At 39.6% G+C, this 144,179-nt stretch overlaps 3 protein-coding genes across 3 annotated transcripts; 1 reads left to right on the top strand and 2 right to left on the bottom strand.

Moving 5' to 3' along the window:
* Nucleotides 1-40,634: 40,634 nt before the first annotated feature.
* tacr3 (tachykinin receptor 3) lies at nucleotides 40,635-99,412 on the bottom strand. The gene is made up of 5 exons (XM_062982464.1): nucleotides 98,682-99,412; nucleotides 75,689-75,877; nucleotides 74,053-74,203; nucleotides 50,476-50,672; nucleotides 40,635-44,055 (listed from the first exon to the last, which is right to left on the bottom strand). Exons 1-5 carry the CDS (start codon nucleotides 99,095-99,097, stop codon nucleotides 43,740-43,742), a joined length of 1,269 nt encoding a protein of 422 aa, XP_062838534.1. The 5' UTR covers nucleotides 99,098-99,412; the 3' UTR covers nucleotides 40,635-43,739.
* Nucleotides 99,413-113,945: 14,533 nt separating this feature from the next.
* Nucleotides 113,946-116,260, bottom strand: LOC134299498 (uncharacterized). Its single transcript, XM_062982465.1, has one exon. The coding sequence runs from the start codon at nucleotides 116,237-116,239 to the stop codon at nucleotides 114,155-114,157; it is 2,085 nt and encodes a 694-aa protein (XP_062838535.1). The 5' UTR covers nucleotides 116,240-116,260; the 3' UTR covers nucleotides 113,946-114,154.
* Nucleotides 116,261-116,294: 34 nt separating this feature from the next.
* LOC134299499 (uncharacterized) lies at nucleotides 116,295-118,467 on the top strand. The gene has a single exon (XM_062982466.1). It carries the CDS (start codon nucleotides 116,406-116,408, stop codon nucleotides 118,224-118,226), a length of 1,821 nt encoding a protein of 606 aa, XP_062838536.1. The 5' UTR covers nucleotides 116,295-116,405; the 3' UTR covers nucleotides 118,227-118,467.
* Nucleotides 118,468-144,179: the final 25,712 nt, after the last annotated feature.

Genomic DNA, 144,179 nt, shown 5'->3' on the forward strand with positions numbered 1-144,179 from the left:
TAATTAAGTATGCTTAATTAATAACCTTTCCTGGCCTGCCATGCATTTGGAGCAGTTATCGATGTAACTATGGCACATTGTTTTGCACTATCCCATACCTAACCCTTTTACAGCCAAGTCATGCCCATTTTTGTAATTACTGTCATTGGTTTTAATGCTACTGTTTTTATTTTATGTTTAATTTTGTTTGTATGGATTAATCTATTTTATGATGTTCTTATTTTATTTTAGTTGTTGTTTTGTTTTAATGGATTGTTTGTTTTATGTCTGTTGGACTTTTGTCCCATGTGTAAGCGGCCCTTCGGGGAGTCCCTTCGGGGAGATGGTGTTGGGGTATGAAATGAAATTGTTGTTGTTGTTAGAAATAGCTTATGTAGAATGATGGCCTTGATTTTTAAAAGCTCATTAAAAACAAAAACAAAACACCAAGCATGTCCAAGAAAAGAGATTTCAGGAAAGATCAGCTAAGACATCTGAACAAAGAGAAAAAAAATGTTGTTGGTGACCCTATGAATAAGGGACCTCCAAGTCACCCTGTCAGGTCTTGTGGATTCAGAGCCACACAAGTCTATCCACCTGGAACGAGGTCTTCTTTTTTCCTACTGCTTTCCTCCTTAACAAACATTACAGTATTTTCAAAGGACTGATGTCATATCTTGTCATGATAAAATCAAAAAGAATACTTAAGCTCTGATCAGCATTGTAGTTGCTTGAAGTTTATCCATCCAGTTTAGTTGCTCAGAGAGACAAAATGAGAAATGTCTTTCATTTCAGACTTCAAGATGTGAAATTTTTTATTCTTTTCCTAGAAGGCTATCCTTTGGTGGCTTTTTGTTGGAATTCATTTTGGCTGACATGAAATAATGGCCTTTATGAGAAACTCTTTGATCCCCCACAACAAAACCCAATAAAAGTTATCATTGAAACTTGGTGAAGAAATACAGAGCGTAACATGTCTCAGTGTTAATACTTCATGACATTCAGTTGTCTTGTAATATTAATTAGCAAAACAGAGCTAGAGGACACCAAGGAATGTTTCTCTCTGTCAGAAAAAGACAGGAAGGGGAAGAGAAAGAAGGAGATATTGTGTATACTACTAAGTACATAATAAGAGCAAAAGTTTTAATGTAATTCTTAAAGATATGTATTTCACATTCAATGCAGGCATAGTTCTAAATAACAGCTTACAAACAAGTGTTGTGAACATTAGGGGAAACATTATAGGAAAGCCAGAGGCTGGAAATCCCAAATCTAATTTTCCACTATGAAGCCTTTTAGATTAGGTAAATGGTTAATACTATTCACAACCATAACGTAGATGCCTAGATAAAAATGGAATGTGAAAATGTAAATGTGCACTGGATAAGAGGCATATCATTCTAAAAATTAATTGTAGACGTTTAAATCTAATACAAAATATTTTTTCTAAATAACACTTTCAAGAGGAGGAATAAATAGGATTTTATTTATTAATCGTGTAAAAAGCAAATTGAGGATACAGTTATAATGTATTTAAAAACACAAAGTTAAAAACTTGACATTATACTATGTTTTATTTGACCAGAAGTTGGCCACTTGGAGTGCCTCTGGTGTCGCTGTGAGAAGATCCTCCATTGTGCATGTGGCAGGGCTCAGGCCGCACTGTAGTAAGTAGTCTGTGGTTTGCTCTTCTCCAAACTTGCATGTTGTGGACTCCACTTTGTAGTCCCATTTCTTAAGATTGGCTCTCCATCTTGTGGTGCCAGAGCACAGTATGTTCAGCGCCTTCTAAGTCGCCCAGTCTTCTGTGTGCCCAGGAGGGAGTTTCTCATCTGGTATCAGCCATAGATTGAGGTTCCAGATTTTAGCCTGCCACTTTTGGACTCTCGCTTGCTGGGGTGTTCCTTCAAGTATCTTTGTAGATTTTAGGAAACTATTTCTTCATTGAAAGCATGGACTTGCTGGCTGATATCCGAACAGAGGATGGGCCGGAGATGTCAATGCCTTGGTCCTTTTGTTGCAGGCTGCTACTTCCCGATGGATGTCAGATTGTCCAATACTGGCAAACAGTATAAATTCTCCAGTGGTATAGGGCGTAGACATCCTGTGATAATGTGGCATGTCTCATTAAGAGCCACATTGACTGTTTTAATGTGGTGAGATGTATTCCACACTGGGCATGCATAGTCAGCAGCAGAGTAGCAAAGAGCAAGGGGAGTTGTCTTCACTGTATCACACCAAAAGCGACACCAGGAGCAACTTGCAATAGGGAGATAAACTTACGTTGATAACATGCCCACGATCCTGATTGTATACCATCCCTTATTTTATCATCAAGATGCATTTAGCTTCTTTAAAGGCTAGGAAGAAAAAGAATGATAAAACTGCTAGATTTTTATACAGAAATTCCATGTAAGCCTGTCAAAGAAATCCAAGATCAAAGAGCTGCAATTAAACTGATGTGGATCCAAGTACATCAGGTGCTCTAATTTATCTAAAGAGCAGAAGTGAATATAGGCACAATGGTCTCCAAGCAAACGAAAAACTATTGACTGAATCATCATACCCAGATAATGAGAAAGTGCGGGATGCTGATCTACATATAAATGTGGCAAATGTAAGTTGGAAAATACTATGGAAAAGCCTTCCAATAAAATCTGTATCTTCCCATATGAGAGACCATCTAAAAAAATAATATATCATTAATATTTCACCCTAGTAAAAACAAAATATATATAGACTCCACTAACAAGTACTGGAGGAACTATGGTATACTGGTTGTATACTTCCACAAGTGGTGAGAATCTGTTAGTATTTCTGAATTTTGAGGCAAGTTACTTGTAATAATAAGTCAAATTGTAAACCAAGCAGTTCTGAGTAATTCCCAAACAGGATACCAACTGTGATGCATTAAATGAACGGATTATATTAATTTTTGGCACAAGATTGGTAGTAACTCAGAATGGAAAAATAAAGAGTACCTCTCCATTGAAGTCTGTTATAAAAATGGGAAACATTATTTATGGAAAAGCAGAAATCTAATGCACAAGATGACAGAAATGACTAGCTAGAGCTAAACTTCTTTTCAAAACAGTTTCCTTTTGTTAATTTCCTCAATGATAGTGGGGAGCTTACAACTCCTCCACAAGCACATCTCAATTCATGGAGAGATGCATTAGCTGAATGATAAATTCATTCTTGTTTTCTCATGCTGTGAACCTACAAACCAAAGATTTAATACAAAATTGAAAATCTTATGTCTGGTGAAATGATATGAAATGCATGGTGAGTTTTTGTTGTTAAAATCATTATATTACGTCAGCATGTCATATTGCTAATAACTAAAAACAACCTGTTTTTTAAAAAGAAAAAGAGTTCTAGCTGGTATCTGCTTACTGGAGGGACTCTATTTCATTTTCCACTGAGGCCTGAATCAACTCTTGGCGACTTTGCTAATTTGAGCTGTATAAATACATACTTTCCCCTTCTTCCATCTGCATTCATAGATAATTACAAAAACAAGCAGGACTGTCTATATGTCAAGGGACTGTAACCCAAAAAAGTACACCGAGTATCAACAGATGAAGAAAGAAATGGGATGGAGAAATGGGAGAAATTGATGTGATTGTAGGGAGATAATTCCATAGGAAAATACCAGGAGGCAGCTCTAGGTATGAGGATTAGTACAATTACAAAAGGATTTCATGGACCTCAATGGTTTTGGTACAATGCAACACAGTGAATTAAAGCCTTGTGACTTTAAGGTTGGGTTGCTGACCTGAAGGCTGCTAAGTTTGAATCCAACCTGGGGAGAGTGCGGATGAGCTCCCTCTATCAGCTCCAGCTCCATGCGGGGACATGAGGGAAGCCTCCAACAAGGATGGTAAAAACATCAAAACATCTGGGCGTCCCCTGGGCAATATCCTTGCAGACAGTCAATTCTCTCACACCAGAAGTAACTTGCTGAAAAACAAGGCTTATACTTGAGTATATACGATAATTTAGTAAAAGAGTCAATATAGAGAATTTAGGGTTAGTTTATTGGAATGCAAACTATCGTCCTTTTGAAACAGCCACACCTGACAAGTTCAACTAAACTAGCTTTAGAAGTGACTAAGCATTTTTTAAAAATCTTTAAGATCACTCTGACTTTTGAAGGTCCACGCTCAGCAGGGAGGACAAGGAAATCCATTGCCTTCTGACATTGTCTGATAGAAAATGCAAAAAGGAAGAAATTGCTTTTCTAACCCTTTGATTGCTTTTGGGGGGGAAATTCAGTGTAAAAGTATCATAAGCTCTTTTTCAGAAAAGGATACCCCAAAGCAATTAGCTTTCTCTGTAACATTCTCAAGGTTTTAGTATCAGGATTCTAACAGTTCTCATTTATGATAATGCACTATTGTCTCACACACAGCATCTCCATTGTCTGTCACCTCCCCATATGCGCAATGGAGGCTCGCTTTCATATAACTGTGGCCATTGATTTTATTCTTGATTTTATTCTAAACTTCAGAGTTAAAAGTGCTTATGGTTAATTCTAGCCACAAAATAGGTCCAGCTGCTTGGATATCTTCTTTAAGTTCAGACTAAAACCCAGAGCAGATTTCCTGCTGCAATACACCAGAGACACCTCTCATACTACACAAGAGCAACAACTGGTTAAAAACGTCTTCAGAAACATGGGTATTCTAAGGAAATAGACAATATATCCATGAACAAGTTTATGAAAATCCCAGACATAGTTTTGGGTATTGCTCCAGTGAACTTGAGAGTGCTTACTTTTGTAAAACACACCGAGATTTAGCAAAAGATCTTCAGTCAGCCAAGAGGCAACCTTTAGCATTTCATTGCAAATAATGTTGCAAACAATGGTAACTAATTAAACTGCTCTTGCAAAGTAGGACTGACTCAACATAATCCAAGATAAAGCAGGATTTTTCTTAGTACACCATATTGTCATCTCAGCTGAGTTTTGTGATTTGTGTACGTTTATTAACGGCTGCAGTGCTAACAATTGCCTGAAGCCAGCATATGGTAATGCTCCACCATTGAAAAATATGTGCATTATGAGAAGGTTTATTTAAATAAAGGCTGACATTTTGAAGTTTTCTCCTTTTGAAGCATCCACTTCAATATAGGAAGGATGTGAAGAATAGAATATGAGAAAGCACAACAAAAGCAGCAATGAAAATGTTGCATGTTCGACAGTCCTTTGTACGCTTTAGAAATCTGCACAAACATGATTCCAAATCACAAAGCCTGGAAAGGCTGGACTACAAATCCTAGAATCATTGAAGCAGTGACTGGAAAGGATTGCCGAAAGAAATAGCCTTTTAAACCTTGATATTGGGTCCAATATCTCCAAATATCCCCAATATGCCCCATACAGCTAATTCTGTTGGGCCAAGTTGGATTGTATACCATTACACTGATTTAGAAAGAATTGTCTACTTTAGATAAATATTAGTGATGTAATATTCTTTACACTTCCATATGTCATATGTTGTAGGTGTGTTCAATGGTTATCCCATTCTGGTTCCAGTTTTGTCCTGGAAAAGGCTTTGTAAACACATATGTTCTTATAAATTATATTCCTCAGACATGAAATTTAAATAATAATCAGCATGGTTGATTCTTATGATTGCCTAAAGACATGTACTCCAAGGCTAGAAAGATAATCATTCCTTGTTTATTCTGCAAAATGATGGTATTGATGCTGATTTCTCAATATAGCAGTAATAATTTTATGATCTTGCCTGCTTTCCAAGGAGCATGAAACAACTCTACTAGGGATTTCAGAGACTGTTCAGTGTGTTCATTTGTGTCTTGTTTGTGTAAATTACGCATTGCAGTTGTGCACCCTTCACTTTGCATTGTGATGATGCATTGTCATAGTGCATCCTGTGCTTTTCATATGATTGTGTATCATGTATTAGGCATTGTGTAATGCCTAATACAGTCATTGTAATGCATAATGTCGCTGTTCTGCATAGTTGTTGTGTAATACTGCTTTGGCCTATACACATGCATGAGTATTTACACTAAAGCAGTGGTTCCCAACCTTTGGGCCTTGAGGTGTTTTGGACTTCAACTCCCAGAAATACCAGCCACCTTACCAGCTGTTAGAAACTGTGGGAGCTGAAGTCCAAAACACCTCGAGGCCCAAAGGTTGGGAATCACTGTACTAAGGAGATGTTGAACTGAAGCCATGCCCAGTTTATATTAGTGCAAATACTTCGCTCACATTCACGTCTTAGGTCCTCCCTTCTTCCTATTTTCTTCCTGCTTTTTCCTTGTCTTTCCTCCCTTGGTAATCTTACTATTAAAAAACCCCAGTACCATTTAAAAAAAACAACAAAAAACCAAAGGCTGTGCAAAGTTGTTCAGGGAGCCTGCACACCTGGAGTTGGCTCCCCATCCTCAGTGCAAACCTTTGCAATACATGGAGGGTAGCATAACCAAGTAATGGGAAAATAATGATGGGCCAGAGCTAAAACTCTTTGATCTCCCACCAGTGAAATCACGAGGCAACACAAACAGTATGTGTTAATTTTGGGCAACTTTTATTATATGTTATCAATCAATCTCTGTGTGATCTGCCAACCAATTTAAGGGCATAAACCTGAACTTGAACATGAGCTTATGCTTGAATTTGATGTGTAATAAAACAAGACAATGGCCATCAGGGACTAACTCATCCTCAAACAATGGCAAGACACTACGGTCCCTGGATGCAACCCAAATGTTGTTCCCAAGGATATTCATCAAGTAAACAGTTGGAGAATTCAGCATCAATTTCCCCTCTCCTGTCATGCACACCAATATGTATCTATCCATATTTTTCTCATGTGAAGCCTATTTAGAACTCACTCATCCAATTTGCCATGGATTAAACAGTATAGGGTAGGCAAAAAAAAAAACCCTAGAAGGTAGAGAGGAAAAATTCCTACCTGGCCCCATTGGTGACCCTTGTAAAGTACAGTGTTAAAGAGATGGGTGGGTGGGTCAGCACCACTGAAGCAATGAAGAGTGGGAAGCGTGCTTTATTATCCCCACCCATAACAAGTCCCGGCCGTGACTATTTTTTTTCTCCTTTCATGGTAAGGGAACAAAGAGCTTCCCGCCCTTAACATGAGGGCGGGAAAGGAATTCTTGAGAAGTTCTCATGTTTTGGTAGTTTTAAGCAAAGGTGAGCAACCCATTCCCTTCTAGATGACTACAGCTCCCATGGGACCCAGCCATGCAGGAATTATGGTCCAAGATAGGGGAAATGTAGTCTACAAATATACTGGGCACCATATTTTGTCATCTACATTGGGGCTACAAAAACTTGTTGTTAAACCATATTTTCTAACTCTGTGTTTGGGATTACTATTTCCTTTTCTAAACCAGCAATCACCACCCCGTAACTCAATTTGGAACATAAATGGGGGAAGAGAGTTCATGTAACCATTTCTACCCATGCCTACATTTCACTTACTGAGAATTCACCCTCCAAGCCTATTTGAAATCAAATTTCCACTCAAGAGCTAGCTTCCAGAAGGTTGACAGGGTAGGAAAGAGTAACTTTCAAAGCCAAGATTCCAGTCCAAAATAATACCTCTTGGACATATTAAACATTAAAAGAAAAAGTGTTTTGATTCTCCTTGGACATTGTTCTGCTTCAGCTCTTTCATTTTGTCTCATTTCCCTCCACAAAACATACTGTTTTAATCTACTGAGGGTAAATGAAAAGATGTCAACTTAATTGATCCTGGAACCTATGTCTCCTGAGCCAACAATTAACCTCCTGAATTCCAGCCTACTGCATCCAGTTTCTTGCAGACATGGGTACAGAACCATACATGTATGAATTAATTTGATCTCCATGGCAGATGGAGATGGTTCCTGCTTGCAAAGAGTTTCATGGTGTTAGGTGTGAAGACCTTTTCCAACAGTGTAAATTTTTCAATGAAACGGTTTTTATAGATTCTATTGAGTTCACAGGAAGCTAAGCTACAAAATGTTGAAATTTATCCAGCAGGCTTGAAAGCTTTCAACAGCCCTGGAGTTATGTGGCTAACTGGTATTTCGAATATAGAGTAGCACAAGGTTCTCTTCACTGGGCAGCAACTAACTCCTATGATAAATAAAATATACAGGATGGTCATGCAACCATCCTACTGTAAACATGGCTACAGTCTTGCTCTTAGAGCCATGCCACTGAGTGCTTTACTATGCCCTGATGGAAATGAGTTTGGAGAATCAAGCTAACAAGTATCAAGAACAGGGAGCCATCCCATAGGTAGAAAATGTGTTGCATAGCTTTTCAAAATGCACTCTCCAAGTGTGTTGATCTATACATTGTATCACCCAGGGACAGCATGATGGAAATATTATATCAACACATCTCGAGAGCACCAGTTTGGTGAAAGGTCACTGTACCAATCTATCAGGACTTAAATACCCTAAAGGCACCAGATCCTAGTGTAATCTTGGAGGCTAAAGAGGTCTGGCTCTGGTCAATACTTGAATGGATGAATACCAGGTGCTATAGGCTATATTTCAGAGGAGGGAACTGGCAACCGATCTCTGAATATCCCTTATCTAAGAAGTTTCAGGATCAATTCAGCAACTTGTAGGCATACATATTCACTCCCATATATCAAGGTAGGCCGGGCTGTGGCGCAGGCTGGAAAGCAAGCCAGCTGCAACAAATCACTCTGACCAAGAGGTCATGAGTTCGAGGCCAGCCCGTGCCTGCGTCTTGTCTCTGTCTCTGTTATATGTTATGGCATTGAATGTTTGCCTTTATGTGTGCAATGTGATCCGCCCTGAGTCCCCTTCGGGGTGAGAAGGGCGGAATATAAATGCTGTAAATAAATAAATAAATAAATAAATAAATAAATAAATAAGAACCAGTCAGAGACATATTTTTCAGAACCCTGGACAAATCCCAGGAAACAGGCTTGAACTGACCAATCTTTTATATTCTTCTTAGCAACCTAAATAAATAAAGTTTTATTTATATCCCGCCCCCTCACCCCAAGGGGACTCGGGGCGGCTTACAATAAGAAGAAACAATATACATAATATCAGTCACACTTACAATACAAAAGAGGTTAAATAAAAAACAAACAAATAAAAAAGACAAATCATAATCCATAAAAGAAAAATAAATCCCAATGAACATATTAATTATAACTCATAAACATCACTCATATAAATATCAAATTTTATAACAATTAAGACATATAGTGCCACTAAAGACATGACAGAACCTGCTCTTATTGGTAAAAGCAATACAACTCAATTAAAATTATTCCCATTAAAAACCTCCATCTCTTTGTGTACAATTTGCCATTTTCATCCTCCCCTTTCCATCCTAACCTATCCTCACCTCATGCAAATACTGTGCCTGCATCTACTCCAGCCTCTGTGGGGTCAAAGAGAGGGTCTCTACAGAGATTCTGCTCTGTACATAGAGCATGTGTAGTCATAGCCTCTTGTAGCCTCTTGACATTTCACAGATCCTCAGTTTCTCTCTGATACAAATTTGAGCTCTTTGCTGTTTTATATGAGGTATGATGTTATAGGACACCACTGTATATAATAGGACAAGGATCATGGGGGTCCTGCAACCAACTCCTAGCGAATACCAAGCACCCATTGTTTATCCATATATTTTGTTTTAGTATTATTGTTTTGGTCGGTGGTTCAAATACGGGGAGTGGAACAAGCACCAGCTTCTGCAAACCTAGCAGTTCGAAAACATGCAAATGTGAGTAAATCAATAGGTACCACTCTGGCAGGAAGGTAACGGTGATTCATCAGTCATGCCGGCCACATGACCTTGGAGGTGTCTATGGACAATGCTGGCTCTTCGGCTTAGAAATGAGCGGCGCACCAGCCCCTAGAGTCGGACATGACTAGACTTAATGTCAGGGGAAAACATTTGCCTTTACCTTATTATTGTTTCAAATCTTACCTTTTCCCCATAAGTGGGACTCTATACAACTTTGAGGTTAACTTCTAATAGGTATTTTATCTTGGTGTATTTACTTTTTTACTCAGATTTTGTTCTTGATTATTGCAATTTTGTTGTTTTAATTTTTTCAGTGTTATTTTACTACTGTTTTAATCATTAGGTCAATCATTCTGAGCATTCTAGACCTGGGCAATTATGATATTGGAATCTGACCTTATTGGTAATCACAACAACTTTGTTACCTAAGGCGTTTGGAGTGGCATTCAACAACATATGAAAGCATATTAGCTGACATCCTTTTCCTTGGAAGTTTAAAGAGTGATACATAGATATAATTATGTAGAAATAAATAAAAAAATGCTTTGTTTGACATCATGGGTGAGTCATGAGGAGCAGATGCAAGTAAAAATTCCAAGTTGATAGTTCCCAATTTCTTTGTAAGACAAGGGGAAGCAAAAAGGGCCCTCTAGATGATTTGGACTACAGTCCCCAAAATCCATGTTACATCTCTTCAACCATTGCTGATTTGAGCTGATACGAGTTGAAAGCCAAAACCTCAGGGTTATTTACTCGTATTCTAGGGTTATATCTTCAACACAGAGGTTGGAACAGTTACTTTTTATTGCTTCATCTCTCAGAATTCCTCAGCAAGCATGGCTAGTGGCCACATACTGGCTGAAGAATTCTGTGAGCCGTGGTTTAGAAAAAGCTAGATTTCCAAGTTCTGGTTGAATATTGCAAGCCTGGAGTAAAAACAATGTAAGTTTTTCATGCAGGCACCAAGGAACTGATAAGAACCCCAGAAGCCAACAGGCAATAAGGAGCTCAGGAAGGTAAAAACACATAAAGAAAAGCCTGTGTTATTAATGTAGATCTGTATCAAACTCTAATCACACTCATAGCATTGCAGGCATTTTTGCTGTGCTCTGAAGGATATTGTCATTAAGTTGGCACCCAGAGACTGTGGATAGAGGAAAGCATGAGGAAAGAGAGAAATACATTGCAAAAAAGTAATTTCAGTTGCACTCAGAGATGAAGGCAGAAAACAATGCCAACCCTGTTAAACTGCTCCATGCAATTCATTTCCTCTGGGACACGGATAGAAAAATAACATACAGTTTGAGCAGTCAGTTCAGAACAAGGCTATAATTTCCCGTAGATGTACCTGAGTGTAGGTACTTTTATAATCATTTTTTGGATCGGGTCCAATTTCATTTCAGAAAAAGTGAAAGGGCAAGTTTAGTATACCTGTTTGTAATCCTGATGAGAATCCAGTCCAAAGTGAAATGAATGGTTGTTGTGTGTGTATGTGTAACTACAGAACAGAGCTTTCCAAAATATCTACTAGAAAATAGAAACAATGGAAGAATCTTTCACAGGATGTTGGGAAAGACATCTTGAAGAAAACTAGCAGTATAATCTTAACCTTTATGAACTGTCTTGGAGGTTAAGATTGTCTGGAGAGGCCCTGCTTTTTATCCCACCTCCTTTGCAGGTGCGACTGGTGGGGACAAGAGGCAGGGCCTGCTCAGTGGTGGCTCCTCAGCTAAGGAACTCCCTCCCCAGTGAAATTAGATCAGCTCCCTCCTTCCTGACCTTCAGGAAGAAAGTGAAGACATGGATGTGGGACAAAGCCTTTGAATAGTAACATTCAGTGCAATAAGTAATTATGGAATAGTGCAATTGACAACCAGAATGGCTCCTGCGATATGTCTTTGGATTGCGTGGTTTTAATTAACTTATTTTATGATTGATATGTTTAAATTATTTGGTTTTAATTTATATGGTTGGTTTTATTTCTTGCATGTATAGGTGGTATTGAATTGTGCCCTGAGTCCCCTTCGGGGTGAGAAGGGTGAGATATAAATGCAGTAAATAAATAAGTAATAAATAGTTCTTCTTGTTGTGCACCTTTAGATTGACATTGACATAAGATGATAGTGTTTTCTTCTAAAGATTTATTCAGAGGAAATATGCCACTGCCTTCTTATGTGGTGAAGTTAATGTGACTTTCCCAAGATCACCCATTAGATTTTAGAGATGTGTGTTTAAAAAATTCCTTCATTTCCTTCGTGTTATCGTTTCGTTTCAACCGTTCGTCTACACAAAATGAATGATGACATTTTCGTAGAAAATGAGAGGCGACACAAAAATGAAAGCCGCGCAGTCATCATGCTTTCTTTCTTTTTCCTTTCGTTTCAGCCCTGTAACAATAAGCAGGTACTGACAGAGGGCTGCTTTCCCATTACAGCTGATGTGTACCAATGGGTGTTAATAATAATATTAATATTAATAACAATAGTTATTCTGTGACCATAAGCTGAGTATGGAAGAGGAGTGCTTCCCCATTACATCTGATGTGGACTAATGGGTATTAATATTAATAACAATAGTTATTCTGGGACCCTAAGTTGAGTCTGGGAGAGGAGTGCTTCCCCATTACATCTGATGTGTACCAATGGGTGTTAATAATAATATTAATATTAATAACAATAGTTATTCTGTGACCATAAGCTGAGTATGGAAGAGGAGTGCTTCCCCATTACATCTGATGTGGACTAATGGGTATTAATATTAATAACAATAGTTATTCAGGGACCCTAAGTTGAGTCTGGGAGAGGAGTGCTTCCCCATTACATCTGATGTGGACTAATGGGTATTAATATTAATAACAATAGTTATTCTGGGACCCTAAGCTGAGTCTGGGAGAGGAGTGCTTCCCCATTACATCTGATGTGGACTAATGGGTGTTAATCTTAATCTTAATATTAATAACAATACTTCTCTGGGGAAGACCCAAACATTTTAAAGGTTGGTGGGCTAAAAGAGGTCGAAATGCCCCCCACGTGTGGTGATTTTCACCCCTCTAGCCCAAAAACTGAGCGGGGGGGGGGGGGGGGAGTGAGCCTTGGAAGCTCTCCCATTGCAGCCAATAGCCTGAAAATTTTCATTTTTTCATAAGCCAAATGAAAATTCTGTTTGTATAGGTGCTCCATTTTCATTAGCGGGAACAAATATGGAAATGAGACGAAACAAATGAAACTACACAAAACAAACATTGATTCCATACAAAAGCACAACACTATTGGATTTCTATGGCTGACCAAGCATTTGACTTTTAGTCTCTTACAGTTCTTCTCCAGCATTCAAATCATACTGGCTCATAGAGGTAAGACTTATTATTTCCAGTAACCTGCTGATAAAAATACAAATAACATCTATAGAGATTTTCCTTTTGTCTTGATCTAGTCTGGTCTGGTCTGTATGAAGCTGGAGGAGGGGACTGGATAAAGTTGGAGGAATTGATGTACTGTATCTTGCTGCATTTGTAAAGTAGCTATAGTACTTTTTTATGATAGTACAGTAAATTTTGGTGCAACTTTCAAGTGTTTTAACTCAAACTCGCAGGAACACCTCAGCAAGCAAGAGTCCAAAAGTGGCAGGCTAAAGCTGGGAACCTCAATCAGTGGTTGACGTAGGATGAGAAGCTCCCTCCTGGGCACACAGAAGACTGGGCGACTTGGAAGGTACTGAACAGACTGCGATCTAGCACCACGAGATGCAGAGCCAACCTTAAGAAATTGGGCTGCAAAGTAGAGTCCATGACATGCGAGTGTGGAGAAGAGCAAACCACATACTATCTATTACAATGCAGCCTAAGCCCTGCCACTTGCACAATGGACCTTCTTACAGAAACACCAGAGGTACTCCAAGTGGCCAGCTTCTGGTCAAAGAAAGCCTAGTATAATTCCAAGTAGTAGTAGTAGCAGTAGTAGTTGCTGCTGCTGCTGCTGCTGCTTTTAAACTTTGTTTGCTTCTGACATGATAAGTAAAATAAATAAAATAACTCAATCAGCTGAGACTGATCAAATTTTTGTGTGAACTGGATGGATCATTTTTCTGGACTTTTGCTTTTTTTCTAAATCAATTGCATGATGGCAACAGTAGAAAGTACGGCAGGTCCAGTAAGTTAACCTGAGCTTATTTTGTAAACATAGGCTTGTGTGTGCTCCACGGGTTACTGGATATAACTTGGATTTTTGAAATTAAGGTCAGCTGGAGTCTTACCCCCTGTTAGAAAACTTCTGGCCTTATTAGCTGGCTTGCAGTTCTACATTTCCTTTTTCCTTGTCTAGCTTACCAACTGTAACTGCTTGCTGTCTGATGTAACCTCTGGGATCTTGACTTGCTGGCAGAGTGCCGTAGCTCAGTGGGTAGAGCTGGGAGATTTGGAAAAGCAATTTGCATTGAGTGAATTTTACAATGGCTTTATCCAGTGTGTGGTCTGAAGAACCATTAGCTGAAACATCTGCATATGTTTTTGCTTCTTATATTTCAGATGAAACCACACATGGGAGATAGTTTATTTTTCCTTTTTAAATTATATAACAAGACATGTATAATTTAAAGTGTATGTCTTTGAAAAATGTGTACCAACACACAATAGGAAACTGCATAAAAATGACTACATTAAGAAAGCATATTTGAAAAGAATGGCTGGCATCAAGCACTGTAGTTATAGATTCTTAACGTAGAATTATGTATCCATAACTGCTCTGTATTCAGTTATGCTCTGTGTTCCTGTTCATGGAAAGATGATGCAGGTACAATTTAGGAAACTGCAGTGAATTAGAGACTGTGAAATGTCCCCTTCCCCAATAGACCATGTAGAGTGAGGACTGTGTTCAGCCTCAGGCATTTCTAGGCAAAGCTGGGAACAACCTCTTCCTCAAATCCTAGAGAGACTTTGTTAATTAGCAAAGGGACTGCAGAGCTAAATGAGCCACTGCTTTGATCCCAGACAAGGCAGCTCCCTGTGTTCTCTTGGGAGGCATCATGTAACATGGGAAATGGGTTAGGACCATTCTGGAAGACCATACTTCTCTGTATGAGCCTATCTGAGCATGAAGTCCTGTGGAAGAAAAAAAAAGGATGTATGTGGTATGACTACTCTTTTCAGTGGGAGAAGTATCCATGGTTTGATTTATCCATGTTCAACAAAATAACAAACTGGGATTGCAAACAACAACAGCAACAACATTTGCAGAAACAAAGGGGAAATATCCAAAAGTGAAATTTGTATGCAATTGAAGGTCTCATCTCAGAAGGCAAGATTCCCAAAGAACCCCTGATAAAGTTTCAGTCTCCTTCAGCTTATGTCCTTCAGATGGCTCTGTCCAATGGTCTCCATAGCTGGGGATAGTAGGAGTAGGCACATAATAATTCTTTTAAAAGATAATGAATATAATGCTACATTAAAGCCATGTCATGACTGAGCACCATAAGATAATTCTCCGGGATCCAAGGTACTAGCTGTGACATCTAATACTAGTTAAGGATGATTTCACCATGGCATTATAGCCATTCATTTTTAAAACAAGATTGGAATGCTAGATGGCAGGTAGTCTTTTTTTGTGTTCTCAACCCCTTTGGGGTTGAGAAGGGTGGGGTATAAGTATGGTAAATAAATTAATAATAAATTCATTATTTTCTCCAGTTGCTTGAGAGTTCTGGTTGCTTCAATTCCCTTTAATGGAGAGTCTACTGTACACAATGTATGAAGCAATGGGAATGGCTCTTACATAGGTTTAAGGGTCATTGCATTAGGATCTGCATGGGTGAGCTGCCTGGTCTGTGAATGAACTCAGGCAGATTCATAAATGAATGGTTGCTGTAAAGTGGATAAGAGCTAGTGAACCCTGTGGGAAAACAGTCACTTACGGCATGTTTACACTGTAGAATTAAAACAATTTGACATCACTTTAACTGCCATGGCTGAATTATATGGGATACTGAGATTTGTAGTATGGGAGGAACCAGCTCTCTTTGTCTAAAGACCTTGTAAAACTACACTTCCCAGGATTCCATACATTTAGCTATGGCAGTTAAAATGATGCCAAAATTGTTTTGTTTATACAGCATGGATACATCCTTATACAGGGTATGAATATTTTTTTTGTGTGTTTTTTTTTGGGTGAGCATGAATGTGAGTACATGACATGTTGGAGAATTTGTGTAGTTGAAACACTTGCTTTAAAAAAACTGGTTGGGGAAATTGTTTAGAATTTTTTTTTATTTGAAGAGCTTAATTAGCTGAGTCAAAGGACAGAAGTATAATGAAATGTCAAATTGTGGCTATAACTTTACTTCACTGCTGTTGTGTAGCCTGAACATCATCGTAATGTCTGATCTGAGAAGGATGCCATTAGGCTGCAACTTTGCTTGTCCTTATCATTCCACTCCCATTTCCTCTCTTTCATGCTCATGAAAAACAAGGTAAGATACAATTTTAAAAAGAGCTTGTTCAGTATATATGGATTGGTTTTAAGAGGCCTGTTGAAATTGATGGAACAGGCCTAAAGAGCTGAGGATCACATTGGTCACGATAATAATTAATATAGATTCATCCATTTGCTTCTATAATTAATGAAAGGTCTCTTCGCAACCTCATTTCCTACTCCAAATCATTCACTGCATAGACCTCATCAGCCCTTTAAGCTCGCTGCGTCAAAGCCAACAATTAAGATAATAAAATCAAAGAAAGACAAACAAGATTGCCTTAAAAGTAGACATTAATTCTGATGAGGAAAAAAAGGGAGAGAGAATGATTTGCATTTAATAACAGAGAAGGGACATTCCATCTCATGCCTTGAGGTGAAATGGCAGTAGTTCATTTGTAATTCAGCAGGAAGAGCATCCATATTGCTAAAACCATCAGATAGATGTTGCTGAAGCTGACTTCAGGAAAACCTTCAGATTTAATTCAGGCCTTGCAATAGAACTGCTTTGATTTGAACAACGTCACCGGAGAAGGATATCAATATTTCATGCTCTGTTCAAAGGGGAAACCTTGTTCAGTTGAATTTTTCCATTGTCATGAAAACATCAAAGTCAGGGAAACCTTTCCTAGTAGAAAGGAAAGATGCCCAAAGTAATATTTTTTGAGGACAAGATCACCTAAGATTGTGAAGATCTCAGAAGAAAGAGAAGGGTATGAGAATGCAGTTGGTATTGCTGGTAAGGGAATGGCAAATCCATGAGCTTCGTTTTCAGCAAATTCATTTCACTGAATGAAGGTTTATTATGTCCTCAGAATGCATGAGTTCACAAATGGGATATACTCTGATATTCATATCAATTTCCCCGTAATGTACACATTTTTGTATGAATTCTGTCTAGTTTGGACCTTTTTTGCAAGCTTTTCTCAGTGAATTCTGATTTAGTGTGCACTTCTCCCTAACAAACTCATTTTCCTGTGCATTATTCCTTAACATATATCTCTTTTGTGCCTGTCTGAGCAGCAAACCAGATTGCAAAACTGGAATTCTGAAAAATGCAAATTGCAGCCTGCACATTTGCTTATAAATTTGACAAATCTGAATTTGGTAAGATTATACAAAAGTTCAATTTAATTTATTTTTCCTTCATCCCAACTGGTGGTCCTTATTTCCTTGCATTCAAAATTGTTTCCTGGGGTTAATTTCGTACAATTGTATTATCCAGCCTCTAGATATTCAGTTGAATGAGTTGCTGTTTGTTCTTTTCAGATGTGCAAATTTGTTTGTTTTCAAATGCCAAAAGAGATGCCAAATCACAAATAATATCAGATCAGCTCCTGCAACCTGATCCAAAATCATAAATTCCTAAAATTCAAATGCTGACAAAGACTAACACTTGAAAAGCTTCATTCATTGACTTTTAGCGCTTATTCCCATTAGCATCAGATGAGAGTGGAACTAATTCCAATTGATCTAAAACTATGCATTGCAAACTTTGTCCCATGGCTCTTAAGTGGTATCAAACTAATAATTCTACAGTGTAGGTGCATCTTTGGCACTATATATATATGAACTCATTCATTCGATAAAAGAAACTGATCAAAATACAGGCACATTGTAAATCTTGTTTAGTACTTGCAGATGTTTCACTCCAAAAGTTTAAACCATTCAGCAGTTGTTACTCTCCAGGCAATCCAAACAAGTTCCATTCAATTTAGCACTACATTTTGTTACAGCCAATTTTTTTTTAAACCCCCCCCCCCCCCCACTGAAACTTGTTCTAAGTGCAAGTTTTTCCTCAGGCTGCTGCTACCCTTTCAGCTACCACAGGGTCAAAACATAAAAACAATCTCTTCCTCTCTCTCTCTCTTTTTTTTTACAAGCCTGCCACTCACAAAGGCATTTTTAAATTGGCATTTCCCCTGTTTTACTTCTCTAAGTTTCTATTTCCACAAATTAGCTAGGTCCCAATAGCAGAATAAGAACAAAGCAGGTAATGATGCCTATTATGCTTTTAAAAAAGTTCTTGAAGCTATAGGTTGAACATTAGACACGCACCAGATCTCTGGATTGCAACCTAGAAAATTTAAATGACTTTTTTTTAAAAAATGAAGGGGACATGTTTGGATATATACATACATATCGTAGATGTTTGTACTCACACATTGTGCACAGATGTTCATGCACATTGCAGGTATACATGCATTGTGATGCAGACACACATGCACATTGGATTGCACATTTGTTTGTGTAACATCACCATTCATGAACAAGACCGTGTAGCTCAACTGCTGTATAACTCTTACGTTATGTAATCAAATATATACAGTTGTTGCCTTACTTCAGTGTTTCCCAAACTCAAGTCTTCCAAGTGTTTTGGACCTCAGTTCCCAGAATTCCTGCTCATTGGCCAAAGTAGCAGTTGAAGTTTTAAACACCTGGAAGACTGGAGTTTGGGAATCACTGCCTTATTTACAATGTCCATTCTTTTTATTTCTTTTGTGTTAAGGAGTGACTACTATTCCCATATTTTAAAAAACCCTATACAACCATCCCTCCACATTTGAGTTTTTGACATTTGTAGATTTTATTATTCATGGATTTGATGAAAATGTTCTCTTTAGGATTTTCTAGTTTCTCCAGTAAGATTCTGTGGTCAACTTTCTTTGGTCAAGCTGAAGGACCAAGGTATTACTAGAGAGAGCATCTCTCAAGGAATCTCTAGGTTCTCCAATGCAATTCCATGTTCAGTTTCCAATGGAGGTCAAGCTGGAAGACTTAGAAATTCCTAGAGAAGTGTTTCCTCGGATAAAAAATAACAATTTCTTTCTTTGTGGTTTTTCACTTTCATGGGGCCCTGTGTTCCATCCCATTGAATGAAGAGAGCTGGCAGGCTGATCTTGTCCTCATGCCTTCAACACAGACACAAGCAACTTGTAGCCTTCCAGATGTTTGTGGGCTTCAACCTTAACATCCCTCATTCTGGACCCTATTGGCAAAGACTGCTGGAGCTGCCTGACGGCTACAATTTATCTCTTCCATCTTTGAAAGTGATGCAACCTGGAATCTATACAAGTCTGAAGATTTTGCTTGCTTTGACAATTTCTTCAAGGTTGAACCTCAAGCCAGAACAAATTCACCACCCTACTGCCATTGAACCCAGTATCCTGCACTCTGATTAATGGTAATTTTGAATATATTTCAGCTTGGTTGTTGTTAGATATTCTTTTTAACTGGGCATACTAGGACTGGAAGGAGCCCCCGGTAGTGCAATGAGTTAAACTGCTGAACTGCTGAACTTGCTGACCGAAAGGTTGGAAGTTTGAATCTGGGGAGCATGATGAGCTCCCACTGTTAGCCCCGGCTTCTGCCAACCTAGCAGTTTGGAAAAATGCAAATGTGAGTAGATCAATAGCTACCACTCTGGCAGGAAGGTAACGACAATCATGCCAGCCACGTGGCCTTGGAGGTGTCTACAAACAACGCTGGCTCTTCGGCTTAGAAATGGAGATGAGCACCAACCACTAGAGTCAGATATAACTAGACTTAATGTCAGGGGAAAACCTTTACCTTTGCTAGGATTAGACCTGGAATTAGACCAAACATGGTACCTCCTGATCCGGTCCCTGTTTCCTGAGGGTAGTCTGTCTTACTTCCTTGGGATGAATAAACAATTAAGGTATTAGAATGCAAATATCTGGTTGTGACTTGGATAAAAGAAACAGCAGAGAAAGATATTTCTCCTTTGACTCCTGTGGAGAGATAAAACTAAGCCCATTGTACCGAGCTGCACCAATCGTTTAATCTTGCTCAGTTTTTAAAGGAAGCAATTTCTTTCATTTCCCACGATTGTATTATAGCTAAATTATGCCAGCCTTTCATTCTTCCAATGATTGCAACCCTGTGACTGGTTTTTAACCCAAATTAATTCATGGGCAGATAAGTACTTCTATTTTGATGTTAATATGTAATGTGATAAAGATCCCAGCAAATCAAGGACTGGGTACAGGAGAAGTCTCCCTTATCCAAAATGCTTGGGACCAGAAGTATTCTATTTATTGGATTTTTTCAGATTTTTGAATATTTTCATATACACAATGAGATAATCTTGGAGATGGCACTCAATTCTAAACACAAAATTCATTTAAGTTGCATATGCTCCTTTTGCACATAGCCTGAAATAGCCTAAATAATGTTCTATAATATTTTTTGATGAAACAAAATTTGTATATACTGAACCATCAGAAAGCAAAGCTGTCACTTTCTCAGGCACCCAAGTGAACAATTCTGCAATAGTTTGAAGTCAGGATAAGGGATATTCAACCTACATTAATTTGTTCAGCTTTGCATGGCCTTCAGGACTGTCTCCTGTTTAATGAATTTGACTTGCTGTGCTCTAATGTGATCAGCAATGTCTGTGGGCTGGGATAAAAAAGATAGGAAATGAAATTTCTGAAAAATATATAGCTCCAGCTCTGAATATCTGAGGGAAGGAATAATCCATTCTCCCAGATGTGGATGTATTAAAAGCTTTATGTTTTTATTTAGGTTCAGATGGGGTGAGTCCTGTTTCAGAGTCTTCTGTGATTCACTCTACCTTACAAAGCAGTTCTATTTAGTATTAACCTTCCTATTAAAAATGAGGCAAAAGTAGAGTTTTTTCATCATAGTCTCTCTGTGGGAATCAACGCTTGTATAAAGTGATTAATGGGAACGAGGAATCTATATATGACCTGCTTTTTGTTTTAACCTCTATGTATCTTTTTTAGGCTATGCATTCAAGTCTTTTGCTTCCTTCATATTTGCAGACAACACTCTCCCCCTCTCCTAAGAAGCTAGTCTCTTTGTTTTCCTTTTATCTGGAATAAGCATCCATGAACCACAACAATGGATGCTACCATGACAGCCAGCTTTAGGACACAAGTCTATGCCAATTTAATTTTTCACTCTCCTTTACTATCCAAAAGTGGATTTCCTGAGATAATAAAATGTGTTTTCTGGAATACAACATTGAGAAACCCAGCCAACATGAACAGTTGTCATTCTGGTTGGAGGATTCTTGGATATAATTCTCTAGTCTCTAGCCACATGGAGGTGAATAATATTCAGATCTAGTTGAGTTAATTTGGCATTTGAGATAGAAATTCCCTACAAGTCTCTCACTGACAATCAGCTACCCATGAAAATCATCTCACTCTGCCTAATGTAATCCTTCTGTTGAAACCCAATATCTCAATTGGACTTGTTTGGGTCATCCTATCATATGTGTACTAAAACTCTCCTAATATTTATCTTTACAAATAATGTGTGTACATGGAGTTGTGGGCAGTGTCAAGAGCAGGTCCTTGAAAGGAAATGAATTTAGGAAACATCTGATAAAGCAGGGTGGAAACCATAGCGGAATTAAGAGCCGTACTTTAGCATAGCAGGTTAATCACCAAGCTGCAATAAATCTTGCCAACCAGAAGGCTGAGAGCTTGAGGCCCGGGTCAGGGTGAGCTCTTGACCTTTAGCCCACCTTCTGCCTACCTAGCTGTTGCACCCCAAAGGTACGAAAGCACTCTGAAAACCACATGTTCAAGCAAAGCAGTTTATTGAGGATTATATGCACAAGCAAACAGTGGAAAGAGTCAATACAGCAAGTAGTCCATAATATAATGTCTACAATAGTTTAAAAGATAGTTCTTCAAAGTCTTTCAAAGTTGTAATCTACAAATAGAACTCAAAGAGTCCCAGCAAAGAGTCCAAGTTAGTAAGCATCCAGGAACTGCAGGAAGGAGGGACAAGATACAGCAAAACGACAACTGTAATCCAGCTGGAGGGTATTCCTTGAAAAGCAGGGAAACAAGAGTAACAAGGCGAGGTATACTCAAGAGTCACAAGGTACGAACTCCAACAGGTATCCTGGAAACGGCACGGGAACAAGGCAAGGATCAAGAGACAGGAATGGAGATGCTTCTCCCAGGAATGACAATGTTGACACCGCAATGAAAACAAGGAGTGAGGTCCCTTTAAGGAAACCTCAAGGCTACCGCTCAATGAGATCCAGGACAATCACAGCTTCACATGGGAAAGTTTATTCATCACAGCGCTTGAGAGCCAAAGATTTACTTCTTCTCAGCACTTCTCTTTGACTCCTATCTTGTGAGAGATTGTCTCCGACACATCCTCCCCTACAACAACTCCATCTGGTGAATCCAGCCTTGAGTTAACATCGGAATGTTCCCCAATTAGCTGTTCTTCTGGAAGCACAACTTCAGGCACCTGCAAAGTCATTGGGCTCTGATCCAAACCCCGGAGAGGCTCAAAATCCAAATTAGTCTTTGGGTTCCACTCCATCTCCTGTGGAGGGCCAGATCCTGACGGCTGAGCTATAATACTAGCAGTTTGAAAACAAATGTGAGATAAATAAGTACCACACTAAAGTGGGAAGGTATTTAGGCTCAGTGTTTGATCAGAAAAAAGGAGGAAGTTTACCAACAAAGAAAGCTCTTTGTCAGGGAGATGGAGTGACAGCACCCTCCCCCCCCCTGGTGACTGGAACTGAGCACAACCTCCAAAGATGCTGAAAGATGGGAAAGCCTATATATACCTCTATCTGTTGTCTGTCTTGTCATTGTTATAATCGGCATTGAATGTTTGCTGTATATGTGTTCTGTGATCCGCCCTGAGTCCCCTTTAGGGTGAGAAGGGAGGAATATAAATACTGTAAATAAATAAATTATAATAAATAAATTATAGGGAAAACTTACTAACAAATGATACTGGGGTTGGTTGGTTGGGAAGAACACATAAACTTTAAAAAATGCCCCAAACCAAACCTAATCAAAACCAAAATAAAATGGTAAGAAGTTCACTTGTGATTTTGAAAATAATGAACATGGTCAAGGTGGCAAAAGTTATTTATGAGGCAGGCCACACAATGTCAGAGATGCTGAAACAATTTGCTTTTGCCTGAGCCTAATGGGAAAGGCAAGGCTGGCCACTTCGAATCTGCTTTGTGGAGAGAAAAAGTGGAGTATAAATAATAATAATGTTTCTCTTCCCTTTCTCCCCCTGTTGAGCTAATTGAATGCAGACTACTTTCCCACTTTGAACTCAATTTTCAGCAGAAAAGTGATTTGAGGACAAGGAAAGTGGGAGGAGGAAGAGAAAACAATGGGGACATTTTATAAGTAGAAGAAAAATCGGGTGGCAGAGGATTAACCAGGACTGTCCCTGCCAAATTGGGACAGTTGGAGGGTACATTCTTCTTTTGTTTTGACCAGAAAATGATGGTCTTGATGTGTGTGTGTCTGGAAGAACTGAGTCCCATAAAAACAGTTGTGAGGTCTGTGTGTGTGGCATTTTCCCCACATCCTACATATGCTTCTTATAGAAGCAATAAACTTTTAATAAGGTGGTTAATATTGAACAGGATTGCACTCCAGGATGGAGTGACACAGAAGACAGTTTGACATGGGATTTACTTCACAATGAACCTGAGGAGAAATGCCAAACTTTTAATCCACCCATATGTTGAAGATGGATTACCTCTTCCGTCAAATATTAAAAGAAATGGAAAATGTATAGCCTTGAAACATTTCATTTTCTGGTTTTTTATCCCAGCTTACAGCTACTACTATGTCTAAAAGTCCAAGGTAAGAATAGTTTTTCAATGGAAGAGATGAAGCGCTGATGACAAATCGGTAGCAGGCTTTGCTGGCAAAATTACATCAGCAGGGCGGTGCAAACAATACTGAGATGAGACCATTGTGTGGCCATTGTGTAGTTATTTCACATCCTGTACTCTTTGTTCAATAATGGAGCCTCAACAATGGAACAGTTTTACATTGGGTTGGTGCATTCTGAGGCTGGTTTGAGTCTTTTTCCTCCCACTGAAACTAGCAGGTGTTTTTCTTTTTTGTTGCTGCATATGCATAGGGCTGTTGATGGGTTGCCAATTTTTCTAAGGACCACAGTGGAGCAAAGGCTCAACTGCTTTCAGTCCTAAATGGACCCTTCTCCCACACACATAATCATAAAGGAAACACTTCCATCAGAAAAAAAAGAAAGAATAAAATAGACAGAATGTATCTTGAGACAATAGTTGGATTTGTTGGTACATTTTGTTCAGGATATCACAGCCTCCTCCTGCAACTAGGTGTCCAAGAAATACAGAGACGTTGATATTGTACAAAACTGGTGGTACAGTATATATATTTGTCTGTGTGTGAGATTTTGAAACAGAGAAACAGTATATAGGTCAAAGAAGGCCCAGGTGTCGATGGTGGTCAGGAGGGCCTTCGCACAATTAAAACTTATGCACCAGCTGTGCCCCTACCTTGAGATGCCGGACCTGGCCAAGGTGATCCACATCTTGGTTACATACCATTTAGACTACTCTAATGGGCTCTACATGGGGCTGCCCCTGAAGAGTGACTAGAAACTTCAATTAGTTCAAAGAACTGTGGACAGGTTATTTATAAATGCTGGACCCAGAGAATGGTCAACCCATCTACTACAGCACCTGCACAGGCTGCCAATTTGTTTCCGAGCCCAATTCAAGGTGCTGGTTTTGACCTTTAAAGTCCTAAACGGTTCAGGTCCAACTTACTTATCTGCCCACATCTCCTCATACCAACTGGCCTGCTCTCTAAGATCTTCCGGGGAGGCCTTACTCGCACTTCCACCATTGTCGCAAATGTGACTGACATCAACAAGGGAGAGGGCATTCTCGGCATTATTATTATTATTATTATTATTATTATTATTATTATTATTATTATTTTATTATGACACAGCAAACAAGATAGATATGCTGGATTTCGTATCACAAATCGAACACTTCCCAAGTGTCTAGGACTGTGTGATGTATTTTCGGATGATGAGTGCAGATCCCAGTAGGGTGGCCTTTTGCAGTTGGCAGATCGTAATTTTGTCAATGTCTATTGTTTCCAAATGCCAGCTGAGATCTTTTGGCACAGCACCCAGTGTGCCAATCACCACCGGGACCACCTGCACTGGTTTCTGCCAGAGTCTTTGAAGTTCAATCTTGAGGTCCTGATAGCGGCTGAGTTTTTCCTGTTGTTTTTGGTCAATGTGACTGTCACCTGGGATGGCAACATCAATGATCCAAACCTTTTTCCTTTCCATAACTGTGATGTCTGGTGTGTTGTGTTCCAGAACCACCCCCCCCCCTTGCAGGTGCCACTTTGACGTGGTGGGGGGGCTTAACTGCTCCAATGATGACTGAGGGCTGTGCTGGCGGTAGTGTAACTACCGGCAGGTCCAACCAAGCCAGAGAGGCCTCAGCTGAGGAGCGGAACTAAGAGCACCTAACCCATTAGCATTATGGAGAATCAAACCAAAACGAAGTCTATACTGGCTCCGTCGTCGCCCAGGATAAAAAGGACCGTGGTGGATGCTGCTGATTCTGGACATCCATTGACTAGTGGGCTACGGAATCAAAATACAAGTGAACAGTCACAGAAGCGGCAGAAATATACAATGCCAGAAAACCGCACAATTATTATTATTATTATTATTATTATTATTATTATTATTATTATTATTATTATGTTGCCCACAAATAGGACTGGAATTCACTTCATCAGAATTTTCTCAGGCCTCCCTAAAGAAGGCTTAAGAGTATTCATATGCTAAAATGCATTGAGTTCATAAGCAAATAAACCCCATCTTCCAGCATCTTGAGATGTTTCTATACTTTCTCTTGTGGATTTCACTGGATGGTTTCCAAAAGAATTACATACCCATTTGCATCTCATTTCTAATCTTTCATTCCCCAAACAGCATTTCCTTTTAAGTAGCAGACATCAGGGATGAAAACAAAATTCGTCTCTCTTTCTACCAGCCAAATGCAATAGTTGGTTTTATTAGCACATGGAGAACCTGCCTGTCAAAATCAATGTTGAATATTGAATATCTGAAAGAAATAGGTGAGAAACCCCGAACATATCACTCTCATGAATAAATATATTATATACAAAGGCATTTAAACTGAGATCTTTTAATGTTGATCACTGAACATCCTGGGCATGAATGGATGCATTTGGTTTTGATCCGTTCTATATTAATTTTCTCCCAACTCCCAAAATGCTAGTTCTTTCCATTCCCCAAAATGAGGATGATCCTGAATATTAGCAATCTCACAGAAAAGATAATATGTAATAATATCTAGAACTGTACTTAGTCCTTAGGATTATGATTGCTTGAAATGAGATTGAATCCATTTTTAATAAGGTTATGATTTTTAAAGACTTCCATTTAATGTCCCAATGACTTTGTGGCTCTGTGAGCTATCACTTATGTCAATACGTGGCTTAACTGAATATATCCAGCCACAACACTGAGACTTCCTTGTAGATGATTGCTTAGCATCCTGCCTGGGTGTTGTGCTTGTATAAACACATACCAGCTGCTTAACTCACCAGTTGAGCTTGAGTGGGACCTTTAATTTCAAGATATTGCTCTGAGCATCTTGTCTGGGCATCAGAAGAAGAACAAAGTCCGTTTCATTCTATGGTGCAATCTAACTTCTGAACAATTCTTGACTCAGTTTTTAAAAAGTGTATACGTAACAAGTGTGTGGGTAAATTGTAAAAACTACTTGAACATGGCTGGGTATAATGGTCTTAACTGGTTTCATCTAGCAAAACAGTAGGTATGAGAGTATAAGAGTGTCCATGTGTCTATCTTTGTTGTTTTACATTGATGTCTCTCTGGTATTGTTCTCTCTTCATGTGTCTGCATAAAATGGTATAGAGCTACAATCCCCAGGCTGTAGGTTTAAATGTTGTTTGGACTACAACTCCCGGTCTGCCTGTGTCTATGCTGGATAGAGGATTCTTGGTGTTGTACTTGCAGAAAATAACCTTTCTAAACTCTGTAGACATGCCTAACCAAACTTGGATGATATAACTTTACTTGACCAATAGGTACGTTACAGGATCTATTACTTGTGGATTGGGTGGTGGTGGTCTTGGAATATATATCCTGTAGATATGGGGTTATGATTCAAATGTTGGTCTTGAATGCCCTTGGCTGTAAGTTTCTCAACAATCTCCTTTCTAAATAATACACTATGGCACCTAGATGGTAACTTATATTCAGAGAACTTTTTTTTCATGTCAGGAGTGACTTGAAAAATTGCAAGTCATTTCTGGTGTAAGAGAATTGGCTGTCTGCAAGGACGTTATGCAGGGGACACCCAGATGTTTGATGTTTTACCATCCTGTGGGAGGCTTCTCTCATGTCCCTGCACAGGGAGCTGAAGCTGACAGATGGAGCTCATCTGTGCTCTTCCCAGATTCGAATTGGCAGCTTTCAGGTCAGTAACTAACCTTCAAGTCAACAGACCTGCTGGCACAGGGTTTAACCCATTGCGCCACTGGGGCCTCCACGTTCAGAGAACTAAAAGTGATATGTAAAAATACAAGTCAAGTAAGCTGTTAATTGGAATCAATAAGCAAATCTATCTGGCTATACTTAAAGAAGTGAGTGAAAATAAGTTATTTCATACCTTATCCTCCCCTTTTCCCTTTGTTGACAATGTTCAGTCCCATCAACAAACATTTCTCAAAAAGATACAGTACATAAACCATCAAGGACAACATTTTGTCATTTAATTTTGTTAAAAAACATTTTTGCTAAATGTTATTTTTCACATTACCAGTGTTAATTCTAGGGTTAGGTTTTCCTGTGAGTATTTCAGTGAACCATTTTCATGGGACAAGTGGGTGTCAGTACCTTCAAAACAGTGTGAAAAACCCCCAGAAAAATGTTTACACATTTCTTGCCGAATAACACCAGACATACATTTCTTTTGCATGATAGCACATTGGGAACATTAAGGAAACACATTAATGCCATAGGCCATAAAGGATTATTAAATGTACTGTAAAGGGCATTTAAAAACAGTTTTACTCTGTTTTGAAGGCCTAGATGGAGGTGGGGAATTTTTTCCCCTTGAGAGTATTGTAAAATATTCTTTGCTGATGAATGGAGCCATTTTAGACAGAAATGGAAATGCAATTAGAATGTGGCAGTAATTAGCCCCTGTTCTTATATGGAGTACTTGTTTTACACTTATAAGAACACAGGGTGGGATTTGCTACAGCAATTATGCTGTAGCAAATTCTGAGGTAGCAAAAAAACACAACAAGTTAAGTGGGGTGGGGTGGAGAGAGTATATGCCTCAGAGTAGTGTAGATGTGTATGAAGATTTTTACACCAATATTAGACCAAGGCTTTTGCCAGTATTGTACTCACACAGCTTTTTTATCAACAATAATATTTTAATTACAATACAAAATATAATAAATTAGGATTTGATGTTATACAATTCATAATATATTTTATATCATTGCCACTCAAAGTGGAGGTGCCTCAATCAATGCTGATCCAGGGAATCATCAGTTTCCGGTCCGGGAAGCATTTCCAGGAAAGAAACGAACAATTGAAATCAGTGGGCACAAAGACTTTAAAAATAAATTGCCATTACCACACATTGAAAGACATACTTCTATGATATCATATTTTCCTTTGGAAAATTTGCAACAGTGGTGCTCATTCAGCAAAGAACATTGATGTCTATGTGCCAGAGGGTCTCATCACATTGAGGTCCCTAACACAGGCAACAGTAGGGGAACTCATTGGGCAATGTGCAAATCCATGGGGCAGCAGGGGAAACTGTCATCCCATGCCCCATATCACCTGCATTGCTGCCTTCCTGATCAAACAGGGGAAAACATTGCCACCTGGCTCCACCCTGCATTGGCTCCACCCTGTGCAGGTCCCATTATTTATTTATTTATTTACAGTATTTATATTCCACCCTTCTCACCCCGAAGGGGACACAGGGCAGATCACATTACACATATAAGGCAAACATTCAATGCCTTAACATAGAACAAAGACAAAGACAAACGTAGGCTTCGAGCTGGCCTCGAACTCATGACCTCTTGGTCAGAATGATTTGTTGCAGCTGGCTGCAGCTGACTGCTTATCAGCCTGCGCCACAGCCTGGGCTATGGCGAACATGGGTAGCCATCTAGGATGCTTCCAAGATGGAACCCCACCAGAAGTAGCCCTGTGTCATGTGAAGGTTTCTGTCGGGATCTGTCCTGGCTCTGTTCTGAAAGTGTCATAGGATTGAGCCCAAGCCCTGTGTGATGAAGTGGTTAGTGACTGCGACTAGATTCATTCAAACCAATGGTGCACTATAGATGCGAAGTATGCTACAGTTGTGAGGGCTGATCCTCCTATGTGGAGTGAGGAAGTTTCAGCCTGACTGATGTAATGAATAGCAGCAGTAACACACTGTTGGTTTCTTGGAAGACCGACCACTATTTCATGCTACTTTTTCTGAAGGATTTAAGTAGCATTCTGTAAGTGGAATTGAAACCATGCTGTTCTTCACCTCTGTCAAATATTGTAGTGCAATAAAAATATTAAGAAATTAGAAAACTGTGCAAAATGAGTGTGTGTGGGGGATACAATATGCTGTCTAAAGAGCTAAAATCTGTGCCTTGTGACAAGCAGGCAGGAAACTGCCCTAGCCTTCTATAGAAATAACATCAGGTCTTCAGTCTTGTACTCAACCCATGTGGGCCAATAGTAGCTCAACACAAATTATTTCTGCACAGATATACAAAAGAATGACCTGTAAAGTTGCAATGTACAGTAGAGTCTCGCTTATCCAACGTAAACGGGCCGGCAGAATGTTGGATAAGCGAATATGTTGGATAATAAGGAGAGATTAAGGAAAAGCCTGTTAAACATTAAATTAGGTTATGATTTTACAAATTAAGCACCAAAACATCATGTTATACAACAAATTTGACAGAAAAAGTAGTTCAATACACAGTAATGCTATGTAGTAATTACTGTATTTACGAATTTAGCACCAAAATATCATGGTGTATTGAAAACATTGACTACAAAAATGTGTTGGATAATCCAGAACGTTGGATAAGCGAGTGTGGGATAAGTGAGACTCTACTGTAGTTGGAAATAAAATCTAATGATTTCAATAGGCTTTAGAGTGGTTTCCAACCTTTGGTCCTCCAGTTGTTTTGGACATTTGCTCCCACAATTCTTAATAGCTGGTAAGATGGCTGGGATATCTGGAATTGAAGTCCAAAACACCTGGAGGACCAAAGGTTGGGAACCACTGCTTTAGAGTAAAGTGGCTAAAGTTCCCTATTAAAAAGATTGTGATTATATCATTTCAAACTCATCCTCTTCCAGTTCCTATAGATTTTAGTGAAGCTATCAGTGAAATCCAGTTCTCTTGACAGGAAAAAAATGACTCTAGAATTTCCATTATTTTGTGTCCAAGGACAGTCATAACCAGAGTGCATGTCATGGATGGCATGGATAGAGAGGATAAGGAGATGCTGATTGAGGAGCCAGCATTGGAGATGGAGCCCAGTAGTGCCCAACAACTTCCTCTGCCATGCTTTGAAGTAGCACCCATGGAAGTAGCTAGCTACCCCTTCTCAGCCTGAAGAGCAAGTGCAGACAAGCTCTTTGAGCAGGCAGAGGATGGGCTAAGTGGACCAGCTTTTATGGTCCTGTGCAGAGAGAAGGCTCAGCTTTGCAGATCCTGGAGATACAGAGACATGAGTCAGCAATAGGGAACACCTGGGTACTTAGCATTTAAGGAGCTCAAATGTGGCATCGTGTTGCTGGTTGCAATGTCAGTACTTGGAGTATTGACATTGGCCTCTTGCTATCTTGTATTCCTGAACTCAACTTAACCTTGGATCTTTATAGATTCTGATTTAGCCTTGGACTTTGGACTCTCTTGCATTTGGCTTTCAATCCTGGAATGGGCAACTCTGTTGTGTTATCCTGCTGTTGTTTCATCTCATTTGGACTAATTGATTTGAACTCTCACGGTTGGTTAACTGCCTGCTAGTAATTGGAGTCAAGGCTTCTGACAGTGTCATTCAACCACTCAGTCCCCAAGTGAAAAGACAAGAGGTTGCTGCCACAATGCTTTCCATTTTCATTTTATATATTTCATTTTTATAAACCTAAAAATATTTCACAAATGAATATTTTCATATCTGAAAATCAAATTCTGTTTGTCCATTGATATAGTTGACTGGGCATTCTCTGAAAAGATTAACTGCTTGACCTACTGCAGCTGAGACCCTGAGAAGTTACATTAAGGAGAGCTTAGCATTCAGTCCACGTCAACTGCAGTCAGCCAGCTGACCATAGGCAATTGGAAACTGTGTCTTTCTTCCAGCAAAAAAACAGAATGACATTGATATCCCATCTTTCCTCCTCGACCCTCCCTTTTCTCCCATAAGCCCAAGGCAGAGTATATAGATCTTCATCCTCACAACAACCCTGTAAAGAAAGTCAGCTTTAAAGAAAGAGAGAAAATATGAATGGTTCAAGGATATATTTTGTGGCTCAATGGGGATTACAACTTGAATTTCAGGGGTTCAGCACTCTATACCTGCTATTAATTGATTCTGGTGAATATTAGCTATAGTTCTAGTTTATACTAGAAATATAGTTTATACTATATTTCTAGTATATTTATTTATGCTAGGCTTTGTAATTTGCCTTTGTAATGGATTTCCAATTCTAAAAATAATAAACTTGGACACATTTGATATTTTTTCCTTTAAAGCTATTCATGGTTGCAGTTTTGGATTTGCCATTTCTTGAATACTCTTCTGTCGAATTCACCCTCATTTATTCAAAGGCATAGTCTTCTTAGGTTAAAAGGTACTACAAGATCCCCCCCAATCTACTTAATCAGCCTGTCACACCTGTCATTATCTAGAAGAGGTGGATTAGACTCTAATTATTTCTGGTTGGGATAATGGAAACTGCCAACTGACACATCTGGAAGCATTAGGTTAGGAAAGGATGACCTTTCCTAAGGAAAGCAGTAGGAAATCAGTTACACCTTTGGGTGTGTTACAACAATGTACACAATATTATGAAGAAACATGTTATTTTGCAGAGCAAAAAGACAGGTCCCTGCACTGGGTTTTTTGAAATGAGCTTTGACAGGACACAACAATAGAGTCTGAAGGTACATCATGTGCAGTAGCCATTCTGCTGAACTTATGCAGGCATGGATGGAGTGGTAACTGGTGTCTCTCATGTCTGTTGGACTTGTATCTATTCTGATTTTTAGTCCAATTTTTAAATTATTCAAGATGCAGAACCCTATCTGCCCAAAGGATTCAACACCAAAGGATTTCTGAAGCGGGAAGTGAATGGACTTGCTTTTTCGAGCTTTTCACATTGACAGATAGCCGTGTACACTGAAGAGTATGGGAAAGCTACTTTTAAACTCCTGCTTCCAGAATTCCTCAACTAGCAAAACAATTTTTTCAAACTCTGGTAGGTGAAACTAGAAAGCACGTCTTCTCCCTCTGTAAGAACTATTTAACTCAATGTACCACAAGTGAGTCCAAGATGACACACACACTCTTCCCCACAACTTTTTTGTTAATACAGAAACTTATGGAATAAATCAGGTGAAGAGATCATGGCTAGCCTAAGGGTATACAGGAATTAGTATGTTACTGATATTGTAGAAACATCAAATGTGCTGTCATATAGATATCTGTGCTCCTAGAATATTGTGGCCTAAGGGTGGCCAACAGGTTTCATGGCTGAGTTGGTACTACATTAGTTCAAATGTTTGAATTTTAAAATTAGGATAACATCTAAAAACTAATGGGAAGAGAGAAGAAGGAAGACAGGGCCAGGAAAGATCTCACCTAGCATAGACAAGGAATGCAGCTGAAGATGAGAAAATTTAATGAGTTCTTTATTAATGGATGTTTCCTTCCTAGTTTAGTCTTTTTCTGGCTTTTAGACATCATTTTATTTTTAATGAGTTCACCTGCAAGAGGCTGATATATTTAAGTAAAGGTAAAAGTTTCCCCTGACGTTAAGTCCAGTCGTGACTGACTCCGGGGGTTGGTGCTCATCTCCATTTCTAAGCCGAAGAGCCGGCGTTGTCCATAGACATCTCCAGGTCATGTGGCCGGCATGACTGCCTGGAGCGCCGTTACCTTCCCACTGGAACAGTACCTATTGATCTACTCACATTTGCATGTTTTCGAACTGCTAGGTTGGCAGGAGCTGCGGCTAATAGCAGGCGCTCATTCCGCTCCTGGGATTTGAACCTGGTACCTTTTGGTCCGTAAATGTTACAATGGTTGTTACTGTTGTTATTAAACAATATTTTGCCTAATTAGAGCAAAGTTTTGCTTTGCAATTAGACCCATTCAGATGGGGAATGAAGATATCAATGAATCAAAAAGAAGAAGTAGCAAGGAACACAGTAATTTCCTTTTTGGGTATAAACAATTTCATGAAAGTTGTAGCCAGTAAGCAATGTATTTCATGATGATGACGATGATGATGTTGATGATGTTTATTTATACCCCACTTTTTCTCTCCACAAAAGGGGCCACGATGGCACAGTGGATTAAACCACTAAGCTGCAGAACTTGCTGATCAGAAGATTGGATCCGCTGAGCAGGGTGAGCTCCTGTAGTTAGCCCCAGCTTCTGCCAACCTAGCAGTTCGAAAACATGCAAATATGAGTAGATCAATTGGTACCACCTTGGTGGGAAGGTAATGGCACTCCATGCAGTCATGCCGGCCACATGACCTAGGAGGTATTGGACAATGCCTGCTTTTTGGCTTAGAAATGGAGATGTGCACCACCTCCCAGAGTTGGACTCAACTAGACTTAATTTCAAGGGGAAACCTTTACCTTTACCTTTTCTCTCCACAAGGAGACTTCAAACTCATAAGTGCAATATTTTAAACAGATAATCCTCTCTCTATATATTTTTAAATTGCTAATTAGCTGAGAATCAATATTATCATTGTGCCAATACACAAAGAGAATGACCAAGGATATTACAATCAGCCATCCTCCATGTTTAAAAATAGTATGTATGGATCGCATCCTTTGAAGCTCAAAGTGGAAGATGAGAAATAACAAAGCAATTTCTGTTGGGTAGAAAGAAAACCCACATGTATCTTCCTGCCTGAATATCTGTTATTTTATAAATTCACAGCATAGGGGAGATATAGTCATAACAGAATAAACATAAAGATGTCAGCGACATCTCTTGAACAGGGAATAGGATTTTTCTGTCTTGTCTTTAATGATCTAGTTGTTTCACATAGTACAGAAAGGCACCCAAGAATTTTATTGTTGGTAGCTGCCATCAAGGTGATTTTTGATATTTCTCAGTCTTATAAATGAAAGAATTCTGGGTGATCCTGCCATTAACCTCCCTGCTGACCTCTTGCAAATTCAAGGCTGTGCCTTCTTTGATATGAGTTAATATACAGTAGAGTCTCACTTATCCAAGCCTCGCTTATCCAAGCTTCTGGATAATCCAAGCCATTTTTGTAGTCAATGTTTTCAATATATCGTGATATTTTGGTTCTAAATTTGTAAATACAGTAATTACAACATAACATTACTGCGTATTGAACTACCTTTTCTGTCAAATTTGTTGTATAACATGATGTTTTGGTGCTTAATTTGTAAAATCATAACTTAATTTGATGTTTAATAGGCTTTTCCTTAATCCCTCCTTATTATCCAAGATATTCGCTTATCCAAGCTTCTGCTGGCCCATTTAGCTTGGATAAGTGAGACTCTACTGTACCAGTAACATGCTTGTCGTCTTTTCCCACTACCTTGCTTTTTAAATGAACAACGTTTTATTATGAAATGTCCAAAGTGTGACAGTCTCTGTTTAGTCACTTTGGCTTCTAGGAAGAGTTCAGGCTTGATTTTTTCTAGGAATCTTTTGGCAGTCCATGGTCTCAGCAGCACTCTTCTCCTGCATGACATTTCAGATGAGTTGACTCTCTGCCTATCAGCTGTTTTCATGACCAAGCTTTCATTACTATGCACAGAAATGTGAAAATTGCATGGACAATCCTGACTTTGATATTCAGTGATATATTTTGACACTTGAAGATCTTGTCTAGTTTTGTCATCATAGCTATCCTCCCGAGTCCTAGCCTTATTCGGATTTTGGACTGCCATCCTCATTTTGATTAATAACTGAGCCAAGGTATACAATATCTTTCACTATCTCAGTGTCTTTCCTATCAGATAAACACTAGAAAAATTGAAGTGAGCAGTCTTGAATAAAAATAAAATCTGGGAATTCAGCCAAGGGAAAACATTTTTTGTAACATTTACCTCTGTGAATTAGACCAGCCTAGTGTTAACACCTATCACAGTGGAACAAATGATAAGGTTCATGGATCTTGGGAGACCTGCTCAGCTTATGCCACTATTATTATGTAATGTTTAAAAAGATGCCATTTCATCCTAAGCCATTATAGGACTGTAATTATATTTTAACTGCCAAGGCAACAGTCTGTGAAATCTTGGGATTTGTAGTAGAGGGACATTAGCATTGCAAGGGCTTGTGGTGGTCCAAGTGATTATGACAGAGGTCAGAACCTTTTCAAATGTCCCTCACATAAAATATATTATAAAAGGTGTTTTATTTTTGGAGTTGGTGTGTGTGTGTGTGTGTGTATGTGTGTATGCGTGTATGCAACTTTTTGATCACCAGCTTGCATTATCTTTGCTTAGAATGAAAGAAATGATTTGTGTAGGACACTGAGACATGCATTTATAGCAGTTATGCACCATTTAATTTTATCATTTCTTTGTCATCTCTCCACTATTTTAGAATCACAGTATGATGTGATGTTTTGCCTTCAAACACCCCCCAAACATGTTTAAATTGCTAAAACATGGCTGAAAAGGCACCTGCGCAGAACATTAAGTGAAAAGTGGAATCAGCCTCTGGTTATGTTGGTTTTCATTTTCAGCCAACCTACATTTAGAAGGGCAACTCTCCATGACGGATGAAAAAAGCACTCACACTGGCTATGGTATTCTATGAGATGTCATCCAAGAAATTAACATTTTCGAGTTCTGGCATGAATTCCTGTTCTGGCTCACTGGTGACATAGGCTTGAATCCTTTTGCTTAGTCTCACTGTAGGCATGCTCACTGAATCAATTGCTAATTCGAGAGTCACTATATAGGTAAATACTATTGGGGGCATAAGGGGGGGGGGCATTACTCACCAAAATAAATTCTGCCCCTCTCCCCACATGAGATTTTCCTACAGTCCACACATTTATCATATTGTAATTTCTTAAAACTGAAGCTGAATATTTCAAAGTGCAGCTTAGGCATTCAATTTTTTAAAAAAAGATAGGTCAAGTTACTAAGGGAATAGGAACATAACAAAGTTAAGAGTTCTAATAATAGGATACAAGCCATAGTTTGGGGCATATTTTCTGCCAAATTCTAAATGGAAACATGTTTCTTTTGTTGTGCCGCAAACATCACTTTTTATTAAAAATCCTCCCTGAGGTAGTTTGACAGCCGCAAGGGACTTCATTTCCATGTGTGCAGCAGAACGATTTTATTATGTCATTTTATTCAGGCAGTGATTACAGAAATCACTAGTAATGAGTGCATGTACAGGCTGATAATTACTAAAGATAAGAGGGAGAATAACCTTCAAATCCTACTGTTGATTTGCTGAACAAAAACAACGGAGCATAACCTTTGAGGAAAAAGGCAGGACTGATTATGGTTTCCCTGATATCTGTTCCAGTCTCTATTAGGACTCAATTCATTATCCCATAGATTCTGCGGTCTTGGGATGTAATATTTGAGTGTCATGGGGGGTTGGGGCAGGAAGGTTGTATATAAATTTATGAAATGAATAAATAGTGGTAATTAGATAAACATTTAAAGCATTTTCTTGTGTAAGCTTTTCATTCCCAAAGTTGGGTGTATAGGAGGGGATGGGGGGAGGACATAAGCTTTAGCTGTAAAACATCCATGCTTAGCATGTGATATTTGTATGCTTCCCACTGTAAGCAAGGAAATAAAAGCTTAGAGACCTGCGTACAGATTTCAAATAACTAGTACAGCTCTCCCTTAGCAGTTCTCAGAAGGTGCTTTGTTAAAAAGCATTTAGCTTATTCAGTGTTGGAGCTCTGCAGCAAGATGCTGCCTGAAAGGATGAGTGGAATGATGGATTTTTCACTGAGTCTGTATGTAATTAGGCTGAAACTCAGTCAAAAATGCAGTCCGTAGATGAGGGAGCTGGGCCGACAGCTGCAGATGAGAGAGCAATGATAAGGGATGTATAGGATTCCAGTTATCTTCAGAATCTGCCTTCTTAGCCTTCAGAGGATGAGGAGTTTGCCCCCCCCCCATATGAGATTAGGTCTCCCCTCAGAGAGAGTGAAAGAAAGGTTAATTAGAAGGTCAGAAAGACTTCATGAGAAACTGTCCTTAAAACCCAGCTGCCGAAGGGGTGATCTCATGACTTCATGGTCAAGTTTGAGCTTAAATTGAGTGATAATTTCTTGGGCTCTTCACAGCAGGCAACGTAGCGAAATACCAAGTTCATATTTAGCTCGCAAATTTACCTTTGTTCCTGGAATCACTTTGCCTTGGATAAGTTCCTGTTTTAATGTTTATGGATGCATGCCTATGTTCTTGACTTCATACATCTCATGTACCTTGCTATACTGGACTATTGATTTTGTCATTTTGGACTATTTCTATTTTATAGCGCCTTTTCCACTGCTTTTTGGGAAGTGCCTATTTTTCTTTTTGTATATGCTTTTTGTAAATAAACTGCTGTAATTAGCTTATACTGGACTCTGTGTGGTGCTGGGTGAAAAGGTGTTCCTTCCTGGGCTAGAGTGAAACATTCAGTGATGTGGTTATGTAGGTTTTACTAGTGATCACGCAACTGCCATGGGATCACACCTTCATGTGATAAAGTCCTAATAAAACTGTACTGGCAACTCACTGATACAGAATACTGGACACAGACAGTTTCTTCTGGCTGAAATATTTTCACCAGTTACATGGCATAAAATCACACAAGAGTAGCTAATGATAGAATTAACAGATAACATCATAGCCTGATTGTGGGACAAATGGGAAGGTTAAAATCAACTATTGTTGCACTCCAGTTAATCCAACTCCTCACTGGCTGCTAAAGATTACAGTACAACCACTTGTACTATAGTTTATGTCAGTGTCACTGGGAATACACAGCTCTGAACAGGGTATCACTTTTTTGCAGCATCTGAGAAAATCTAACCACTTGTGTAATGGCATTAACACAATGTAACCCCGATGTACTGAATGTAATCCTTTTCATAACCTTTATAAAACTTTTCTAATTTGACCTTACAGCAGATCCTTAACAGTGTTCTTGTTTATCTATTTTTATCTATTTTCTTATCCTCAAGCTATTTCACATCCTCTTAGGCATAAAGAGTCTTCCTTTAGAAACCATCTGCCCACCTCCTGGTTCTATTTAAAGGCATGATTAATAATTTATCCTTTCTCTCTTGAATTTCTTTTTTTCATATTCTATTTCATATATGAGTGGACTTCAGCCTACCTTCTAGCTTTTCATTAGAATCCCAAGCTGTGTCCAAAGAGCAGGATAAAATAGTTATGTGTGTGTGGTGGAAGATATCAGAATTAAAAAAAAACAGAGTATACTTCAGCATCTGCTAAATCATGAAAATTGTTTTTAGCTGGAGATTAAGCTCATAGGCCTTTCACACAAAAGTAATTTCCCAATTCTCCCATATATTCTTGGTTCCAGCAACCTAATTCTTCTTTCAGCAGCTAGCATAGAGAATCCTCCCCATGTGAGCATTTTTGTTAGCTGGAATTCATTATTACATATTTTAGCCTAGAATTGTTGATCCATAACTACTCTGTGTTCAATAAGCCTCCAGTAGACTGCACAAATGATCACCTAGTCCAGTGGTTCTCAACCTTTGGCTCCCCAGATGTTTTGGCCTTCAACTCCCAGAAATCCTAACAGCTGGTAAACTGGCAAGGATTTCAGGAAGTTGTAGGCTGAAACACCTGGGGACCCACAGGCTGAGAACCACTGACCTAGTCCATCTTAACAGTCAGCAGCGGGATTAGGCAATGGATATGTGTTCATCTGATGACTTGAGAAGCTAGAATGAAGAAGTTTTCAATCCTCTTCCTTCAGTGAGTAGAGCTATGACTAGGACTTATGACAGGAGTCCTGCTTCTGATTGTTGCAGATTTACTTGATGGAGTTGAAAAAAGGGAATTTCAGAAAGTTTAACCACCCCATCCATATTCATTTATCAAATATTTTAGTACCTTTTGCACCTAAAATGTACATAGTACAACGGAGGACCACAATATACATGAGTGGACCATAAGCTGAAATTCCTGAAGGCAAAGGGATTATTGTAGTTCCCATTTTTATTATTGGCCTGATATTTTATTCAGTAATGTGTCATCTTGTTCCTGATTTTCTTTAAAAATGTGATTCCTTTGTTTAGTGCTAGTAGGATGCTGTATTATCAGAATGTTTAATAATGGATGTTGTGCCACAGGCACAAGTTACCTGAGTAACCTGAGTTACTCCCAGGTACATTTACAGTGTATGCAGACTGAGGGTGAAGGGAATTCTAGGGCTTCTTCACACTATACAACCATAGCACTATGAGTCCACTTTCACTGCTGCAGAATTCTGGAGTTTATTGTTTGAGGACGCACTAGAGCTCTCTGGGTTGAGAAGTCTAAGTAGACTTCCTTAAAGAGCAAACATCAGGATTTCACATGATGTTGCCACAACAGTTCAAGAGGAATTAAAGTATAGGCAGTCCTCAAGTTTCAAATAAGAGTTGAATTTGTTTGTAAGTTGGAACAGCTACATTTTTAACTGTAACTCTAGCTATATATCTATAATCTCTATCTCTGCATCTATCATCTATCTAAGGGTTAGCTAGCATAGGGAAGAGTTAACATCCTTGTGGTGGTTGTTTTGATGTCTGTGCTCCTGTTCAGAGGATTACACCTCACTTTCTGTCTCTTTGATAATTGGATTTTGAAAAAAATGTCTTATTGTGGAAACAAGGATTGGTGATAAAGCTTCAGTTGAGACACCTTTTTTCCTATAACTCTTTCAGGAGTGAATTTCTCTTCCGAGGGGTAGATTTCTCTTACTTCCTATTGTTTCACCTCCATTTATAATTATGAGTTGTTTGCAAGTTGGATGCTTCTAACTCGGGGATTGCTTGTACTACAATTTTGCAGTCTGAAAAGATCCTAAATCCAGTGTGACTGGAGAACACTAGGTTGGGTAAGTTTGCAGTACATTAACAGGGCAGCACATAACATATGTGCAATAAACGACCCTTGCAGTTACCATGACATCTAGGATTATGGGTCTGTCAGCCAAGGCAGCAATTCTGTACTATTAAATGTTAGAATATAGCATGTATAAAAGTGGATGATTTTCGCATATTTCAGTCGCAATAAAAAAGACTATAAGACACAGAATTTTATTTCTCATTCTTTTTACATGTTTCACATTTGAAAATACACATACTTTACAAAATATTGTAATATGAAACCTGTCTAAACAAAACTGTCTGAAATTCAGTGAAAAAATGCCCTTGCAATGTATACACATTCATGTTTATGACTTTACTTGTAAAACATGCTCTTCTGAATTCAGTGTCCTCTGGACTTTGAGGGCAGCTGGTGAGTTACATTTGATGGCTGGAACAAATTGCCTTAATATAGGGCCTTAAGTGCTGTTCTTTACAATAGTCTGTTACAAATTGAGCAATCTGAACCAATACGTTTGGCACAAATACTTGCAGGTTTGCTGATCTGCTTGAAAGCCACAGAAGATTGAAAACATCAAAAGCATTAGAAACACTCTTCACTGAAATAGATGCCTTGTTACTGATGTGGTAAGCCGTATGAATAATGTTGAATTACACCAATGGCGGGAGCCTGGCAGATGTAATCTCAGAAGCACTGGCAATAACCTTTGAGAATTCCTGTAGAATGGAGAAATCTCAGCGGACTGGAGAAGGGCAAACATTGTTCCCATCTTCAGAAAGAAGGGCAACCCAAACAATTACTGCCGAGTCAGTCTAACATCGTAGGAGCCCCCGTTGGCACAAGGGGTTAAAACCCTTGTGCCGGCAGGACTGCTAACCTGAAGGTTGGGTTGCTGACCTGAAGGTTGCTAGTTCGAATCCAGGGAGAGTGTGGATGAGCTCCCTCTTTCAGCTCCAGCTCCCCATGTGGGGACACGAGAGAAGCCTCCCACAAGCCTCCTGGGCGTCCCCTGGGCAACATCCTTGCAGACTGCCAATTCTCTCACACCAGAAGCGACCTGCAGTTTCTCAAGTCACTCCTGACATGAAAAAGAAGTCTAACATCAATGCTAGGAAGGATTCTAGAGGAGCTTTTAAAACATACAGTCTGTAAAGCACTTAAAGAATGCTGTAATCACCAAAAGTCAACAAGAGGTCCAAAGAGAAACAATTGGCTCCCATATCTATTATCCATGCCTGGATTACACCACAATAACCTAGACATCCCAGCAAATCAACCTAATCATCTCTCTTTGCTACCAGGGCAAGATAGGTGACAGTGTTTAACCCTGGCTAAACGTTGAACCAGTCACCTTGCAGAGGGCTGCCATCTGGATCTTGAACATCCACAGTCCAGAATCTATCCTCCCTTCCTGTCTCTCTGCCAACCAATGCAGCCATTTGAAAGTCAAATGCCTACAACCAATGCCACACTAATGTTAATCTACTAATGCTTTAAGACTTTTCTCCCCTCTCTTTCTCCTGCTACAAAGTTTAAGCCCACCTAGAAAATATCTTGTCAGGATATTTGCAGGGGGAGTGGGGTAATCCACAATTCAATTGAATCCTGGATACTGGCTGTTTTCCTCTAAAGGAGGAGATGGAAGACATGAAGCAGAATGAATATGGACTGTTTCTACATATTGCACCAGCTAATAGCATTCTATCTTGAGTTGAAAAATAAATCTTACTATCTAGAACTGAAGCTCCTGAAAAAGACATCAGCAGAACAAATGAGTTCATTATGCTAAAAATGATTTTCTTCTCTTAGTCTGCAAGGTGAATACATTCACCATCACTTTCCCCCACCTTTAATATATACATCTAATTATTTAGAAATTCACATCAGTACAAGCACATGCTGATACACATAGGAATATTTCAGACGTTCAGAATTTCTCCATACATTCACTGCTGCAGATGCAATGATGGAGGAGAAAAACAACAAGGAGTCTTATGGCATCTCAAAGACTATTAAATTATGGCACATTTGTATGTGGACCACAGCCCACCTTTTCAGTATTATCTGTCCAGGCACTGGTGCCTATTGATGATCTACCATGAGTATGATAGTCCATTTTCTTCTGACATATTTTGTGTGAATTGCTGTTATGGATTAACAACTACTTTTGTTTGTGGATGCAGCAAGACAAGTCCATTTGAAGAAATTCTAAATGTCTCAAGCAACCACTGCATGCTCTTTCTCTTAAGGCATTGTGCAGGCATCTGTGGCCATTACTCTGTGACTTCATCTTGCTAGAGACTCATACTGAAGGTATCACATGAGCATCATGGACTTCATCCCTCATAATCTGATGGCACATACATTTTTGTCTAAAGTATTGAATGCTGGAGACATAAAATTGATCTGCTTTTACTCAAAATACCGTTGGTGACCTTGGAATGGAGAATGAAATAAAGGAGGCATCGATGGGAGGAACCTTTATGGAAATGGTTGAATTCAATCACCTTAACATAGAGTGTATTCTGGTAACTGGAAGAAGCTATGCAGAAAAATAACAGCCATTATATTAGAAGATGTAGTTCTCCTTATATCCAATAGTGTGGAAGGGAAGTAACATTTTGCTAGTTATGATGATTTAAAAATGTTGTCACACATTAAATATTAAAAATAAACCTGATACTGGTAGAACTTTGATGCCATTCTAACACATACCATGTAAAACCAAGCAAGTGCAAGAGCTATTATTGGGCATCGTATCTCCAGATAAAATGTCCATCGTACATAATGTGATTTTATTGGCTTGCATCCAGATCAAATGAGCAATAAAGGTGACTATAAAATTAGTCAGAACCCACTTTATGAACAGATTTTGGAGAACTCTAAATTGTTCTGAATCCAACCCATTATGCACAATTTCACACAAGCATTCAAATTGACTACATGTCACTATGTAATTATATGGACATTAACAGGTCTCAGTCTTTGCCTTTCCTAAAGCATGAAGACAAATTAAACCACAGAAGACTTTGCATGATCAACTTGTGGTCCCACCCTCTGCTGATGTTGTTGGGTTGCAGTTTCCATTACCTTTAGCCAATGGTGAGGAATTGTGGGAGCTGCAGTCCAACAACATCGAAAGGGGGTTTCATTTCACATCCCTGATATAAATAGTTATATACACATGCAATCAGGACTCAACATCTGAAGATGTGGTTCACCTCCAGAAGTCTAAGGCAGAACAGCACTGTCTCATTTATTTGTCCTCTCACATCCATAACATGATTCTCTTAAAGTTTTAGGAATACTCGTCCACTGATGTATATGGAGAGTTGATGTAACTTGACACTGTTGAAGTGGCTTTGGAACTTCTGCGGGAATAGCCATTAAGATTAGCTTCCTGTGAAGGTACTCCCTTCTTGCGGTTGGATCTGGTGTTTTCTCCATCACTGTGGTCATACACTACAGACATGCTGGATTCCATTCTGGAAACGGTATATAAGCTACTCTGCCGGGTAGGATTGAACCTGGTTGTCTTTAACTCCAATTCATCATAACTAGATACTTCAATGAAAGGACACCATTTGAAAGCTCTCTTGAAACCAGCTCGGAACCTAAAACAAAGACATTTTAATAAAGATATATTATATGCTATGATACCTTAAAAAAATTAGGCAAAGTTCATCAAATAGTAATCACATAGAACACTGGTTCCCAACCTTTGGGATCCAGATGTTTTGGACTTCAGCTCCTACAGTTCCTAACAGCTGGTAAACTGGCTGAGATTTCTGGGAGTTGAAGTCCAATACACGGGGAAGTCCAAAGGTTGGGAACCACTGACACATAGTAAGATGTCCAGTTTGGGCACATTTTAAGAGGCACATATATGAACTGGAGTGATTCAAAACAGAGCAACAAGGATGGTGAAAGGTTTAGAAACCAAATCTTGCACAGAATGGTTGAACGGTCTGAATAATTTTATTCTGGAGAAGAGAAGATGAAGTCTGTTGTTCTAGAACATGGGTGGGTGATTGGCAAGGATATTGCTGATCAAAATATGTTTTGGTAACCTCAGCAGCTGTGTGGTAATTGGGGGCCACAACCTGTTGTGGTCACTAAAACAATATCTTTTCTGTCTGCAATATCCCCTCCAAAATGATGACAGGAAATGATTTTGCATCACTTTTAGTAACCATTTTGGCAAGGATATGACTAAAGGAGCTGTGTGTGTATGTGTGTAGACATTGGGAGGTGTTTACTGTATGTATACATTCTGCTACTGAGTCCTGCAATAGAAAATTAAGAGAAATATGGATTTAAGAGCATGTTTTCATGGCAATCGCAGGTTAAATGTTTATTTTCTGTCTAAGATAATTTGAAAGTGGCTATGTCAAAGTTTGATGAGAATAAAAAGGGAGATCAGAGGAATTAAAAGTGAACATTCTGAATAATGATGTTGCAAGATGTAGAAGGAGCAAGGGCAAATATCTTTTGTACACTGATCTCACAATGTATAACACTTTGCATTTGGGGTGTGCAGAAACCATGTTAATCTGTTACAGTAGTCAAAGGAGCACTGTGAAGACAAATAGATTATTGCGACACAAGCTTGCTCTATAATACATCTGTTTCAGGTGCAAGATAAATCAGTGATGAAGAAAGGCTCTGTCCAGAATTCAAAATAATTTTCCAATGGAGTCCCCAGTCTTTTGCTGAACATCTGCTAGCATGGCTGAAGAAAAAAAAGTGATCTCTGTGTCTTTAATAACTGCATTTAAACCTTAAGGAAGTAATATAGACCAGTGGTTCTCAACTTTTGTTCCTGTGTGTATTGTGGATGTTAGCTTCTAGAATTCCTAATAGTTGTCCAAACTGGCTGGGGGTTCAGTAGGATGAAAGTCTATTTTTTCAAGTATTTAGAGATGGCTTAGTTTTAAATGGACAGTGAATATCTATTAGCTTTACCAAAAACCTGCTCCTGGTAGAGCTGGAAGCTGTAAAACTTGTTTGTAACATGATCTGCAACAAATGGATTGTACTTGTGGATGCTCCTATGAGAAAATAATATTCAGGATTTCACAATTTACTCTTATGTTGCTGTTTTATAGGCAGGGTATAAATAAATGAAATACAGTCAGCCCACCATATTCCCTGGGTTTTGGGTTCAGAAAAAGAGAACATATCTCCACAGTCAGCTTCTGCTAGAAGTTGGCCGTAAGAGTTGCACTAGAGGATCTAGAAATTTATTGATATAATATTTTAATCAAATCCATGGATAATCAAATCTGTGTAGTGTCTCAGAGACCTCCGAGTCGTGACCCCGTCGCCATTATGGATCAGACCAAAGAAGAGATGGGGTTTGTGCCATTTCCGCACGATTCTGCTCCCTTCCAGATGTCCCCTGTTGACAGTTCTAGCCCACAGTTAATTAAAAAGGGCCTTGACTCACAGCCTGGTTCTCCAGAGAACGCCATGTTTGACCGCAAATTGTTTTGGGAAACATCTCGCACGGAGAAACAGAATTTACGGAGAAGCGCTAGATTAGCGGAGAGAGCAAGCATTAATTAAGCCGGTTCCCTTGAGAGTTTCCCGGGAGGTTTGCAGCTGGCAAGTTGTTGACTTAGTCCACTTTCCCTTGGGAAAGAGTGTTCAGACACCTGGCTGGAAAGGAGAGTGAAGTCCCATAAAAGTTCTGGGCGCCAACTGTCCCTTGTGGTGTTCAACGTGTCAGTTGAGGGATTCACATCAACTCTAGTTGTGCAGCACGCTACTCTCAAGTAGACCGGCATTGCATCTCGTCTCCCTGTCAAGCCTGGACAGCGATTCAGCTTTACCTCGATTAACTTTGCCTTGCCTTGCATCCTAGCCTCGGAATTGAAACCTGGAACTCTTTGACAGATCTTGCCTTAATCCCCACTCAAACAGCCTAAAGGTTTGAGTGTGTTTTGGTTATTGGATTTAAAACTTTGAACTCTAATACTGGACATCTACTTTCATATTACTGCACTATATTTGACCTTTCCTGAAAGATCTACTGCTGGACTATATACTCTGTTTATTTTTAGTTGACTCCTTTATTTCCTTAATAAAGATATTAGATTGTTTATTGGCCTTCGTGTCTAATTCCCAGTGCTCACGCTGCCCTGAGGTGTCACAATCTGCAAAAATTAAACCCACAAAGGTGAAGGGTCAATACTTTTCCTTGACATCACGTTTTCACCTCAGAGGATAATTTCTTTGCCAAAATACAGTGACTTGCGCTGTACTTTTTGATATATTTTGATATGATATATATAACAGTTGACAAATTTGTTGCTGGATTCCTAAATTCAAGCCTTTTATTTCAGTGACGAACAGTTGTGGCTGATGATAGTCAGTGCAATGAGGAATCTACTTTGCCCGAAGTTTCAAGCAGCTATTCATGGTGCTGAATGTATTGGGAAGTCAGGATGCCCCCTTTTAAAGTTCAGTCTAAAGCTGGTGTAGATTCATTGTAGCCGCAAGCTGCTACTGAGATAGTTTTAGTTACCGTACATACTCAAGTATAGGCCGGCCTGAATATAGGCCGAGGCACCTAATTTTACCACCAAACTGGGAAAACGTATTGACTCGAGTATAAGACGAAGGTGGGAAATGCAGCAGCTACTGATACATTTCAAAAATAAAAATAGATATCAATAAAATTACGTGAATTGAGGCATCAGTAGATTAAATGTTTTGTAATATTTACATAAAACTGTAAATTAAGATAACAATAAGACTTTGATAAGATAAGACTGTCCAACTCTGATTACCTATATACTTAAGTATAAGCTGACCCGAATTTAAGCTGGCCAGGACTCTCACTCGAATATAAACCGAGGGGGCTTTTTCAGAACTAAAAAGGGCTGAAAAACACGGTTTATATTAGATCATATACTGTATTTACAAATCAGGAAATCTCTCATCAAAGGCAGCTAATGTCCTACTCCTTAAACGCAGGGGGAAAAGAAGAAAGAAATGCACTGTGTTTCTGAATTTAGAGAAAATAAGTAGACCATGCCATATGGAAACTAGTGCCATTCACAGTTCATAAATCTTGTGAAGCTGATTAAAAAAAATCTTGTGCTCTAAATGAGATCCAAACTGAAACTAGAAAGTTGTTGGTCAAATATGCCAGAAAGATGTCTTCTCTGATTTTCCCATTGATGAGTCATTTTGAATGTATTTTATTATTGCTATAGTTAGTCTTATGTGTAGCAACCTGGTCATGTAGGAAAACCATTGTTAGTTTTGATGAACGTATAAGCTAGTTCTGCATAATTGATATAGCTAGGTAGTTTTAGATTCCTATTGAGGAAAGTCTTCTCTGTCCACTGCTTTAGTTATTGCAAAATAGAACAAGCCAGACTGGTGAACTTGAGGCCTTGTTCATTCCGCTAAATGATCCACTATGATAGCACCACTAGAAACACATGATAATTAATTTGGTCTATATTATAAGACATAATGACTAATCTACACTTTCTGATCTAATAAGTTGATCAAAGCACAGTGACAGATTGTGGATTGTGTACATCATCAAATGATGCAATGATTACAAAGTTCCCATTCTAGATTTTAGGAGTTATATGCTAAAATGCACATTGTAAGGTGAAATGCATAAAATGTGTGTATAAATACATACAAATAAATGTATGCATAAAATGTATGTAAAATAAGTATGAAAGACGTGCAAAAATATCAAAGGAAAATGCATATAATTTATACACTGTTAGTGTGTAGTTAGTGTGTCTGTGCATGTTTAAAATATTGCAGAAATAGGATGAAACAAGGCTACAGCACTGAAAATTGAAAAACAGAGATGCAAGTAAATAGATCTCTCCATTTCCATAACAGTCTGTAGAGTGTTACACTCAGTATTCAAATGTATTATTATGATACATTAAATGTGTGTAGCACTAAACAAGAACACTATGCTTAAAAAAATTGGTGGCTGAATTTCTTTGTGGTTGGAATTAATAAGAGAATAAATTCATCATGAATTTTTCATATACCAGTAAGTAGCAGAAATACTTAGGGATTTACTTTGTTTTGATTAGGAAACAGAAGGAGAAAGAGATTAGTGCTCCTATACCAGATGAAATCCTGATGGGAGTAGGTATATGTTAAATGAGACCTGCAGCAGACAGGTGTTTGATTAAGATGCAGAAAGATGGTGAAGTATTTGTTCATTAGACTCCTGCAATCATCTTAAACTATTTACATACATATTGTAGCAATTAGAACGTGCAATTTGGAACTCTTCCCAAAGAGATTTCAAAATAATATTCCGTAATAGCTGCTCAGTATTGAATTAGATGCTGATTTTGCTCATGAATTAATTCTTTTATCCTTATTAAAGAAAATAATTTTAGGTAGATTCCCTCAGAAATACATTCCATGGTGTTCAGTTCATGTTGGCTTGCATATAGGTTTAGGTTTAAATTTATTAATAATCCCAAGAAGTGCCATATAACATTCATGTTTGGAAAGACAGAAGCAATGTGATGGTGTAGGCATAATAATAGTATGGCATGAGCTTTGGTTTTGACATAATGATGCCCTGTTGTATTCTCTGTTGTAATTCCTTTGTAAACATTGGCTTGTTTACATTCAGTGCTTAATATAAGGGTGGGAACATGAGTGCGATCTGCAGATGTTGTTCGATTCCTACTCCCATCAGCCCTACCCAACATGGCCAATGCTCAGATTTAGAAGTCTATCAGTAACTGGCAGCATTGGCCATGTTGGGTAGTGCTGATGGGAATAGGAATCGAATAACATCTGCAGGTTCAAGGAGTCTTAATACCAGCTTTATACACTTGTAGCCTAGTCTGGTCATAATTATCTTAATGCAAGGCAGTTTTGATTCAGGGGAACATTCAAAAGAAGGGATCCTTAATCTGCAGTCTCATGTGATGTGACATACAGATAGACTGTGCCATGTAATCCTGTTGAACTGGTGAACCAATTCAAACGCTTTCTTCAGCCATCAGACAGTGCATATATTAATACCATTTGCATACATGAATGGAGGAGCTGAGATAACATTTTATTAAACTTACTCTGAAATCTTTCTTCTCCACTAATTGCACCTCCAGGAGACATACACAAAAGGGAATGTTTCAAAAAGGGGAAGTTCTGCTCAGATATCAAGCACAGGGTCCCTTGAGTGCTGTCCTATGCTTTTGGTGCATTTACTGTTATATCTGAAGCTTCTCAGTTTAATGTCAGAAAAGATCCTTGTGTGGTTTATTGAACTTGTGTAAGTGAGTGTGGGAAAATGACAAGGGAGAAGTAACTGCATGTTGTCGAAGGCATTCATGGCCGGGATCACAGGGTTGTTGTATGTTTTCCGGGCTGTATGGCCATGTTCCAGAAGTATTCTCTCCTCAACCAGGGGCAGCTAACAACTCTGAACAAAGGATGCTCCCAGGCAGGAAGAAGCCAGGAGATGAAGCTATTCAATGCTAATTAAGGTGATTAACTACAACATTCACACTGGCCTCCAACTGACAAGAGTTCTTCTCTCACCCTGGACTTTCCACAGATATATATAAACCTTCCATGCTTAGTTTCTCCATACCTCACAACCTCTGAGGATGCCTGCCATAGATGTGGGTGAAACGTCAGGAAAGAATACTTCTGGAACATGGTCATACAGCCCGGAAAACATACAACAACCCAGAGAAGTAACTGTTATGGTCTGGTGAATCTGTACAAGAAAGTTTCTGCAAACCTGGCATATGTTGCTTTTTATATTTGGGGATTTACTTGCTAGTTGATGGATGCTGGGGGTTACTTCCAAGCACAATGCAGAGTTAACCCTGAGTGGTTTGGATAACCAAGCTTTACAGAATGGAGGCTCTACTGTAGACACTTTTCCCTATCTTGATCTTCCTTCTCTTGATACGAACATGTGAAAAGAGTAAATGCCCAGAACACTTCTAATCTGATACTTATGTTTTGTGTTACAGCCATAAATACTTGATAGATCTATAAGACACCCTTACCTTTTATTGAGACAACAGTAGATGATGGGGTTGTACATGGTAGAACTCATGGCCAGCCAAAACGTGGCCAGGTAGATTTGCTGAATATACTTCCACCGGTTCAAATTCTCATAGATCCCAGTAACTATAAAGTAAATGTGATATGGCAACCAGCAGACTGCAAACGTCAGGACAACAACAATCATCATTTTCACCACCTAGGAAAAAGAGAGGTGCTATTTTTACAGCCATACAGATTTATTCTTTTAGCACTGAGATGTTGACATTGCCAGATTGTAGTTCCCGACATCCTATTAAAACATTCTGGACATATGGGTGATAATGCAAAGTTCTGAAACAGGGTTCCAAAAGGAGAGCTTGCAATGGTTTGTTTTGTTCTGCAGGCTATTTTCATATGGTACAGGGCCAAAAGATGTGCTACTTGCCATTTTGTAACATGGTGTTACCAAGAGGTTTCAAAGGGAATTAATTCTCTAGGCAGAGAAGAACAAAAATCATTGGAAACTGAATGCAAACGCTGAGCTTTTGTTAAAAAAAAAAAAGAACACCAGAAAGGATACAAAATGATACAAAAATAAGATGCTATGGGTTTACTGCAAGGGCAATTTAGACCTTGCAATGCCCAGAAGATATTTCTGGAAGTGGAATGGACATTCTGGAGAAGAGGTCAGCAGCATGAGATAGAGCTTGGAAAATACTTTAAAATTTTCAAAATCCTTCTGATAGTGTAGCCCGGACTCACATTCTTGTTAATGCTCATGTTCTCAGCTTTATGGATAGAATTCAGGTTTTCCCTCTAGCAATTTTTGATTGCATATTGTTCCCCATGTCTTACAGCTGTTCGCATTGTGTAGCATAATTGTGTATATCCTCAGGGAAAAGGTGAGATGTAAATAAATAAACAAACAATCAAGTTTTGGGGAAATGCCAGAAAACACAACAGCAGACATACTGGCACACAAGTCAAGCAGAATGATAGCTTGGCAGGAGCAACAGAGAGACGGCTGAAGAAGGAGGCCTTGAAGAGAAATATACAAGCAGCAATAAAGGCTGGTTTAGCAGTGTCTGATGACTGAATGGAGAGCCATGATGGGCTGGGACACTGGGAGATCAAGGACCACATCACATTGAGATTTTTCCCCATCGTAAAACACTTCATGTACAATTAAACGATGAAAGGTCACGGATCCCATCACATAATGTAAGCCCACTTTCATCCATCATCCGTGCCCCTCTGTTCTCAAAATGTACATGAAGTGTCCTGGAGGAGAGAGATCTGGACATGGGCAAGCAATCATGTTCAGAGCTCCTAGTGTTTGTCAGATCTGTAGTTCCAACTGGAAAACGTGTGGGATAGAAAGTGTCTAACTTGCCTGTCCTGTTTTGTCATCGTGTTTTGAAGGGCAGTGTGATGGGTGGTCTTTTTTGGGGGGAGGGAAGCCTTAAGAATGGGGCTTGGGAAGGAAAGCAGCCTATAGAAGGGTCTTAGGAATGGAGTTTGGGAAGGAAAGCAGCCCATAGAAGTTTTTTTTTCATGTCAGGAGTGCCTTGAGAAACTGCGTCACTTCTGGTGTGAGAGAATTGGCCATCTGCAAGGACATTGCTCAGGGGATGCCCGGATGTTTGATGTTTTACTGTCCTTGTGGGAGGCTTCTCTTATGTCCCCACATGGAGCTGGAGCTGACAGAGGGAGCTCATCCATGCTTTCCCTGGGTTGGGTTCAAACAGGCAACCTTCAGGTCAGCAACTCAACCTTTAAGTCATCAGTCCTGCCAGCACAAGGGGTTTAATCCATTGCGCCATGGGGGCTCCTAGCCCATAGGAGTGTCTTAAGAATTTGGCTTGGGAAAGAAAACAGTCAATAAAAGTGATGTCTTAAGAATGATACCTTGTGTCTCCTCTAAGTGGGTGGTTGAGCTAAAGGTGGGAGGAGGAGATACTCTGTGATGGGTGTATGTAAATTCTCTGTTTTCTTTAAAGAGAAGATTTTCCTCTTTTAAAAAGTAAGATAGAGAGGGCGGAGAAAAGGCTTCCCGTGTGATAATTTGAAACCCAGGCAACAATGGGATTAAAACTGAAGAGGCAAACGTGTGATAAGAAGACAGAACTTGAAACGGGACTATTGGCGATTGAAATATGGACCCGTATGCTTCTCAGTGCTCATGTGATGAGGTCCTAAGATTTAAATCCTGATTCAGCTATGGAAACCCACTGGGTGACGTTGGACAAGTCATACTCTCTCAGCCTCAGAGGATGGAAAAGACAAACCCTATTTGAACAAATCTTGTAATTGAAACAAAATGACCAAAATTATTAGTTGTTTCCTTTGACAATAAAATTAGTGAAAAATTACATATCTAATGTTTAGGGAATAACCTGAATAAGGGCATATACACATTATATAACTGTAGCTGTTTCATACCACTTTGACCTATATGACTGCATCCTCTCGGGGTGGTGAGATACATCTACTAGAGCTCTTTGGCACAGAATTATAGGCACTATTGCCCAAACTACAAATCCCAGGGTTCCCTAGGATGGAGCAATGGCAATTACATTTGTATTGAAGTGCTTTAATGCCTGCTCCCCCCTGTGGCCAGAATCGAACATCCCCTCAGGAGAAGGTTAAAATTGCCTTTGTGTCTGTCTGTTGTCTTTGTTTCGGTTCGATGTGTTTATGGGCATTGAATGTTTGCCCTATGTGTACATAATGTGATCCGCCCTGAGTCCCCTTCGGGGTGAGAAGGGCGGAATATAAATACTGTAAATAAATAAATAAATAAATGTATACTTCTCAGTGCATCAATTACTTTGTAGAATATTTTCATCTTCTTAATTTTCAGAAATGCTGATTTGTCTTTCTATAATGTGTCATTTTCACTGGGCTTAAGAGCCATTTCCAATACTACTGGAAAGTATGTTTTTGTCATAAATCATACAGTAATTTTCATGGCAAATCACATTTCTTCACTCCATTACCTCTTTTCCCACTAGGATGGATTGCTGCCAGACATAAAGCCTCATCAGTCAAAATGATCAAGCTTTTGACAATAAGTCAAATGTAGTCACTGCAGCTTCTGAATCCTTCTCCAGTTCTACTTCTTGTAACGAATGGGCAAATGACTTTTTGGATTAGACATCTGATATTGGTGACAAAAGCTCCTAAAGCCAGAAACCTGTTGTGTCACCCAAGGAAATGGCTATAAATTTCCTCTGATGCAGAATGTTGACATTTAGATCAAGATGTATAGGTGAAGTTAAACATGCAATGCTAGAGTACATAAATGGGCATTTGTGCATGGATGTGCAAAACTTTATGGTTTATTCAATTGTAAATTTTGTGTCTTGATGCAATTTCACAATACTGTCATTCATTACAAAGGCTGCATAGAACAATTAGTATGGCATTATGCATGCGTAGATTTACGTTATACAGCCTTGATGTGGCATTTCAGCCAGAATGTGCAAAACAGGACACTTTTGTGCCATTTTTCCTCATTCAAAATTGTTCCTATCCCTTTCTAGCATCTCTGAACTGCAAAAAGTGGTTAAACCAATTGGAAGAATCCAAATATAATTGGGGAAGAGATTAAAATAAATTAACCAGAGAAATCAAATACCTACTGAGCCACAAAACTCAGTGGGTAACTTTGAACGAGTCATTGTCCTGAACCTAACTAAGGATGCATCTGCACTGCAGAATTAATGCAGTTTGACACCACTTTAACTGCCATGGCTCAATGCTACGAAATCATGGGAGCTGTGAAATCTATGAAACTACAACTCCCATAATTGCATAGCCACATTTTCTACTTTAAAACAAGATGCACTGAGAAGTCGTATCTTGTTTTAAAGGGAACCCACACTCCTGGAAGACTTCAAGAAGCAGAATTCTCATTTAAAGTGATGTGCATACTTTTTGTGTGTCTTGTTTTGTAACTTGTTTAGGGCCAGGCTGTGGTGCAGCTGGTTAATAGCCAGCAGCAATAGATCACTGCTGACCAAAAGGCCATCAGTTCGAGGCCCGTGTTGGGTTGAACTCCCAATTGTTTAATAGCCTAGCTTACTGTCCACCTAAGCAGTTTGAAAACAGCTTCAGCTGTGAGTAGAGAATTTAGGGGCAGTTTAATGTGGGGATTTAATTTAATTTAATTTACGACACCATAAAACTGCTGGTGAGAGAAGAGCAAGGAGGAAGCATTATCATCAGAAGGACTCAGTGTCACAGTGGATGAAACGGCAGCTCCCCCTGTGGCCAGAATTGAGCATAACCCCATGAAGCTGGAAGTTGGAAAATATTAAATTACCTCTATTGTCTGTCTGTATGTGTTGTATGTCTAATAATGGCATTGAATGTTTGCCATGTATATGTGCATTGTGATCCGCCAAGAGTCCCCTTCGGGGCGAGAAGGGCGGAATATAAATACTATAAATAAATACATAAATAATGACAAGGGATTTCTGAAAGATGATCCATAAGGAATGTCAGAAAATATTAAAAGTGGAATAGAAATCTATTTATCAGGAATGTTTGAGACAGAAGCTTCTGTTGACCTCAATAAAGAAAAACTACTTATCTTTCTAACGACAGCAGCAAGAATGGTCTTTGCTAAGATGTGGAAGTTAGAAAAAATGCCAGACAAAGATCTCTGGTCAAATAAAGTGATGGAGATAAGGGATATGGACCGATTAACATATTTGTTAAAAAAGAACATAGGCAGAGGAGTAAAAAGACCGATTGGTCAATATTTGAGGATTATAATAAACAAAACTACCAACTATAAGAAGAAGAGAGAACATTTAAAGAAGTTGAACAAAAGGAAAAGAAAGTAATTCCAAAAGACTTAAGAGATATGAACAGAATGAAGAAGAAAAGAAGTCAATTTAATTATTTATTTTTTTAGCCTTTTTGTGTGATTTTTCTGCTATTCTCTCTATATTTTCTCTTTCTATATGAAACTTGTTCCCACACTTTCATTGTATACACTATGGAAAATTTTAATAAAAAGTATTTAAAAATAAATACATAAATAATAAACTGGCTTGTGCTATACAATTCAAAAGGAGGGGGCAATAAAGGCAGATCATTTTTTACCATGGCCACATACTTTCCATCCATGCCCTATTCTAAGCCTAAGAAAGCAACAGGGCAGATTTTTCTGTTGGAGGAGCGGAACAACTAGAAAAACTCTTTACTAACATCAGTCAAGTGACCCTTCATATTATCAGAGCATCCTTGTCTCAAGATCATCATAACAAAATAGCAAGGTTTTTGTTTTTTGAGAGCATTCCAGCAGTAAAGGCTATTTCATTGACCTTTGCAGTTGCTGTTGATTTTTTTATAGTCTCAATAAACTTACTGTAGAAATTAGGATTGATGGGACAAATAAAATACAGAATACTTGCAAAAGCTAAGAACTATGCATTATTTGATTTGAAAATTAGTTTCATACAGGAATGCTGGTGAATAGTCATCCACTGATAAGAGTGACATCTTGCCCACCATCAAATACTGAAATTAAATTACAAAAGCAAGAGAAAATACAAGTAGAAAAAACATGGTTACAATCAGGTGTGTAGCGATAAGGAAAAATGGTTCACCTTTTAACTCTGGCTGTTATTTGAAAGATGAGATTAGAATAGTGAATGAAAAGGTGTACAGAGTCCGGCTGGCAAAACTGGGTCAGAGATGCATACAAATATCTAAGAAAGAATCAGGGACAGATGTGAATGGAAAGGCTTTTCAGTGATACTTGGCAAGAAATTGTTTATCTTAATGGCAACATATCACTGAGGCATTTCCTTTCTCACTGCCAAGTTTTACTGAAGCCACCACACACAGGAACATGGCAATACCATTAAACAAGTTTCAATAGATGAACATCTATTATGGATGAAGTAAAATGAAGGAAAGAAAATCACTTCTCAACCAAATTCTTGGCAGAGTTTCACTAATGCTGGACTGGAAGCTTTAAAAACATTAGCTGGAATCCTGCCACCTAATATCAATTAGATTAGCTCCACTGAATCAATTAATAAATGGCAAGGCAACACACAGGTAAATCTGTTTCAGTGGTAATCCTCACAGTAGTATTTGGGTCAAGTGCTTTAAAGCTGACCAAGTTAGAGTTTGGAAATCTTAATCTTTAGGTCTACAACAGTGGTTCTCATCCTGTGGGTTCCCAGATGTTTTGGCTTACAACTTACAAAAATCCCAGTCAGTTTACCACCTGTTATGATTTCTGTGAGTTGAAGGCCAAAATATCTGGGGACCCACAGGTAGAGAACCACTGGTCTACAATGATGAATCAGGGATGCCGGAAGTAAAAAGGTAACATTTTTAAGTTCTGAAAAAATGGCTTATTCTTGAATTAAGTGTGGAAGAAAATTCTAAGTCAAATGCAAGACAGTGCCAGAAAAAGTCAAGATTTTGGGGAAACCTTGAAAGTCTCCTCTTCTCCCCTCCACTCTGATACAGGAGAGACCAAGACAAATGGTGGCTGTATTCCTTCTCTTCATTTTTCTTACTTGGAGAGGAATAATAAATAGATACTGAAAGCAAGATGAAGAAATAATAAAACTGGGATGCTTCTGATGCTGATTTTTATATGATATTCTCCCTGTTTTCCTGTTTGGAGAAGTAGATGGTATTTCTATTTTAGTGATGTCCAGATGTTCACCCTGGTTCACCCTAGTAGCTGGTGACTTGCATGTCAGCAGAACAGTGACTCTTCTGCTGAACAAACTTTGGATATAGGGATCAGCACTTTTAAAGAATGGGCTAAAACACAGAGTGGATTCACTACCTTGGTGACTGGATGACATTGTGTTAATCTATAAATTAATCAAATGTCAATTTTATGTAAACCTGTGCCTAGAAATGACTGCATGAGATATACCTGGTATATGAAGAATTTATCAGTTTTAATAAAAGGTACTGTTCTTTTCTAGTAGCAACATAGCATACCATTTAAAGGAACAAAATACCATAACAGTTTCAGTGAAAACACCCTTATAGATCAACACTGAAGAGTCTACTCATGTGACACAAGATCCTCATTTATTTTGAATATTGAATAAATATGGAGACAAGATCAGTCCAGGTTCTTCTGCTTTGTCTTCTATTATTTGGCAGATGTAATTTAGTTTGGATAAATCACTAGGAAATGTCAAAGTGCTGGAGCTTATCTGCACATCTATGCTTGAATCTATTCATTACCAAGTTCTACATCAGTGGCACTTTATGCACACAGATTAATAGATCATAAATCAAATGCATAAAATTTAATAAATTGAAATTTAGTTAGTCGTGTCAAATGGCACAGAACAAGGATGAGTCATTGTATTTGGTTGTGAGGCAAATGGTGTGCAATTGCTGAAATTCAGACATTAACTAATAGATATTGGAGGAAGAAATGATAATACAGATGAGATGGATGAATAATACTTTTTTATTTTTAAGGTGATTGAATTGTAAATTGTGGAGAGGGATTAATTACTAATCGATGTCCTCATCTAAATAGAAAGAGAAAAACCAGGTTCCAATTTTATGGATTTTGTTTATTGCTGGCAAAACAGACTTTGAGCAGGAGAAAAATAAAATAAAATCGTTATCATTTCCAGGGGTGTGTACATTCAGAAGTGTAGAAAACACTCTGGATTGTAGGATCAATGTTGTCAATACTGCTAAACGTACAATATGGGGCATGGAGCTGGACTACGTTGGAGGCTTTCTGCTCATCACTCTGTGTGAGTAGTCAGTCAGCGTTCTTAGAGCTAACAAGAGCCAACATTTGTTTGGAAATTTGGGAAGCAGGGATGAGAGGTGTCCAAGCGCAGCATCCCATAGGAAGAAACAACACATGTGCTGTCAGCATCCACTGGAGTTTGGTCACAGGACCTCCATGAATATCAAAATTTGTGGATGCTCAAGTCCTATTATATACAATAGCATAGTAAAAGAGTGACTCATATAGAATGGCTTTTTAACCCCCCCCCCCATGTTTTCAAGCTGTGGGTGATTGAATCCATAGATACAGAATTTGCGAAAACAAAGCACTGACTGGGCTGTTTTTGAAACCTCTCTAGTTATCATCAGTCTTACGGACAGGGACAGGATGGAGAATAAAGTTGAACTGTTGCTCTAAGTATGTCCTAGTCGTAGAGTACTTCATTATACTGATGGTCTGACTATATCGATAGCACACTACAGTCAGCTCTTACTAGAAGTAGTTCTACTGGAGTTTCAGGCTTTTCTTTTCCTATCTGGAGATTCCTGATATTCCCTCATCTAAGTATTTATTTATTATTTATTTACAGTATTTATATTCTGCCCTTCTCACCCCGAAGGGGACTCAGGGCGGATCACATTACACATATAAGGCAAACATTCAATGCCTTGACATAGAACAAAGACAAAGACAAACACAGGCTCCGAGCTGGCCTCGAACTCATGACCTCTTAGTCAGAGTGATTGGTCTCAGCTGGCTGCAGCTGGCTGCTCACCAGCTTGTGCCACAGCCCGGGCCTATACTCCATCCTAATTAAGTACTATACTCCATCCTAATTAAGTACTATACTCCATCCTAATTAGCTTCTGAAATCTGATGTGAACAGGTCTGTTCTCAGTAGAATGGTGGGTTCCTGTAGTTCAAAATTAGTCCAGGTTCTTGGTCTAAGGGAGATCCAAAAGCAGAAGAACTGCAGTATTTAAAGTCTTTTCCAACCCATTGGTACAATCCACTTGAGAGATGGTGATCCTATCTCTTCGAATATCATGCTAAAATGGAAGTCAGCCAGTCTTAAAGATCCTGCAACACCCTTCCTTTCCCATTTCCTTTTTATTTCTGCTTAGAACATCCAGTGAAAGAGCAAGTCACATCCATCACCCAAGCTGCTTCATTCCACTGCCAAACAGCTGTCACCATCTAGAAGTTTTAAGTAATGTTTAAACAGGCTTTCCTTTTTTTGTAATTTGGTTCAATTTACTATCTGGAACAGCAGAAAACAAGCTTGTTCCGTCTTCCATACTGAAGCCCCTAAGATATACAGCTGCCATATCACTTCTCAATCATCTCTTCTTCTGGCTATTCAAGTCCCTCAACAGCTCCCCTACAGGGCTGGCTTTCTAGATCTTTTATCATACTAATTACCCTAATTTGGATGTGAAGGAATTTGCTAATATCCTTCTTCTACTGTTGTGCCAATAACTGGATATAGAACTGGGAGAAGGTCTGATCAAATCAGAATAGAGTGGTACTATTGCCTTCCTTGATTTAGACTAGTGGTTCTCAACCTGCAGGTTCCCAGGTGTTTTGTCCTACAACTCCCAGAAATCCCAGCCAGTTTACCAGCTATTAGGATTTCTGGGAGTTGAAGGCCAAAACATCTGGGGACCCACAGGTTGAGATCCACAGTGGATGTAGCCTAGGTTTGCATTGGCAACAGATGCAACTTTCCCAAAGAATAGCTGTTGGCAACTTCAGACCCCAGATATTTTTAGACTGTGGCCCCTTCTACAAAGCTATATAAAATCCAGATTATCTGTTCTGAACAGGATTATATGGCAGTATATACTCAGATAATCCAGTTCAAAGTAGATAATGTGGATTATCTTCTTTGATAATCTGGATTATATGGCAGTGTAGAAGGAGCCTGTCTAGTCCAACACCATTGATTATTTTGGATAGAGGTTCTGGAACTTGTAGCACAGAAGTATTCTGAAATTGCCTGTCCCATCATAAACGATTTGGGAAGCATTTAAGGTTGACTTAGCAACCTCCTCTAAGATAAAATCTGTTTTTCTCTGCCTTCAGTAAACAAGCTGAAGGAAATCCTTACATAGACTCCAGGATTCTAGCTTTATAAACTGGAATGATTACTGCATCATTTTATAGGATGGGCAGATGTATTTTGATATAAAGTTGGATTTATCCTTGTTTTAAAAAAATTGTTTTGGACACGAAGAGAGATGTCGCTTTGAATGCCAGCTGATATTTGAGGAGGTCAGAACACAAGGCATTAGAATTCACAGGGTATTTTCAATGGAATGAGCATTTGTGACCTATGATCTCATTCCATCTGCACTATCCATAAACTGGAAAGTGTTGAGTAGTGCTGGAGTATTTTGCTCTTGTTTTTAAAACACTGATGTATTTCAGTTATTATGTACTTTCCTTGATGCATTATTCACTTGTTTAAAATATAGAACCGAGTGTCTCATGCTGGGTGGCTCTTTGCTCTCATAACTGTAAGGGAATGCCTAATTATGTCACATTAACTTGCTAATTTGTTAACATTATAAAACACAGTCAGATGGACAGCCCGTAAGGTGATGGTAGACTGTATTGTTTTCATTAAATGCAATCCAGGTTATGGGAACCGGTTACAACAATGGCAGCTATAGCCAATCACAGGCTTTGAATGGACCACAAGGGCTAACAACTCAAATCCCCTACTATTCTCCTCTCTTCACATTTGATCCAGAAAAATTTAAAAAAATCTCCTGCTGCTTCAGACCAAAGTTCTATGAGGTTTTCTATCCCATTTCTCATCATGGCCTGGTAAATTCATCAATATAATATTCCCCTGAAATCCTTAGCCAGTGAAGTAACTGAACTCTTGCACTTCGTTCAGTTCTCACTTGGCATTCTGTGTCTGATACTGGAAACTGTAATAAGGTCACATGGAGATATTTTGCTTATGGTAGCACATCCAGTTAGTTGTCTGCTAATGACCCAAAGATAACTTCTATTGACATCCCGGTACTTCTGTACATTAGGGATCCCATTGATTAACTGAGTTAATAGAGTAGCTACTGATAGCTCCACAAACCATGAACTTGCCTAAATTTCAACCAGTGTGGTCTAAGCTAGAAGCAATCAATGCATCCATAAACATAATTGCTAGTAATAACAAAACCATATGGATTATTGGTTAATTTCATTTTCTCCAAGCCTTCCATACACCAGAACTGAAGACATGCTTTTTTTGTCAAGCCTTTGACCATATTTATATTTATTTAATGAATATACATGAGGTCCTATAGATTTTCTATTAAGCACTTTAGAAGACTGAGATTGATTACTGTTGTTTTTACCAGCAGCTAGCACTGTATTTTACTGATTTTAACTAGGGGGCATTATGTATTTGTGATGTTTAAAGTTGGTTGTTTATTGTTTTATGTTATTGTTTTTACACTTTTGTATTTTCTGTGTTTGCATCTTTGAGTGCTTTGTGAACCGCCCTGAGTTCCTTTGGGAGATGGTGGCGGGGTATAAATAACGATGACGATGACAATGATGACGATAATAATGATGATGATGACGATGATTGTTTAGGATACCCAATCATATTGATTCCAATGGTTTAAGGCAGGGGTCCTCAAACTGTTTAAGTGGAGGGTCGGTTCACTGTCCCTCAGAAAGTTGGGAGGCCATACTATGATGAAATAGTCCAAAATTAGGATTGTTGTTGTTGGGTGCCTTCAAGTCATTTCAGACTTAGGTCAACCCTAAATCTAAAGTTTAGGACAGGGGCCAGGTAAATGACCTTGGAGGGCTGCATTCGGCCCACAGGCCTTAGTTTGGGGACCCCTGGTTTAAGGCATCCCATGGTGCTCTGAGACATCAAAGCCCTGTTGGAAGATGGATTCAACTAATCATCACTATCATCACAATCATTGCTGCCACCACCAACTGAGCTATTGCAACCAGAGCCGTCCTTAGGTATTTTAATGTAGGCCACGGCGGCATGGGCCAGGAGGCGTGGCCAGGCCATGCAGGAGGCGTGGCCAGGTCGTGCGGGCTGCATGGCGACAAGGCCCAGGCCGCGGCGGCAAGGCCCAGGCCATGGCGGGAAGGCCCGTCCTGAAGGTGAAGGAGGCGGGGGGTGGCACCACCCTCCCGGGGGCCTCGATGGCACCCTCGGGATGATGGCGCCACAAGCAAATGTCTAGATTGCCTGGCGGTTGGACCACCTCTGATTGCAACTACTCCTTGATGTTGTCTTGTGCCTTCAAGATATTCCCAACTTATGGCACCTATCACAGGGTGTGTATGTTTGGAAGATATATTCAGAGATGGTTTGCCTTCGTCTTCTTCTGAGGCTGACAGATTTAGATTTGCCTGATGTCATTCAGTGGGTTTCTATGACTGAATAAGGATTTGAACCCTGTTCTCCAGAGTCATGGTCCAGGCTTCAAATCGCTACACTAGTTTACTACTACTTTTACCTCTGCTATTAATGTTGACAAGTGACTAAAATGATGCTGTCTGTTACATTTACGTATTTCAAACCATGCCACAGTAATATTATTCCTACATTATTTAGAAAGCCAGACAAATCTTAATGGCAACAGGCAATGGTATAGGGCAGTGCTTCTCTAACTGTGTTCCTCTAGGTGTTTTGGACTTCAGCTCCCAGAAATCCCCCAGCTTATCAGCTGTTAGGAACTGTGGGAGCTGACATCCAAAACATCTGGAGGAACACAGTTTGAGAAACTCTGGTATAAGGAAGGTAACACAATCTGTGGAGACATGAGAACTGGATTTAAATGATACAAGTGAAGAAAACAGTTTTCCCTGAATTCTATAGAATCTCACTTGTGTTCCACCAAAAATAGCACTGGCAGAGAATAGAACCACATAGCAGCTCAAATATGACCGAATCTACATTCGGCAAAAAAAGTGTCACGCCTCTAAAAAGGTCTCACACAAAGTGATCATACAGGCTTCTAGTAATTAATAATGATTAACCATAGTTGCAGTTAATTTGCACCTTCAGGTTTTACCTGAGTACATGGTGTCTCACCTAGTGCCACAGTATATATTCCCTTTTGTACTCAAATGCAGAATCACATGCGCTTTCCACCCCCGTTGGTACAGATAATTACACATTAAATAGCAATCAAAACAACACTGTGGTTCACCTGATTAAAAGCTATTACTTATAATAGGAAGTAAAACAATAAACCGATCTACGTAACAAGTCATCAAAGTAATAAATCAAACGATAACTTCCTTTCCTGTGAAGTGCTATCCTAAGTGGCAAAGATGACTAAATGTCAGCAAAGCTCACATAATCTGTCTGAAGTTGTGCTAAATCCAAATCTAAATCATTCCTGCCTAGGAGTTCTGGAAATTACTTTTGGATGCCCTCACTTGAACCTACATACACCTGAGCTAGAGAGGGTTGGGATCTGGTGTAGAAACTCTTTTCTCAGTCTCTCCATATAGACGAGGAGACAGGTACAGGAGCTGAAGCCAGAGACCTTCAGAATTACTTTGGGTTTCAGACTACAACCCAGCTGTCATGCATTTACATAAGAGTAAGCTCCACTGGATCCGGTGGGACCCACTGAGTAGATATGGCTAGGCATATCCTTTTTTTAAAAAAGAAAGAAACTTGTTGTCAAAAGTGGGATTTTTTTGCCCTTGTTGAACAATACTGGCCCTAAGTTCTGTTGTCGACCTATTTCTCCTGCAGTCAATGCCTTTCTCAAAAGGAAAGATACAGTCATTGGACAGGCGTTTTATACATTTTTATCATTGTTTCATCTCTGATTATTACATCACCTCTTTCTGAAAAATAATGCAAACTGCCTGATATTCCTTGGATGTTCTCCTTCCCAATACCAACCAGGCCCCTTCCAAGATCAGATGACATCTGATGTTTTCTGAATATGCAAAGACTGGGCTATTGCTTCACATTTGTTCCTGGCAGTTTAAAAGATCAAATGTAACCTCACTAAAACTAGAGAAAGAAAGGAAGCTGTAAAAATGATGTGCTGCCATCATCCCATTTTGGACAGAAGACCTAATCTAATGTCTTACTATATAGTTTTGGAATATTTTTGAATGCTTGATATTTTCTGACTTAGCATGGTTTGAGTCACATTTTATAGATATTTAAAATATTGCTTTTGTGTCACAGACAACATATCGGAAGGGGTTTGGAACTTGATCCAAAATTCTACTTGATCCAGAGATCCAGAGTTAGAACTAGAGATGGGAAACTGAGTAGAAAAGCATTAAAAGATGAATTAATTGTTAGTGAGTTCAATCTCTGTCTCAGTCACATTTCACTAATAGGGAATGGTTAACCCATCTTTATTAGGTTTTCCATCTCTGGTTAGAACATTCTGAATGCCTAGTTTCTACACTAGAGTTAGTGACTACCAACCTTAAGGGTAACAGCAACAGTGGCTAGTGGATCCCATATCAGAGGGGCAGTGAATGTATTCTATTTTTTTAAGCAAAACTTTAAATGAGCTGCCCAAGTTACTGAATCTGTTTAGGAGCCAGGGTTCAACATTTTGGATAGCTACTTCCAAATTCAGTCTGAAACCTAAAATGAGTTCTACACATACAGACATGTGGGATAGTTGTTTAACAGCTCTGAAAATAAGTACAGACTGAGTATCTCTTTTCTGGAATTTCAAAATCTGAAGTACTTCAAAATTGTCTTCATTGGTGGCTGGGATAGTGATACTTTTGCTTTCTGATTCTGTGTACACAAATTGTGTTTCACGTACAAGATTATTACAAATATTATGTATTAAAGGCTATGTGTGTAAGGTGTCTACAAAACACACATGAATTTTGTGTTTCACTTAGGTCCCTTGTCAATAATATCTGATTATGTATGCGTAAATATACATAATTAAAAAAATCCAAATCCAAAACACCCTGATCCCAAGAATTTTGGGTAAAAGATACGCAAGCTATAATACAATCAAGATATCTGAAGATAAAATTAACAGGGAGACATGGGAACATGTCTTCCATTTCCTAAAAAACTTTACTCAACTATGTTAACAAAAATATATAAAGTTTCTTGAAGAGTTTTGCTATATAATATCTTCATTGCTTAATGTGGAGGAACATATTTTGTTTGCCTATTTATCTACTGCCCATGGCACCCATTTTTAATTTCATGGCTCTCAAGGCATTGTGGCATCGGTGAGCATACATTTCACTACCGATTTGGGTTATCCCCTTTTTCTTAATGTGAGAATAAGACTCTTCTTTGTTCCAAGATTTGCTTTGAAATACATTTTCGTCTACAGCTGGTTTCTGTCACAGTGAATGATTTCTTGCTTTATCATCATAATCAGACCTCTGGCAAATCCTTAGAAGCAGAGGGTCCTTTTCTAAAAGAAAAGGTGCTGGTGGCAATAGCCCAGATAAATGCCTTGTAAAGCATTTTCCTGTCTTTTGTTTCATTGTAGCATTTGTCTTCAAAGCTGAAGAGCGTAGGAAATATTTTAATGGCTGACATCGTACGCAATATTCCTATTGCCATTAGCTATTCATGCTAATGGCAAAACATGACACTCCTGAATGGTCGATTCAGCATATATTAAAACAATTTCGAGAGCTCATATTCTTCTTGTGATTACATATGAAGCATAGCAAGCAAATCTATTGAACAAAATGCCTGCTGGTCTGTTACCATTGCCTTCCCATTTTTGATGTAGGGGAAATTATTTCACCCATGCTAACTTACAAAACAGGTATTTCCTACTACAGTATATGTTGATATTCCAGTAGATTTTAAAGACATATTTTTTAATCTGAGCTTTTGAGGTCTGATTCTGGAGATAAATGCACAAATACACGCTCAAAAGATCTATCTCTATGGCTACACGAACTCCAGCAGGACCGAAGTCCCCTCTGCAAACTCTGTAGAAATATTCAAATATACCATATATACTTGAGTATAAGCTGGGGTTTTCAGCCCTTTTTTAAGGCTGAAAAAGCCCTCCTTGGCTTATACTCAAGTGAGGGTCCTGGCCGGTTTATATTCAGTCAGCTTATACTTGAGTTTAGGTAATCAGAGTTGGGACAGTCTTATGTTATTAAAGCCTTATTATTATCTTAAATTACAGTTTTATGTAAATATTCAAAAACATTTAATCTACTGATGCCTTAACCTCAATTAATATAATTTTATTGGTATCTATTTTTAGATTTATTTCTGAAATTTACCAGTAGCTGCTGCATTTCACACCCTTGTCTTATGCTTGAGTCAACAAGTTTTCTCAGTTTTTGTGGTAAAATTAGGTGCCTCAGCTTATATTCGGGGCAGCTTATACTCAAGTATATATGGTAGATTTGACTTGTAGTCTGCCTTGTGTTAGAAGCTCACAACTAGTCTTTCAATCAAAACAGCAAAAGAAAGAGACAGATGCGATGCATTAAAATTGCATCCATCTCAAATAAGTATACACTGTTCCCCAGACATCAGACATATGCAAACAGCACCAGGGAAATTGAATAGAAACTAGGAAATTCAGCAATTTATTTTTGCTCTTGGGTGTCTTCAAATTGATTCTTATTTACTCTTTCATGATCTTCACATGGATTCTTATTAACAACAACCCTCTCATAGGGGATTTTTTGGGCACAATTTATTCAGAGGAGGTTTTGCCATTGTCTTCTTCCGTTAAGGCTTGCCCAGGATTATCCAGTGGATTTTAATGTCTGAGCAGGGATTTGAATCTTGGTCTCATACATTTGCAGTGTCTCTAAATATTATAGCAAGTAGAAGAAGAGACAGCATAATAGCTTCTTTTCTCAGTAAAATTAAATTTTCAGCTCAGTTGGCCATGATTGAAGAATTAGAATGCTGGTTTGCAATTCTGGAGAGGCACTGGAAATGCATACTAAATGTATCCAGTTGTGTTGTATAAAACTGGCTGGAATTTTCTTGGTTTTTTTGGAACATCAGTGGCTTATTTTAAGGACATTTTACGAGGAGATATGCTCCTAGAGAGTATAGAGTTGTAGCTGCTCCTACCACTGACTAATGTCAGAAGCAGTTGTCAGAAAGGTGACATATTAAGCATATACACATATATGTACACATTTAAATTGATTGAACTTTGAAAGACGAAAATGCTGAATTACATGATAGCTAGATGTGATGACCCATGGGCCTTGTAGTCCTGCTCAGGACATTGTAATTCCTGATGAAGATGAAAACTTGGGTTTTTTACCTTCCCAGTCTGAACTGGATTCCTCTCAGCCAGATCTTTCCCAGGCAGATCTGGGAACCTTGCACCTGCAAGAAAGTTGTCTCCCAGAAGTATGTCAAACAAGCCCAGAGCCTACTTCTCCCGTGTTCTTGCGCCGGGAGTTTTGTAAACAACAGAGAAGTTTGGAATCAGCTTCGCGCAGGAGTGCGAGGATTGCAGCTAAGAATGTGGCCAATTAAGACTGCTTCTCGTGAGAATCTTTGGGGAGTCTCACATCTGGTCTCAGAGTTTAGCTTTCGGTTCTGATTCCCAGAGAACTGCTTCGGCGGGAAAGCTAGACTCTATTTAGGTGTTTTACCCGCGTAGTAACTTCGCGGAGTCAATTCGTCAGCCTACGGAGCGAGTTGTGTCTGGACAGCGCGCTCCGATTCAAGCCTCGCTCCTGCTCAAGCCTTGCCTTGCTATCCAGCCTTCGCCTTGCTTCCCAGCCTTTGTTTATCTACGGACTTTGCCTTGTTTCCCAGGATCAATCCTTGCCTTGTTCCACGGATTTTATCAAGTTATTCCACGGACCTTGTTCTTGTTCTTAGTTACCTTGTTCCACGTTCAAGCCTTGTTTCAAGTATCAAGTTATTTCCTAGCCTCGCTCAAGTTTCATGGACTAAAGGACCTTGTCATCTCCCCTCACTTTGCTTGGCAAAGTGAGTGTTTCGGTTATTGGATTACAACTTTGGACCTTAATATTTCTTATTGGACATTGCTTTTTTGGACTAATTCTGACCTTTCCTGAAAGGTCTAATTCTGGACTATTTTCTACACTTGTTTTTATTAACTTTATATATTCCTTCAATAAAGATATTAGATAGATTCTGGCCTCTGTGTATGGTTATTGGTGCTCTGCAGCCTGGGTCGTGACAGTTTGACTCCGCCACCCTAAGCACCAATTAACCTCGGCCAGAATGTCTACCGGAGTCGTACCTGGGCCGAGCGGCCAGCCGATTACCTACACCATCGACAAGGATGAGGTGGACCGAATCCGTGATAAGCTCAATGCACAGGATGGAGAAATAAGGGGTTTGAAGGAACGCGGAATTCGTCTTCCGGCCATGGCGTTGCCAACCAAGTTTACTGGAGAAGCTTCTAAGGTTCATGTCTTCCGTCGCCAATGTCAAGCTTATCTAGAGGCCCGTGCTGCCGAGTTTCCCCAAGAAGACATCAAAGTGGCATGGGTTTACAGTCTTCTAGATGGGCCAGCGGCCAGCTGGGCGACGGCACTGTACGACCAAGCCTCTCCACACCTAAGATCAGCGCAACACTTCTTGGACCACCTCAAGGAGACTTGGGGAATCGAGGACAATTTGGAGGCAGCCGGTCACAAACTCCGTCGCCTTTTCCAAGGAGACAGACCTATGTCTCAGTATATAGCCGAGTTCCGAGTACTGGCCCACAACACCGGCTGGAACGATGTAGCCCTCAGGGGACAATTCCGGGAGGGTCTCAACATTGAAATGCTGGAAGAAATCTCCAAGGTGGATCCTCCCCAGACCCTCGAGGCACTCATTGATCAATGTTTACGGGCTGAAGTCATGATTGCCAACAGGAAACAGTGGGTTCGAGGCCAGGGCAGTAGAGCCGGGGCAAAACCCCCCACTCCCGCCAGCGTTCAGCCACGTCCGGTGTGGAGACCCCCACCGCCAACCCCATACCCCAGAGGAGGCGAGGAGGTGCCGATGCAGTTGGGCAATGTGCGTCCCAGACTAGATGCCGCCGAGAAGGCCCGTCGTCAACGCTTAAACCTCTGCTGGTACTGCGGGAACGGGGGCCACTTCGCCAGAGAGTGTCCAGCCAAAGGGAAGCCTGCCGCCCGTCTTGCGGCGGCGTCCTCCACGGAGACGAAGGCGTCTGAGCCGACTGGCACACAGCCGGCGGGGGAAGCCAACGACCGGGTGTAGAGAGGCTCGCCAACCCGGTCAAAAAATCCATCCAAGAGCCGCCAACCGGGGTCCTGTTCCTTCTCGTGGTCACATTATGGTCAGCAAAAAGGGGACCCGTCATGATCCACGCCATGATAGACTCTGGAGCTACCAACAATTTCATCGATAGAGAGTATGCCGACTCTCTGGGATTACAATATCATGATTTCAAGAATGCCCGTGTGGTGCAAGCCATAGACGGCCGCCCCCTCAAGACGGGCCCCGTAAGTCAGTGGTCGGAACCCACCAGGATGTGGATAAGGGAACATATGGAAGAGATTTCCTTCTTTGTTACCGAGGTTCCCCATTTCCCCGTGATTTTGGGAATTCCATGGCTGACTCTCCACGACCCTAACATCTCCTGGTCCAACAGAGAACTGCAGTTTGCTTCACCGTACTGCCAAAACCATTGCCTCGTAGCCAAGGTATGCCATGCCACAGACACCGAGCCCATCATCACCTTGCCAAAGAAGTACTCCGAGTATTGGGATGTATTCAATGAGAAAGAAGCCGAAAAATTACCCCCACATAGACCTTATGACTGTGCCATTGACTTGGTGGAGGGGGCCCCGATCCCGCGAGGGCATCTCTACTCCCTGACTGAACCAGAGCAAGAAGCTCTCAGGGAATTCCTAGAGACAAACCTTCGCAAGGGATTCATCAGACCCTCTCAATCCCCAGCCGCCTCCCCAGTGATGTTTGTGAAGAAGAAGTCAGGGGAACTACGCTTGGTGGTGGACTACAGAGCATTGAACAATATCACCAAGCGGAACAGCTATCCCCTGCCCTTAATCTCGGATCTACTGGATCGGCTTCGAGGAGCCAAGGTTTACACCAAGCTGGATCTTCGGGGGGCTTACAACTTAGTTCGCATCAGGGAAGGGGACGAGTGGAAGACCGCCTTCCAGACCAAATTCGGATTATTTGAGTCCCGAGTTATGAATTTCGGTTTATGCGGAGCCCCCGCAACGTTCCAGCATTTTGTCAATGACATTTTTCAGGACTATCTAGACAGGTTCTTGATAATCTACCTGGACGATTTTTTGGTGTTTTCTAGATCACAATCAGAACATGAGAACCACGTCAAAATGGTGTTACAACGATTGCGGGATCATGGACTTTATGCCAAGCTGGAAAAATGCGCCTTTGATCTACAAGAGGTAGATTTCCTTGGTTACCGCATCTCGCCTCTAGGGCTTTCCATGGATCCAGCCAAGGTTTCAGCAGTATTGGAATGGCGGGCGCCAACTAACAAGAAAGAGGTGCAGCGTTTCTTGGGGTTCGCGAACTATTACCGCAAGTTCATTCCAGATTTTGCCCGCTGGTCCGACCCCATCACTAGCTGCATCCGTGGAAAGCAGCCTTTCCGCTGGACTGATCAAGCAGAGAAAGGGTTCCAGCAACTAAAGAAACTATTCACCTCCCAGCCAATTCTACAGCACCCAAATCCTGGAACCCCTTTTGTGGTGCAAGCGGACGCCTCTGATGTGGCAATTGGGGCTGTACTCTTACAACCGGTGGGAGATCACCTCCATCCCTGTGCCTTTTATTCTCGTCAACTAACCACACCAGAGAGGAATTACACCATTTGGGAAAAAGAACTACTGGCCATAAAGGCAGCCTTTGAAACTTGGAGACATTGGCTAGAAGGGGCCAAATTTCCCATTGAAGTCCACACTGATCATCGTAATCTAGAACATCTAAGAACTGCCCGCAAACTAAATCAGAGGCAGCAACGTTGGGCTTTATTCTTTGAACGTTTCAACTTCCAGATCCATTATGTGACCCCAGCCCAAACCAAGCAAGCAGACGCCCTGTCACGTAAACCGGAATACGCTGCAGGACGCAAGGAGACCTTTGAATCCCAACTGCTACAACCCGAGAACTTTGCCACGCTCACGGTGGGGAACACCAAATCCATTCCCATTGGTTCAACTTCCCCTACTCCAGGACCCATCTGTGCTCAAGAAATCAGGGCTAGTCAGCAAGCAGATGCCTGGGCGCAGGACCAACTTCGCCAAGGTCTGCATTTTCCCTTTTCGCTTAAAGATGGGCTGCTCTGCTATAGAAATCATGTTTATATCCCACCCGGACCGGGCAGGGAAAAAGCGCTTCGTCTGTGTCATGACTGCAAACCAGCAGGACACTTCGGACTATTTAAAACTATGCATTTGATCCTAAGGGATTTTTGGTGGCCCAAGATCCGCAAGGATGTGGAAAAATATGTCAACACCTGCCCAGTATGCCAGCGCTCCAAGATACGAAGGGAGAAGCCCTCAGGGCTTTTACACCCCCTTCCTACCCCATCTCGCCCATGGGAAATAATTTCCGCGGATTTCATCACTGACCTACCACCTTCCTGTGGATTCACCACGATCTTAGTGGTGGTGGACCTTTTCACCAAGTTAGCCCATTTCATTCCCTGCGAAGGCCTCCCCACGGCCAAAGAAACTGCGGATCTATTTCTTCAACATGTTTTCAGACTACATGGATTGCCCAAGAGTTTAGTCACAGACCGTGGATCTCAATTCACCTCTCGTTTTTGGAAGGCACTACAAAAACTATTGGGCATAGACTCTCGCTTATCTTCAGCTCATCATCCCCAAACAGATGGGCAAACGGAGCGCACCAATGCCACTTTGGAGCAGTATCTTCGCTGTTATGTAAACTACCAACAGGACAATTGGGCTTCTCTGTTACCACTGTCTGAGTTTGCCTACAACAATGGAGTTCAAGCTTCTACAAAAGAAACGCCGTTCTTTGCAAACTACGGCTTCCATCCACGTTTCTTCCCCCCTGTCATTGAAACTTCAGAAGTTCCCGCAGCAGAGGATTGGCTGCAGGAACTCACAGCGGTGCAACAACTTTTGCTTCAGCAACTGGACCAAGCCAAGGAGGACTATAAACGCCACGCTGACAAACATCGCCAGCCGGGCCTCGAAATCAAGGTAGGAGATCGGGTTTTCCTGTCCACTCGCTTTCTGCCCTCCCACCGCCCTTGCCGGAAGTTAGATGCCCGCTTCATTGGCCCCTATCCAGTGGTGGCGCAATTAAACCCCGTGACTTTCAAACTCCAACTTCCGCGTTCAATGCGCATTCACCCAGTGTTTCACCGTTCCCTGCTCCTTCCGGCGGATGGTGTGCGACCTGATACAGACCAACCGGCCCCCCCTCCTGTTTTGATGAATGGGGAGGAGGAGTTCGAGGTTGAGGACATTTTGGATTCTCGCTTTCACCGCCGCCGCCTACAATATCTCATTGACTGGGTGGGTTTTGGCCCTGAGGAACGCTCTTGGGAAGACGCCTCCACAGTCCATGCTCCTGATCTAACCCGTCGCTTTCATCAGACCTATCCCACCAAACCGCGACCTCGCGCCTCGGGGAGAGGGCCCCAGTTTGGGAGGGGCCTTGAGGAGGGGGATAGTGTGATGACCCATGGGCCTTGTAGTCCTGCTCAGGACATTGTAATTCCTGATGAAGATGAAAACTTGGGTTTTTTACCTTCCCAGTCTGAACTGGATTCCTCTCAGCCAGATCTTTCCCAGGCAGATCTGGGAACCTTGCACCTGCAAGAAAGTTGTCTCCCAGAAGTATGTCAAACAAGCCCAGAGCCTACTTCTCCCGTGTTCTTGCGCCGGGAGTTTTGTAAACAACAGAGAAGTTTGGAATCAGCTTCGCGCAGGAGTGCGAGGATTGCAGCTAAGAATGTGGCCAATTAAGACTGCTTCTCGTGAGAATCTTTGGGGAGTCTCACATCTGGTCTCAGAGTTTAGCTTTCGGTTCTGATTCCCAGAGAACTGCTTCGGCGGGAAAGCTAGACTCTATTTAGGTGTTTTACCCGCGTAGTAACTTCGCGGAGTCAATTCGTCAGCCTACGGAGCGAGTTGTGTCTGGACAGCGCGCTCCGATTCAAGCCTCGCTCCTGCTCAAGCCTTGCCTTGCTATCCAGCCTTCGCCTTGCTTCCCAGCCTTTGTTTATCTACGGACTTTGCCTTGTTTCCCAGGATCAATCCTTGCCTTGTTCCACGGATTTTATCAAGTTATTCCACGGACCTTGTTCTTGTTCTTAGTTACCTTGTTCCACGTTCAAGCCTTGTTTCAAGTATCAAGTTATTTCCTAGCCTCGCTCAAGTTTCATGGACTAAAGGACCTTGTCATCTCCCCTCACTTTGCTTGGCAAAGTGAGTGTTTCGGTTATTGGATTACAACTTTGGACCTTAATATTTCTTATTGGACATTGCTTTTTTGGACTAATTCTGACCTTTCCTGAAAGGTCTAATTCTGGACTATTTTCTACACTTGTTTTTATTAACTTTATATATTCCTTCAATAAAGATATTAGATAGATTCTGGCCTCTGTGTATGGTTATTGGTGCTCTGCAGCCTGGGTCGTGACACTAGAAAAGAAATGGGAAAGGAAACAAAACAAAAAGTAGTCCATGGAAATCAATTATTTTACTTAAATCGAGTTTTATCATCTGTCTTCATTTTTAAAAATGTATCAGGAATTATTTAGCTTTGTCTAAAATATCTCAATATTTTTAAAACCAATAATTGGCAATCATAACAAAAAAAGCTAGAGACTTTCAGCTGCTAATAACTAAACATGACATAAAGGTACAGCACCTTCCGTTTTGCTTTCAGCTGTTCATGATATTTGTCAGATGTGTCGCCTGGGATCTCTCCACCCCAAAGGGTTATTCCAACAATTGTATATGTGATGCCCATGACAAGCAGTGGGAAACAATAGACCAGTGCAATCACAATGACGTGGTACCTGTGAAATTCAAAGACATAGTCATGTTAGTCTGGATGAGTATGCAAAGGGATTCTGTAGTATCTTTGAGACAGAGAGAAATAACTTCAGCATAAACATTTGTAGAAACCCCCGATGGTGCAGTGGGTTAAACTGCTGAGCTGCTGAACTTGCTGACTGAATGTTAGGCAGTTTGAATCCAGGGAGCAGGGTGAACTCGCACTGTTAGCTCCAGCTTCTGCCAACCTAGCAGTTCAAAAACATATAAATGTGAGTAGATCAATAGGTACTGCTCCAGCGGGAAGGTAACGGCGCTCCAGGCAGTCATGCCGGCCACATGACCTTGGGGGCATCTACAGACAACGCTGGCTCTTCAGAAATGGAGATGAGCACCAATCCCCAGAGTCGGACACAGCTAGACCTAACGTCAGGGAAACCTTTGCCTTTACTTAAATGTTTGCAGATTTAAGTTTAGTTCATCAGATGCAGATACAAATGTTGTATCCCATGAAATAGACTTAAATTATGCTACAAACTAATGTTAATTCTAGTTGAATGCAATTAAACATGATATCCTATTAAAAATCATGCAAACTTGATTAATCATTAAATAATTTTTTCTTTTCCTCTTCACCTCATCCTTTACAAAATCCCCAGCACTTAGTTTTGTGGGAACAAGAAAAGATGAGCACTAAGATGAAGGAAACATCCATTTTTCTTTAATGGGCACATTTGTGGTGTGTAGTGTACACATACACACCTGGCAAACAGAAGGTATATTTTTGCCCTCAAATGATGCATACAATGATGGATATGTGTTGGTGGGCAAGACTGTTCCTCTTGCTCAGAAATAATGAATTACACGTTATCTGTAACAGATTTTGTGCAGGCAATAAGAGTGCAGTGAAAACGTATTTAAGAATTGACACATTGGCCAACATTCTGTTACTGACACAAGCAGGCCGCTCCGTCCCTTCAGGGAAAGGGAGTGGGATATAAATAAAGCATTATTATTATTATTATTATTATTATTATTATTATTATTATTATTATTATTATTATTAAAATTTATGATCATGTATATAATTTTTTATCATTGAGATTGGCATTACCTCCTTGCATCTGAACATCCAGAGCCTACCAACAGGATTTAATGTTTTTTCTGATAGCCCCAAACCAACAGCCATTCTATTGCTAATGGAGAGTGGAAAGAATCGGAGAAACATCTGGCTATGTTCTGTAGCTGACAGAGACTGAAGATATCATCTGTTGAGATCTCTGGAGGGCCTCAGGAGATACTAGCAGAAGATGTCCTGGCATATGGGTCTAGGACATCTTCTGCTAAGATCTGCTTGCCCCTCTTCTTCCCACTGCATACTATGTAATATGTTATTTCAAAACCAGAAGTAGCAGAAAATGGCCCCACAGACACTACGGTAGCCCAATTCTATTCTAAGGCAATGAAGGTTGGAGTAGTAGCTCATTCCCATTGAAGCTCTGACTTACAGAAAACGCTGTCGCATACCACCTGGCCAGAAAACGTAGCACAGAGTTCTTCCAGGCATCACTTTAGTCTTTGAAAAAAGACACTGAGGAAAAGCAAGTAGGAATGCCAGGATCCATATGCTTGCAATGACCACTTTGGTTGCAGTGGCAGAAAGTCTGGGCTTCAAAGGATCGATAATGGCCATGTATCTGTGAAAACGAAATGAAACAAACAAACAAAAAATATTATAGCAAATGTTATAAACTTAGAAAAGGTAGGAAAATTGCAATGAGGAGGCAACTGTTTTCTCTTTCAATATAATACAGGAAATGAAATTCACTATCGGGCATTGCTGTCAAACCTCATTTGGGGACAATCAATACTCAAGAAAATGGCTAGTGTGCCAGAGGACATAAATTAAATAATTGGAAACTCAGTCCAAAGTTATCACCCACAGAGCAATGGTTCACCAAGTTCACTGCATGATTTATTTCTCTTGCCTTTTATTTTTCTAAGCCATTCCCCTAGGGAAGTCATCATTTTGATGTGTCTCCATGATTCAGTGTGACTGGATTCCTTTTATACAGTGGAAGAGTGGCCATTGATGAGCCCATGGGGTACTGTATAAGACAGATACTATGCAGTTTGGAATGTGTGTGTCTACATCACACTCACAAATTTTACCATCCCCTCTCCCTAAAGGAAAAGGTACTCAAAAGAAATCTATGAAGGCCAGTTCTGCTTGATACAGTTTTCTAGGTATGTGTACAATGAATACACTTTCACTGCGTTTATGATAGTCCAATTCATTTCCTGCTGCCTTTCTTACTGTCTCATTGCACTGCTATTGCCTTTTTCATTTGTTTCATTCCAGGGTAGGTGACACACAGTTCTTAACTTCCATCAGCCTTCAACAGTGCCGATGCTATCTCAGGCTTATCATGAGCTTTGGCTGTTATGCTAGCTGCACCACTTCCTAGAATTGGAAGACCTAAAAATAGTAGTGCATGTGCTGGTAACCTCACTGTTAGACGTCTCCAACATTAGGCTATCTCTGTACAAGTTTTGAAACTCTAAGGTAAAGAGTTGGGTTGTTGTATGTCTTTCGGGCTGTGTGGCCATGTTCCAGAAGTATTCTCTCCTGATGTTTCGCCCACATCTATGGCAGGCATCCTCAGAGGTTGTGAGGTATGGATAAACTAAGTAAGGAAAGGAAAGAATATATATCTGTGTAGAGTCCAGGGTGTGGCAAGAGTCCTTTGTCACTGGGAAGCCAGCATTAATGTTTCAGTTAATCACCCTAATTAACTAAGGTAAAGAATTTCCACACATTCAGGTTTCTCCTGACATTAAATCTAGTCTTGTCTGGGGGTTGGTGCTCATCTCCATTCCTAAGCCGAAGAACCAGCGTTCTTCAAAGACACCTCCAAGGTCATGTGGCCAGCATGACTGCATGGAACACCGTTACATTTCCGCTGGAGCGGTACCTACTGATCTACTCACATTTGCTTGTTTTCAAACTGCTAGATTGGCAGAAGCTGGGCCTAACAGCGGGAGCTCACCCCACTCCCTGGATTCGAACTGCTAACCTTTCAGTCAGCAAGTTCAGCAGCTCAGTGGTTTAATCCGCTGCACCACCAGCGGCCTCTAATTAGATGGAAATTCTAATTAGTTCAAAATATCACAGCCAGATTGGTTCCTGGTACATCCAGAAGCTGCCAAATAGTTTCCGGATGCAGGTTATTACCTTTAAAGCCTTACATGGTTTGGGTCTAGGTTACCTGTAGGATAACCTTCTCCTGTGTAATCCACCCCATACACCTAGGTCTTCTAGGGGACATTTATTTCAACCAGCCAGAACATAACTGGCAGCTATCATCCAGACAACCTTTTTACCGGCTCCCCCTTAGACCAGTGGTTCTGAACCTGTGGGTCCCCAGATGTTTTGGCCATACACTTTGCTTATCCACTATTGCAACCTCATTGTTTTTAACCTGATGTTTTAATTCTGCGTTGTGTTTTTTAACTTATTGTGTATATTTTTTATTGGTTTTTGTTTTTGTCCTGATGTTTTATATTTTATCATTGTTTGTATTTTGATTTTGCTGTAAGCCGCCCCGAGTCCCCTTCGGGGGAGATGGAGGCGGGATACAAATAAACTTATTATTATTATTATTATTATTATTATTATTATTATTATTATTATCAATTCCCAGAAATCGTAACAGCTGTTAAACTGGCTGGGATTTCGGGGAGTTGTAGGCCAAAATACCTGGGGACCCACAGGTTCAGAACCACTGCCCTATGCTATGGAATGACCTGCTGGAAGAGATTTGACAGTGAAATGGGCTGGCAGAATTTTAAAAAGAAGTAGAGACCTATCGTATTTACTCAAATGTAGTGCATTATCAAATGTAGGGTGTGCATTACAAAGGAGAAATGTTTTGCCAGTGAATGTGATGCACAGCTGAAGGGGCCTTACCTTTCCTTGCTTGTTGGCCTGCCTGGCTGTTCCCAACAATTGGATCTTTATGTTGTGTTATAAATTGATTATGTTTTATCTATTGTGTTCTAATTATGTTGTAACTGCCCCAAACCTTGGGGAGAAGAAGTTAAAATAGTGTTGTTGTTGTTGTTAAAATCGCAATCCCACATGGCCACTCCTTCCTAAACTCAAGGTCAGTTTCAGCACTGATAACAGTTGCTATTGAGCTTCTGCTCCCATGAGTATAATTTTTAGGTTTCCATAAACATAGCTGGTATAATGAAAACCAGAAGAGGTTTGGTCAATTCGTGAGGAATGTGTACAATTGGTTTGAAGTATAAATTGGATAGATGCAGATCAGCTTCCTGTTTTAGACATACTATACTATTATTTGATAGCATCACAGAATTTTGGGATTTAAAAAATGCAGAAGTACTTCGAATTCTATGGTAGAGATCTTTAATACAATTCTCTGCATTGAGCAAAACTAGACTGCACTATAGCTTTCTAGCAAATAATTCTAGGTATTGTTTGAATCAAGGCTCTCTTGTTTCTGTAGGATGAAGCCATGTTATTTAATGTGTAAGAAGGACTGATCATGCTTAGCTTCAAGATGAGATCCTTTCTGACTTTTTCTTCAAAAAAGGGGTACATGACTGGGTTGTACCCCACTTTTGATGAAAAAAGATCTCCCCTCTGACATTGGATATATGACTAATAAATTTTATGTATACCTACCTACCTTTCTCATGAATTGCACCAAAACAGATAATGTGTGAATTAAATCAAAATACATTAATTTCAGTGTGTGCAGTCAGACCAAATCTCGAAACCTTTGAGTTTATACATGAAAAACAAAAGTCAGCTTTTAAAAGAGCTGAGAAAATTAATTAACCTTTCTAGTTAGTCTGCTAATTTGTTTTGATTTGAGGCTGTACCTCTTGGGACGGATGTGCCAGTTGAGTTGTTTGCCAATTGGAAATTTCATTGGTATCCAGAAGTAATTAAATGTTCCAATGTATTGATTCCTTGGGACATTGTTCAAATGAGTCAAATTAAATGGCTTACACCACTTGCTGAAATTTCTCTTGTTTTCAACAGGTGGGCATAACTGAAGTTAAGTATTTGGGATAAGATGAAATATTTGATTTATTTCATATCCTTCAGGTTTTAATTTAGAAAATCAATACTAAGGAAACTTATGTGGAGGCTGTTGATACCCCAATTTTCATTCAAAGGGATGGAACTGCTTAATTCCAAAAGCATATTTGAATCATAAAACATATTTCCTTATATTAAATCTTAGGCATATGTTAAAAGTAGTTCAACTCAATCAAACCAACATTCTTCTCAGCTCAGAGGAAGATATAATTATTCACTAAATTATTAATACTACTTCACTATAATGTCCATTGGGAAAACAGAAGGAGCTAATGTAGGAAACCAACTCCACTTGATGTTGTGGTATATTATGAACTTATGAAAATACACCCAAGAATGGTGAAGACCTTAGATAATGCCAAGAGACCAACAGATGCCACAGCCTCCCTATCATAATGTCATTTAGTGTGCACCTTTCCATCAGAATGATCATCATCTCTTCTTCATGCACCCCAATACTATATATTCCTAGTATTAGGGACACCTCTACCATTAAGTAGAATGAGGCAGCTGCCTCAGGGAGAAGGTGTTAGGTGCAGTGAAGAGAACTGTTCATTACACAGAAATGAACTGTGAATATTTAATAAGAGAAGATATTAGAAATTAGAAACTTCCACCAAGTATACTTGTATGCTGTGCCCATTCCCCACATGCCCAATCCGTTCACTGGCTGGATGTTCATCTGCTTCCACAGTGGCCAGAGCAAGATGCAGGAAAGTATCTTGCCAGAAACAAACTCAATGATGGAGTAGTAGCAGATGGAGTTGCTGTATTCCTCCATCTGTCATAACCCCAAAGTGACTGTGTATGTTACTAAACAGATGCCAGCCATATTCTTACTCTATTTTTAATTGCTGAAAAAGGTGTTTGTGAGATTTCTGCCTGAGGAAGGGGCAGCTGGTTGTTTCTGTGTCAGAGAAATAGCAGATCCAAACTATGTTCTCTTTCCAACCTTAAAGGAAATATCTGAAGTGTTGAAACTAGTTGGAGGATGGTATTTAGCACTTGGACAGCTCCTTAAAAGTACTGAAAAAAACCCCCAAAAGAGATTCAGTGTTTACACAATGTATGCTGTTTTTACTGTAATATATATAGTTTTACAGGTGGCTTTGAACTGCATTGTCTATAATTCCTCACCTTTGGTGTACGCTAGCTAGAGCTAGGGATTTAGGTTCAAAATACCTGACGGTTTCACATCTACAGTATAAGAAATGTATGTCTCTAGATGGGTGGTGAAGTAAAGCTAATATGAGACACATGGATACTGAACTAAGAACCATAATTTTCAAATGCATGAAAACTATATAATGATTTTTGCTTAAATCTCAGTCTGTTCAAATATTCTGTTTACAGCAGAATTTATTATTATGATCCAGATATGGCAAAGCTCAATCATTGATTCAGGCTTGTTGGAAATACTCACCAAGGAAATATTTCACCTATACTTATGAAATGTCAACTATGAGGCAGAAAAGATTATCCACACCAAAGAATTCAGTACTCAGGACAAGGATGACTATCATAAGGTGTGTGTAGATATTTATCTATATATTTTTGTGGGGAAACATTTACATATGAAGTTGGAGATGTTCTTATTACCTTGAGATATCTCAAAGTTGGTTCAAAAGGAACTGAACAAATTAAGAATTCAATATTTTGAATGTACCTGATATTGATTTTGGGGTTCTGTGATAAGATCTGTGGGGCAAGGAATGCCCCGTTCTACCTTCAGCATCCATTCCCGGCGGAACAACTCTACACACCTACATAGTTGCAATTAACATTCAAACTGAATGCTGAATTCTGTTGAAAAGAGTCCCTAAAAATGACAGAGCCATGGGTTCTATGGGAATCTTTGCCACAAGCCTCTGGTATTCTTGAAATCTCCAAAATGAAATCTTAAACTTTGCAAGCCATTCTTTCCTTGTAAGTAATTTGGACTGAAACAAGTGCAGGGGAATACTCAGGAGTGCAGACCAGCCACTGTCCATGTTGATGGAATATTCTGAGAATTATGGTCCAAAAAGGTAGGTTTCCCAAGTTCTAAGAAAAACCATATGCAGTCTGGTGAGACAGTTAATGGAGCCACCACAGTGTGTTCAGTACTTTTCTTACTACCCCAGAGCCTCCCAGGATTGGACATACTAAGAGGCACAATGAAGAAAAGAGACTGGATGATTGCTTCTCCATGGCAGATAAAGAAAGCAAATAGCAAGTAGAAACTGATGACGAGTTTTTCAGCAAGGGTTGGCAAATACTGGAGATGAGCAGGGCCAACTCAAACCCATTGGCAAGGGACTCACTCTCTCAGTGCCAATATAGTTTAAAAAACCATGGCGATAAATTTAAAGGAACAGGACTCCTTGTGTGGCACTGCTGTTGTGGCAAATTTAGCCGTGGCAGCAAGGGCGAATCAGTGCCTTAAAGGGATATGAATGTGTTTTTTAATTCAAGAAACATTTTCTAGCAGGTCCAGATGTGTCTGTTTTTCTCAGCTTTCGCAGATAGAATTCTGAAAGAGATAGGCTTGCTCAAAAGGACACAGTGTTCTTGGTGAAACCTGGGCAAACTTTTACTGAACAGAAATTCAAGTCATCCAATTGCTTCGGGTCAGTGAGATAATGACATCCTTACCCTTCTGGTGCTAAAATATCCCTTTGCGAGTCTCATCATGCAGCAAAGTTATAAAGTTGTTCCAAGAAACCTACACGGGAACTAAGTGTCCATGCACGGTGCAGTTTATCATCATTTGAAGGACAGAATTTGGAGCTCTAGCATGTTACAAACTGCAGGTTGTTCTTTGTACAACATTTTGTCAGTTACTGCTTTTTCAATACCTCTCCAAGTGCTGCATGCAAAAACTTACTAAAGGGATTATATTAAAATAAACAATAGCTCTTGCAAAAGCAAGAATTTGGGGGTTTGTTTCGATTTACCAAAATATGTCAAGTGTAGGTTTTGGGGGGAAGCAGTGATGTTAGGCCCTGAATAATGTTGTATTGGTTTAGGTTTAAAGCTACCACCCTCTCATTCTGCTTGCACCTGCAGATCCATTGAAATCAACAGAAAAAGCAATCTCGTATCATTTAGCTCTCTGAATTGCAAAAATCTGTCAATGTAACTTTGTCCCACATACACAAAAATGTTATACCTGTAATATAAAGAAAATTATGAATGCTGGTAGTCTTCTAAATGTCAGATATTAAAATGATCATCTTCACTGGCTTACCAAATATGTGTTATACAAACAGCCTGCCATGGAAAAATGGCAATCAGACTCAAACTTCAAGAGAGCTACCAGACTTGTGTGCCTCCATCTGAAGAAATGCTTTATGTAACAAAAACATCCCAGAATGGGAAAAAAAGCTTTGCAAAATGGCAAAACCTTTAATAATCTTACCCAGCAGGGGAGAAAACCTTGGAATAAATTATTTTAAAATGTGAGAATGAAATAAGACCATATTTAGGCCGAAGGTAATTCATATTAATCCCAGGAGATGACCATGCAAGTAGTTATACATCTGCAATGCAGCACATCCATACAATCCAAATAATATTTTAATATATGGACATGATAGTGTGTGAAGCAACTTTGTACTACTAACTGCACTGTAAGACTTAAGAAATAATAGCAACATTACGAAAAGAAATCTAATGATTCTACATAGTTTGTATTTGAGATAAATGGCTGAACAAGCATGCTCTTTGAATAGACTATAGACATTTGAGGCAAGTATTTTCACTGAAGAGGTTGGCATTCCAGTATTTTATTGCTGAAAGATTAAATAATTGGCTCTATATTCCTAAAAGAAACACATATAAAACCAAAAACAGGTTGCAGCCAGTGACCTAAAACAGAATACCCAAACTTTATTTCTGTTAGATAACAAAAAGCTATTCAGCCTCATTACTGTAAAAATCAAGAAATAAACAGTTTGCAATATACTATATATACACTGGAGACAAATAAAACTAATTGTCCATAAAATAGTTTCTTGCAAATAAAATTATTCTTTTTTTAAAAGAAGAAATATCTAAAGGAAACAGAATGTATTCTAACCCTCTCTGGAAATATCATTTTAAGACAACACAAGAAGAAAATGTAGAAACCCAGGCGAAATAAACAGTAGAGGTTTTCTGCAGTTTTAGTAAAATAAACATCAAAAATGCCTAATATAGGACACTGTTTCATACCCTCATGCATAAAACTATGTGTAACATTTGCATGATGAGAAGGAATGATGGGACTCATTTAAATTATGTTGCTATGAGAGAAATATTTAATATAACTTCATGATAAAAATAGAAAGAAATCTAAAAACACCCTGCAATATTTCGGTCCTGAATAGCAGGATTGTTTTTTTGATATGTGTCATACACTTATTGACTGACATCCAGTTATGTGCTAAGTACATGTAAGTTATGCATATGTTTATTTTTGGTTGCGACAAAATGGTATTCCCTTCCTGCCCCTGCAGGAACCAAAGCCCACCTGGCCAATTATAGAGCTGCTGGTGTATCTGTTCTTCCATGGTCATTCATGTCTGGAGAAGAACTGGGGATGGACTGCAGAAGCATCTGGCTATGGCCCTGTTGCCTGATGCAAAATTATTAACTCAGCTGCTGAGACCTCCAGAGGACCTTGGTAGACCTCAGTAGATGATGTAACTGCTTCATACCTGCATTAAGGGGCAGCTTCCCACATTCATAAAATGTGGATAGCATTAAGGAGGCTTTTTTTTCTTATTCTTCTCCAACAGCAAAAAGCATTTCGGCAAGATTGAAGTTGGGTGGACTGGCCATGAAGCATTCCAATAAATATAAATACATGAAGAAAACAGCAAAATTAAATTGTATAGAAATGATTCCACTTCATTTTGATGGAAAGCTATTTGCAATCTTCAGACCTTGGAAGACATGATACAAGTACACAAGGAGTGATAAGTACATTATGAAACAGCAGCATTAGCAAAATGTCATTGCTCTTTATATAAATTAAATGTGATTACATAAAGAGCCTATATTATTCTTGTAGTTTAGATTTATATATGTGGCTTTGGAAATTGCCATGGTATGCTTATTTATTTATTTATTTATTTATTTATTTATTTATTTATTGAGTTATTGAGTTATTAACATAACATATCAGACAGGACCTGTAACTTTTAAGGGTATTTAGGATACATCTCCCTTAAGTGCAAACCCCAAGATTTCATGGGACAGAACCGCAAAATTTATGAGGAATATTGGTGCTATGATTATGTAGTATCTATGGGCCCGAGGTGTCCAAATGTTTCTGGACATTACCACTTCTCACTGAAATTGAAGAGTGGGGAGAGAGACACAGGAGTATAGATTTCTGTATATAAGTCCATGTCTTGGGCACATATTGTAGTAGAATTAATGCAGGTTGACACCACTTTAATTGCCAAGGCTCAATGCTATAGAATCATTGTTTTGCAAGCCCTCCAGAAGTATGAGGGCATTCAGTGCTGGTGGTCTTTGCTTCTTCCAGAATGCTGACTTTTCTCCACCTGTCTTCCCAAGAGACTTGCAGGATTTTTCAAAGGCAGGACTGGTGGAATCATTCCAGAAGTCAGGAATGATGTTTGTAGATGGTCCACGTTTCACAGGTGTACAAGAGAGTTGGAAAGACAATAGTTTTATAAACAAGCATCTTGGTATCTTTACTAATGCCCTGATCCTCGAACACTCTCTGCTTCATTTTTTTAAAAATGCTACACTCGTAGAGCTCAGATGGTGTTGTATTTCAGCGTCAATGTTGACTTTTGCAGAGAGGTGGCTGCCTAGGTTGCAGAAATGGTCAACATTTTCTAGTGTTTCACCATTAAGGGATAGTGTTACACCATTAAGCTTTTTTTCTGGCAACACAGAGGGATTAGTTGGTGCCTGATGGTAGAGTACTTTGCTAACCTAACAAATGTGGAATAAACACTGAGAATTGGGAAGCCTTAACCTTCGAGTGTTCTAATTGGAGGTCAGCTGTTACCAGCAGTGCTATGGATTTTGAAGAGACACAAATAAAGGGCAAAAGGGAGGCACATAATGCAAATAATTGGCAGGACTACTTTCCATCTGGAAATCTATGTCCTCATTATGAAAGATCATGTGGATCCAGAACAGGTCTCTACATTCACTTATGGACCCACCACCAAGACTCTACCTTGGAAAGCAATCATACTTTGTCACAAGTGATCACCTATGATGATGAGGGCATTATGGAGAATTTATCTTGCTACATACTGTAAATCATCCTATAGAAAGTGGGAAATTTACTTCTTATGTGTCCCTGGCTTTTGCTCAGAACTGTTTGTGACTCATTTGGACCATGTTGATTAATGCAACATATTGCTGGCCATTTTGATGTTAGTGCTACAGGAACGCTACAGCTCCCACTACAATGGAATACAGATATTTTTCACAGAGATGCTTGGTGGCCTTGTGTAGTGCTTCCTTGTATTGGTTGTTAAAACATGATCCTAATGTCACTTGAGTCCTTCATACCATTTCCCTTCTTCAGTTTGCTTTTAAAATTTAAATGGCAATTATTGCTCATGAATTTTAATGTGGCATGCAATATACCAGGCACACTGGGCAGGGCTCTGGGAAGTGTTCTGCCTGCAAAATAACAGCAGTAATAAAATGTTTTGCTTAATGCTTTACACAGAAATCAAAGCACGCGATCAGCTTCCACTCATTTAAGCCTCTTTGGTTCTCTGTGAAGTAGAAAATAGAAAGGTTGCTTCATTTCCTACTTTAATAGAGGAGACTCCCTGCTTAATAACACAAGCAATATCAAGTAGTTAATTTTTGCACACTATAATGAGTAATAGGAATGTATTGCTTTTAAAAATTAATTTTCCAAGTGCCTCCTCAGGGTAAGATAAATAGCAAACATGTATTATTTATTTATTGCATTTATGGTATATCCCTCCTTTTGCCCAGCATGGGATCCAAGGTGTTTGTCACAATACAACTATTATACTCTTCATACAAAAATTAAAATGTAATTAACCTAAACTTCTAAGTTAAAAAAGCAATAAAAGAAGATAAAGACAGATTAAGATATGTTTTAAAAATATATAAACTTTATGCTTTCTCATTAAAAGTCTTATCTGTCTCAGCACACATAAAATAAAAACCAAAAGCTTCCTTAAATGAAAGGTCCAACTCGCCAGTGGAAGAACAGCAGGAAGGGGGGCAGCTTGATGTCCTGGGAAAGAGTTCCATAACTTGGTGTGCATCGACATTGTAGAATTAATACAGCTTGACTCCACTTTAACTGCTATGGCTCGATGCTATAGAACAGTGGTTCCCCACCAATGGTCCCCAAGAACTAAAATATGGTCTATGGCCTCACTGTTACTACACCATTGCAATGAGAGTGACTGGTTTGACAAAACCCTCTTATAGTGCCGAGGCAATGGGGATATTGGGAGGGAGAGGCTGACTACCCATGAAAGACCCGACAATAAGCCTCCTGACTGCTGCTTCTCTTCCTCCTCTCTCCCCAAGAGGAGCCATTCCATGTGGCGCCTGGAAGCAGGTGCACCTCATTATCTTTGTTTTTAGGCCTCTTCCTGGGGTTAGGTGGGGTGCTGATTCAGAAAATTGCATTGGATAGACTACATTAGCTCTAAATTATTGAATATGGTTTTCTATGGGTAAGCAAATGGTGACTACTGAATGACCTATGTTCTGTATCAGAAACTAGAGCTAATGTGGTCTATCTAATGCAGTTTTCTGAATAAACACCCCAAATAACCAAACCAAATCTAAAGGTGACCAAAAACTGATTCATAGCCGTTTTGGTTTATTTTTTTCGTGTCAGGAGCTACTTGAGAAACTGCAAGTCACTTCTGGTGTAAGAGAATTGGCTGTCTGCAAGGATGTTGCCCAGGGGATGCCCAGATGTTTTTTTTTTAACATGTTTTACCATCCTTGTGGGAGGCTTCCCTCATGTCCCTGCATGGAGAGCTGGAGCCAACAGAGGGAGCTCAACTGCTCTCTCTGGATTCGCCAGTCTGTCGGTCAGCAGTCCTGTCGGCACAAAGGTTTACCCCATTGTGTCACTGGGGGGTATTAATGTTGGAGAGTGGTCCCTGCTCAAAAAAAGGGTTGGGAACCAGTACTATAGAATCATAGGTGTTACAGTTTGAAAAGGTCTTCAGTTTTCTCTGCCAAAGAGTGCTGGTGCCTCACCAAACTACAAAACCCAGGAACCCACAGCATTGAGTTATGACATTTAAAGTCATACAAAACTGTATTAATTCTATAGTGTAGATGCACTACTGGATGCATACATTAAGAAGAGTACTTGGGTGCCATAACAAAGTACAAAACTTGGGAATCCATGGAATGGAGTTGTAGCAGTTAAAAGGTGTAATTTTGCAGTGTGGATGGTGTGAATTGCAGTCCCCACAGTAACTAGAGGGGAAGTGGACTTATTCAGCCTCACTGTACTTTTATGAACAATCTTCATTGCAATCCAAAGGGTTTAGAAATGTCTTGGTCCTACAGGTGCAAGAACCATTAGCTTTACAAGAAGCTTGCTCCTAATAGAAAAGAAGTGTTATTGGTTTAACCATCTGTGAGCAATTTTGGAATTTTATTTGAAGACATTGCTGTAGGAACTGTCACGAGAAGAGCCTGACAACCTTATATCACCAATAACTACTGGTGCTATAGTCCTACCAATACCCAAGAGAACAAGAGGGCTAGAAGGTCTATTTGGAGTAACCACTGTAATGCCACCTTCCTTCAGCTAGTTGCTTGCAATAGCAGGTCCTCCCGGCAGTGTAGGGGTGAAGGAGACATCATTCACTAACCTTCCCATTCAGATAAAGTGAATCCTCCATTCCATGTGAAGGTTTAATTTGTTATACATGTAGAGTTAAGAAATTTGAGATACTGTGTTGCAGAGCACTAGAAGTATCACAGAACTGCACTGAAATAAATCATTGATAATAATGAAGATCAACATCTTTTTGAGTACATTTTGGATCTGTGATTATTTTGCATATCTGGACTGCTAGGTAAAGATGCCATTGAAGAGGGTACTTCTTTAACGGCCTCCATAGTCCGAGACTAGGGCCCCTTCCACACACCCATATAACCCAGAATATCAAGGCAGAAAATCCCACAATATCTGCTTTGAACGGGGTTATCTGAGTCCACACTGCCATATAACCCAGTTCAATGTGGATTTTATTCAGCTGTGTGGAAGGGGTCTAGAAGGCTTCGTAACAGATCATAGAATCATAGAATCATAGAATAGTAGAGTTGGAAGAGACCTCATGGGCCATCTAGCCCAACCCCCCGCTAAGAAGCAGGAAATCGCATTCAAAGCACCCCCAACATATGGCCATCCAGCCTCTGCTTAAAAGCCTCCAAAGAAGGAGCCTCCACCACAGTCTGGGGGAGAGAGTTCCACTGTCGAACAGCCCTCACAGTGAGAGCTGTAGTTTGAAGCCATTGTCCCGTGTCCTAGTCTCCAGGGAAGTAGAAAACAAGCTTGCTCCCTCCTCCCTATGACTTCCCCTCACATATTTGTACATGGCTATCATGTCTGCTCTCAGCCTTCTCTTTTGCAGGCTAAACATGCCCAGCTCTTTAAGCCGCTCCTCATAGGGCTTGTTCTCCAGACCCTTAATCATTTTAGTTGCCCTCCTCTGGACGCTTTCCAGCTTGTCAACATCTCCCTTCAACTGCAGTGCCCAAAATTGGACATAGATACTAGCACACAGCAGATTTATAGGCTATTTCAGACCTAAATGTCCCCTCACATACCTCTTTAAATCTTCTAATATGACCTGTCCACTGTCCCTCGGTGTGGTATAAGTTTATTTGGTCACTTCAGGACTTGGTGGTATTTTTATCCCCCTTCTCTGGGATTGTCTACATTATGCTGTATCTGAAGGCGATCGATATTAGTAAACAGGTTGTCATTTTGAAGGTAATTGGGGAAGACCACAGTGTTCACCTTGGCCTCCCTTTTGGTACAGGATATATATTTCACATTTCAGTAATATTTCCTATTCTTTGCAATGCTCAAATGAGATTTGCATTTTGTCATCTGAGTAATGTGGAGTATATTAGCGGTTGGAGAGCTGACTGCCTGAACCCCACAGCTCGGGCCTTCAATAAAAGTCAGCTGGATACAGTGTCTGCTGTTCTCTTCACAGCACTTGTGCCTTGAGGGGCTTTCCTCCCTCTTTTTAACGGTAGAACCAGCTCAGACACTATGGATCTTACTTAATGGTCTTTAGTTTCTAAATACACATGTCATCAGAAAGATAAATGGTTCTTTGCTTGTTTTACTGCAACAGGCTAAAATAATTACAATACTTCTGGAGGGTGTGATAGATTTTGTGGATTATGTCTAAGATTGGATACTTTAATTTTACATGCTTTTGTGTTATTCCCTGTAGATGTTTGCATGTCTGTAGCCCCATTAATATTCTTTATTTACATTTGCTGGGGATTAGGGGCACAGAACACCCATGAAAGTGAAAAACCATGAATAACAAAATTGCAATCATTTTATCAGAGAGAACACCTCTTGAGGATTTTCATGACTCTATGAACAACTTTCACTGCAAGCTGGCCATAGAATTGCACTGGAGAACCTAAAGATTCCTAGACAGGTGTTCCTTCTAGAAAGGTCAAGGTCCTCCAACATTACTAAAGAACGTTTGCCATAAAGCCACACTGGAGGACTTGGAGATTTCCAGAGAGGACATTTTAAATCAAATCCCTGAAAAATCAAATCCACAGATGTCAAAACCACAAATGTAGAGATACAACTGTACAGCTACAGAAAATAACCACTTTTTGAAAGAGCAACCAAGTGAAAAATATTTTGCATGATCAATTTTCTTTTATTGTGCAACCCTGCAGTCTATAATTATGAAAGAAAATATTCCATAAACCATTTCCTTTTTTTTTCAAGGAAAAAAAAAGAATCAGGGGAAATGGGCTTTTCCTGACTGTTTCCATTCCCTTGGCCCCAGATCTTCACATTTCTAGTCTTAGGCAGGGGGGCTGAGAAAGGCCCAGGAATAAATGAAATTACCCCTTAAACCACACATGATTTCCACTCATGATATGCAGAAAAACTCACCAAAAAACATGAAACAGTTACAGATATCTGTTAAAGCCACTCCCAAAGACAAACACAGATTTATTGGTAAGTCATTTGGGAATGGCACTTTGGTACGGCAAGCTGTCTTACCGCAGTGTCTCTCGGAGTCTCCAATTATTTGTCTCTCGCTTCACCCCTTTTATGTTTACCAACTTGGGACAATTTCCACAGGGAGCCAGGCAATTCTCAGAAGTGCTATCATTACTATGTTCTACACCATCCAAACGAACTTGGCTTATCTAACACAGAGGAATTTTTTGGGATGTTATTTTGATAATGGCTCCTCAAGGAGATGAAGTTTTCACCATGGCAAACCTTAAGCTGATCTACATATTTAAGCAGAGGTCGAAAATGACCCATTACAAAATGACCTCATTACAAAGGCCAGGCAAAAAGTCCCACTTTGTTTGGCTTCGGGGAGAAAAGAGAGGGGCAACAGGGTAAATCTGTTGCCCAGCTCCCTCTTGGCGAGGCTTTCCCCATCACACGGGAGCCAGCAACCTCATCATAAAAGGTAAAAGTTTCCCCTGATGTTAAGTCCAGTCATGCCTGACTCTGGGGGTTGGTGCTCATCTCCATTTCTAAGCCGAAGAGTTGGTGTTGTCCATAGACACCTCCAAGGTCATGTGGCCAGCATGACTGCATGGAGCACCGTTACCTTCCCACCGGAGCTGTACCTATTGATCTACTCACATTTCCATGATTTCGAACTGCTAGGTTGGCAGGAGCTGGGGCTAACAGCTCACTCCGCTCCCGGGATTTGAACCTGGGACCTTTTGGTCCACAAGTTCAGCAGCTCAGCGCTTTAACACACTGTGCCACCAGGGGTGATTTCCCCCAACACAGTGTGATGGCTGGCATGGGGCTCTGTCCAGAAGACAGGGTGAAAGAATCCAAGGACGCTTTTTTAGGTGAGTATGATGAGGTTGTCATTGAGAAAGGCAGAACAGCACTCAAGTGCACATCAGGACCTGCCTTTTATGGACCATTAGCAGACTAAAGAAATAACTATAATACAGAAAATATTGCAAGGACTGACAAATATAATTTGGGCACATTCTGGATTGATCCCACCATCTGCCACATTTTTAAAGGTTGCATTTTCTAGTGTCTCACAGAACATGTCATACAGAAGTGACTGCTGGGTCACTTATGTATGACAGATTTATCCTTTCTTGCAAAGTCACACTTCGATACAGTAAAAGGTAAATACAGGATGTGGTGGAAAGGTTTCCAACCATAGTTGAAGAACCCCTGGCCCTATTCTTGGACTCTAGTTCCTTCCAGCCTCAGACAGGAGATCAATGGTCAGGGATGATGGGTGTTCTAGTAGAGCATAGTGGGCTGTGCAGTCTTCATTTAAGTTAAAATATCCTGAACAGGGATACTATTGGGAGAAGATGGGGCAACACCATTTGTGTATCCAGACTTTTCTAAGTATTCATGTTTGTTTTGTTTTTTTTTAATTAAAAGAAAACATTTAACAAAATACAATTGCATTGTTACAGTGTCTATTTCCAGATCTATATTCCTCAACCAACGCCCCCCCCCCATCATTCACATAGCTTTATACACATAGAACTCTGTCATTTCTATTGCTCTTAGTATTCTAATTTTTTCTGTTACCTAAAATTCTTGTAATATATTTTTTCTAATTGTTCATCCATAATTTTTCTTGGTCATTTGGTGGTTTAAATTTGCCATTACATTTGCACACGTAGCTAATAAGTTATTTAGTGAACATTATGGAATCTTAGGGTTTGAAGGCATACGAGGGCCAGCCAGTTCAACCCCATGTCATGTAAGAAATCACAATTATACTACTTTCAAAAGATGCCTATCCAACCTTTGCTTAAAGATATCGAAAGATAAAGAATCTTAGAGTTGGAAGGATGTACAAGGAGTGGAAAACAAAGTCTAAAATATCTGGATTTTGAAATGAACTGCTAATAGTCCACTATTCTAATATGAGAAGGAAACTCAAAGCAGTATACCTGTTGTCCTTCCTCCAGGGGAGAACCAAACCCATCCTTTCTTAACAGAAAAATGCCTAACTCGTGCATCCATGTCCTGGAAAATCAGGCTGCTTTTGCCTTTATAGATGATACAGACACAATGGCTATCCAGGTTTAAAAAGTAATCTTTTTCTTTTACGAAAGAGAATAATATTTTCTTCCATCTTGGAACTGAAAGTAACATACATAAGGATTCACAGGCAGTCCTCCAACTAAGTACTGACCAGATTGAGGGTGATTCTACATTCCAGAATGAATGCAGTTTGTACACCAGGTTACTGCCATGGCTCAATGTTATGGAAGCCTGGGAGTTGTAAGTTTGGTGAGGAACCAGCACTCTTTGGCAGAGAAGTTTAAAGACCTTGGTAAACTCTAAATCTTAAAATTTCCTACCATAGAGTCATAGCAGTTAAAGTGATGCCAAACTGCACTATTGCTATAGCATAGATGCAGTCTGAGACTGGTTTAAGCATCAGCTTCAACAAGGTGGATGCCATGCTCCTCCGAGGGGATATACGCTGTTCTGCCTTAAGCTTTTGTCCTTGTTTTGTTATAATGGCAAATGCCTCACCTTTCTCTGAGGACAAAGGATACCCTAAGATATTCCCAGCCTTTCAAGTTTTTAAAGCAAAGAACATGACATAGAAGGCAAAGGAAATTGAAAAAGGGGGGACAAGTACAGCACCTCATCATCCAAGATGGACGAGAGGGATACAAAATTATGTGGGCATTAAGGGACAATTTCTCCCCTGGATACCCCCTTCCAAGCAAAAGCTCAAATATTAACATTTTCAAAACTTTTGCTGTAATTGTGAGACCTGGGGTGCTGATGCAGGCATTTCTGTGTGATTTCAAGCCATGGTATGTCTTTCTGCATCATTTTCAAGAAAAAATAAATACCCCAAAGGCCTATCAAAATGCCTTTACCAAAGAGGTGAGAGGCTTTGTAGTAGAAGATAAGACCCCCACCCACCCTCATCACCTTCCACTGAGAGTATGAATTACTGTTGGCTCAATTCTCCAGTACCAAGTCCCTTGATGAAATATCGTCCCACATGCCAAAATCTGAAAATGGTATAGAAAACGCCATCAACTTGTTGGCTACACCAGTGAAACCAAAGGATTCTTGAGATATATGCTTCCTGTCATGAAACAAAATGTCTTAATGCCCAAATATGTTAGACAGTGTCTCAACTGGTGGTCCCTTTGGGAAGAATGAATCATTTCCACATGAAATAAAGCATTTATACATGGCAGTCTATTTCCCCATCTTCCTCTGACACAAAGGGCACAGATTCTGTCCTCAGGGAGACCAGTAACTTTTGTAGACATATTCGTATTTGTCAATTATTTAGAAGGGAGGGAAAGCTTAGGATACATGTGCTCCAAGGGTCACATTCATAGGGCCTTATTCACTCTAATTTCCCCTGTTTGTTAACTGTCTTCATATGCTGGCAAAATGGATGATGGACAGCATGGAAATCCATCGTGCCAGCGTACAAAGATGGAGAGAGGAGTCCATTTTCAAAAGTCAAGTGTTTCCTGACTCCTGATTGAAGAAAGCAATGGGAAGCAGAGGAGAGTCGGAAGAAGACGGGAAACATCGTGGAATGGCTGGCCATCCCCAAAGACTGATCTTGCTGAGGAAAGTTGGGTATAGATCACTTTTCCCCACTTTCCTCCCACCTGTGGGATACAGTCCGGAGACTGTGTCATACATTTCTCAGTCTAGTTTACAATTGATGGACTATTCACATCTACCAAGAAAACTTTTCCTAACTCAGTGTCCTTCCTAGGACCATGCTGGTTGGGGAGTAATGGGGTTTGTTGTATAAAACTTCAGAAGAACTGCTTGGGAGATTTCACAGTAAGACATTTTAAAGGAAATATGACCACAGAGTGCTGAATTCAAATGACTTTTGTCTGATCCAGCACTCTAGTTTTGACATTCTTCAATAATTCAGCATTGTGCCAGCAATTTAAATATGGCAACAAATACCAAAACATTTGACAGCTGCATCATTAGAGAGCCTTCTCAAACAAAATGATCTCTAGCCATTTCCAAAAATGGTATAAAGGATGCTGGCAAGAAGTTGAAGATCCTGGAATCTATAAACAATGGTTGATCAATTTCATTGAGAGAGGGTTTCAACATAAAGTTCACATCTTTTTCTGTCACTTCAACCTTTATAAAAGCTGGTGCTTCCAGAGATGGAATGGTAATAGCTTGCCTTTGAACATAGGCAGAACACCCTTGAACTGTATAATGCACAATAATTTGAGTAATACGCAATAAAAATAGTCTGCTTCCAAACATGTCCAGAATATATAGCCTCCTTACTAAATGAGGTCCCTTACACACAGCTGAATAAAATCCCACATTATCTGCTTTGAACTGGAATATATGGTAGTGTGAACTCAAATAACCCAGATCAAAGCAGATATTGTGGGATTTTCTGCCTCAATATTCTGGGTTATATGGCTGTGTAGAAGGGCCCTAAGTCTACACTTAATTTTTTTTCCAGAATCTTCCCCAGTAAGGAAGGAAGGACAGATCTACCAAATCCTATGACATTGTAATATATGAAGTTATTAACCACAATCAAAAGCTTTCTGTTTGGAATTCCCTATAAAGGGCTATGCTCATGGCAAGAGAAGGCTGAGAAGAGACATGATAGCCATGTATAAATTGTGAAGGGAAGTCATAGGGAGGAGGGAGCAAGCTTGTTTTCTGCTGCCGGGGACTAGGATATGGAACAACGACTTCCAGCTACAGAAAAGGAGATTCCACCTGAACATTAAGAAGAACTTCCTAACTGTGAGAGCTGTTCAGCAGTGGAACTCTCCGTACCAGAGTGTGGTGGAGGCTCCTTCTTTAGAGGCTTTTAAGCAGAGGCTGGATGTGTGTTTTGAATGCAATTTACTGCTTCTTGACAGGGGGTTGGACTGGATGGCCCATGAGGTCTCTTCCAACCCTATGATTCTATTTCCATTTTGGGTGCAACTACACAGTAAAACTAATGCAGTCTAACACCACTTTAACCGACTGGCTCAATACTACAGAATTTTGGGATCTGTGATTTTATGAGACACCAAGACTCTTTAGCAGAGAAAACTAAAGACCTTGAAAAACTACAATTCCCATGATTTCACAGCATTGAGCCATGACTGTTAAAGTGGAGTGAAACTGCATGAATTCTACAGTATAGATCCACCCCATAGACTATTCCAGATCCTGGCAATCAAATAGCACTGAATGCAGACATCTTATTAATTCATTTCTTAACAGATTTGTTTCCTAATTAAGAAAAACAAAAGAAAGACAGTAAGACAAGAGGGAAAGTTTCAAATGTAAGGCAGTGGTGCTAACTCTCTCTAAAAAAACCCAAAACCAATGATTGCATGATAAAAGCACAACCAGAAAACTAATCTTTTTTACCATTCTCAGAGCTTGAAAAAAATTACATCTCCTAGAATCCCTAAAAGAGTTGGTGTGGTGTAGTAGTCTGGTGAATGGTGAAAGCTCCCTAACTGAACCCCGCTGACTGGTGCTGAGTGAACACAAGAAAACAATGTCATTCATCACAAACTTTCCACATATCTAAAGCATCCAGAAGTTATGTTTCCATGCTTGTTAAATATTACATGGTGGCCCTGATGAATGCACCTCCCAGCATGAGAGACAGCACATTTTCCTAATGAAGGCTGTGGATGGAGATGCTAACATCGGGTGCTATTAACCTGTGGAATTGCAACAGAAATGTGGAACAAAAAAAAAACGAAGGCAGTGAGAGTGTTTTCTAAAAGAGAGGGCAGAGAGGAAGCAGAATAATTAAAACCCTCTTTCCTCCCGCTGAGTGAGGATGGAGATCTTTATTTTGGGAATGGTAATTTAACACACACAAATACACAGAAGAGGGAAATTTAAAACACCTTATCTACTTGCAGAGAGCATACTTTGCAGTCAGTGAGAGAAGGACAGCTAGTGAAAGTGTGCCTCCAAGTTGCTTGTTGGATTATGCTGAGCCAATGATTTTCATAGTGGTTTCTTAGACCGGATATACTCAAAAGGCAGTTTTACCCGTGAAATAGAGTCTACAGTGCCTGGCATTCCTTGATGGCCTCCCATTCAAATACTAACCAAGGCCAACCCTGCTTAGTTCCCAAATCTCAGACTGAATTTGATGGCTCCAGGGCATTTAGGTCCTCAGTGAACATCCCAGGAGGCTAAAGATGATACCAGGGATGGAGGGCACAGAGAGAACCTGGAGAAATACGCAGTGTTTGAGGAAAGGTTATCCCTGAGCTGGAGACTAGTTGGTTAAGATTTTAAAGGAATAAGAGAACACAACACAATAAGGGGGAAAGTGGTAAATCCAAAGTTTTTCTCTATCCAAATGGAGCCTGCAGAGGAAGCAGCAGTCTAACTCTGAATGGTGGGAGCAGGGAGATGGACCAGAAGAAGCGGAGAAAGGAGTAGGGGAAGGGGGATGGAGCAGGAGAGATGAGGAAACCGCCCAAAGGAGCAGATCTGTTTTCAGCCCTTTAAGGTATATTTACATTTTACAGGTAAGCATTATTTCATGTGTTTAACTCTTAGGTCTATGTCTTTCAATATATATGATTTAATGGTCTTAGTTTTTTATCTATGGTTTTTTAACAATGCTGTACCCCACCTCAAGCCTCGTCATTATATTGTTACAGGACCTGTAAATTGGTTTTAAGTAAAACAGATGATGATGGTGTTGAGGATTACAGGCAGTTCATGAGTTACAAACATCAGGCTCTGTGCAGTCTGACATGGTAATTGTCAGAGTGGTCCAGCACTTTTGTGTTCGCAAATAATATGCTGTGTCCAGGTTGGTCACAACCACCATGTCAGACTACACAGAGAAGCCATTGAAATCCACAAGCTTGTGGACAACTTCAAAAGAAAGGAAGAAACCATGAAAATGAACCAAATCTGGCTACCAGTATAAAAAACCCCTCTAAAATCAGGACAATAAATAATGAATAACACTTTGAAAACAGGGGAATTCCAGGGCCAGGAAACAATCAGGACCAGCTAACACCTCCCAACAAAGGATTCCCTCAGGCAGGAAGCAGCCAGGCTTTGAAGCTGCAAGGCTTTTCAATGCTAATCTAGGTGATTAATTGCCACATTCACACTTGCCTCCAACAAGCAAGAGCTCTTTCTCCCACCCTGGATATTCCACAGATATATAAATCTCCTTTGCTTAGTTTCCAACAGACCTCACAACCTCTGAGGATGCCTGCCACAGATGTGGGAAAAACATCAGGAGAGGATGCTTCTGGAACATGGCCATACAGACCAGAAAACTCACAGCAACCCAATCCTCGTTTCCACAAGTCATTTTTTTTTCAAAATTCCACAATCACAGGGACAGAAAGTGAGGTGAAATCCTCTGAACACAGACAGCAAAACACAGGGGTGTCAATCCTTCTCTCCGCTATCCAGAGCACACACACAAAAATATTTACCTGTTCTGATTTACAAACAAATTCAACTTAAGAACAAGTCTGCGAAACCTACCTTATTTGTAACTTGTGGACTGCCCGTAAACTGGGTTTATGAAAAACAGGATGATATTGACACAGGATGTGCAAAGTAGGCTTACGAAAACTCAGGATGTTTTGATTTTCAAAATAATACATTTCTGCTGAAACACTTTTATTTTGAAAATCAAAACATCCTGAGTTTGTGTGAGCCCACTTTGCACATCCTGTATCAATATCATCATCCAGATTATCATAAACCCAGTTTACAGGCAGTCCACAAGTTACAAACAAGGTAGGTTCAAAATAATACATTTCTGCTGAAACACTGAGCCCCGGTGGCGAAGTGTGTTAAAGCACTGAGCTGCTGAACTTGCAGACCGAAAGGTCGCAGGTTCAAATCCCGGGAGCGGAGTGAGCGCCCGCTGTTAGCCCCAGCTCCTGCCAACCTAGCAGTTCGAAAACATGCCAAATGTGAGTAGATCAATAGGTACCGCTCCGGCGGGAAGGTAACGGTGCTCCATGCAGTCATGCCGGCCACATGACCTTGGAGGTGTCTACGGACAACGCCGGCTCTTCGGTTTAGAAATGGAGATGAGCACCAACCCCCAGAGTCAGACATGGGGAGAGGGCACCAGACCAGTCTCCCTTCCACTCCCACTCCCACTCACCGGTCCACGGCAATGACGGTCATGGAGTAGATGCTGGCGAAGACGGCGGTGATGGGGAAGAAGTTCTGGAAGCGGCAGTAGGCCTCCCCGAAGTACCACTGGCTGTGCAGGGCGTAGAGGAAGTTGACCAGCGTGTTGAAGGCGGCCACCGAGGCGTCGGAGAAAGCCAGGTTGACCAGGAAGGAGTTGGTCACCGTCCGCATGCGCTTGTGGGCCAGGATGATCCAGATGACCACCAGGTTGCCAAAGACAGCCACCGCCACCACCAGCCCGTACGCCAGCGACCAGAGCGCGATGCACCACGAGGGCTGGGCGAACTGGTTGGAGAAGTTGGACGCTGGGGGAGGCGGGAGGCTGCCGTTGTGCCAGGGGAGCCAGTCGGCGCCGCTCCAGTTGGAAACCGGCGTGGAAGTCATCCTGGGAACGGGGCCCTTTACTCCCTGACTTCCCTCCTCTCCTCTCCAGCCGAAAATCCGGAGAAGGAAGTGCCAAGCAGATCCAACCCGCCCCGTCGATGCGCTCCTGGCTGCGCGCTCTCTTTCACTCTCCCTTCCTCTCCCGCTGCGCTCTTGAGGAAATGCTGGAGGAAAGGAAGGGGCACCGTCCGCCCCAGCCCCTTTATAAGCATCTGGGAGGAGAAACGTCAGGGCTGCTCGGCTCCATAGGCTGGGGGGAAAGATTCCCCTTCCTCCCTCCCTTCCTCTCTCTCTCCGCCCTCCTCCTCCGCGGCCCCCTCCCCACTTGGCGCCGGAAGATTGGAATTAACGGAGTTGGATCCCACCTGAACTGCTATAGCTCACTGCTATGCAATCCTGGGTGTTGTAAGGTACAGCTATGCCAGGCATGGGCAAATTTCGCTCTCCAGTGAAAATCCAATAAATGCTACCTTCCTCAAATGACAAGAGGGATCCTCACACCTCTGCAGGAGTCTACCGTATACCATGCAGCTGTGGACAAATCTACAGATAAAAGGTAAAGGTTTCCCCTGACGTTAAGTCCGGTCGTGCCCGAGTCTGGGGGTTGGTGCTCATCTCCATTTCTAAGCCGAAGAGCCGGCGTTGTCCATAGACGCCTCCAAGGTCATGTGGCCGGCATGACTGCATGGAGCATCGTTACCTTCCCGCCAGAGCAGTACCTATTGATCTACTCACATTTGCATGTTTTCAAACTGCTAGGTTGGCAGAAGCTGGGGCTAACAGCGGGCACTCATTCCGCTCTCAGGATTTGAACCTGCGACCTTTTGGTCCACAAGTTCAACAGCTCAGCGCTTTAACACACTGCGCCACTGGAGGCCCCATAAATCTACAGAGGGACCCTCAAACAGCATTGCCCAAATCAAGGAATATGAAAGGCACTGCAGGCTAATGCAGCCAGAGAAGCCAGCCATAGCAGAGCACTTGATGAACCAACCTGGACACAGAATAGTATTTGAGAATACAGAAATGCTGGACCACTCTCACAACCACCATGTCAGACTACACAGAGAAGCCATTGAAACCCACAGGCATGTGGACAATTTCAACAGAAAAAAAACCCTATGAAAATGAACACAATCTGGCTACCAGTATTTTTTTAAAAAACTCTAAAATCAGGACAATAAATAAAGAACAATATCTGAAAACATGAAACAATCAGGGCCAGCTAACACCTGCAAACAAAGGATTCCCCCAGTCAGGAAGCAGCCAGACTTCGAAGCTGCAAAGCCATTCAATGCTAATCAAGGTGGCCAGTTGCAACATTCACACTTGACTCAAGCAGACAAGAGTTCTTTCTCCCACCCTGGACCTAGCCTAGCCCCAATGGTTTGCAATTAATGACACAGCACGGTGCTTGTCCCAGATATATAAACCCCACTTGCCTCATTTTCCAACATAACCTCTGAGGATACCTGCCATAGATGTGGGCAAACGTCAGGAGAGAATGCTTCTTGAACATCACCATACAGACTAGAAAATTTATAGCAACCCAGCCGGTAGGCTGTTAGAAATGGTGGAAGTTGGAGTTCAAAAACATCTGGAGGGCCAAAGTTTGCCCAGGGCTGATCTACACTGTGGAAATATTGTGCTTTCACTGCCATGGTTTAAAACTCTGGACTAATGTAAGCTGTAGTTTTTAAAGGTCTTTTTTTTCTCAACCAAGGAGTGATGGTGCCTCATCAAATTGCATCTCTCATGATTTCATATCATTGAGCCATGGCAGTTAATGTGGTGTCAATCGTTCTACGGTGTAGATGAACCCAAAGGGGTGCAATCGATCTGGACCAAGGGTGCATCAATATTGTAGAATGAATACAGTTTGACACCATTTTAACTGCCATAGTGCAATGCTTGGGAATAATGGGAGTTGCAGTTTTTCAAAAGCCTAAGCCTTGAGTTGCTGTGAGTTTTCGAGCTGTGTGGCCATCTGTCTAGCAGCATTCTCTCCAAGAGAGAGCATGGAGAGAATACTGCTGGAGCATGGCCATACAGCCTGAAAAACTCGCAGCAACCCAGTGATTCTGGCCATAAAAGCCTTCAACAATAGCCTAGGCCATCTCTGCCAAAGAGCGTTAGTGCCTCACCAAACTACAAATCCGTAATATTGAATCTTAAAAGACCCAATCTGCATTAATTTGACAGTGTAGATGCACACCTAGTCCACTACTTTAGCTTTGATCATCAGTAGCAATGGCTGTTCAGTGTTTCAACTAAGGATTGTTTCATAGCTCTGCCTAGACATTTCAGAGATTGATCCTGGATTCTGCCAGTAGAATGTACAGTGCCTCATAGAGTCTAATTAATTGCCCAGTCAGAACAGAAGAACTGTATTCCAAAGATAAATAATCTCAATATTCTAAATAGCCACAGGTAATTTTCCCAGAAGGAGGAAATAATTTTGCATCTCTTCCCAGCACACCATTATCTGCATCTTATCAGCTACGACTCTAAAATTCATTGGCAAGGTGTAAAGAATTTCATTTGCAAAGTGGAAAAAGCTATAAAATACAAGGTGGAAATGTCTGTTTTAATGGGGCTTTCCCAGTGTGCTGCCAAATTTTGATTGCAGATGGCAAAAAAGCAATTTAAAGCAAGCATTTCTTGTTATTTATAATAAGTTTCAGTGTTTTCCTATGAAAAGGTAGTGTTGTACTTTGCCATGAAACCAAAGTAGCAGTCTCTTTTTAGGATGCTTGTGTTCTGAAACACGTTTTAAAAGTGTAACTCTATCTATCTATCTATCTATCTATCTATCTATCTATCTATCTCTCTATCTATCATGGCTAGGGAGCCGTGGTGGTGCAATGTGCTAAATCAGTGGTTTTCAACTATTGGTCTTCCAGGCATTTTGGACTTCAGCTCCCACACTTCCTAACAACTGGTAAACTGGCTGGGATTTTTGGGAGCTGAAGTTCAAAACACCTGGAAGCCCAAAGGTTGGGAACTACTGGGTTAAATCCTTGTGTCGGCTGAACTGCTGACCTGAAGTTTGGGTTGCTGACTTGAAGGTTGCCGGTTCAAATCCGCGAGATGGGGTGAACTCCTGTCTGTCAGCTCTAACTTGTGGGGACATGAGAAGCCTGCCAGCTAACACATCCCAGCATCCCCTGGGCAATATCTCTGTAGACAGCCAATTCTCTCACACCAGAAGCAACTTGCAGCATGTTCTCAAGTCACTTCTGACATGATAAAAAAAAATCTATCTATCATGCTTTGGATAGCACAGGGGAGAGTTAACACCTCTGTAGTGTTTGTTTTGCTGTCTGTGTCCCTGTTCAGATCTCATCTCAATTTTTGTCCCTGTGATCACTGGATTTTGAAAAAAAAATGGCTTGTTGAGGAAACAAGGATTGGTGATAAAGCTTTGGTGGAAATATCTTGTTCCCATGATAAATCTTTGAGAAATATAATCCAGATTTATTTTATTTATTTTGTGTCAAAAGCATTGCATGAATAAACAAGTATAAAACAGATAAAATAGGGGAAACACAAGTGGCTAAATGATTTTAGATCAACCACATTGTCTATCTTTAAACAGTTCTTCTCTGTGAATGAGTCTGGGCATTGTGAGCAAGCATACAGATGCGGAGAGGTTTGTTCTGCTCCAAAGTTGCACAAGGTGGAGGATTCTTCTAGGTAGTGCCACTTAGCCAGGTTGTCTTTTGATCTCCCAACACCACTTCTAAGGACCTTTCCACACAGCCATATAACCCATTATATGGCAGTGTGGACTCAGATAACTCAGTTCAAAGCAGACATTGCGGATTATCTGCCTTTATATTCTGGGTTAGTTTAGTCATGATTACGGGGGGGAGCTGCGCATGCGTCAACGAGAGTAGACGTGCCTAATTGCTCTCCTAACTATAAAGGCAATTAAAGCCTCAAAAAGCCCATAAAGGGTCATAAATCTCTCCTTAACTGGAGTCCGGATCAAAGGAGAAAAGAGAGAAGGCTGGGAGGTCACAATCAAAGGTGACTGAAGCCATAAATCTCAGAATCCAAACAGAAGTTCGGACAACTGTGAGTATGGCGGACAGAAAGGAGAAGGAAGGGGAGGAAGAAAAATTGAACAAAATTATAACTACATTGGAACATCTTAAATTAAACATGGAGATTTTAAGACAGGGAAATGAGCAGACAAGAGAGCAAATCACACAAATTAATAGCAAACTCGGGCTGATAGAGAATAAAGTGGAAGAATGCCAAGAAAAGTTTAAGGAGGCAGCAGCGGAGATCAGAAGACAAAAAGGTGAATTAATCACTCTGAGAGACATTAATAGAAAACTTCTAGATAAAGTTGCTGACCTCGAGGACAGATCCCGAAGAGCCAATCTGCGTTTGAGAGCAGCAGGAGAGAGTCTTCAGATAAAGGAGAATCTGAAGGGAGTTATAGCTGAGTGGCTTGCAACAAATGCTCAGGTCCCATCGCAAGGAATCGAGAGGATACATTGGGCTTTCAGAGGAGGCAGGAAACCCAAGGATATTTTGATACGGTTCACAAGGGAGGCTGAAAGGGACATTGTTTATCGAAAATTGAGGAAAATGAAGAACCTGACCTTGGCTGGCAGTAAAGTATGGCCACTCCTGGATTTATCTTCAGAGACATTGGGAAAGAGAGCAGAAATGAGGGAAATTACAGGAACTTTGGAAAGGAAAGGACAACGTTATACCTGGGCTTTTCCAGCCACCCTAATTGTATATAAAGACAATAAATTATATAAAGCTTCCGACTTGGAAAGTGGGAGGAAAATGCTTAAACAGTTAAAACTGGATACAGACGGAAAAGAAACAGACGGTCTGGAGGAGGAATCAGATAAGACCAAGGACAAGCCGACTGGACAAGAAGCATCGAGGGAGCTGGAGACTGCAGAGAGAGGCGGACCAACAGAGACAGACTTACTTCAGAGTCTATTTGCAATGGGAGATCCAAAGGACAGGGAAGAAAAGAGAACTTTAAGGAATTTGAAGGACCTGGATTTAGAACAAATTAAATCTATAGAAAAACAATTAAGAGATCTTAAAAAACAGAAAATTAGAGAGGAGAATAGAAGAATTGAAACGAGATCTAGTACAGAGACTTAAGAATGAACAGCCTAACATTTGTGGAATAATGAAATTTGGACAAATGGGGTTAAAGGGGTAAAAGATGATGCAGGAGGGGAGAGCAGTGGATGGCAACGCAGTCACCGGTGGGAGGGAGTCTGGGAATGGAAGAGAACAAAGGGAAAACTCTTTCAGGTCTCCCTCTGATGGGAGGAGGGAGAGGTCTGGACTCTGGGGGGCATGGGGGAGGATGGGAAGACAAGCAGACAGGGGAAAGAAACTACAGGAGGGTAAATGCAAATAATACCTGGTTATGGGTGAAGTAGTAATAATGTCTCATAATGTTAATGGTCTATCAACTCCACAAAGAAGGGCAAAAGTTATGAAAATGGTAAAGGATTATAAAGTTGGCATTCTGCTTTTACAAGAATGTCATAAGAGAAAGGACCATACTCCATTATTTAATGATAGGATTTGGGGACAGGTGTATGAATCGAGAGGTTCAAATAGAGCACGGGGTGTGGCAATTTTAATTAAAAATACAATAGACTTCCAAGTGGAAATGGTAAAAAGGGATTCAGATGGGAGATGGGTAATGATTAAAGGGAAAATTGAAAAAATTAGAATCACTTTAGTGTGTATATATGCCCCAAACAAAAATCAAAAAAAGTATTTAAAAAAGCTATTTGGGGAAATTGATAAGTTTGCACAAGGAGAAGTGTATTGTGCAGGAGATTATAACCTGGAATTGGTAACAACAAGGCAAAATAGTAATAGAAAGTTAAATATAAGGGAATACAACATGAATGATTTATTAGAAGGGGAACCAGAGAATAATAGATGGACATATTACTCGGGAAGACATGACACATATAGCAAAATAGATTATATTCTGGGGAAAAATACAAACCAATCAGTGATTCTAGAAGCAAAAACACTTCCAATACATTTATCGGATCATGCACCATTAAGAGTAAAAGTAAAATTAGAAATAGAAAGAAAAGAAAGAACCTGGAGATATAACACAGTTTTAAACAGTAGAGAGGAAGAATATGAAACAATTAGGAAAGAAATAAATAAGTATTTTGAGACCAATGACAATGGACAAGTAACTAAAGATATAATTTGGGATGCAAGTAAGGCAGTGATAAGGGGTCACTGTATAAGTTTAGAGGTAAATCTTAGAAGAAGATGGAGGAATGAACAGGATAAGAGAATAAAAGAAATAGAAACCCTGCAAGACAAACATAAAAGGACTAAGGATAGACAGATTTGGAGAGAGCTAAAGGAGAAAAAAAACCAATTAGAAGCATTTGAGGAAAGGAATATAATAAATAAATATCTATACGTTAAAAGCTATTCCCAAAGTTGGAATATAAAATCAATGAAGAGGATGGCTTACTATTTGAAAAAGAAAAAAGAAAAAACATGGATAAAGAGATTGAAAGACGAAAATGGGAAAGAACAAGAGGAGCAAAGTAAGATTAGGGAGATAATGGCAAAATATTATAAAAATCTATATAAGGAAGAGAGGGTAATGCAAGGGAACTTAAATATCAGAGAAAAAATTGCAGAGGAAGACAGAGAGTTATTAAACCAACCAATAACGCAAGAGGAAACAATAAGGGCAATTAAAGGGTTAAAGGGAGGCAAGTCACCAGGGCCAGATGGATTTCCAGCAGAATATTATAAAGCATTTATGGAAGAGTTGGCACCACACCTAACAGAATTGTTCAATGAAATATACACTAAGCAAAAAGTCCCCCTAACATGGAAAGTATCAGAAATTATAACTATACCCAAAAAGGGGAGAGATTTAACACAACCAGGGTCATACAGACCCATTAGTCTATGCAATCAAGATTATAAAATATTTACAAAAATTTTAGCAAAAAGATTGGAAACAATAATGCCAAAAATAATCAAAGAGGATCAATATGGATTTGTGAAGGGAAGAAAAATTGGGGATCCAATAAAAAATGTAGTAATTGCAATGAATCATGCAAATTCGAATAAGAAAAAAATGGGAATTCTCAAATTGGATGTTTACAAAGCATTTGATAAAGTCAATCACAATTATCTGTTAAGATTATGTCAACAGTTGAATATGGGGGAAAACTTTTGCAAAACGCTGCAACAATTGTACAGCAACTGTAAAGCAAAAATAAGGGTGAATAATGGAAGGACAGGAGAGATACCAATTTTAAATGGTACAAAACAAGGTTGTCCATTATCCCCCACTTTATTTGTAATAGCGATAGAAATGCTAGCTGAAAGTATCAGGAATAGCACCAATTGGACAGGGTACAAAATAGAAAAGGGAGGAGGACAAAAGGAAGAAATAAGGCTTAATTTCTTTGCCGATGATGCAATGATTATTACAAGTCAACCGTTAATTATGGTAAAAGATATTATTAAAAAACTGGAAGAATTTAAAAATATATCAGGACTATTCGTTAATATTAAAAAGTCAGAGATACTATGTCTTAATACCCCACCAAGGGAACAACTGGAGATTAGGAAAATATCAGGGTTAAGATTAGGATTAAAGAAGCTGAAATACTTAGGAGTATGGATATATAAAAACCCAAAGAGTATAGTCAAGGGGAATTATAAACAAAAATGGAAGGTAATAGAGAAACAGTTTAAGAATTGGGAAGGAAAAACATTAACAAGAGTGGACAGAATAAGGGCACTAAAAATGTTCATAATACCAAAATTGACATATTTATTTCAAACATTACCGAACACAGTAGATAGGAAGACACTAAAGACATGGGACAGGAGAATAAGAAAATGGGCAGTCGGAGGAAAAAGGCCCAGAATAAGGGACAAATGGTTAAATGCAAAAGAGGAAGAGGGAGGCTGGGGGATTCCAAGTTTAGAAGTCTATCACGATGCGTTTCAAATCCAAAGATTATTGGAAATACAGTATACTAAAAAAAAATGGGCAAATATGGAGAAGATAATAAATAATACTAAAGAAAAAGAAATAATATTTAGGGAATGGAGTAGGAGAGAAGAAGCAGAATTTAAGGAACCTTTTAAAGGAACAATAAAAGTGTGGAAAAAAAGAAAGAAGAAGCTAAGTCCAGGCAATGAGAATAAGATGGCAACTATATGGCAAATTAATTACAATAACAACGAAATTATAGGCAGAACATTGAGATCAATTGAAAGTAGAGGGAAAAGGTTAGTGGAGGATTTGTACACAATAGATGGAGACCCTGTAGAACAAAAAGAAATTCAGAATTGGATAGGATCAGGGAATTGGATTCAAAGCTGGGCTATAAGACAGGAAATTTTTAGATTGAGAGAAAAAATTAGAGAACAGGACAGTCCATTTGAGAAGGCGATTAGGAAATGTTTGAGAGAGGAAAAGAAGGTGGCAGGAGATCTGTATGAACAAATTATAACGGTAAAAGAAGAAATAGTAGAGGAAATTTTCCAAACATGGAGAATGGACATGGAAATTGAGAGGGAAGATATACAAAGGGAAATAAGTAATATAGCAAAAGAAAAGTACAATGTATTAAGGGAAGCAAGAAGGAAAATGTTACAAAAATGGTACAGAACTCCTGCACAACTTTCACGGTTTTTACCAGGGATGAAAGATAGGTGTTGGCACGGTTGTGAACAAAGAGGGGTGTTCAATCATATGATATGGGAGTGCGATCGGGTGCAAGAATACTGGAGAATGATTGAAGGAGAAATCAATAGAATGCTAAATCTACAAATAGTAATAGTTAATAGAAATGTACTACATGCAAGGATAACAGAAGTGAAGAATATACAAAAAGAAAAAATGATTGACAAATTAATAGCATGTGCACAAATTGTTTTAGTGAGCGGTTGGAAAGATAAAACAAAATGGACTCTGACGAATTGGTATAAGTATATAATTGATATGTTAAATGTAGAAATCACAAATTGCAAATGGAATAATATAGATAAAATTGAAAATATTGCAATAATCAAGGGGATGTGGGAACCAGTTAAGAACTATTTAGAGAATGTACTAAGATGTGGAGTGGAAAAATTAAGATTGAGATTGATATTTCAAATGTAACTTCTGTAGTTTGTTGTATAAAGTGTATGTACAAGGAGGGGAGGGTGGGAGGGTGGGAGTGGGATAAGATGACAAAACAACAATAAAAAAAATTAAAAAAAAAAAAAAAGTTTAGTCATGATTACGAGTATTCTAGACTTCAAAGAGATGTTGAAGGTCATCTACTCCAATTAGTCAGCTTTGAAGGGCATGTTGTGTGTAGCATCTACATCTTCAATATAATTAAAGCATTTCTGGCAGATAGCTTTCCAGCTTTTGCATAAATATTGTTTCATGTTTTCCACCACTGAACCTCGCATACCATTATGAGGTTTGTAATAACATATAGCTGAAATCTCCACCCTTGATCTTTCAGCTAAATCTGTCTACTGATGTCCTACTGAGTTGCAGAGAGTAGCTACTCCATCTTATTGGACAGCTTTTTAGATAGTCAAAGATTCTTACTATGTTTAATTCTCTTTTCCAGAGTCTTTTGACTGGTCTTATTACAATGAGGTTCCCCCACCTGGGGCATGCTCCAGTTTTGCCAGTGTCCTTTAAAAATATGAACCTGGAGGACTTCTTGCCATTACAAGATTTTAAAGAGCACAAGTTGGAACTACAGTGGTAGTTCTAATGCTTAACCATGCTAATAAAGGCATCAGCTCCTGTCTAATCTTGGAAGCTAAGGACAGTCAGTTGTGTTTAGTACTTGGAAAAGAGAGTGCAAATAAATGTAAGCTATATTTCAGAGGAAGAAACTGGCAAAACTACCTCAAAATATTCTTTGCCTAAGAAAAGTCCATGAAATGAGTGAGATTGCCCTAAGTTCACAGGTGACTTGAAGGCATACACACACAGCAGAATCAGTCTGGGACACCAGGTTTTTGAGGGGATACTGGACACTATCATTAGGAGGTTTCTCTGCTGGCTACCATTTGCTGCATCATTTACCATCAATAAAACTTATGCAATAACCATAATGTGTACTCGTTTATTAGCGTTTGGCACTGAAAGAACACTTGAGATATACTGTGACTACATCTAGTTTTGGAGCAAAGCAAGTATAGATAACATTTCACATCATTAAGACATAGAGACGTTAAAGTCCAATTGTACTATAAATAGAACTGAAAATGGTTTAGGAACATATCTGCTTTAAAAGTAGCAAATAACAAACAGACACCATGGCACACAAAGCCTTTTCCTCCATTAGCAGTTTTCAAAACTCTTGTCAAAAGAAAACAAGCCTTTCCCTCTGGAAGGATGCCAGGGAGGGTGCTCACTGATTTCATGCAGTAAGTAAATAAATAAGCAAACAACAAGCTGTCGTAATAATGAGGGTAAGGAAACTGTACTTTTTTTGCTACTATTCTGTCTTTCGGGTGTCATTCAATAATTTTTTTCTGTAGGATGCACAGCCAGCTACAGAAGCCTGCTGTGACATGTTTATGAAAGGAAACCTGTCTGACGTGGATGCCAGAAATACTGCACTATGATTTCCAGCTCTGTTGAGAGATGACCAGGAGGTTTTCATGGCATTTTTGAGTTGGGGGTCACAACATTAACAGCATTCCTCCTACTACTTGGGTGTACTTCATCTTTGCGATTCTTGGTGATGGAGATAGAACTTGTACCCCCCCCCCCCCCCCCGGGCACTGTTTGTCAGAGTTTCAGGCTAAGAGAGCTTGAACAATTGTCTCGCTTGGCTGGAGTTTTGACAGATTAAAAAAAAAAATCCTTGCATACTAGGGAGTGCCTTCTGCCTTCTTTTTTCCAGATTTGCAATTCATTAATTTGTTTCATTCACAAATATCCCCATGATACCTTGTTTGTTGTGACATGTCATTTGTGCAAAGGAATTTTCTTGGGCAGGGTAGGCCTACTTGGCTTTCAGATTGAGACAACATCTGTTGCATTTATTTGCGGAGTTGTTCTCATTATTAACAACAAAAGGAAAAGAAAACAGTGAGAAATCATATTTTCTTTCTTCCTGGTTGTTGATATGTATGAAGATCATTTTCTTATTTATTCTTGAAAACTGTAACTTAGGCTAAATATCAATGGGTAAAGCTGAGGGCTGCTCCAGAGTTTGCTGGAAACTCTCGAGCAGTATGGGCAAACTTCAGCAATTTGGATAAGTGGATTTGGTTCAATTCAAACTGGTTCTCTATCCAGATGGGACACCAGCACTGCTACCACCATCCTCATCATCATTAGTGCAGGGAAAAGATGATGGGTTATGTTTGTCACCACTGCCTCTCCCAACCTGACAGAGATCTCTGTGTGAGCCCTTGGCTGTTGATCCATTCTGACATTAACAGAGGTGCCAAGGAGATTGAAAGATTTTCCTTCACTTTCTTTCTGGCTGCATGGACACCTTTTTTGATGTCAGAACTGTCATGGTTTGCAAAGACACTGTGCTGTGTGTGTTAACTGGAAAATGAAGTGCATGAAGCCGATTGGCTCAGCCTGCAAAGACTTGGGGATTGATTTTGATACTGTTTCTGTTCTGCTGCTGCAGAACCAGTTTGGACACGTTTTTCAGTGCTGGCTGAGTACTGCTTGAGAGCGGTGTGTACTCATAGAGACCTTGCTATTTTGAGGCCTTTTTGCTGCTGAGAAAAGAGGGAGAAGAATCAGGACTGCATTCTTCTCTGAAGCAGATTTGTGGACTGAGAAAGGACAGTTTATGACTGTGGACTTCTGTAAGTGATCAGAAGGACCATTGTAAATACTACTGTTTATTTATTTATTTACATCATTTCTACCCCACCCTTCTCACCCGTAGGGACTCAGGATGGCTTACAACAGTCGGCAATTCCATTGCCCCAAAAAAACATTCAATAAACAACAGCAGTTCAATAAACAATAACATTACCAAAATCAATTAAAAGTTATATTAACTCTATTAAAACATGAATTATAAAAATATTAAAATGCATGAGTAATTAGATTCATCCGCTGATACCTTTTGTGTACACCTTGATTCGGCCATATCATCTCAGATATTTATTCCTCAAACGCTTGAGTACACAACCATGTCTTGACTGCTTTCCTAAAACTTAGGAGTGTCGAGGCTTGTCGGATACTACTGGGGAATCAGTAAAGCTTCTGTGTTTTTGTTCTGCAAACCTGAGTGGCATGTTATTGTTCTGCAGGTGACTCTGGATCACGGGTAAGAGCTTCCATTTATCATCATCAGTCCGTAACAAGAACTGGGTGCCCATGATGTTCAGGAGACTGCACAGAATGTAGATATGGATCTACTGGAAAATCTCATGATTAAACTGTGACTGGCTAGGAGTGTTGGCAGTGACATGGAAGGTGAGGTAACAATCCAGCGGAGTTGATGCAGTCTCAGCCAACTATGGAGACACCAATGCAGTGCTGCAAAGGGTTTGGTTAGATGTATCTAGCCACTTCTGCAGCCAGTTGGGGTCATTTCTTCTCCTGCCTGACTGTGGATTTAGTGAGCAGTATAGATTTATTTTGAGATGCCCACTGGATGATTTTATGAATGGAAAGAGGAAGTACTACTGAATGCAAACCCCAAGGTTCATAAAATGGAGCCCTAACCATTAGAGTGGTATCAAACTGTCATTACTGTGTAAGGGGTGCACTAATGGAAGTTTGTGCATTTATTCCTTTACTTCTAAGAAAATTAATTTTCCAAGCTCTGTCTGCTACCTGTACTAAAGCTTGATACAGAAGATAGATTTTTGATGTTGGAGAATTTCAAGCTCAGGGATGCACTGTGAATATCAGACTTAATGGCACTCACAGGCCTTTTACACAAATCTGCTGTAAGTTACCTCAACCATTTTCATTTTTGCAGCAAAAAGCAGAGTATATGTCTTTTTTTAGTGATCTTTGCTAAATTACATTTAATCATAAGATTTTCCAGTACAGTCGATCCGTATCTACATTTTGGCTATCCATGTTTGAATGTGAAGAAGAAGCTCTTCCTGAAAGAAGTCGGCAACTTTCCATATAAAGCAGGGATACTTGTCAAAAGAAGTATCTCTACTTCTCATATATATATATATATATATATATATATATATATATATATATATATATATAACAATACAATGTAATACAATACAATACAATGTTTTGTATCTTTACATGGTTTTATTGTATGTATGCGTAAGTGTGTACGTATTGTATGTTTTACATGTTTTGATATGGTCAAAAGTGACTAATCAATAAAGAATTGTTGTTCTTGTTGGTATTGTACTTTATATAGACTGCAGAGTTTTTGCCTTAAGAGTCTTTTAGTATATATACATATATATTTAAAAATCAGCCCTTGCACTAATAGTTCCAAATTTCACACATTTGTTTTGTAGTTCTTTCTTGGTAAAACCTAAATCTGGTAATAACTGTTATTAAAAATTTTTTTTTGTATCACAGTTGTACCTGCTAGATTTATTGCAGGAAAAGAGGGGAACAAAATGATTCTGAAATAATAATGGATTTAAACAATATTTTGACCCATCCTGGTGCTCTTCAATTGTACTGGATTACAAGCTTCATGAGGCCTGGGGATAATGTACTTTGTACTCCAGTACAGAATGAAGGTATGGCTTGGGAAAGGTTAGGCTAAAATATATTTATATGTCCTATCTATCAGAGCTCTCCTTACTCCATACATTTTTGGACTATTACCTTCAGTGGACACTAGATATGCTGATGGATGGTATTCTTGCATGGGAGCCTATTTGGGCTCGGATTTCTTTAGGACAAATTGGATCTTTTTATGGTTCTGTTACTCTCATAGGCATATCTAGTGAAAATATAGAAGAGGGCTTTCTCTACGAAGAGAGCAATCAACATCCTAACCGCTTCACCACTCTCTTCTCAGGAAGATCAAACTTCTTGCTGACCTTCCCTGGTGGGCCAATACTTTTTATTTCAGAAGACCTTTGAATTTGGACTATAGGGGATTTCAATAAGCCATTATTCTGTTGCATTTGTGCTTGCTTTTAATGTTCTATTGGCTCCTCTCTTCCCTCTGTTTACTGGGAGCCACAGACCTCCTTATTCAAATAAGCCTTCTGCCTTTAATCTGGTTGGCGTGGTGCAATGGGTTAAATCCTTGTGCCGGCTGGACTACTGACCTAAAGGTTGGATTACTGACCTGAAGGTTGCCGGTTCGAATCTGCGAAATGAGGCGAGCTCCTGTCTATCAGCTCTATCTTGCGGGGACATGAGAGAAGCCTCCCAGCGGGATGGTAACACATTTGGGCATCCCCTGGGCATCGTCTCTGTAGACAGCCAATTCTCTCACACTAGAAGTGACTTGCAGTATGTTCTCAATTCATCTCTGACACGATAAAAAAAATCTGGTTGGGATAGAACGAATGCAACAGTTGTGTTGTTTAGTAAATGTGTTTCATGGATTGTTTAATGCTTTTTAAACTCTTGGTCTACACATTGTTTTAGCTCTTTTGTTTTAGCTCTTTTGTTTTAACTTAACTTGTAGGCCACTTTGATTTTCATTTTGAAAGAAGGTTAAGATACAAATCATATAACATGTACCATAACATAGTTTTTAATTCTATAGATAGTTTAGTTACATTTGAATTGTGTATAGTTTTTGGCACAGAAGTTTTAAAAAAGAGATGTAAGTTAACATTCAAGCAGATCGAAATAAAAGGTTTTTACATATACTTTATGTATACTTACTTTGGGTTGTTGTATGTCTTTCGGGCTGTGTGGCCATGTTCCAGAAGCATTCTCTCCTGACGTTTCGCCCACATCTATGGCAGGCATCCTCAGAGGTTGTGAGGTATGGAGAAAACTAAGCAAAGAGGTTAATATATATCTGTGGAAAGTCTAGGGTGAGAGAGGTCAGTGTGAATGTGTGTAGTTAATCACTTAAATTAGCATTGAAAAGCTTATCTGCTGTCTTCTTCCTGCCTCTGGGGCATCCTTTGTTTAGAGTCGTTAACTGCCCTTGGTTGATTCATGTCTGGAAACCCTCTGTTTTCAGAGTATTGCTTTTTATTTACTGTTCTGATTTTTGAGTTTTGTAATACTGGTAGCCAGATTTTGTTCATTTTCATGGTTTCTTCCTTTCTGTTGAAGTTGTCCACATGCTTGTGGATTTCAATGGCTTCTCTGTGTAGTCTGACATGATAGTTGTTAGAATGGTCCAGCATTTTTGTGTTCTCAAATAGTATTCTGTGTCCAGGCTGGTTCATCAAATGCTCTGCTATGGCTGATTTCTCTGGTTGAATTAGTCTGCAGTGCCTTTCATGTTCTTTGACTCTTGTTTGGGCGCTGCGTTTGGTGGTCCCTATGTAGACTTGTCCACAGCTGCATGGTATCCGGTAGACTCCTGCAGAAGAGAGAGGATCCCTCTTGTCCTTCGCTGACCGTAGCATTTGTTGGATTTTCTTCGTGGGTCTGTAGATAGTTTGTAGGTTGTGCTTCTTCATCAGCTTCCCTATGCGGTCAGTAGTTCCCTTGATGTATGGTAAGAACACCTTTCCTCTGGGTGGATCTTTGTCTTGACTCTCATGGCTTGTTCTTGGCCTTGCAGCTCTTCTGATGTCTGTGGTGGAGTATCCATTGGCCTGTAGAGCCCAGTTTAGGTGGTTGAGTTCACCTTGGAGGAGGTGAGGTTCGCAGATTCTTTGTGCACGGTCTGTCAGGGCTTTGATTGTGCTCCTTTTTTGACTTGGGTGATGGTTGGAGTTTTTATGAAGGTATCTATCTGTGTGTGTAGGTTTTCTGTAAACTGTGTGGCCCAATTGTTGATTGGGTTTGCGGATGACCAGAACATCTAGAAATGGCAGTTTTCCTTCCTTTTCTTTTTCCATGGTGAATTGGATGTTTGGGTGGATGCTGTTAAGATGGTCCAGGAACTTGCTGAGTTCTTCCTCTCCATGGCTCCAAATTGTGAAGGTGTCATCTACGTATCTGAACCAAACAGTTGGCTTTTTTGGTGCTGTTTCAAGGGCCTGTTTTTCAAAGTATTCCATATAGAAATTTGCTACTACTGGGCTGAGAGGGCTCCCCATGGCCACTCCATCCTTCTGTTCATAGAATCCAGTGTCCCACTGAAAGTAGCTAGTGGTGAGGCAATGGTGAAACAGGGCTGTGATGTCTTCTGGGAAGTTTTGTTTGATTAGTGTGAGGGTGTCAGCTACTGGGACTTTGGTAAAAAGGGACACCACATCAAAGCTGATCAGGATGTCCTTGGTGCTTAGATTGAGGTTGCTGATCTTTTCTATAAAGTGTGTAGAGTCCTTGATATAATGTGCAGTGAGCCCAATGTGGGTTTGTAGCTGTGTAGCCAGAAATTTTGCCAGGTTGTAAGTCGGCGATCCAATGGCACTTACAATGGGTCTGAGTGGGATGGAGTCCTTGTGGATTTTGGGGAGTCCGTAAAGCCTGGGTGGGAGGGCTTCTGATTTGCACAGCTGTTGGCGTATGTCAAAGTTAATGGAGGAGTTCTTGATTAGAGTGTTCGTTTTTCTGGTGATTTTGTTAGTGGGGTCTTGTTTCAGTTTCTTGTAAATTGTGGGATCTAGAAGTTGTCTGATTTTTTCTTTGTATTGTTTTGTTTCCATGATTACTGTGGCATTCCCCTTGTCAGCTGGAAGAATGATGATTTCAGGATCTGAGTTGAGATCTTTGATGGCCTGTCTTTCTTTTCTCGTTATGTTGCTGGGGGGGAGTTTTGCATTTCTCAGGATCCTTGCTGTTTCCATTCTTACTTCCTCTGCTTCTTCCTCAGGGAGCTGGTAAATTGCTGATTCAACATTGGCAATGATGTTTTCTACTGGGATCCTGGTGGTGGTGACTGCAAAATTTCCTCCTTTTTCTAGAATGGATACTTGGTCTTCAGTGAGTTGTCTGTCTGTCAGGTTGATGATGGTCCGTGATTTATCCAGTTCTGGCTTTGGCTGTTGCTTACGGCATTTGTCAAATTTTTGTTTTTGTCTCTTGGTGTGGAGAACCATGTCTTTCTCCATTTTCTTGTAGGTAAGGCTGTCTATTTCTAGAAAATAGACAGCTGTCATTCTAGAAAAAGGAGGAAATTTTGCAGTCACCACCACCAGGATCCCAGTAGAAAACATCATTGCCAATGTTGAATCAGCAATTTACCAGCTCCCTGAGGAAGAAGCAGAGGAAGTAAGAATGGAAACAGCAAGGATCCTGAGAAATGCAAAACTCCCCCCCAGCAACATAACGAGAAAAGAAAGACAGGCCATCAAAGATCTCAACTCAGATCCTGAAATCATCATTCTTCCAGCTGACAAGGGGAATGCCACAGTAATCATGGAAACAAAACAATACAAAGAAAAAATCAGACAACTTCTAGATCCCACAATTTACAAGAAACTGAAACAAGACCCCACTAACAAAATCACCAGAAAAACGAACACTCTAATCAAGAACTCCTCCATTAACTTTGACATACGCCAACAGCTGTGCAAATCAGAAGCCCTCCCACCCAGGCTTTACGGACTCCCCAAAATCCACAAGGACTCCATCCCACTCAGACCCATTGTAAGTGCCATTGGATCGCCGACTTACAACCTGGCAAAATTTCTGGCTACACAGCTACAAACCCACATTGGGCTCACTGCACATTATATCAAGGACTCTACACACTTTATAGAAAAGATCAGCAACCTCAATCTAAGCACCAAGGACATCCTGATCAGCTTTGATGTGGTGTCCCTTTTTACCAAAGTCCCAGTAGCTGACACCCTCACACTAATCAAACAAAACTTCCCAGAAGACATCACAGCCCTGTTTCACCATTGCCTCACCACTAGCTACTTTCAGTGGGACACTGGATTCTATGAACAGAAGGATGGAGTGGCCATGGGGAGCCCTCTCAGCCCAGTAGTAGCAAATTTCTATATGGAATACTTTGAAAAACAGGCCCTTGAAACAGCACCAAAAAAGCCAACTGTTTGGTTCAGATACGTAGATGACACCTTCACAATTTGGAGCCATGGAGAGGAAGAACTCAGCAAGTTCCTGGACCATCTTAACAGCATCCACCCAAACATCCAATTCACCATGGAAAAAGAAAAGGAAGGAAAACTGCCATTTCTAGATGTTCTGGTCATCCGCAAACCCAATCAACAATTGGGCCACACAGTTTACAGAAAACCTACACACACAGATAGATACCTTCATAAAAACTCCAACCATCACCCAAGTCAAAAAAGGAGCACAATCAAAGCCCTGACAGACCGTGCACAAAGAATCTGCGAACCTCACCTCCTCCAAGGTGAACTCAACCACCTAAACTGGGCTCTACAGGCCAATGGATACTCCACCACAGACATCAGAAGAGCTGCAAGGCCAAGAACAAGCCATGAGAGTCAAGACAAAGATCCACCCAGAGGAAAGGTGTTCTTACCATACATCAAGGGAACTACTGACCGCATAGGGAAGCTGATGAAGAAGCACAACCTACAAACTATCTACAGACCCACGAAGAAAATCCAACAAATGCTACGGTCAGCGAAGGACAAGAGGGATCCTCTCTCTTCTGCAGGAGTCTACCGGATACCATGCAGCTGTGGACAAGTCTACATAGGGACCACCAAACGCAGCGCCCAAACAAGAGTCAAAGAACATGAAAGGCACTGCAGACTAATTCAACCAGAGAAATCAGCCATAGCAGAGCATTTGATGAACCAGCCTGGACACAGAATACTATTTGAGAACACAAAAATGCTGGACCATTCTAACAACTATCATGTCAGACTACACAGAGAAGCCATTGAAATCCACAAGCATGTGGACAACTTCAACAGAAAGGAAGAAACCATGAAAATGAACAAAATCTGGCTACCAGTATTACAAAACTCAAAAATCAGAACAGTAAATAAAAAGCAATACTCTGAAAACAGAGGGTTTCCAGACATGAATCAACCAAGGGCAGTTAACGACTCTAAACAAAGGATGCCCCAGAGGCAGGAAGAAGACAGCAGATAAGCTTTTCAATGCTAATTTAAGTGATTAACTACACACATTCACACTGACCTCTCTCACCCTAGACTTTCCACAGATATATATTAACCTCTTTGCTTAGTTTTCTCCATACCTCACAACCTCTGAGGATGCCTGCCATAGATGTGGGCGAAACGTCAGGAGAGAATGCTTCTGGAACATGGCCACACAGCCCGAAAGACATACAACAACCCTGTGATCCCGGCCATGAAAGCCTTCGACAACACATTATACTTACTTTAACTGATGTAACCTTGCCTGAGTCTATGTCCTGCATATTAAACAGAGGATATAAAAGTATGGCATAAAAATGGCATCCCCATCCTTATTCAAAAAGGGCAACTTTACAGTATTTTTCCTATATTTCTCCTGACTGCCCAGAAGGCAGTTTTTTTTTTTTGAAAAAAGTCAAATAAACCATCCCTTGTGATTATGCATCACCACCATAGTATGCCTGGAGAACAATCAGTATTGTGTGAAGCAACAGGCCCTTCCTGCTGCTAAGCTGTCCTTTATTTGCAATAGGTAAGAAAGGTAACACCATGGGATTTTGCAGTGGAGTCATGAAAAATAGATTAGGGTCTCCTTCTCCTCCAACCAAAGCCCCTGAGTGACTGAGAATCCTGGTGTTGACTGTAATTCAGCTCTGCATGTTTGCTCATAAGGCAATTTTCTCTTACTGAAGAGAGGACATTTCATTCCATATTTCTTATTTATTCTAGCAATGAGTAGGAAGGGGGGGAAAGTTGTGGAATTATCTGCTGACAATGACTGTGTTTGAGAATTATATCCAGGTATGGGAGGACATGGTACTCAATCCCTGCCAAGAGCGGTATATAAATTAAATAAATAAATAAATAAATAAATAATAACAGCTGGTAAACTGGCTGGGATTTCTGGGAGTTGTAGGCCAAAACACTGGGAACCCACAGGTTGAGAACCACTGATATAGACCTTATCCTGTACTCTTAAGGTAGCATCCAGCCCAGATCTGATATAGTTAGTTAAGGACACTATTCTTTCATCAACAGGCTGCATCTGTTAGTCTAGTCAGATTTTATATGGAATGGAGGACATACTATTTCCCTCCCTTTACTGCAAACATTGGAATATGTGGGCACATCCCTTGCCTCATTTCTGCATCTGGTTATACAGTCCCCACTTGGAGAGAAGTCCTCCACAGAATTATTTTCACCAAGGATTTCTTGCTTCATGTAGTTTTGCCTAGAAATGAAGCTCTTTATTTGAAGGAAGGGATCCAATCATTAGCATATTTCTCCAGTAGGAATGGCTTCTGTCTTTCAACTACAATCTGTCTTTCAAAGCAATTTCAAGAAACCTTGCAGGCTACAGCAGAAGGGAGAGTTTCAATGAATATTTTTCAGCCCATTCAAAGGCTGTTATGAATGCTGCTCACAGGCCATCTGAGCTTTGCAGCTGGAAAAAATGACTTCTGAGACCAACGTAAAATATGCAAATTGTGTGAATGTGCATATACATTTTTTATTTTGCATAATTTATTCCATTATTGCAAGTCATGGGAAAAGGCAAAGATCTTTGCACAACCCCTTCCTGTCACTTGTAAACATTAAAATCTGATTCCATTAACCTTCTGATTTTGGAAGTTTTCATAGGTATTTGACTCTGAACATCACCCACATCGACCAGTTGCTTCATAGTCATAAGGACTAGAAACTTTATATATCTGCACACACACCACACATGTACTATATATAACTCCCCACTCCCCGCATATATACAGTTGAAATTCTTAGAAAGCTGAACACTGGTATCATTATCTCACATTTTCTACTTTTTTATGACTTCTTTATACACTCTGCATATATCCTGAATACTTTCATTGTACAGTACTTTTTGTAGGAGATTAGTTTCCCCCCCTTCCCCCCTCTCCATGAATTGAGGACTTCATTTTGGAAATAACTAATTTTACAGGTGTCAACAACATGCCGGTATCATGGACTACCCAAGATGAAACTGAGACAAGAGCTGTCTTATTAGTTTCAAGTTGGCAAGAGATATTCTAAAAAGCTTCGGTGCTTAATAATGCCGAGGAAGCAACCACAATTATTTGTTTTATTTTTCCAAGTGGTTTTAGTTGTAGTGGATTTTGGGTTTAATGAAGATACATCTTCTATTAATTTTGCAAAAATGTTGGTACTTGCTTACATTGTAATACCCCAAAGGTTAATGCAGCCTCCTGAACAAGGCAACCAATTTTATAATCCAGTTCAAAGCAGATACAGTAGAGTCTCGCTTATCCAACTTCCACTTATCCAATGTTCTGTATTATCCAACGCAGTCGGCCTGTTAGTAGTCAATGTTTTTGTAGTCAATGTTTTCAAAATATTGCGATATTTTGGTGCTAAATTCGTAAATACAGTAATTACTACATAACATTCCTGTGTATTGAACTGCTTTTTCTGTCCACACCAATTCAAGATCAACTTCAATCTAACACACAATGATTTTTATTGTGTCAGAAGCAAATTGAGAATATATAGCAAGTCACTTCTGGTGTGAGAGAATAGGCCGTCTACAAAGACGTTGCCCAGGGGACGCCTGGATGTATTACCATCCTGTGGGAGGCTTCTCTCATGTTCCCATAGGGGGGGCTGACAGATGGGAGCTCACCCTGTCTTGCAGATTCGAACCACCAACCTTCAGGTCAGCAGTTCAGCCAGCACAAGGGTTTAACACATTGTGCCACCGCAGCTCTTACTCACAATGATGGTAATATAAATAAGGAAATTCCTTCCTGTAAGAATGATATGGTAACGGCAACAGCATGCTATTTGAAGGATGGTTATTCATCAAGACAAAAGACACATTAAATCTTTTTAATAAACTTTTACTACATCCATTGTAATATTTTAAAAGGCTAGTCCTAGATTTGGCAATAAGGATCTGGTCATGAAGCCTTGTAAATGCCAGGCTCAAATGAATAAGCAAACTGTATAAAATAAAGGATGCACAGGAATAGTTAAGAAGAGGAAGGACAGTAATGCTAATTAGACAGAAATTATTAAAAATGAAAATGTTTCACAGTATAGTATAAGAAAATAGAGTTTGGAAAATTCTTTGTGATATTAGATAAAATTGCTGAGCAGGACCTTTCCTATATGGAAAGGTCCAAGCAAATTGTGATCAGAACAAACCAATGTGACGATAGATAAGATACCCGCTCCTTTGCTACAGTTATCCCATTTAAGACTAGCTCATTTCAGAACCAAGTATGCAGAATCTCTTTCTAAGGCCCCATCTACACTGCCATATAATCCAGTTTCTGAATCTAGATTATCTGCTTTGAACTGGATTATATAGCAGTGTAGACTCATATACAGTAGAGTCTCACTTATCCAACATTTGTTTATCCAACGTTCTGGATTATCCAACACATTTTTGAGTCAATGTTTTCAATACATTGTGATATTTTGGTGCTAAATTTGTAAATACAGTAATTACTACGTAGCATTACTGTGTATTGAACTACTTTTTCTGTCAAATTTGTTGTTAAACATGATGTTTTGGTACTTAATTTGTAAAATCATAACCTAATTTGATGTTTAATAGGCTTCTTCTTAATCTTTCCTTATTATCCAACATATTCGCTTATCCAACGTTCTGCCGGCCAGTTTATGTTGGATAAGTGAGACTCTACTGTAATCCAGTTCAAATCAGATAATTTGGATTCAGAAACTGGATTACATGGCAGTGTAGATATAGCCAATTTATCCCAGGAAAAGTCTGCAATTAGCAAAGTTTGGAATCTAGTATTAAATCATTGGACATTATGGCGCATCTATATTGTAGAATCAGTGCAATTTTACACCACTTTAACTGCCATAACTCAATGCTATGGAATCCTGAGAGTTATAGTTTGGTGAGGCCTCAGTAGCATTTGGCAGAGAAGGCTAAAAGCTTTGTAAAACTACAATGCCTATGATTTGATAGCGTTGAGCCCTGGCAGTTGAAGTGGTGTCAAATTGCATCAATCCTACAGAGTAGATTCATTATTCATTCTCTATCAAATTACCTCAGCCTAAAGGGTTAAAAATGCAGTATGCACATAAATTCCATCTTTGAACATTTGAAAATGGCTTTTGCAGGTCTGCTTACTATGGTGGGTAGATACATATTAATTTATATAGAATGTCTATATTACATTTACACCCGTGCAGTAATTACTTCTAATATGTGGGATAAGGCACCTTTTATTCCAAACACACCACTCCTCTCAGTATTCTTTTAACACTACAAGCTATACAAAATATATAAAAATGTATTTTTGTTCTGTGTATAAATGTAGCAAGAAATCTGTGAAAAAGATCTGAAGCACAATTATTACCTTCATAGGTAAATCAATATTTTTATATGAAAAAACAAACAAAAAAGATGATCAGCTGTAATAAAACTAACGTCATTTGACAGGATATTCTTGCATCTTGTCTCCAAATACACGCAATGAAGTTGGACATTTAGGTTACCCTGAATTTGATGAAGATTACTCAAATCACGTGATAGTTGTTCTATTTCATTATTTAACATTATCAAGTGCAAAGTATTTTCAGTAGTAAAAAAGGTATTTGTCAGGTTTGAGCATAGAAATCTCACATTTTCCATTCCGGTGACTTTTTCCTGATATCTCGCTGGCTACTTAAAATACTTTTTTTTATTTTTTAGGGAAAAGAATCTTTTGAATAGCTAATGATCACAGAAAGAATGTGTATTGGCACGTCATTAACCATCAACAAATGACATCGACCATAATGTCAGAAACCCCACAAGATGAAGTTTTGGACCTAGCTTCACTGCCTGTATCTCTTTACAACAAAATAATACCAAATGTTCCACCAAACTGCTAACAAAATAATGATCCTGAATAAAAGTTCATTTTTTGAATTATATAATTTAATTATATATCACTGGGTGGGGGAGGGGAGGCAATTAGGATTTTAGAGATGTTTACATGAGGCACAGCCAAAAAAATGTTGATGATTACCACTGGTCTAAAGTGTCTTCCAGAAATCTTGTTTCTAAATAATTCTGATTCATTTTGATGGAGCATGATCCTTGTCAGACTAGTGAAATTATTGTAGAGCAAGCAAGATCAGAAATGAACAAGGCATAAAAGGCCCAGGAAAACAGTATATGAAGGTTGCACAACAAGATCACCAGAATTATTTTTCCACTGACTGAGTTTTAAATATGATACATTGGACAAGATTCTCCCATCCTTTTTTGGAAGGTCATATCTTTAATTTATGGTGACTTTTAAAAAGTGCCTTGAAGGTACAGTATCTGAATACATAACTGGACTTTCTGAAGGAATGAATGCTCCATTCATTTTACAAGGACACTGTAAATCATGGTCCTTGGTGCAGAAAGGACTGCTTTAACATTAAATGTATGAGTTAAACATTCATTTATATCACAGTGTGATTTTTTTGGAGGAGAAATGGCATAAAGGGTTTTAAAATGTATGAATGTTCTACAGCTTTGAATCTGGAAGCCCTGCAATTGACAGACCAGTACTTGGGCTTGTTCTTAAGTTTGCAGAGTTCACGCCTGGGCTCTCAACTACTTGCATGGAATGAAGTATGTCCTTTTTTAGGAAGTTTCTAGGTCCTCTTGGCAATTCATAGTGTTCTTCCACTGGAGGTTAGCAAAGAAGATATATGATACATGTCTTTGGAAGATTTATATATATATATATATATATATATATATATATATATATATATATATATATATATATATATCTTGGCGACATGTGTCAGTCTTCATCTGTGAAATGTGGAGAGATATGATTGTTCTGATCAGTCTGGGGCTGGTACAATATCCACCTCTTCACATTGAGATGAGACAGCATGGGTGATGTCCCTTTAAGAGTAGAGAATTGCCCCTCTTTAATCGTCAGCCATCCCGTTTGGAGTTCTGCCTCCCCATCACACTCACACTCACACATGGAAACTTAAGAGCTGGTAATACATTCACCTTTTACAGTCATCACAAGGTCAGTATTGCTTTTTTTAAATCCAGAGGAACAACAATATCAGAAAACAAAGAGAACCCTTGCTCTCCTCAAAGCCCTTTACATTAAAGGAGATTGACACCAGTTTTAAACCACTTCTTTCCATGGGATCCTATTGTTCTGCCCCAAACCTCATGGGATACAAGAAATAGTGATTCAGGTTAAAACCATTACTTTCCATGGGATCCTATTGTTCTGCATCAAACCCCATAAAACCATTTCTTTCCATGGGATTATATTGTTCTGCATCAAATCCAATAGGATATAAGAGACTGCCAATGGTTGGGCAATGAAACAGGATGGGAAACTTTTGATGGTTCCCATCCCATCTGTTTCTCAGCTGTAACATGGGAGTAAAGTGTGATAAGAGGTAGGCACTCTGAACACGATTGCTGGCCCGTGTTCAGAGTTCCCTTCTTTCAGGACATTTCTACTTCTTTTCAACCCTGGAACATGTGATGAGCTTCATGCTTCTTGAAAAGAGACTGAAGTGTCTTACGAGGGGGAAATTTCTCAATGTGATGAGGTTGATTGCCGGAGTTCCTTCCTTTCAGGACACTTCTGCCTCTTTTCAACCACGAAGGGCCATGCATGACAGCCAGAAGTAGTTTAACTCAGGTGATGAGCTCAAGACCTTTCCCTGCTTGAAAAGAGGCTGATATGACTGGGAAATTTCTTAATGTGATAAGGTAAGGTGGTAATTTTTTATCTGATTGATTTTAATAGCAAGGTCGCTGTTTCTCAAGTTGCTCCTGACATGAAAAACAAAACAAAACAGCAAGGTGAAATCAAGGAGTGGCAAAAGGAGAGCGACTGCCCACTCTCCTACTTTGCTTGCACTGAGCCAGCACAGCATTGGCAGACAACCATATATATGCTCCACGAATAAGTGTTCAAAGAAAGTACAGCTTTCCTTCCATATCATGGGTTCTGCCTCCATTGAGTCAATCAACCATAGCTCAAAAATATTCAGGGGAAAAACTCCAAGACACAAATGTTTGATTTTGCTGCACACCAAGCACTATGCTGATGCTTGGGCATATGTTTGTGTAGCCTTCAGTCATTATTCTAGCCCTCTCTCCAGTACTAATTTGAGTTGTCCAAATTTTATATAAGGGATGTCATTTTTCTACACTGTTGTATATAATGGGACTTGGACATCCTCAGATGTTGTTATCCATGTGGGGTGTTGGAACCAAATCCCAGTGGATCCTAAATGCCAAATGTAATCACTAAGCTGCAAATAACCTACAAAAGATAATCAAGTGCTTATCTTATTAGCTTCCCACATTATCTATGCAGAGTAGGAGGGAATATTAAGACCACGAAAGCTTATTAAAATAGTCAAGTACTCTTTCATCAGCCCTGTTTTCTCTGCTGATTTTTGAGAAACCTTCTCTTCTCTTACATTTTTCTCTTTCTAGATTTCACATGGATTTCACACATCTTTCAAGTCAGCATTCTCTTTTCCCCTGATATGCTTATCATTGCAATTTCTCCACCTTTTCTCAGTTTCCAAAATGATGAGGAGACAGACATGAAACAAAAGAAACTGATGTTGATACCCTTTAAATAATTTAGACTTATCCAGAGGCCATGTGAGGGAAGACAGAAGTTAAGAAGTATATAGTCATGGTGGAGGACCTAGAGTTTTCTAGAAAGAACATATTAATCAAAATTTGAAAAATTCAAACCCACAAAATGGAAAGCTGACTGTATTATTAAAGTAATTAAGTACTGGTTCCCTCCCTCGTCCACAAGGTGCTATCTTTCCTACTAGTTCTAATAGATTTCTTATGTTTCTGGGCCTCTGTGAAAGGGATTCCTGGAGAATGGGAGTTTGCTCATACAGTAGAGTCTCACTTATCCAACACTTGCTTATCCAACGTTCTGGATTATCCAACGCATTTTTGTAGTCAATGTTTTCAATATATTGTGATATTTTGGTGCTAAATTCGTAAATACAGTAATTACTACATAGCATTACTGCGTATTGAACTACCTTTTCTGTCAAATTTGTTGTATAACATGATGTTTTGGTGCTTCATTAGTAAAACCATTACCTAATTTGATGTGTAATAAGCTTTTCCTTAATCCCTCCTTATTATCCAACATATTTGCTTATCCAACGTTCTGCCGGTCCATTTATGTTGGATAAGTGAGACTCTACTGTACAGTTAAAAAGGATAAAAATTAAAATAGAATTAAACTAATTTAGTTTTAAAAATTCAATTAAAATACAATTATAAAACAAATAAAACAATTCAATACCTCATAGCCTGTTTCAGTTTTAGAAGCCTGCCAGTGTAAGGACAACTGCCATTATAATGCTGATTAAACTGCATTATGTGGTCAGTGTAGACTCATATGACCCAGATCAATGCAATTGAACTGGATCATATGAGTTTACACTCATCATATAATGCAGTTCAATATGCAGATGGGGCCAAAGAGTGGACCATTTTGGCTTCTCTGGGGAGGGGGTTACAGAATTCATGGGCAGCCACCAAAAAGGCTTCTCTTGTGTTCCCACCAACTGTGCTTCTGATGGCGATGTGTTGAGAAAAGGGATATAGATAAGCGGTTCTTAACCTGTGGATCCCCAGATGTTTTGGCCTTCAACTCCTAAAAATCGTAACAGCTGGTAAACTGACTGAGGTTTCTGGGAGTTGTAGGCCAATAACGCCTGGGGATCCCAGGTCGAGAAGCACTGAGATAGATAGATAGATAGGTAGATAGATAGATAGACAGACAGACAGACAGACAGACAGATAGATAGATAGATGGTGGGGGGAGTTGTGGGTGTCTGACTCTAGCTCAGGCATGGGAAAACTAATGCCCAGGGGCCAGATGTGGCCCCTGAGATGCTTATATCAGGCCCTCCTCATTTACCCAGTCCTCTTGACATAAGGTTATGGCAGCCTGCAGCACCTGAGAGCCATCTGGAGTGCTGTCAGCCACCATGTGTCTCGTCCTCCTCCTGTCATTAGGACAGTGCGAGTGGCCTCATCCTTATGCTGGGAGGACTTCTCAAGACACGTGGTGGCTGAGAGCCCTCTGGAGCACTCTCAGCCACTGCCTGTCTTGCCTTCCTCCTAGCATAATGCCAAGAGGACAGCCCGAGGACCAGGAAGGAGGATCAGGGCAATTGCCACGTGTCCCACCTTCCTCCTGGCATAAGGATGGGGTGAGCAGTCCCATCCTTATGCTGTGATGACAACTTGAGGATGTTCCAGGTCCTACCTTGCCTCCTCCTGGGTCCTACCCCTCACAGGTCTGCGCTCATTGAGTGTACTAACAGCCTCAATCCCTCCCGGCCCAGCTCTCCTGGCCAGGCCCGCAATGTAGCCCCAAGGCAAAAATGTTTGCCCATACCTGCTGTAGCTGGACTTCCACTCTTCTCAGTCCAAGCCAACATTACTAATGGTTAAAAATGGTAGGTTATATGATTTGTAGTCCTGATATTAGACTAGAGCTTGGGAATTTGCATTTTAGAAGTAATTAGCTACAGCTACAGTATTTATTATCTAAAGCTGACTGTATTATTAAAGTAATTAAGTACTGGTTCCCTCCCTCGTCCACAAGGTGCTATCTTTCCTACTAGTTCTAATAGATTTCTTATGTTTCTGGGCCTCTGTGAAAGGGATTCCTGGAGAATGGGAGTTTGCTCATACAGTAGAGTCTCACTTATCCAACACTTGCTTATCCAACGTTCTGGATTATCCAACGCATTTTTGTAGTCAATGTTTTCAATATATTGTGATATTTTGGTGCTAAATTCGTAAATACAGTAATTACTACATAACATTACTGCATATTGAACTACTTTTTCTGTCAAATTTGTTGTATAACATGATGTTTTGGTGCTGAATTTGTAAAATCATAACCTAATTTGATGTTAAATAGGCATTTCCTTAATCCCTCCTTATTATCCAACATATTCGCTTATCCAACGTTCTGCCAGCCTATTTATGTTGGATAAGTGAGACTCTACTGTATTAGAAATGATGAGATCTTGGAATCCCTTAAGGTCCCTGTGATGTAACACCTTCTCCATGGTATAGCAACAGTGCATCTGATGGAACTTTAATGATACAAAGATAGGTTTTCTTTCCTTAGGAAAAAGAATCTTTAGAAAAACACGATTCTGAAATTATCTTTCTGTTCATTTTCTTATGTTTTTCTTACTGCTAATGGAATGCAAAAGAAGTGTTGTAAGAAGGTCTGGCATCTGTGACAGTACTTATTCAAACATAATCTATCCATTCAAGATATTTCTTAATGCTTTTTCAGTTCCAAGTTCTACACAATGAAGAGAAAAAAAATTAAGACAGAATAGGCATACTGCTTATCAAGTAAAAGAATTTGAAAGAAGGAAGGATAAAAAAAGCCACAGGGGAAGGGGAATGTCTAGATTATTGGGAAATCTTTTGAAAGGCTATAGAACTGAATGGACCCTGGTTCAGGGTGTAGTGGTGGTTTTGTGGAGACTGAGTCCCCTAAATGATCTGGCCAAATTGAACTGTCAAGATCCCTATAGAATCACAAGTGTATTAAATTATCAAATATTAAGAAATATTAAGACCACGTTTCTCATTCTGTCTACCTAGGAGTAAGAAAGGTTTCTTGAAATCTATCTTATGTACACTTACTAAGGAATATGCTGCACTGAACACATGAAAGGCAATCCTCCTCCTCCTCCTTGCTCCCAGAATCTTGACTTGCTCGCAGAACTGGGATTCAAAGTGGCTTGCAATGTAAAAAGCAATACCGCAAATAAAATATAAAACAATGAACATTAAAATGGAATTAAACGACTGACAATATTAAAATTATTTAGAACTAAAACTAAAGATTAAGATTACAATTAAAAGCAATAAAAACAGTACAGCGCCATCAACCCATTCTTATTTTCTTTTTCAAAAGAAATCCTGTGGATGGAAGGACAACAGCCATTCTGGCCCACCTGGGAAGGGAACTCTAGAGTTTAGGGCAGACACCAAAAAGGTCCTCTCTCATATCCCCACTGAACATGCTTCTGATGGTGGTGGGAATGAAAGAATGATGATCATGGGGGTCAGGCAAGCTCAGATGTGAAGCAATTATCTGCCAGATATTTGGACCCTGGCCTTATGGGATTTTTAGGTCACACTTGTGGCCAGAAACAAATTGGCAGCCACTGGAGCTGCTGTAACAAGGTATTCTTAGGACCCATGTAAACTGGCATAGTTAACATTCTGGCTGCAGCTCTTTGTACTAGCTGAAGTTTCCAAAAACTCTTCAAAGGCAGTGCAAATGTAGTGCACGTTACAATATTTAGTCAAACTTCAATCCATTCCCATTTGTGCTGAAGTCATTTCAGCACAGCAAACTCATTAAAACCAAAAGCACTGCCAAACTCTGATAGACAATCAAATGCATACCCAAGCAGCAAAACAAGTACCGGGGGGGGGGGGGGGGGGGGAGAGAGAGAGAGATTGGGAAAGAAACAGAATAAAATATTGTGGAAATAAAAATGGTCTACCTTTGTAGGAAACCAAATGCCTCCTGGGTCAGGGCAGGCTTTGATGGCAGAAAGTGCACTGTTAGATGAAAATTAAAAAAAAATGCTTGCACCAGGAGAGAGGTCCTGCAAGTCATTTTTGATGTGAGAGAATCAGCCGTCTGCAAAGACGTTGCCCAAGGGATGCCCGGATGTGTTACTATCCTGTGGGGAGGCTTCTCTCATGCCCCCTATGGAGGACCTCCTTACAGCTGCCAGCTTCTGGTCAAAGGAAATTTAGCATAATGCCAAGTTTTGTTTGTGGTTTTTTTATACGTTATAGCTGTATTCTCAATTTGCTTCTGACACGATAAATAAACCAGGAGTGAGTTCATGTGCCATAGTCTAAGCCTATTTGTACAGATGTGTGACAGGGATGGAAACCTTTTTTTGATCCCACCACACACACAGATACCACCAATTATAAAGATGTCTTATGGATGTTGATTTTAATTAATTAATTATTTAATTATCTTCTTCGCTGCCACCAATGGAGGAGATGTCAGGCGGATGGCACTGGTTCTTTTTAATGATTTCTTTGTTTATTTTACCTCAGATGATGATGTTGCTTAACTTGGTATATAATTGTGACAGAGACTTAGATGGAATTAAATCAAAACAAGTTTATTGCTTGTACAGAGCTTGATGGTTTCTTATAACTTTTTAAAGGCACTTAGCTTAATGGTTACAAACAGATATGAGGTGTTCAAACTTTCAAAATACTTCTTCCTCTCAACTAAACTAAAACCTGATCCTCCTGGATCTACTGGGATTAACTTTCCCTAATCCACAGCCTCTGTAAATGACCCTAAACAAGTCCCCTAACTTGCTTAGTCTGGCCTAATAGAGGTCTGTCCTTCTGGTTCCCTTCAGTCTTGAAACCAGACTGCTCCCTGTGATTTAAAATCACAGACTGTCTAAAATAAATCCTTTTATTTTAGACCTGACTCAAATTCTTTTGAGTCACCCTGATCCTCCACATGAGAATCAGTCTTCTTCCTGCGACTCAAAATCACAGACTGAAACTGGGTTTTAAAACATTCCCCTTTTCCTTTCCAAATGACGGTTGGCTCCGCCCCCGTTGTCATAGCAGCCGGTTCTTCAATGCTGGTATTAACAGCTCTAATACTCACCATTTTAAATTAACTAAACCTGACTGTTTAAACAAATCAAATAAACATGTCATCATTAAACAAAATAAAATCATACACTTCTTTACACTATTCCTTGCACTGTCCTTGAAATAGTATAGCTGCCTCACTTCAAAATACAGACACATAAGGTAATGCACTTGTTCTATCTTCATTTACACAGACTGACAAAAATCCAGGCAACCACCACCCCCCACTACTGCCACTACAGCCACAAATTGTATTTTTTATAACCCTTTTCCTTGGAAGCATCTCAAAACTTTGGCACTTCAACCAAACAATTTCACTGAGCAGTTGTTTCTCATGATCTCTGTTGCTCCTCCATGATGTTGATCCCAATGCAGTAAAAGCAATTTAAACATTTCTCTGTTGTTTACCTATAGGGAAGAGTTTACCCCCCAGCTATGTTGCCCAATGGGAGAGTCCATTATAACACCACCTGTGACTAAATTCATGATTTAATGAAATAAATTCTCACAGTGAACCAAAAGTTTTGTTTAATGGATCCCAAAGAGAACTAATTCATAGAATCAGAACTTGGAACAAACTCTTTTGTTTGAACTACAATTCCCCAAATCTTCCTGTCATTGTGGCCACTGGCAATGAATTAAGGGGATTTGTGAATTATTTTCCAAAAATGATATTTTCCATGTTATGAGTGAAACATTCATGCATGAAGATCCTCTTAATTTTATGGATGGCATATGCAAGAAAAAACACAATAAACAGTTATAGCACTTTGCTCCCACTTTAACTGCTTAGGCTGCTTCCCAAGGAATGCTGGGATTTGTAGTTCTGTAAAATATTTATAATCACCACTACCACCATCATTATTTTTCTAGATTGGTATTTAAAGTGGCTTGTAACAATTTAAAAAACCTTATTAAAATCCACAATATTCAAAATTTTATATAATGAAAAAAGATCTAGTTCCAATTTGGCATGCTTATGATTGGGCTTTGAATCTGTAGCTTAATTTTTTTAAAAGAAAGTAATTTAAAAGGAAAAAGTGGACTGAGGTTGGGTAGTATATAGGGGAAAAGGATGGGAAGGGAAGGGAGGTGGAGTAGGGGCGTGGATAGGGGTGGAAAGAGAAAGGTAGTAAGAGATGCAGGGAATCTTTGACTTCCAATCTCTTCTGTCAGGTAATCTTCCTTATTAGAATTAGAATGAGAATTAATCTATTTTATCTTCTTTCCTTCTTATAATTGTACTTCATCTCCAAGTTTGCTTTTTCATCTTCTAGTTGTTTTCTTTCTTGTTCTTTCTTGTTTCTTCTATAGTATCATCTTCATGTTTTCTTGTATTAGGTAATCTTTAAATAAAATCCAGTCCGTAGTTCTAATCTTCGTTCCATGCTGTTTCTTCAAGTAATGTGTTAGGCAATCTATATTCATTATATCAACCATTTTGATTAGCCATTCATCTGTTGTTGTGGTCTCTTTATGCTTCCATTTTCGAGCATAAGTTAATCTCGCCACTGTGACTAAATAATTGAATAAAATTTCTTGGTTTGTGTCGAGGTTCATGTCTGTCATTCCCAGTAGAAAGTATTCAGGTTTAAATTGGAACTTTATCTTCAATATCTTCTGCATTGCTGTGTGTATTTGTCTCCAGAATTTCTTTGCTACGCTACAACTCCACCACATATGGCAGAATGAGCCCCTTTGTGCCTCATATTTCCAACATTTCTCTGAGATACTTTTATAATGCTTTGCTAATTTTTTTTTGTGGGGAGGGGGAGGTGATATACCATTGGTACATCATTTTATACCAGTTCTCATTCCAAATTCTCTCCCAGTCTTTATTGAATGTCTGATGTTCGCTGCCCATTTGATCACACAGTTTTTTACCTGTTCAGTCTCTGTTGACCAATTCAATAGTATTTTGTATAATTTAGTGATCTCCTTCTTTTTATCCCTTAGCAGCTTATCCAAATTGAATCTGTATCTTAAAAATTGATGAGTAAAATCTGTTTGCATTTTTCATACAATGGATGGTGCTCCAGGTGTTTTGAACTCCAGCCTCCAGAATTCCTGACCATTGGCTTGGGCTTCTAAGGGTTAAAGTCCAAAACTTCTGGAGAACAAAACTTGGGGAACTATTGGTCTGGACAATGTTACCATGTCCATTGGTATGTACAAAATAGTGAAAATTCTAGTCAAGGGTGTCATGTCACTTCTAAACCAACCATTTCAACAAAAATAACTGAGTTCACACATTTTCCTACAAGTCCTGAAGTAACATTTTCAAGTGATGAGCCACTGGGTGATCCAAAGGTGATGTTTTTAGGTGATGATCCATAGAGTGATCTCTGTGAATTGGTCTCTTTCTGGAATGGTTTTTCACAGTCCATCATTACAAAATAAAAACCTAAATCAAAGAGCGGTGAGACAATCAGGCATTGTGACATTGTGACATACTCTTCCTTTACCTAGCTAACAGGTTCATAAATTCAAGCCATTCCTAATTGGAGGTTCATGCTGGGTGACCTTTGCTACATTGCATTCACACACTCTGCAGACTTTAACAATATCACCATTGATTTTCCTCTGCCTAGCTCTTGTTATTAAGAATGGACTCAAAACCAACGAATGATTTAATAGAATATATAGTCTATTCTATAAAGAAAAATGATCTTTTTTTTAATAATTCTGAGCTCCAATCCTTTCCTTTTCCCTTGAATCAGGAAAAAGCTGCCTCTAAATAGAAATATCTGTCATCTGCTAAGCCCTATTCGGGAATGGCATTTTTGTGGGCAGGACCCAATGAACAGGAACCCGTATATTTCAAAGTGAATTCCCTGTCTCACCAAAATTGGATGCCCACTTTAACACCATATTATTTTGAACAGCAGTGATCTACACTGCAATATTTACTTGTAATTCTTGGCTCTAGTTGAACATATGGGTGGAAAGTATCCATGATACCCAGCAGCCAAAATATTGTTCAAGCATTCTGGAATACTTCCATCCACACTTCATGGCTGCTAGAAAACAAACCTTTTAAATCATTTCGCTCTGCTTACTTTTTTGTCATATAAATGTAGATTCTGGAGCAAGGTTCAGAATTGTAAACATTTGTCTATGAAAGTAAATGTATCTGGTTTATGTACAACAATGTACAAAGTCAGGAAGTTGGTTTAATTTAAACTGTATTACATAACTGAAAATGTTTGGAATGTATTCCAACTGACTTGCAGAAAAAGAATATTGTGTTTTCCTGGATCCTTCAGATATCAAGTCACCATCTGGTAATAATTAGCTCCCATTATGGCGATACCAAATGACCCTCCAAGGCTATTAAAAGCAACATTAATAATAAATAAAAAGAACATATAGAGATATAAACCCTTTCACACTACACAAGTTTAGTACAACAATTTGACTTTGACTGCAATGACAACATTCTACAGAATCCTGAGTTTTGCAGTTTAGGGAGAGGTATTTAAAACTCTCAGGTGGGGAACTCTAGTGCCTCACCAGACTGTAATTCCCAGAATTATATAGGATATTATCATGTAAATACAACTGGAACCATAGTGCTATACTTGTGTACTGTGAAAGAGCCTCTAGCAATGGGAGCGTCCTCTGCTTGTAGCTCATAGTCAGTGTGGGCAAATATTGTGTCCCAAGATTATTGTTGTAGGCTTCAACTACTCCAGACTTTGTGGAATGATTTTTTTTCTTGATTAAAAAAATAGGCAATGTATTGTATCTAATAAAAACTTTCAGGAGTGGCATTTTACCTGTCAACATACACTCTTACCAAAATACACCTTTTTTGTCTACCTTAGTCTACTTCCAGTTTGGATTTTATACAGTTGCTTATTGGTACTTTTGGACATCCATGCAGCCTTAATAATGTTCCGTGATGGCCATCCTAACACTATCTATTTGCCTATTCCCCACGAGCAAGAATTGAGGTTAGATGTGTTTTTGGAGCACAACTTGGACAATGCTCTAAAGTTCAGAGAAAAAGCTGGAATAGCTTCATCACCAAACTGACATAAGATCCACTGGGATTACTGCAAAGACAATCAATTTCTTGCTGATCTTCGATTTCTCTGTCCTTGTTCTGTTAATCATACTCAGGACTTTATTGCAACAGGCAGGCAAACCAGCATTGCAGCTACACTATTGCATGATGCCAAGTGCACCCCATTTTTGGTTGGCTTCCTCTCTATGATTTTCCCATTCCTAGGTATTGATGGGTAAAATCTGTCAGTAGTTCCCACCTCTGCAACAACAACCACACACAACAACTGGAATTGTGGAATTGATTTAAAAATAAAAATACTGAACAGTAGTAGTGATGGAAGGTGGGATTATGAAGTATGTGGAAGTACAATAGCAGGAGCATGAACTAGCAAATTGGCACAATATGCAATTGCCATATCAAAAGTGTTCAACCTGGAATGTATACACCATTGTGAAATAGCAAGTTCGTGTAATGAAGTCCTAAATCCTCATTAAGCCAGCTCATTAGGCTTGCTCTTTGCATTTTTTGTATGTGTATGTTTAGATTTTTCTGTTTCTCCAAGCCATGGGATTTCTTCAAATCTGTTGATGTATTTCCCTTCCTGGGACTAAATAGTCCTGTTTTGGCTATAAGATCAACAAGAGTCACAACTAGAACATTGGAAACAGATGGTGATAATTGAACAACTTCACACCTCTTCAAACTGCTGTCTTTTACTAATAGATCTGCTTCTTTTTTTTCTTTTTTTTACAGCTACTGTCTATTTGATGGTGCAGACTGTTGTTATCATATGCAAGTTTCATTCTTTGCTCTTGAGAAAAATACTAATCATTTCACAGCTTCATTTTCTTTCCTTTCTCCAGATTTAAAGAAGATAAATAACAGCTATATTGAGTAGTTGTAGAAGGCACTGAAGGAAGGTATGCTTTGGGTAAATTCCCAGGTGCAACTAGTTTAAGTCTTGCACATCTGGGTGGCACCAGGTTGGTTAAAACTGATGTGGAAAATACTGTGGTACATAGCACATGATGTAAGGCAGCTCATTTAGACAGAAAAAAACTTTTTTTAGAAGAGCAGTTCAATTTTCTTTGAACAAATGGAGAATCTCCTATCTATTCCTTTATTGTCAGGGGCATTTCCTCAGCAATAAGGGGACACACTTACAAAGGTGCCTGAAGTATTTCACAAAGAGCAGGTTAAGAAAAAAGAAATTCCCTTTCTTTTTCTCATTTTGTATATAAAATGGTTTATGGTTCTTATTCCTTGCTTTGAGGCACAGTTGATTTATTATTTATTATGATTTATTATTTTCTTTATTGTAACAAAGCACCTTTCTTACAGTGCTGGATTATCCATTATACTAAATGTACTGTAGACTGAGGCTCAAGAAAAACAGAGGTCATTACCAAATTATAATCAAGATCAATTTCTTTACCAGAAGTACAGTAGAGTCTCACTTATCCAAGCTAAACGGGCCAGCAGAAGCTTGGATAAGTGAATATCTTGGATAATAAGGAGGGATTAAGGAAACGCCTATTTAACATCAAATTAGGTTATGATTTTACAAATTCAGCACCAAAACATCATGTTATACAACAAATTTGACAGAAAAAGTAGTTCAATGTGCAGTAATGTTATGTTGTAATTACTGTATTTACGAATTTAGCACCAAAATATCACGATATATTGAAAACATTGACTACAAAAATGGCTTGGATTATCCAGAGGCTTGGATAAGCAAGGCTTGGATTAGTGAGACTCTACTGTACCTGAAAAGTACCATACATCTTTATTGTTCAGAATACAAGAGTCTAGCACTACTGCCTGTCTATATAGGCCTAAATATCATTAATTACCCAAGAGTTCTGGTCCCTTCCCCTTTTCCATATTCCAGGGCACACTTTCCCTCCACCTTGGGGCAATTGAATTTTATGAGCGATTCATATGTCCTTGCCATATCCTGTCCTACCTTTATGCCAATGGCCATGTGCTTTATGTCAGGAGGGCTGATAGTTGCATGGCATGAGTGAGTGATCATGACACCGGAACAAGAGGAAACCATCTCTCAAGGCTCTGATTCCCTATGACGTGTTAAGACAAACTGGACTGAAGGTGTATTCTGCAGCTATATTTTGTGCTAGGGTCTGATATAGGAAAATTAGTCATAGTTTCTCCCCAGCTTGCATTTTTTCAACCTCATGTTCTTTCCATCTCAATTGGTAAATTCTACAGAAACATTCAAAATATACAAATCTTCTAGGTAGTATGAGGATTATTTTCTACATATCTGTCATATAGCTGTTAAAAATTTCCAATTTCTCAGAAAAAAGTTATGTACCCTAGTTGAGTGATTATATGGGTGAACATAAAGGAATTCAAGCCTAGGCTTTCAAGATGTAAGCAATCAAATCCCTGAATTTGGATGGACTAATTCAGTGATTCTCAAACTGAAGTCATCCAGATATTTTGGTCTTCAGTTCCCAGAATCCTCAGCTGCCATGACTAATTATTAGGGAATCTGGGAGCTGGAATCCAAAACACCTAGAAGACCAAAGTTTGGGAAACACTTGGCTAATCTGTCAGTGAGAGCCAGCATAAGGTAAAGGTAAAGGTTTCCCCTGACGTTAAGTCCAGTCGTGACCGACTCTGGAGGTTGGTGCTCATCTCCATTTCTAAGCCAAAGAGCCGGCGTTGTCCATAGACACCTCCAAGGTCATGTGGCCGGCATGACTGCATGGAGCGCTGTTACCTTCCTGCTGGAGCAGTACCTATTGATCTACTCACATTTGCATGTTTTCGAACTGCTAGATTGGAAGGAGCTGGGGCTAACAGCGGGTGCTCATTCTGCTCCCGGGATTTGAACCTGGCACCTTTCGGTCCGCAAGTACAGCAGCTCAGCACTTTAACACACTGTGCCACCAGGGGCCCCTGAGAGCCAGCATAGTGATTGCAATATTGGGCTAGGCTCCAGGAGACTAGGGCTTGAATCTTGATTACACTAGCCATGGATTACCTGACCTAAAGTAACCTTAGGCAAGTAAGTCTCTGTCTCAGCCTTAGAAAAGGTAAAGGCAAAGTGGATAAATCTGGTCAAGAAAATTGTAGGACATTTGACTCAATCACATTTGACTCAAAAATAAATAACAACAAAAATGTCAATGTCATTTCCCATATTTAGATTTTTAAAATCTTTAGTCTTTCTCATCTTAGATTTTTTTAAAATATGAATTTTGACAAAATCATTTTTTAAAAAAAAATGAGTTGAAATTAAATTCTGGATCAGAATTTGACCTGCTCTGAATCTGTCCATACATCAAAATTAAAGAACAGAGGTGAGGCCATAGCAAAACTGTACAATTTGACGGGCATTGCTGTAATTGAGGATCAATTCAGGGGGTGCTGTGTTTTCTAACTTTGAATATGCATTGAATATGGTTGAATGATTTTTAACTGTGAATTTTTAAATATTGTTTATATTTAATTCTGTTTTAATGTTTGTATATTTGCATATTTTAAATTGTGTGCTTATACTTTTGTGTTAAGCTGCTTTGATTCCTCTTAGGGAGAGATAAAGTGGAGTGTAAATAATAATAATAATAATAATAATAATAATAATAATAATAATAATAATAATAATAATACTTCAAAGACTCTGGCAGAAACCAGTACAGGTGGTCCCGGTGGTGATCAGCACATTGGGTGCCGTCCCAAAAGATCTCAGCCAGCATTTGGAAATAATAGACATTGACAAAATTACGATCTGCCAACTGCAAAAGGCCATCCTACTGGGATCTGCACGCATCATCCGAAAATACATCACACAGTCCTAGACACTTGGGAAGTGTTCGACTTGTGATTTTGTGATACGAAATCCCACATATCTATCTTGTTTGCTGTGTCATACAACATCGTTGTGTCAATAATAATAATAATAACAATAACAATAATTCCTCACCCAATAAAATGAGAAGCTTTGAATTCAATGATGTGCTGGATCACTGGATGCCATTCTGAGAAGAGAGGGAAAAAATACAGGCAAACATGAACATTGGATTCTAAACAATCATTAGGATTGTATTCTTTTGGAGCCATAGCAAGTAGAAACGTTCAATAAACTTTAAAAGCAGAGGCCTTCTTGGAAGCCACAGGAGAGTGCAAATGAGTGGAATAGACACAAGTGATTTGTGTTTTGTGTGTTTTAACAAAAGGTATGGAGGATTGCTAAAAATGTATCTTTTGTTGGTGACTGTAAGCAATTGATCTCCTGATTAAAATCTGTTTGTTTTCCTTCTCATTGTTGTGTAAACTGGTTCTCAGTACAAAAAAAATGGGAAATTGTGGATCGGAAAGTGGCATTCTATATCCTTGACTACAGCAGAATTGATTTAGAAGCAGCAAGTGTGCAATTACTGTCTCACATACAGCTGGAATGGTGGGGTGACTTTTAGGCAATTTACTGGATTCATATCCTAAGGTGGCTAACAGTGATAAACTGAAAGAAACCCAAGGCTATTAGAACATAAAACAGATCAAGAAAAATCACAGCTAAGGTCTCATTGAAAGCCCCATACTGGCAAGCAGACAAATCATGTGGCATTTGTCCCCCTTCTGTCCTCAGATGACGTGCCTATTCGCTTTATAAAATATACCGCTATGATACCATTTTAACAGCCATGGCAACATCCTATGGAATCCTGGAGTTCATAGTTTGTAGAGACACTAGAGCTCCCTGGCTGATAATACCTTCCTCCCAATTAGAAATCTCAGAACTCTGCAAGATGCAACCATGGCAGTTAAAGTAAAAGCATAGAGGTACAATTGTGTAGTGTGAAATGGACCAGATATAAACACAGAAAAAGTAGGTTCAGTAAGAAATGTGAAGGAAAAGTGAATAATTTAGATGCTAAGCACAATCAGTTGTTTGAAAATTGGAAAGAGCAGTGCCAATACAATTAAATGGAAATACTAGATTTATTCAGGGGTGAAAATAAATAAATACTACAAAAAGATTTGATTTTCTTTCTATAAATAGTGGCCATGTAGGTCATTACCAGTAATTGGAAGAATCCGAAGCACCTAGATATATAAAAAGGTTTGGAATGCAGCACTATCACAGGAAAAGTGACATGGCAAGAAAGACAGGCAGAGTAAGAGAAAGATAATATATTTGAGGAAATATCTCTCCCATTTATTTCTTATATAAATCAAACTAATGAGGGGGAAAACTATATTCCACTGACCCACAGGTCCATTTGGTAGTACAATTACAACAGTAGAACAAAATTTCAAAATATGCTTGACTCCACACTCCCATCCCTAGACTTCTATTGTGCTGACAGCTCTTTGCACAAGTGCACGTTGAGATGGGAGAAAGCACATGTTTTATTTCACGTCTAACAGTTGGGCTGTCAGTTTGCTGGTCTCCATGAATTCCTTCAGTGCTGTTCTGAATTGCTCCTGACTCTGAGACAAGCAAATGGACTAGTCATTGCTTCAGGAATGCTTGTCCAAAAGTCTTGCTGGGTGTTATCAAAAGCAAGAGATATTGAAAGCAACAATGGCAAAAGTGTGCAGTTGTGGGAGAGAGAATGATGGTAATGCAAAATGGTTTGACAACTCTTAAAAAACCCCCTCTAATTTAGGAACTTGAGAAAGCACTTGTGTTCAAGGAGGGAAGTGATAAAAGAAACAGGAGGCAGAAATCAAAAGGAAAGCATACATGAAACAGAAAGTGAATTAGCTATGAAGAAAACAGAGTCACAGTGCAGCTGTGTTTCTGAATCAGTTAAGAGTGAGAAGAATTCAGAAAGGTGTAACTGCCAACCCTAAGATTTGCTGTGGCCCATATCCACACTGAGGATCCTGTGACAGGTCGAGCTGTAGTAAAGCAGGTTAAACCACCAGCTGCAGAAAATCTTACCAATTGAAAGGTTGAGAGTTCAAAGGGTGAGCTCCTGGCATTTAGCCCAGCTTCTGCCTACCTAGCAGTTCGAAAGCAAAATGTGAGTAGATACATAGGTACCGCTTAAAAGCCGGGGGGGGGGGTATTTTAAGACACCCATAAGGAAATGCCAGGAATATGCTGGTGATTAAACCAAGGAGGAAGTTTACGAACAAAGATCTTTGGCAGGGAGATGGAGTGAAAGCACCCCCCTGTGGCCAGAACCAAGCAGAAGCCTCCAAGATGCCAAAGATGGGAAAAGCCTATATATACCTCTATGTACAATTATCTGTCTTGTCAGTGTATAAACGTCATTGAATGTTTGCCGAATATGTATATTCTGTGATCCGCCCTGAGTCCTTTTCGGGGTGAGAAGGGTGGACTATAAATACTTTAAATAAATAAATAAATAAATAAATAAATACTTCTGCATTGTGTTGAAAAAATCTGTAACAAGGTTTAATTTTCTACCACGCACAAATAAGGATATTGTAAAAACAAAACAGAACATCCTATAAATATCTGCTGGGTATTCTTGGACAGAATATTGGTCCTCTTTGTCTTTTAATTGAGAGTGGTTTAACATATATAAATTTGCACTGAAAGAAATACGACACAGTGGACCCTTGGTATCCACTGATGTAGCTTATTTATCCAAATATTTGGATGTGAAAGTCCCTTTATATACAGTGGTGTAATAAAATGCTGTCTCTTGTATAAAATAGAAAAATCAAGGTTAGCTTTTTGGATTTTTGCGGAGAGGTGGGCAGGATTTTTTCAAATCATGGATGGCAGAATCCAGAATCGTTGGATGCAGAGGACTGATCATGAATCAAATATTTTACAAGCTGTCTCTATCATTTTTATATTTTTCCCTAGTTCAAACTACTAGTTAATTATGAAATGTTTTTCATTTTATGGTTAAACTTTTCTTTATTCCGTCACCTTTTAAAGCAAAAAAAAAAAAATGTTCTGCAGATAACAGTTCCCTATGTAATAATGACTTATTCACTTTGACAAACCTATGAGATTTTCTATAGATATCTATGTTTTTACATTTCAGGAGCCCTGGTGGCAAAGTGTGTTAAAGCACTGAGCTGCTGAACTTGCAGACCGAAAGGTCCCAAGTTCAAATCCCGGGAGCGGAGTGAGCGTCCACTATTAGCTCCAGCTTCTGCCAACCTAGCAGTTTGAAAACATGCCAATGTGAGTAGATCAATAGGTACCGCTCCAGTGGGAAGGTAACGGCGCTCCATGCAGTCATGCCGGCCACATGACCTTGGAGGTGTCTATGGACATCGCCAGCTCTTCGGCTTAGAAATGGAGATGAGCACCAACCCCCAGAGTCAGACATGACTGGACTTAACGTCAGGGGAAACCTTTACCTTTTACATTTCAAAAAGGTTCCAAAATGTTGGCTGATTTTTTGGAATATATCCCCTTTATAAAATTAACAGGATGGGAATGAAGTGCAAGGCACTAGGGTATGAAGAAAACATGGACGTTATGGGTCCAGGGGGTTTCCCCACCTCCTCCCTTCCCTGCTTTCCAGAGCAATGCTATCTATGATCCAGCCGTGCTGTTGCTGTGTGCAACTTCCAAACCAGCCTGAGAGCTGAGGCAGCATGAATGTTGCATCTGCTGGTGCCAATCAAACTGAGTCGCTTGATTAACTTGATTTGCTTCAGCTGCCTCTTGCCTGACAAACAAAAGCTTAATTTGAACCATCTTGATTGTATAATTGAATATCATTTTCTCTTGGGGTTAGAGAGTTGCTGTTGTTGTTGTTGCCGACTTTGAAAGCTCAAAGTTTTTGATGCAATTTAGCACTGAAGACAGTCCACATAACATTTACTGTTTATAAGAAAATTCCAGCAATACCTGCAGCTGTCTTGAGCCATATCAATTCTAGCAGCTTTTAACTCTATGAGGAGCACACCTTTCATAAAATGAATGGTTCTCAGTGCCTCACTCAGGACCAAGCTATCACACAATGTTTCGTGTTGCAAAAGGAGCACCTTCTGACAATACACTATTTTCGGAAATAATACCCTCCCTCTGGCAACTGTGTGGATTGTAGATAAGAATGATGAGCGGTTAGAGAAGGGTGGCAGAGAATATCATCATCTTTGCAAATACAAACGTTTCCCAAATGTTGATACTGGGAGGTGCAGCTCCACTCTGAGCCCAATGTGAAGACAGAAAACATTATAGATGGCAGAAAAAACTTCTTAGCCTCAAACTAATGTATTCATTGGTAAATTTCCATGCAAGTGTTAACCAGGACTGATTCTGCTTAGTTTTCAAGGCCAAATAGGATCTGGCATGCCCACATTATTTGCAAAACATAAAATGCTAAGAGGAGTCTGGAATTATAGGCTGGCATCACCTGAAGTCCAGATCGCTGTCCCCTATCCCAGGCACAGACAATTGTGTCCATGTCCAAGCATGAATATCTCAGTTTAAGAAGAATACTAGCAAACTGGAATGGGTCCAGAGGAGATCTAGAAAACAAGATCTGTGATGAAGAACTCTTGAAGGAGCTCTATTTAGCAAGGGAAAGAGATTACAGAAGAGCATCATGATGTTAAATACAAGAAGACTCCAGTATCCAAGGAGGATACATTGCCAGCTGAACTGTGCTTATATGAATCTCCTTTCCTTATCCTATACAATTCTCATGTAGATATATAATGCTGCCATCTGAAATACTATTATGGCTACCATCTTGTTCATTCCACCATTCAGTTGTTGAATAGGGCGTCAATGTGTAGATAAATTCAAGGGATTCAATGGGTCTACTCAAATTAGAACTAAAATAGAATTTAGGGTATATTTTTTGACCAAGTATCTGCAGACATATCTAATATTGGTTTGATCATCTTGGATGTATTTGCAGATATATTGAAGTTCCATCTGTCTTCAACAGAGTGGTCCACCCCTTGGTTCCCCACTCTGGATGCTCCTTTACTTAACATGATGAATCACACCAGCCTCTAAGATAGCAGTGTCCACAGTAACCACTAGAACACACACATTGTTATGTATCATATATTCTTTATTATTTTAATTGTTAACCTTATTATCTCAGATTTGATAATAAGGTTAACACTTATATCAATGTCTTCTAACGCTCTCTCTTTACAGTAAACCATAGGGCAAGTGGCATATGGGAAATCCATTTGATCCATTCTTCTTCTAGGCCAAATGAAGTTGACCCAGAATGGAGATCAGATCCATATGTTTACTGCTGTCCATATAAAGCTATTGT

The sequence above is a fragment of the Anolis carolinensis genome, chromosome 5 (assembly GCF_035594765.1).
Source record: "Anolis carolinensis isolate JA03-04 chromosome 5, rAnoCar3.1.pri, whole genome shotgun sequence".
Lineage (NCBI taxonomy): Eukaryota > Metazoa > Chordata > Lepidosauria > Squamata > Dactyloidae > Anolis > Anolis carolinensis.

What these genes read in the sequence shown, in the direction of transcription:
- tacr3 (XM_062982464.1), bottom strand. Translation starts at nt 99,097, where the DNA reads ATGACTTCCACGCCGGTTTCCAACTGGAGCGGCGCCGACTGGCTCCCC. An exon ending in GGTATGCGACAGCGTTTTCT is followed by an intron (nt 74,204 to 75,688) that starts GTAAGTCAGAGC and finishes TGAATTTCACAG; the next exon opens with GTACCACGTCATTGTGATTG. An exon ending in TACTGTTGTCTCAATAAAAG is followed by an intron (nt 44,056 to 50,475) that starts GTAAGGGTGTCT and finishes TCTTTGTTTTAG; the next exon opens with GTTCCGAGCTGGTTTCAAGA.
- LOC134299498 (XM_062982465.1), bottom strand. Translation starts at nt 116,239, where the DNA reads ATGGAGAAAGACATGGTTCTCCACACCAAGAGACAAAAACAAAAATTT.
- LOC134299499 (XM_062982466.1), top strand. Translation starts at nt 116,406, where the DNA reads ATGGAAACAGCAAGGATCCTGAGAAATGCAAAACTCCCCCCCAGCAAC.